This window comes from Silene latifolia, chromosome 9, assembly GCF_048544455.1.
Source record: "Silene latifolia isolate original U9 population chromosome 9, ASM4854445v1, whole genome shotgun sequence".
In the NCBI taxonomy this organism is placed as follows: domain Eukaryota; kingdom Viridiplantae; phylum Streptophyta; class Magnoliopsida; order Caryophyllales; family Caryophyllaceae; genus Silene; species Silene latifolia.
The window spans coordinates 7,672,626-7,816,804 of NC_133534.1; the positions used below are offsets into that span (position 1 = coordinate 7,672,626).

The 144,179-nt window shown below is 38.7% G+C and overlaps 8 protein-coding genes and 1 non-coding gene across 14 annotated transcripts in view; 8 read left to right on the forward strand and 1 right to left on the reverse strand.

Moving 5' to 3' along the window:
- Nucleotides 1-12,912: 12,912 nt before the first annotated feature.
- Nucleotides 12,913-15,568, reverse strand: LOC141600545 (LEAF RUST 10 DISEASE-RESISTANCE LOCUS RECEPTOR-LIKE PROTEIN KINASE-like 1.3). Its single transcript, XM_074420788.1, has 4 exons — nt 14,512-15,568; nt 14,300-14,329; nt 13,947-14,180; nt 12,913-13,778 (listed from the first exon to the last, which is right to left on the reverse strand). Exons 1-4 carry the CDS (start codon nt 15,323-15,325, stop codon nt 12,913-12,915), a joined length of 1,944 nt encoding a protein of 647 aa, XP_074276889.1. The 5' UTR covers nt 15,326-15,568.
- A 3,431-nt stretch (nt 15,569-18,999) lies between these two features.
- On the forward strand, nt 19,000-102,324 carry LOC141598959 (uncharacterized). Of its 5 annotated transcripts, none has more exons than XR_012523685.1 (5): nt 19,000-19,274; nt 19,796-19,858; nt 100,240-100,563; nt 101,467-101,516; nt 101,684-102,324. XR_012523685.1 is itself a non-coding variant. In XM_074418796.1 (5 exons), exons 1-4 carry the CDS (start codon nt 99,494-99,496, stop codon nt 101,701-101,703), a joined length of 447 nt encoding a protein of 148 aa, XP_074274897.1. In that variant the 5' UTR covers nt 99,425-99,493; the 3' UTR covers nt 101,704-101,719; nt 102,017-102,324. The 5 variants fall into 5 exon arrangements, 1 of the variants encoding a protein (XP_074274897.1); XR_012523688.1 differs by lacking the exons at nt 19,000-19,274; nt 19,796-19,858 and adding an exon at nt 99,372-99,649 and having other exon boundaries at nt 101,684-101,808; nt 102,017-102,324; XM_074418796.1 differs by lacking the exons at nt 19,000-19,274; nt 19,796-19,858 and adding an exon at nt 99,425-99,649 and having other exon boundaries at nt 100,240-100,460; nt 101,684-101,719; nt 102,017-102,324.
- LOC141602382 (protein SIEVE ELEMENT OCCLUSION B-like) lies at nt 81,928-84,694 on the forward strand. Of its 2 annotated transcripts, XM_074422678.1 has the most exons (5): nt 81,928-82,038; nt 82,327-82,608; nt 82,896-82,976; nt 83,237-83,710; nt 84,597-84,694. In XM_074422678.1, exons 2-4 carry the CDS (start codon nt 82,426-82,428, stop codon nt 83,693-83,695), a joined length of 723 nt encoding a protein of 240 aa, XP_074278779.1. In that variant the 5' UTR covers nt 81,928-82,038; nt 82,327-82,425; the 3' UTR covers nt 83,696-83,710; nt 84,597-84,694. The 2 variants fall into 2 exon arrangements, with proteins under 2 accessions (XP_074278779.1, XP_074278781.1); XM_074422680.1 differs by having other exon boundaries at nt 81,928-82,608.
- On the forward strand, nt 95,903-98,481 carry LOC141598958 (protein SIEVE ELEMENT OCCLUSION B-like). Its single transcript, XM_074418795.1, has 6 exons — nt 95,903-96,146; nt 96,221-96,316; nt 96,492-96,925; nt 97,013-97,110; nt 97,198-97,286; nt 98,311-98,481. Exons 1-6 carry the CDS (start codon nt 96,000-96,002, stop codon nt 98,350-98,352), a joined length of 906 nt encoding a protein of 301 aa, XP_074274896.1. The 5' UTR covers nt 95,903-95,999; the 3' UTR covers nt 98,353-98,481.
- Nucleotides 102,325-103,642: 1,318 nt separating the features above from the next.
- LOC141602383 (protein SIEVE ELEMENT OCCLUSION B-like) lies at nt 103,643-106,298 on the forward strand. Its single transcript, XM_074422681.1, has 5 exons — nt 103,643-103,867; nt 104,078-104,308; nt 104,487-104,567; nt 104,831-105,309; nt 106,182-106,298. The coding sequence occupies exons 2-5, from the start codon at nt 104,126-104,128 to the stop codon at nt 106,285-106,287; spliced, it is 849 nt and encodes a 282-aa protein (XP_074278782.1). The 5' UTR covers nt 103,643-103,867; nt 104,078-104,125; the 3' UTR covers nt 106,288-106,298.
- A 71-nt stretch (nt 106,299-106,369) lies between these two features.
- Nucleotides 106,370-109,723, forward strand: LOC141602384 (protein SIEVE ELEMENT OCCLUSION B-like). Its single transcript, XM_074422682.1, has 3 exons — nt 106,370-106,476; nt 107,524-107,994; nt 109,108-109,723. Exons 1-3 carry the CDS (start codon nt 106,408-106,410, stop codon nt 109,543-109,545), a joined length of 978 nt encoding a protein of 325 aa, XP_074278783.1. The 5' UTR covers nt 106,370-106,407; the 3' UTR covers nt 109,546-109,723.
- Nucleotides 109,724-112,423: 2,700 nt separating this feature from the next.
- LOC141600546 (protein SIEVE ELEMENT OCCLUSION B-like) lies at nt 112,424-115,579 on the forward strand. Its single transcript, XM_074420789.1, has 7 exons — nt 112,424-112,602; nt 112,677-112,775; nt 112,993-113,426; nt 113,514-113,611; nt 114,015-114,103; nt 114,652-115,134; nt 115,241-115,579. The coding sequence occupies exons 1-7, from the start codon at nt 112,456-112,458 to the stop codon at nt 115,577-115,579; spliced, it is 1,689 nt and encodes a 562-aa protein (XP_074276890.1). The 5' UTR covers nt 112,424-112,455.
- An 11,484-nt stretch (nt 115,580-127,063) lies between these two features.
- Nucleotides 127,064-127,170, forward strand: LOC141603176 (small nucleolar RNA R71). The gene has a single exon (XR_012525070.1). It is a non-coding gene; the product is annotated as a small nucleolar RNA R71 (small nucleolar RNA).
- Nucleotides 127,171-140,387: 13,217 nt separating this feature from the next.
- LOC141602385 (protein SIEVE ELEMENT OCCLUSION B-like) overlaps nt 140,388-144,179 on the forward strand; it is a 5,241-nt gene continuing 1,449 nt past the window's right edge. The window contains exons 1-5 of the mRNA XM_074422683.1: nt 140,388-140,955; nt 141,137-141,217; nt 141,460-141,929; nt 143,054-143,151; nt 143,230-143,348. Of these exons, the coding sequence (XP_074278784.1) occupies nt 140,773-140,955; nt 141,137-141,217; nt 141,460-141,929; nt 143,054-143,151; nt 143,230-143,348 (951 nt within the window). The 5' untranslated portion in view covers nt 140,388-140,772. The remainder of the gene's footprint in view (nt 140,956-141,136; nt 141,218-141,459; nt 141,930-143,053; nt 143,152-143,229; nt 143,349-144,179) is intronic.

Below are 144,179 nucleotides of genomic sequence, written 5' to 3' on the forward strand. Positions count from 1 at the left end.
TTGGATCAGGAGACGGCTCAAGCACGGGTTCTCGGTGGCGTGCCGAGAAGATCAAAGAAGGCAGCGTCCAAGTCGGCGGCGGTATCAATGCCGACTCCCTCCTTGACCCCAGTGGTCCAAGGGACCCATGTGGAGGTCATCGATATCACTGAGGGGTCGGTGACCGTTGCTGAAACCTTTTCTCCGAAGAAGAGAAAAGATCCTCCGTCCGTCAGCCATCGCTGGGGAGAAGATCGACTCAGGCCCTCGAACCAAGAGGGTCCAGGTGTACGGATCTAACTTGTGGTTCAGATTTATTTGGTTCGTTGGACATCCCGGATGACCGGCTTTACGATGTGTCAATGCATGGTGACATGGATGCTTTGTGTAAATTTTTTGTAGATCCTCCTTCGGCAGCCACCGTTCTTACTGAACGGCAACTAGAGAAACAGCCTGAGAAGGTTGTTGAGAAGGCGGGTGACAGAAATGTCGTCGTTGACTCCTCGGCTCAGAAGATTTCTCCCTCCGAGCTTGTGGCGGAGGGTGTGAAATTATATAAGAGGATGGCCAAGTGGACCCAACAAGCCGGCTCCTACATCTTGGAGCAGGAGAAAACCATGGGCCAAGCTGCGCCGCTGATCGCAAAGCTTAAACTCGATCTCTCTGCCGCAAAGGGAGAAGCCGCGAAGGCTAAACAGGATCTCTTTGCTGCCAGCCGGCGTGTGGAGGAGGTTGAGAAGCTGCTAGGGGCCGAGAGGGCCAAGGTGGAGGAAGCTGATGCCGCCACTGCCAGGATAATGGGGGAGCGGGACAAGTACAAGGATGCTTATGACGCCGTGGCTGCCATGGGAGAAAAGTGGAAGGATCTGTTCCACAACCAGGCCGAGGCGCTCAGGGACGCGCAGGCTGCCCTCGATCAAAAGGAGAAGGATATCGAAATGCTTCAAGATGTTCTTCTCCCTAAAATGTGCGCCCAATTCCGGGACCAGGCCGAGGAGGCGGCCAGGGAGGCAATAAGAAGACTCGTCCCCGAGGGCTCTTTCCCGTGGGATAAATTTGAACAGCTTTTGGACGAAATGGCTGATGCTGAGGAGGCAGCGGCTGCAGAGAAGGCAGAGGCAGCGAAGGCGGCTCAGGTAGCTGAGGCCAAGGCGGCCTATGATGCGAAAGTGAAGGAGGGTGAGAGGCTGAAGTTGCTTGAAGATGCTCAGCCTTCCTCAAAGCCGGCCACCGAAGATCTTTGTTCTTACTGCGACGGAGGGCAGCAACAGGCATAGGGAGACGGGCGGTCGTCACCGGACTCACCCGGCGTCTCGGATAGCTTTAGCTGTTCGGGGGCCAATTATTGAGCCTTCTCTCCCTGCCATCCTTTTGGCGCTTCAAATCCCAAGTCTGTACCCTTTTGTTTTTCTGTTTCCTCGCTTTTTGTAAAGCTTTGGTAGGTAGAGTCTAGGCTATCCTTATGGGGACGGCCGTCGTTTGTACTCTCCTTGCAATCATCTTTAATAAAGTTTTATCTTTTTGGTCCTCGGCTTGGCCGGGACTCTGATCACGATCCTTTACTTGTCTTCTTGTGTTATTAATTGAGTGTCTTCGTTTTTACACTCGGCATGACCGAGGCGGTTTGAATGCATGTCTCAACTGTGTCTAATGTCTTTAGCGTTCGTAACTGTATAGGCATATTGACCGCTAGATTGGCGTCTCAATTGCACTGAGTATACGTTTCTTCTTTAGCGTATCGACCGACGTGTTCCCCGTCGCTCTCGGCTTTGGCCGAGGTAATCGGGGTTGCGGTTTCGATAGCGTTCGTAACTGTGTAGGCATATTGACCGCTAGATTGGCGTCTCAATTGCACTGAGTATACGTTTCTTCTAAAATTTGGATGTTTCTTCACTAGATATAAACACGCACCGGGGTGCCGACAATGGTTCTTGACACCTCCGTCGCTTATATAAAGTATTTTCTTAGGTTGTCAGTGTTCCAGTGGCTCATCAAAGGCACACCTCCCATGTCCGTCACCCCGGTATGTACCCGGCCTCATCTCTTCGACCACTTTGTAGGTACCCTCCCAGTTGGCCGTCAGTTTACCATGAATATTTCTTTTGTTGGTGGCAGCCGACTTCCTTAGGACTAGGTCTCCTATTTTTAAGTCCCTTTTGTGGACTCTTCGGTTGTAGGCTCTCTTCATCCGGTTTTGATATACGGCCAAGTTGAGGCGTGCTGTATTTCGGCTTTCTTCGACCAGGTCTAGGGAGGCTCTCAGGCCTTCCTCGTTTTCAACTGGGTTAAAGGTAGCCGTTCTGAATGTTGGGACCGCTGCTTCAACTGGTAGGACTGCTTCGGAACCGTAGACTAGGTGGAAGGGGGTGTACCCCGTGGCTTCTTTCTCCGTGGTTCGAAGGGACCACAGGACGCCGGGTAGTTCATCGGCCCACCTTCCCTTGAGGTCTTCAACTGTCTTCTTCAAGCCGTTGAGGATTGTTTTGTTGGCCGCCTCGCCTTTGCCCGTTGCTCTGTGGGTGGCGGGACGGAAGAGTACGCAAACTTGATGCCGAGCTCTTCTAACCAGTTCATTATCAGGTCGCTCCAGAACTCTCGGCCGTGGTCAAATACCATAACCTGAGGTAGTCCGAAGCGGGTTATAACATTTTCCCAGATTACCTTCCTGACGGCTGCCGTGGTCTTCGCTGGTACTGCTACGGCTTCAACCCATTTAGTGAAGTAATCAACGGCGACGATTAAGAACTTCCTTCCTCCGGAGGCCGTTGGGAACGGTCCTAGCATGTCCATCCCCCACTGTGCGAAGGGAAGGGGACTAAGCACCGGTTGCAGGTCCCTGGAGGGAGCGTGTATCACCGGGGCGTGCATCTGACAGTTCGTGCACTTTTTGGTCTTTGTTCTAGAATCTTGAAGCATGGTGGGCCAGAAGTAGCCAGCTCGGAGAGCTTTGTGGGCTAGTGTTCTTGCCCCCATGTGATGTCCACAGATGCCTTCGTGAATCTCTGTCAGTATCAGTTCTGCGTCGGCTGGACCGACACACTTCAAGAGTGGTCTTATTATTGATCTTCTGTATAGTTCCCCTTCGAACACCAAGTACCTGGCGGCGATCCTTTTTATTTTGGCCGAGGGATTGCGGCCCTCCGGCAATTCACCTGTAAGTTTATATTTCATTATCGGAGTCATCCACGTTGTTTCGGTCTCTATGTTACCCACCATGCCGACGGTCTCAGTGATGCTTTTCGCATTCCTGATATCTACCAGCACGGTTCGGCTGACATTCTTGATGGTTGAGCTGGCCAGTTTGGAGAGAGCGTCGGCTCGGTTGTTCTCTGATCTGGGGACACACTGGATTTGGAAAGATTTTAACTTTTCTATGTCGGCTTTTACCCTCTCTAGGTACCTTACCATTCCGTCGTCCCGAGCCTCAAACTCCCCTCTGATCTGGTTAGTAACCAACAGTGAGTCTGTCTTCAACACAATGTGTTCTGCTCCGGCAGCCCTAGCTAGCTCGACTCCGGTTATCACCGCCTCGTATTCGGATTCGTTGTTCGAGGCCGAGAAGGTGAATTTCAAGGCGTACTCGGTCGTCCCGTTTGGGCTGATGATAAGGATGCGGCTCTGAGCTGTTCGTCGTGGAGGAGCCGTCGGTGTAGACCTCCCATATGCCTGGGTTTGGCTCTTCTTGATACGTGCATTCGGCCAGGAAGTCTGCAAGTGCTTGCCCTTTTATCGAAGGCCTTGGTTTGTACTGGATGCCGAAACCAGAGAGCTCCACTGCCCATTTGATGAGCCTACCGGATTGTTCGAATTTTTCCAAGGATTTTTCCAATGGCTGATCGGTTAGGACCGTCACGGGGTATGCGTCGAAGTAGGGTTTTAACTTCCTTGTGGCAATGACAACGGCGAAGGCAGCTTTTTCAATTAGTGGGTAATTTCTCTCGGCGGGCAACAGTGTGTGGCTGACAAAGTATATTGGTTGTTGCTGTTTGTCTTCTTCCCTGATGATCACGGCGCTAACCGTGGCCGAGGTAACTGCTATGTATAGGTATAGCGTCTCCCCCAGTATCGGCCTGGATAGAGTTGGGAGAGTCTGAAGATGAGCTTTCAGTTGCTTGAAAGCCGTGCTCTGTTCCTCCCCCCAGCTGAAGTCTTTATTTCCTTTCAACACCTTGAAGAATGGGGTGCTCTTGTCGGCTGACCGAGAGATAAAACGGGCGAGAGCCGCCATTCTCCCGGTCAGCATCATAACCTCTTTTCGATTCCTTGGTTCCGGCAGGTCTAGGATGGCTCGGACTTTGTTTGGATTGGCGTCTATGCCTCTGGCACTGACAAGCACACCTAGGAATTTACCTGCCCGGACCCCGAAGTTGCATTTCATTGGGTTGAGCTTCATCTTGTATTTCCTTAGTGAACAAAACGTCTCGTGTAAATCGGCCAGGTGGTCGCTGTCGGACTTGCTTTTTACAATAGCATCATCGACGTATGCCTCAATGTTTCGTCCTTTTTGATTTTGAAACACTTTGTCCACCAGCCTCGTATACGTTGCTCCGGCGTTCTTCAATCCAAACGGCATCATTTTGTACATGTATGTGCCGTTGGCGGTGATAAATGCGCATTTAGGCATGTCTTCCTCGGCCATAAACACTTGGTGATACCCTGAGAAGGCGTCCAGCAGGCTCAGCATGGTGTAGCCCGCCGTGGCGTCGATTAAGCTATCTATCCGAGGCAAGGGATAACAATCTTTGGGGCATGCTTTATTAAGGTTGGTAAAGTCTACACACATTCTCCATGCCCCCGATGATTTCTTCACCATTACAACATTGGCTAACCACTCAGGATAAGTACAAGGCATGATGAAGCCCGCCGCTAGTAATTTATCTACTTCGGCTTTGATGGCCTCGTCCTTCTCGGCCGAGGAGTTCCTCATCTCTGCTTGACTGGGCGAAGCGGTGGAGAGTACGTTCAGCTTGTGAACAATCACCCCCTGACTCACGCCTGACATCTCGGCCGCTGAGTATGCGAAAACGTCTTTATTCTTCCTCAGCAGGTCCAGGAGGTCGGCTCTGAATTTTGGTTCCAGGTTGACACCGACGGTTACGGTGCGGCCCGGATCAATCTCTACCTCCTCGGTCTCTGCTCCTTCGACCATGCCGATGGTCCGGTCGTTTCCGGATCTGGGGGTGTACTGTATCCGGAAGGATTTTAGCTCCGAAGCGACAGCTCTCACCTTTATTAGATACCTTATCGTCTCGTAGTCCCGGGCTTCGCACTCTCCTCGGATCTGGTTGGTCACTAAGAGTGAATCTGTCTTTACCATGATACGCTCTGCCCCGGCGGTTTTAGCTAGCTCAACTCCGGTTATCACCGCCTCGTACTTGGATTCATTGTTTGAGGCCAAGGAGGTAAGCTTCAAGGCGTGCTCACACACGTCTCCGTTTGGGCTGATAATAACGATGTCGGCCTTCGAGCTATTTGTCGTGGAGGAGCCGTTAGCGTAAACCTCCCATAAACCGGGGTCCTCCTCGTTCTTCGAGACGAGTTTATGCGCCTCCCCCCGGTCCGAGACATATATCAATGTCAGGGCCCGGATGGATATCACAGCGTCGATTTCGCTCAGGGTGACCCGACCGATGAGAACGTCGTAGTCAGACGTGCCGTCGATGACTACGAATTCAGACATGACATTCTTGATTGCACTTCCCTCGCCGAACCTTACCGGCAATCTGACTGACCCCATGGGTACCAGGCCGGCCCCAGAAAAGCTGTACAACGGGTTGGTGCGAGGGCTCAAATCTTCAACCCTCAGACCGAGGCTGAGAAAGCACTCTTTGTACATAACGTTCGTGTAGGCGCCTGTGTCAATCAGGCACCTCCTCACCAAGTGGTTGGCTATGTCCAGGCGGACTGTAAGTGGGTCGTTATGAAGAGCGATGACTCCCTCGTAGTCCTTTTGTCCGATGGTCATATCGGGGATGTTGGGAGCGGGGGTGGTTGTGTTAGGCACAAAGTTGATGGCCTGATATGGTTCATTCAGGTGCCGTTTGTGCCCATGAGCGGACCCATCGTTCCCGTCGCCCCTGATGACGACATGGATTACTCCTATCCGTTCAAAGACGGACTTGCTACTTGATCCGCCGACATCTGGTTTTTGGCCCCCGGCAACATATTTGCCGAGGCTCCCCTTCCGGATCAGTTCTTCAATGGCATCCTTCAGGTGTCGGCAATCGTTGGTTAAGTGTCCGGTGTGGCCGTGGTACTCACAGTACTGGCTCGTGTCACCGTCACTCCTCGGCCTGGGAGGTCTTTCCCACTTCTGGCCCTCGTTCTTGCTTAAGGCGAAGACCTCGGCGGCCGATGCGACTAGGGGGGTGTGCTCATCGTACCGTTTTTTGTAGTATGTTCCCGAGCTTCCCCCGGCATCCGCCGAGCTCTGTTTCCTGGCAGGCTTGTCTGACCGTGACTTATTATTTTCACGGCGTCTTTCTTCGGACCGTGGCCCGTGGTTGTCACGGTGTCTTTCATCCGGGTTGTCCTCCCGGCGGCTCTTCTTTTCTGAGTGCTCGGCCTCGCTGGGGCCTACCCAGGTCTTGTGATAGTCTTCTACCTTGATGGCTTGGTCGGCCAGCTTCCTGGCGGCGTCCAAACCCAGGCCTCCGTACTTGATGAGCTCATTTTTTAAATCTCCTTTTGGGAGGCCCTTCATCAGTGCGAAGGCCGCCAGTTCGGGATTGATTTCTCGAATCTGCTGGACCTTTCCGTCGAACCTTTTCACATAACTTCGTAGAGACTCGTCCCCCGCCTGTTTGATAGTTAGGAGGTCCGATGTCTCCACGGCTCTTCTCTTGTTGCAAGAGTACTGGGCTAGAAAGGCGTCCCTTAGGTCGGCGTAACAGTATACCGAGCCGTCGAGGAGCCCCTTGTACCAACTTTGTGCCATCCCATGCAAGGTTGTTGGGAAAACTCGGCACCAGACCTCATCGGGCTGCTCCCATACCGACATGTAAGACTCGAAAGCCTCAGCGTGGTCGGATGGATCACTGTCTCCTTTGTATGAAATAGGTGGCAACTTGAGCTTAGTTGGCACCTGAACTTCTAGGACGTAGGCGTTGAGGGGCTGTCTGACCACGTGTCGAACGATACGTGGCGATCGGCTCCTCGCATTCCTAATCTGGCTCCTCCCCTCGTAGCGGGAGGGACTCCTTCTTCGACTCGGACTTCTTTTCCAACTCTGCTGAGTCGGACTCCTCTGGTTCCTTTCGGGTAAGCCTCGTTCGTGCGGCGGGGACGTTGTCCTCCCACGAGTGCGGGAAGGACTTAGGTCTACCGCGCCCACTTTGGGCTCCCCTGGCGTCCTGACTGGGTCGGCTTCTCCTAGTGCTCCGTTCAAATTTCTCGGAGTCACAATTTCCGCCGCTCTTGTCGGCGTGACAGTGTGAGCGGGCGCATTACTGATTAGGTCCAGGAGCATTTTCAGTTTTGCTACGTCAACCACATGTCCCATGATGATGACCTGGTTGGCTGGCAGCGGCGTGTCGGGTATTATTGGCATCCCGAACTCTGGTTGGGTTACTCCGCTGGCGGAGGGCTGCACGACTCCAGAATTGTTGAAAGTATCATCTTGGTAGAAAGTGGTTTCGTCAGCCACGACTGCGTCTTGTTGTTTCGACATCTTCTTAGCTTTTTGGGTGGGTTTTTGTTGTTTGGGAATGAATGTGACTAGCTTCTAGTGTCTTTTCCCACAGACGGCGCCAATTGTTCCGGGTGTAAATCCAGAGCAAGTATTTGTTACCACCCGTGGCTTGTAGAATAATGTCTTGAGTTGAACCCTTCTTGCTTCTATCTTTCCTCACGGTCTCTCCTGCAACAATGAACGAACTGAGGGCTTGGCTTTGTGCCAAGCGTACTCACTCCGACGCTCAAGTCAGTAAACTTAAAGGATTAAGTTGTGTTACTTGGCTAGATATGTATTGTAGAGAGATAAGGGAGATATTACCAGATGAATAATGTATTTAGGTTATTGTGTGGGATCCTTTCCTCAATGAGGGTTGAGGAGTATTTATAGACTTTCACCTTTTGTCACGTAGTGGCCAAGTGGCTAGCAGGTGGAAAGACCGTTCTACCCTCGGCCGATGGACCTATGACAGGCCGGCCGACGGTCTTGGATATGAGTACGCGGATATGTGTCCCGGCTAGCTGGGTGCCAGGCCGAGACCCAGGTGACAGGCCGATGGATTGCATCGGCTAGGCTGTCTGATATGTTGACATTGCTGTGGATGTCTCTGACCTTGCTCAGTATGTTGACTTGGTCAATGGTGCAGAATATGCCCCATCAGTATAAATAGCAGGCTCTCCATCATTGTAATATAACCCTTGATTCTCTATTCAATACAATTCACTTCTTTCTCTCTCAATCTTTCTCCTTAACGAATCTTCTCTCTTCTTACTCTAATTCATTTGTTCAAACTAAATTCATTAACATGTTCAAGCTCTACAACCAACACAACTTTTAGTATAACAACTTCAGTATCATAATCACTAAATAAGGGGCAGTTTTATTTGATTATTGGAGTTCCATATAAGGAAAATAAACAATCAAAATTGACTTTCATATCGCTCCGTATCGGCAACCATCGTGATTCCCCATTTCTTCGTTTTAGCTCGTCAATGGCCTCCGAGTCTCCGACTAACTGATGTAAGACTAACACTCTCCACTAGTCCACTGCCGTAAATCCAACGCTTTTTCTCAAGGTTTCTTCTCTGTTCTCCTATTTATTCACTTTTGCTCAATTTTCTTCGATTGTTTTGTGCACCAAATTAGGTTTTCTGATTTTAATTATTGTATTTTGATTTCTTATGTGTTTTTAAGCGTTTGCGAATTTTAGCTTGATGCGTTGTTCGGTTCATTATCGACTTCACGGCTATGGTGGTCGTCGGCTCGTCGCCAGTCATTCGCGCCTGACCACGGTTAGCTGGGGTGGGGAAGGGGGTGGTCGGGGCGGGGGTTTGAGTTAGGTTTAATTTTTTTTGTGTGCATGAAATGAGAGGGGTAAAATCGGAAATTTTGTGTTGGATTTAACTAGTGCGAGTAGGAAATAGGGTGTCGAGGAAACTGACGATCCCAATGGGGGCAATGGGCCATGTTGTAGTCTATGTTACTGAGACTTAGGGGACATATTGACATATAACTATATAAGGCTTTCATATCCTTGAGTGCCGTGTTGAATGCAAGAGTTTAAAAGTGAAAAGTCGAACTAACATAGGCTGTAACCGACCAAATTACCGATTTTGTGTTGGTTGGTAAAATTACCGACCAAATGTTAATTACCAACCATTTTCGGTCGTTAACTGATTTTACCGACCGAGCTTATCTACGGTCGGATGTTCCCGGTCGTTAAATGCCCTGTTTCTTGTAGTGAGTGTTTGGTTGTAATTTCCCTCCAAATCTTTCTTATATTGGAAGGATTTTAGTTTGGTTTGGAGGAGGGAATATGGATCCCTTCCTTCCCCTCCCCCTCCATTTCCCTTCTACCCCTTTTTTAATCCAAATAAGGGATTTTGTATCCCTCCCTTCCCTTCCCCTCTCCTCCCCTCCAAACCCCCATCCAAACAAGACCTTAGAGTTTTGAGTCCGGCCGATATCTCAAGCCACCTTAATGAGTTAATGTATACTTGCAAAAATTTAAAAGGCTTAATAATTTCAAATCCTATGTTCCAAGTTAGCAACTGAAGATTTTGGTATTATTGTTGAATTTGCAATAGCCTAATCAATGAGGACTTTCAACATCAATTTCCATACTTTATGTCCCCAATATTATGGAAAAACAGAGTGAAGCATTATAGGCTAAACATGTAAGAAGTAGTTATGACACTCAGGGTGTGTGTGGATAGTAAAAGTGGAGGGAAAGGGAGGGGAAGGGGAGGGGAATTGTGGTGTGGGTCTGAGGATACAAGTTCCATCCAAATCTTGCATATTATGGAGAGATTTTGATTTGTCTTGGAGGAGAGAAAATGGATCCCTCCAAATCTTTCCCGCTCCATTTCCTTCCACCTTTAGTTGCTATCCAAACAAGGGATTTAAATCCCCTACTTTTCCTCCCTTTCTTTTCCCTCCAAATCCCTCAATCCAAACACACCCTCAAGGAATGCTTGGATATTAGAGGTCAACAAGAATGAAGATGGCGGGTCTGGTTCCAAACATCACCTTTTTCTTTTTCTTTTCTTTGCAAAAGATAAGAATAACGATGCTTTAGCAGATCGAGATAAATCGTTTCCAATTTACAACAATCTATTACAGAGTAAATGTTACACGCGAATAATTATACTTAGTATATTTTATGCAACGATTGAAAGGTTTTACACAAGATTAACAATTACAGTGTATATATATTTATATATATTTTCCATAAGCGCGCTCCCATATGTGGGCAGGTTAAGCATCCAGCATGTGAATCAATCTAGGAAGTGGAAGATGGAGCAGCATGACGAGTAAAGGACGGTTCCCAACCTGAATTTTCATCGTAGTTCCAGAGCTTTCGGAAGGACGACGCAACATGGAGTACATTACATCTTTACTCATCTCCAGCCGATGCAATGTCGGAAATGTACGCATCATATCATAGCAACTGTGCTGCATATTAGGCAAATATTGAAGGCGTAGTATCTTACAGTTGACATTCTGGTCAAGCTTTGAAAGATTACCCCCTTTGATGTACAATTTCTTGAGCGACACGGGCTCAGTCTCACTGTCAGGTACATTTTCCGTAGCCTTCTTTTGTCGAGCAATTAGATCTAGAATCTTTTTTGACGTGCTGTCGGAGGCAGCCTCCATCTCAAATTTTGTAAGTTTGGGTGGAAATTTGGAATCCTCCTCAAATTGAACATCTTCATTATTATCATCACCAGAACACGCCCCCACCCATGTTATTTTCAAGTGGGTAAGACTTCGTAACTCACAAAGAGTTTCAAGATCGGATTTTGTAGGAAAATTCAATCGCTTTGTTCGTAATGTTAGTTTCCAAAGATGTTGAAATTGTGATGGGGTAGAAATGAAGGGTTGGTCAGGCGTCTGCTCTTTGGGAAGTACGAATCCCTTAAGCACTCTAAGCTTAATACTGACCACTCGAGTGCATCCGGAAGGTGATCAAGTAGGTAACACTCGGATATGTCAAGATATCCAAGTTCCCACTTAAGCAACTTGTTAAACTGCGGTGGAAGAGATTCTAAGTTGTGGCAACCTTTAAGGTTCAAGACCTTGAGGCTTTCCGCCATGGTAGCTAAAGAAGGCGGCTCTACTAACCCCGATACCCCTTGAAGGCTTAAAAACCTGATCGAAGATATCTTGTTAAAAGCCTTAGCCAGGGCTTCCACATCTTCGACGACAATGTACTTTGTTGGATCATTATTCCAGCTACCCAGTTGAAGCATTCTAACGTAGGAGTCTATTATTTTTGACAACAACGAGTTGAGCCTCTTGGTGGTGAGATTAGAAGCATCCGTGTTTGCGACTATACCATTATCGGTAATCCTAAACTTCTCATCACATATCTCACAATATTTTTGACAATTGGACCAAATTATACTGGGCATGGTGTACTTAACACCTTCCCTTTTACTACTGTTTTTTTTAACACTTCCTACACCCTGTCACTACTCGTTCAATTATTTTCGTTTCCACCAATTTATTTAAGTGTTCTTCGAAATCTAACTTTACTGTTGTTTCTGAATCGACATTTATTTCAGTTATCGAAAACCAACAAAGGCGCAAGTCATTCTCTTTTACTTCCGTCCCCTGTGGGAGTACAGCAAATAGTTCTAACAATACTTTTTGAGTATTGGTTAGACTTGAATATAATTTTTCAAGGTCAATATTGGTATGTTGGACATTATTATCATTAACACTAGTATTGTTATTATTACTGTTGTTGTTGTTGGTTTTGTTGGTAGTATGTGTGGCAGTTGAAGTAGGGAGAGTCTTACTAAAAGTGGATACGAACTTACCAAGCCTGCTGCTTGCGAGATCTCTATAATTGGATGCATTTTGCGAGTCATATTTCGTCAGCTCTTCAAGAGTCGATTCAATTTTCTCTACAACTTTGCGAAAACACTCTTCTGTAGTAAACCCCTCATCTTTGTTTTGCCCCAAGTCCTTGATTAAACCGGTAATGGCAGAATCGACTCTGTTATAAATAGGCGTTTCGGGTGTTTTGTCTTTGGATTTGGCCTCAGCAAGTAGTGATATGAGAGATTTGCCACAACACTGAAGGGTTGAAAATAGATTAAAATTTGACATTGTTATTAGATGAATACACTCTGTTAAGAAATAAGTGTGATTTTTTTGTTAATTCTTATGAAATATGTATGCTTATTATAATAGATTTTATGTTGGAATTCAAACTATATATAGTAGTTTTGGGAATTGGTTGTGAATAATACGACAAAGCATTCAATAAGAAAGCCAAAGTTAGGAATTTTTTTATTCTAAACACAATGCCTAAGATAAGTAAAGAACTAAAATATTATTCCTAACCTTGCTTTTTTTATTTGATGTTCTGTCTTGTAATTCACAATCAATTGTCAGAACTACTATATACGAGTAATTTCTCTTTCAAAGAGGTCTCGTGAGAAACGGTATCTCATTTACTTTTTCTCGGGTCTGCAGCACAACTTTGATCAAGAATCCTTCAAGAAAACGGTATCTCATTTATGCTCAAATCGATACTCGTATATTACATTGTACGATATGGCCGATCTCCGTCGATACACACTTTGACCACCTTGAGTATTAATGTATTAACTCTGCTTATCCTAAAAATTAAGCGGCCTTAACTCTTGGTGTTCTCCGATATGGTAGAGCTACTCACTATATTCATTATCGAAGTCGGCGATGGTCGGCTTAATTGATGATTACTCAACGATTTAACCTCACAAGTCCTCTCATATCGAAGGTGACAACAAGTTTGTGATTTGTACTAAATCTTTCTTTTCCATCTCTTCAATCTGCAATGCTTCGTAATCAAAACTCTGAATCCTCGTCAAAATTTCTAAAACTTCATCCATTGAAGGCCTGAAGTCTTTGTAATGCCGCAGTAATCGGAATGCTAGCTCGGCCCATGAAGTTGTCATTCTCCTGACCTTAAAGTCGGACTCATACCCTAGTTGTGGATCCACCAGATCGGCAAATGCACACTTCTGTATCCTGTTCATTGCGTAATTTGACAGGTTGATCTCGTAGTTGTGCCTGTCCATATCTACTGCACGAAGTGAGGAGATGAGCTCAACTAAAACCACCCCGAAACTGTAGACATCGCTCTTGTCTGTCAGCTGATAGCATTGGTGATACTCGGGATCTAAGTACCCCGGAGTCCCCTGTGGGGCTGTTGAGACATGGGTTACGTCATTTGGGAAGAGTCTAGATAACCCGAAATCAGCCACCTTGACATTAAAGTTTTTGTCTAAGAGGATGTTATTTGTTTTGACATCGCGGTGAATGATATCTGAGGCATGGAGGTATGACAAGGCACTGGCGGTTTCTACAGCAATTTTTAAACGGGTTTCCCACGAGAGTGGGTCGGAGTATTTCTTCTGACCATACAAGTGATCAGCAACTGTTCCATTAGAGACGTACTCGTACACAAGGAGGAGTTCCCGACTGTGGCAAGACGTGCATCCGTAGAGAGATACGAGGTTCTGGTGTCTCAGACAGGTAAGTATCTGAACTTCATTCATGAACTGTTCTACTCTTTTGAAGCTTCTCTCGTACAGACGCTTTACTGCTACTTCTCTTCCATCTTTGAGTTTGCCTATAACAAAACATTGTTTGTTTGAAAATTGGCTCGGAATGAAAAAAACATCGGACAAATTAATTAAGGCCTGCCGTTCTATAGATGCAATTATTTAAAATTTTGAAGCAAATGAGGATTTATTGAGTCGTCTCATGCAATTATTTAGTTACTATATATAGGCCTTACCATAGTAAACGGTTCCAAAGCCGCCACCACCAAGTTCTCTGGTATGATCAAAACTGTTGGTGGCTTCTTCGAGTTCTTTGTAGGAGAACAGTGGGACTCCAAAGTATAGACCGTCCTTTCCCAGGTCTGATTCCAAGCGATCAAGGGACTTATTACGTGCCTTGCCAAATTTCAGGCACCTGCGATACCATATGGCAAGGAGTGCTATAAAGACGAATATACCTCCACCGATCCCTAATGAAGAATCAAACATCATATGTTAGTGAATCTCTGCTAAGACGTCATTACATGGTTTATTATTATGAACAAATGAAATTAATTATTAACAGAAGAGTAACTTTTGTAGTCGTTACCTGATCCGACATATTTCAATGTCTTCTTCCCTGCAAAAAAAACAGAACATTAGAGAGTAATCACAGTAATGTTGCATCAATGGCAGGGTAAAGTGGTTACTTAACAATTACGGAATTTCAAAATGAATTGAAGTTGACTAACAAGAATCATCATCTGAAGCGGCAAATCAACGCATAACTAGGAAAATGATGTTTGGGACAAATCAGTGCACCTGTTTTATGACATATTTGACTTGTATGCGTCCCATCTGAGCAATAGCATACAAATCTCTTTTCATTATCGTCGGATGAGCCGCATACACCTCCCGAATTCTGACACGCAGAGCAGGCATCGAAGTCCACCGTGTATTCCACCTCAAATCCCTTTTTCAACACCCCTGTAAGACTTTCTTTTCCCTTTTTTAGCTCATCCAGCTCTGACTTCAGCACCTGAAAAACCCTCTTTGTCGAACACAACTTACTTATGTTAGCAACATCTTCTGGTTTATCAACGAAATATGCTGTATCCGCTGTACTATTTACTCCGTTACATGTGAGAGACTTCAAACTAGCGCTGTAATTTGCGACAGAACCCCTACAACTTAAGAACAAGCTAATGTTGGCAACGAGTGGACTGAGCTTGAAGGGTTTTAACAAATTGAATACTGTTTCGTTCTTGATTAGTTTTTCACAGGAAATACTATTGTCACGTGAAAACGGGTTTTGAACCAAAGACATAGTATGCAAAGATGTATTTATACTAACAACTCTCGCTCTAAGAGAATCCCCTCCGTTTGTAGTACCCAATTGATGGATAGACGGGCCGGCTGTCGGACCGTTTTCACAGCGGAGGCCGAAATTCTGACGGCCGCAGAATTGGGGCCTGTTACCTCCCCAAAACGGGTACCCAACATTTTTAACACTCCCACAGGAGAATAGAGTATTTGAGCATACTGTATAGTATGCATTATTTGCACTTGACAGACGAATTGTAGTTAATAAGATTAATAAGATAAACAAAGTTATGGTATAAACACGAAGAACCATTTTTTTATGAAATCTGAAGAAAAATCAATCAATTTTATTGTAATATAAACATGGATTTATGTCAATGTCATCAAGGTATGATTTTGAGTGGGTTAAGCGCGCTGTTGAATAAGAACATTTGGTGCTTATAAAAGTAGGAAAGTTTAAAGAATGTTGACTTTTGTATTTTGGTCTGAACTATGAAGTTTGAAAAGTAAATGGAATGCTAGAAGGTTGACTGACTTTTTGCACAGAAATTCTAATTGAAACGGACACTATCCGTCACAAGCTGAAGACGGATAATGTCCCTCTCACAAAATACTAATGGATAATACAAGTGGAGAAAAATAGATATCCCCACTTAATCTCCCACTTGCAGTTTGTAAAAGGATCACTATTCTTCTTCAGCTTGTGACGAATAGTGACCGTCTTCAATGGGACAGACTGATTTTTGCAAGAGTTTTTTGTAGCCATAATTCTTGAGCAACTTGTGAGGTACGGCAAATAGCTACAAAAAGAAAACGTGTTATAATGGTTTTTGATTATGAGGTTGTTAGAAGTTTAGGACCATCACAAGTTCTTGTTTCAAAGGATCACTTATGATCATTTTATAGTTAAATGTAGGGTTTTTTTGTCAAAAACTACCTTATATTTAGGGGTATTTGTAAAAAACCTACCTTATATTTTTTTTTTTAGACTACCTTTGTTTTCTCAATTTTTGGTCAAAAACTACCTACGCTGAAAATATGGCGAGATTTGGTCGATTTAATGACATTAACCTATCTTACATGACTTTGTTAACATCAAACAACAATGATCAACTGCGTCCAAACCACAATTTAACTTCAGATAAGCAAAATTAGTGAATTTTACATTTCAATAATAACTATAAACATCTACTAAAGTTAAGCCTCGGTACTTCATGACTTCTCAAAATCGGCATTAGTAAGATTAAAACATAAAAGAGTCATGTGAGATAAGTTAAAACCGGAAAACAGACCAAATATATCTAGACTCTTAGCATAGGTAGTTGTTAACCAAAAATAAAGAAAACAAAGGTAGTTGAATACAAAAAACATAATATAAGGTAGTATTTTTACAAATACCCCTAAATATAAGGTAGTTTTTAACAAAAAACCCTTAAATGTAATCACAATGATACAGATAATATTACAGTTTATAGTAACTTGCTTTTTAATAGTGGTTACATTTAACAGTAAAACAGATATAAAACGGTTACAATATCCCGTCTTATTGATTTAGACCAAAATTGTCCTTCTGAAGCTAGACTAATTGTAGGACCATGGAAGGTAAAATTAATCACGGCCATATTCGTTTAAGTTTTTATTTAAAATTTTAACCAAGTTTAGTTTATATTGTTATTTGTTCACCTCCGTTGAAATTTCCGCCTCGCTAACTTCGAATTCTGGCTATGGCAATTTAGATAAATCTTCAGCAAAAGATAAATTACGGACTTAAGAAAACAGGTTACAAAAGTTGAAGTAACAATATACTCCGTACAATATTTTGTGAATTTATGTTCAATATAAATGTAATGGAGTGAGAGTATTAAACCGCATTCTCTATTCCAATTAATTTTATAAATTTGACTAAAATATAACTCATATATATTTCACAAATTTATAAACACGATTAAAATGAGGAGAGTATTGAAATAGACTGTAGCATAGAGAGGAAAAGCTTGCCGCAAATATTTAGAGTTGACTTTGTTTCCATAACATTAAAATCTCGTCAATTGAATGGACTTGTCAAATGAAGAAAGTTGTTGGTCGTTTGATCGTTTCTAGTGGTTCAGACTAGAATCTACGTACGGTAAATACAAAAAATTCACTCTGAGATTCACTCCCACTTAGGAAAAATCTTGCACAAGATCCAGGAGTCAACAGTTACAGGTATGTAAATATGAATATATGAGTAATATGACTCTTTGAATAATTCAAAGTGATGCGGAATGTGAATGTCCATATACTTGGTCCTTTAGGTCAACTATACGGAAATGATTTTAAAATTCCAATAAAATATTTAATCGACAAGTTATTACTTCCACGTACACCTGCTAAACGGGTCAATTAAGTCCCTAAGTTATGAATAATTATTAGTGTAGAACCATAAATATTCGGTAAGATCAATTCAGGTTTGGATCAAGTTTGAATCTTTAGTTTTAAACAACACATTTTTTTAGGAAAATAAGGTCAAACAGGCCCTAAGTTATGAAATAAAGAAATGTATCTCGTGATTGTTCGAAAAGTTGATAGAAAATGTAGTTTTTATGCGTGTAAAGGAAGAAACAAGAGCAATTTTAATATGAGTTATTTAATGAGAATACTCTAAACTGTTACTGTGCTTCTCAAAATACTCCAAACTGTATTTTAACTATCATTATACCCAACTATTCCACCTTTAGATTATCATAAATTCTCATTTGTGACGACACATATCCGTCACTCTAGAGTGACGGATACCATTTTACCTCACAAAGTACCCACTTTTTCTCTCTCTGCAACACTATTCATGTGGTCCCTTTTCTCTACTAACCCATTTTGTTACCATTTTAACTCACAAAATATCCGCCACAAACGGTGACCCGTCACAAGGGAGACCAATTGTTAGATTATTCATCTTCTCCATCAAGCCATCATGCTTCTTCCCAAATGCATCCATGACTTTCAGGAACGCCACCCACCCTCCATTTTCTTCCCCTAAGCTACAATTCACCATCAAAATACCACAATTCTTCATCCCCAAATTAAGGTCTTGAAACAATATACCCGGATAAAAGTCGGACTATATTCAATTAGCTCAACAAAAAACTACACAAACTTGAACAAACCAACAAGAAATAAAGTCTTTGCTTCATATAAAAACCCAAAATCTAAAGAAACATCAAAATTAAGGGCTTAGAGTAGTCTCATTATGAGAACATTCATCTGAAAGCATTTGTGTTTCTTTTTAATCAGAGTAGTATTCGCCTAAGAGGATTCATATGGAAGTACAAAACGGTAAATGGCAACCCAGATAAAGGAGTATCAATCTAACAGTCGTACTACATCAATCTAACAATCGTACACAACGGTAAATGGCAACCCAGATAAAAAAAGGTGAACATTAAGGATTTGTAAATACGAATTTATGAAATTTTTTGAGCATGATTGATGTATGGGTGGTCTGTAATTTAGATAGAGCAATGATGATTGCGGTTTTGGTTGTTGTAAAGGAATAAGGATGATGATCTGATGGATAAAGGCTGCAGAAGGTGAGAGTGACTTGCTAAAGAGGTAGTCGGTCAAGTGAGTGTATTATGAGAAAGAGAGGTCAATTGTATGTTTTATTGCGAGTTAAATTGAAGTTTAGAGTATTTTAAGAAGATCATTAATACCTTGGAGTATACTTATTAAATAATCCTTTTAATATTTAACGTGATTTAAACACTGGTCATGATTACCATCACTAGTAGAAAAAACCCCTATTGCGTCGATTGAATTACGTCAGTTCTAAATAACACGACGCAAAAAGTGCTCAGTTTTGGCGGGAATCCATTTTTCGCCTTTTAGTTAAGCTTTTTGCTAAAGAACCGACGCATATACTGTTAATATTTGCGTCGGTTTTGTTCAAAAGTGATGTAGTTATGTTTTCCAACCGATGTATTTGATATTAGATTATTAGGTTTTTGCATCAATTATACTTCAAACCGATGCAAATGATACGGAGTATTTAATTAAAAAAAGGCCATTAAAACACTCATATTACCCTCTTTTGCCTATGACCGTCACTTGTTCTTCCTAAAACCTAATGTTGCTCGATGTCCCACCAACACCAACACCATCACCATCACCATCACTATCACCATGCATACTGCTCCTGTCGCACCAACACCATCACCATCATTGTGCTTACTCAGTTACTCTTTAATGCCGCGAGTCTCAAACTCGCTTCTCTCTATTTTTAACAGGTTCTTCTCTTCTCCATCTCATTTTTTCAATTTATTTGTTGGTTTTGGTTACTGATTTGATTTATTTTACATTAATGTGTTCTTTTGATTTATTAATTGATTGTGATTTTATGAAATAATTGAATTTTGGGGGGAAGGAAAACCCTAACTTTAATGAATTTGGGGGTGTGGATTTGTGGTTAACCTTATGTGTATCACTGGTGAAGAAAACCCAAAATTAGATGAAGAAACAATAGGAATTGATAATCTCCACCGCTTTATCCTACTTCATCTTGGTTCATAGGTACGATTGAAACATAATTATTGTTTTCACTACTCAGACCTTCTAATACTCATTTAGAAAGATTGAAACATAATTATTGTTTTCACTACTTGGGATATAAACTTATGAAAGAAATTGCTTCATTATATTATGTCATATATGTCTAGATTTCATCTATCAAGTGTTTTTTTTTCTATTTGAAGTGAAATGTTGACGAATATATTGGGGTGTTTGAATTTTATATGATGATGATCTGTAGGCTATAGCTGAAATGACAAGGAAAGAGATGAAGAAGCAGGAAGACGTATTAAAGTATTAGCAGGTACTTAGTATTACTACTTATTTGTGTCAAGTATAGGACTTGGTTAGATTTTTGGGTGATAAGAGTCATATATAGAGTGTATATACCAATATGATACTCCGTTGGAATACCTGAAATGGGTTAAATGAATATACCAATAAGCAGTCTTTATGATACTCAGTTTCAAGTAAGATCTTCTAATTTGGGATTAATTGTAATTTCTTGCATTATTTTGTTAACATGATCAGAATTGGGGTTTTGTTTTTTGGTTTGATTGATTCAATCAAGCTATAGATCTGATACGATATTTTTTAGTACTCCCAACTGGCTTCTCATTAAATAGTTATTGCTTAAATTAATATGTTCCTTGGAGTGACATCCTATGATTTATGAGGATAGTTCCAGTATCCTTTTATTTATGTTTGTTTACTTCTTGACAGATAGCTGCATTGAACGATGAGAGTGGGGACTGGCAGGTTTTGATATACTAGCACCGTATCATTCATTTGATTCACAAATTCTCATTGAAGACATGACATATCCGTCACAAGCTTGTGACGGATACCATTTTACCTCACAATGTACCCACTTTTTCTCTCTCTGCAACACTATTCATGTGGTCCCCTTTCTCCACTAACCCATTTTGTTACCATTTTATCTCACAAAATATCCGCCACAAATGGTAACCCGTCACAAGGGAGACCAATTGCATTTGATTACCTTTGATTAAATACCTCTCACAAAGAATAAAGAGTAAACAAATGACCGAGAGTAAGGGAGTACTATTTATTTTATTCTATTTGCTCGTCTCTAATGGCATACTTCTCCATATAGTAGCATAGAAGTAGGTGGACATTCATTTGATAAACGAGTTATCTAATATGTTGATTTCGGGTGATTCGGGTAGAGGAACTTCATTGAATGTCAACAAAGATACTCCTTATTTCTTTGTTTTTGCGTTCGTTTTTGTTGCAAAGCATTGCAACTCGATTATTAGCTTAAGGGTGTTATCGGATCTGTGTTGAAAGAAAGTTTTGCGGACACCGAATCGATCAAGGAAGCTCTTAATGTGCTTTTGATCATCCCGGAAGCTTGTTAAATTTTTAGTGGGTTCGTGGCATCGAGTTTGGATTGATGTATAGTTTTATGTAAGTTTACTAGATGTTTAGAGAATAATTAGTATAGATTAGATTTGTAACTAAGATGTTTGTGGGATTATTTGTACTTTGGATTGTATTTGGAACGTTGTTGGGTTGAATAAGATGTAATGTTGTTTTACATGTAATGTATTAGTGCAATTCATGGACTGTACAACCAGTTGTATATGTTGTACCGTGTAGAATCTGAGCTTTGTGTCAAAGTATCCGAGCTTTATATTAAAGAATATGAGCTTTATTAGAAAGTATTGAGTTCATCCATTTAGACATTAAAAACATGAACTTTAAATTAGCTCAGAAAGAATACACATAAGCTCAGATTCTTATACTTGGTTGTACCATACTTATGGTACAACTGGATGTATAATCCTATTTGTGGTATTAGTGGTTGGTTGGATTTCTTGTTGCAGGTTTTTAAGTTTTAATATTTGGATTGCGAGTTTTATGTGATTTCGGCAACAAATTTTTATATTTAAAAAAAAGCATTAATAAATTGTGTTGGTTCTTGAAAGAGATGATGCAAATGAGAAAAATGAGTTGGCCCTAAAACAAACAGTCCGTTTTTCTTAAGACCATTGCTTATGGTCTGAAATAAGACGGGTAACATGTCATCATTTTACAATAAAATGTTGTTATTTTCTGATAACATGTTACCATTATTGTTCACATCATTTTCAGGGTAAAAAATGGCACCTCTAGTCATAACATTTTGTGAATTAATTGGTTACATCCCTAACCCTTATAAAAGAGAGAACATACCATACTGTAGCGATGAATAGTAGATGAGCAATGTGCGCCGTTGATCTCTCACCCTCAAATCTCACCCTTCCATTCTAACTTAACCTATCCTTCATCACTCTCACTCTTTTCGTCCTTCTTCGACATTCAGTTGCTTCTCTCATGAAAATATTACTCTCTAAATCCTTCCCAAATTCACTTCTTTTAATAAACCTCACAAATCTCACACAAATTGCTTCAAATAATCGGATCCCATCGCAAATTCATCACTTGAACCAACCTAATTCCCAGATCACTTAAATATCACGAATTATTAGGGTTATGGACTATGGTTCACAATTAAATTTGGGATTTCGATTGTTTTGGATTGCTGCTCAGATTATAAGACTTTGTTGCGGATCAATCGGAGTTGCTGGTGTTGTAGGGTTTTGTTGCGGTTGAATCGAAGGTGCTGGAGTTGTAGGGTTTTGTTGCGGTTGAATCGGAGGTCTTTGGAGTTGTAGGGTTTTGTTGCGGATCAATTCTGTTCTTGGTGGCGTCTGTCTTACGTCGAAACTCAAAGGTGTTTCGTGGTTTTGGTTATACTTTGTTTTTCTCCCTTTTTTTGTTTTGATTTGATTTGATTTTACTATTACTATCATTATTGCATTCCTGGGTTTTTGGCTTTGGCTGACCGCCTGCAATAGGTGATGTAATCTCAGTTATTGTCTTCCTTTCATTGCTTTTGTATATGTACATTGTCGTGGTAGTGATTGCAGTGTAATTTAGATCTTAATTTAGACCGTACCAAACAAACATCTCTTAGTATAATTTCAAACTTGTCTTAATGCTCTCAAATTATTAGCCCTTAAAATATATGTATACTAATAAAAAATTCATGAAAGCTTTTAATAAATTGATAATCAGCTTCTATGTTTTTTCTTTGTACCGTATTTTGCTTTGGGAGTCGGTTAATTAGCTAAGATAGACACGTATTTATGTTTTAGTTGGTAGATATGTGCGTTGCAATTCGGGACAAATGTTATGCTAATTTTGGTAGTTCTTTTGATTGGAAAATATTTGAGTTATCCAGAAGCCATCTACTGAGCTCGACCACTTTCATGCTAAACTACCCTGACAAGGCACAAGAATTGCTTATCTGAAGGAAAACAGTCCGTACTTTTGAAGGTACACTGTTTCCAGTGCAATTCTTCATCTGTCAAGATTTAGAAAAGAAATGATTTTGGAAAATATATTTTTTCTTGCCAAATAGTTTTTCATACTTAAAACTTTTATAGTATTTCATCGAAAAGTTGCTTGCCCACCTCGATTTTGCGCATTTTGTTGTGTGGTTCCGCAAGTAAAATTTGCACAATTATTTGTGAATTCTATCTTCGTCTTTACACTATTTGCTTATGTGTATTAGGCTCCATTCGGTTTCTCTTTGTTTGAGGATGATTCTGCTATCTTGATGTGTCTATTGGTGTTACTTGTAGTACTTTCAATCTGTTATGGACAATACCACGACCAGTTTAATGCATATGTTCTAATCTCTTGCTCCTGATTAAGGAGCACTGGCAAATTAGCCGCACCCCATGTGATTCTAATTACCATATTTACATTTAGTGATGAATATGCTCATCAACTACTACTTCATTTAGGTTCACCCTCCTGCAAATCTAGCATCATAATAATTTCACTACTTATGTTGATTTGTACATTTGGTAATTTGTTTACGTGGTCGGAAATCATTTTCTAATTATTTCTTTCTATGCGCTTTGAGTTCTTAGGCTGCTACTACCTGGGATTGGGCTTTTGATCATAGACCAAGGCTCAAGTTAATTTGACCTCCTTTTAAAGGTTATTATCAGTTCCAGCAACGGCTCAGTTGATAATTTGATGATGCTTATTGTGTATTATGATGATTGTGATTGACGTTATCCTTGGATATGTGTAGGGTAGCAGCTTAAGTCTGGTGATTTGCAATCTTCTGATGACGGATAGTTTGAGGTTTTCTTTTTCTTGAATTAAATGGGATTTTGTGTTTAATTAAAGTGGGTCTACTTATTTGTAACTTTTATTGTCAAGTATTCCAGACATAAGAACACCGAACATAATGGTGGCCTACCACAATCCGGAAAAAGCAAAGATGTATGTTTGTATATCTGTATAAGAACACCGAACATAATGCAATGAATGTTTGAATATCTGTATTAGTTTAGCATAACTTGATTATTCTAATTTGCCTATTTCACTTCTTTCTGTTGGTGGTCTTAGGTTACTTGTAGATATTCCTGTGCCATTGGTGAAGTCCTTAGGGCTGGAATTTAGCTGTTGCATTTTTTTAGGATCTGGAATCACTGGGGGTACCGTTCGGTGTCTAGCCGGTGATCAACTGTCGTGATTTTAGTGTTAGTTCACACTGTTAAAAGTTGGTGATGGTGTTGGGTTTAGTCTTTAAGCATGTGCTTTTATTGGTTCTTAATTTGTCAGGCTTATTTAGGGTATTCATATGTTTTAGCTTGCTTATTTAGGGTTTTGATAAAGCATATTTAGGTGTCTTTGGTTTTCGGTTAATCTTACTTGTGGTATCTTCAAGAAGAACATTTACTTGCTTGTGGTACTTACGGTCATTTCTTTGGTTTGTCTAATTTGATCCCTGTGTTCATTTCGCGGGTTTTGACTTTATTTTTAACTTATGTTTACTTAGCTGTGGTATCTTCATAGCACAGTCATAAAGGTTTTTTCTTCTTTTCGTTGATAGTGTTAATTTGTTTACGTATGTTTACTTACTTGTGGTAACTTCAAGCCGAACATTTGCTTGCTTGTAGTTCCCTCATGCTGCTGGTTGATTCTCTTAATTTGCTTATATTTGTTTTTTCTTCTTTTTGTTGATTGTAGTTTTTATCTTAACTCTCCCGGTTTGAATTTAGGGTGTGCTAGGCATTACAGTTTCGGCGCATCTCGAAGGGAGCTGGAGGGGATCGCTGATCTTAGCACCGCTTTGAGGTTGCTGATTGAATCGGCAAAGCCAAACCACAGGTTCTGATTTCTTTGGCCTGATATTAACTGGTTTATTTGGTGGGTGTTGATAGTGTCTGTAATTTTTAAATCCGTCTTACTTCTTTTTGCATGCAGTATCCCGTGTATAAAGCATTCACGGGGTGCGTGGTGTCGTTGTTGAGGGCCCTCCGGGTGAGAATTATGCGGTGTATTCTCACACACTCTGCCTACTCAGTCTTATCTTCGTAATTTCTATACATCATTCTCCCTACTCCCTCTCCTTTCTTCATTTTTTGTTTATTTCACCATCAATTATTTCTTCACCTTTCGTCTTTGAATTATGCCCTGCCGAATTTCAGTCAAATCAGCCACGTCCATTGATTTTGGATTTCCGAAGTATGATTAACCTGGTTTTGTTCAATTTAAAGTTGTTCTATTCAGTTTTAGGATTTTAATTTGAGTGTTACTTGTACTGGATATAGTAGCAGCTGGAGATCTGGTATGGGGACGAGAAATTGCCCTCACTACCGTTTGTTTGTTTTATTTCTGGTATGAGGACGAAAAGTTACCTAGCTGCCGTAGATTTCTGTCTTGTGCAGATGACCTCCTAAAAGATGGCGTTGGGTGTCTCTCTGATTGCATATTTTCCTGTGTCATAGTATTTCCAGAGAGTTACTTACGCTTTGGGCTTGTTTGACGTAGCTTATTCAATTTAATCTAACATAACTCAACAAAGCGTCTACTTTTAGTTGCCTCCTATTTAGGTTCTTTTGCGGCAACACCTCGTTATTGATTTTTCTAGGACAGTAGCAATGTAGCATATAGTGGCAATTGAATATGTCTCAGTTAAAGGATTATTATTATTAATGACAATGAGAGGTTTAAAATCTACATGGGATATGACCTTGATAAATATAAACTTTACTTCATTCGATTTAGTGTTTGCCATCTTATACTTTACACTCTACTGTAAATATGCAAAATTGTAAGATTGAGGAATGACTACTGATGCATAGAAGTAGGCGACAGAGTAAAGGGTTTGGGTGAATGAAATGCATACCTTTCATTAATGACCAGGGAAACAGGTTTTACAAATATTACAAAAAAAAAAAACTAATCTAACACAGTGCAACTAGATGTCCCCATATCAGACATGGCGAATGAGGGGCAACTATGGTTCATTAAGGTGGTTAAGGGTTGTTCTTGGTTGTTTATGATGGCGTACTATGGAGAGTAGTGACGTTTAATGTTCATTGGTGGTTTGTGGGTAGTTACTTTAAGGTGATGTTTGGGGAGTTTATGGTAGGTATATGTTAATTTCCGAAATATCTGGCTGCGGTGGTTTGTTTTTGGAGTGTATTGTGCTTGGGTAACTGAGGATCATAGTGGTTCAGTGGTGGAGAAGGATGCGAGTAACGAATGATAAAATAGTTGCAGCGGTGTTGTGTATGAGAACGGAAGAAGCGTTTTGTAATGTAAAAAGAGTATTACATAGTAGTCTTTTGAGGTATTGTGAACTTGTAATAGGAGTAGGCTGGTGATAAGTCGTCATAGGTTTGGATTGTGGAAAGGAATGCGCCACAAAGGCATGGCTTGACGATGATGCCTATAAAAAGGTTGAGGGAGAAGAGATGAAGTTGTCACATGTAGTTACACCAATGGTTGAATGGCTTTTATAAAAAGGACTGGAGATATGATTCGCTCTTACATTGTTTGAAAGCCGAATTAAACTACATCAGCACTAAGTTTTGATGTGATGTTACTTGATGTGTAAGATATCTTAGTTTGAAATTTGGTACAAGAGCCATCTGCGTGTTAGATACAGTCCAATATGCTATGATGGCTTATGAGAAAGCACTCCTAGCAGAGTAGGTGCTACTTTAATCTTAGGTGATGGGCTTAACTTTAAAGGTCTATTAGGACTGTCCTATATGATAGCGAGCAAAATATTTCTCAAGGAATTGTAGTGAATATTCTGTTTGGACTGCTCTTATAGGTTTGAGCTGGCGAATAGGATAGTCAATCTTATTTTAGCGTAGTAGTTAAATATTCTGTTTTAGTGTCGGTTTAATAATAAACTACTGAATGTTCATTTTGCTCTTTTCAAGGGTCCATATACACCGGTTACCAGTATAAATTGCTCTTTTTAATTTTTCATATCCTAGATTCCCACCGTATCCAAGTTTATGCCTTTATAGGTGTATTAAGTCCGTGCTTTATAATTCAGTCTTTCTGACAAGAATTCAGAAAAATGATCATTTTTTTTTCCCAGTGTGATGGAACTCAAAATGAGGGGTTGCCCATTTCTCTTATGTTCGCTGGACATTTCTCACGATGGAGCTCCAGGTTTTCATCTCCTCTAAAAATGATCATTCAGTCTTTCTGCTTTTGATTCTAAATATATCTTCTGTTATTATTGGGCCATGGCATGCACCAATAATGGCTTAATCTTTTTTTCTAAGTTAGCTCAACCCTCTTTCATTCCCTGCCTTTCGTTCCGCCTCTCATTCCCAATCAACGCGTGTCATTATTGCCTTTCATTCTGCCTCTCTTGTCCTCCTTTCATCCTTTCATTTTTTTCCTTGCTTCTTCTCCTTCTACGCCATTTCTACTTTCTGATTATGTTTCCCCTTTATTGGTGCTTGAATTCCGGGATATTAACACCATCCGTATTATTGTATTCTGTGGTTTTTGAATCACTTTACTTGCTTGTTGCAAAGGCTGGTGCCTTTTTTTGTTGTTGTTGCTGCTCCCTGACCAGCTTTTAATGGTGTCACATGCTACCGAGCCTCACATCGTCTTTATTTACAGATATTTGCTTATTGTTTCGTTCCGGCTGTACTTTATAATGGGTTTTTATGATCTTGTTTTGCGTTTTATATACTGTTGAGTGGTGATTGGGTTGTTGTGATCTTGTTTTGTATCGTAGGATAACAGTTGAGGAGTTAGTAAAAGGAGGGTTTGATTTGATGATCTATAAACTTAGGTTTGTTCTTTTGTTTTATTTATTTATTTATTTATTTTTTAAAATATGGTCTTTTCTTAATTGTTTGAGAATTGGAAATGTAGGTTCTAGACTTCTAGCTATTTCATATAATGTTTTTTAATTTGTTGTTGATTAATTACCTATGTTCTCTATTTTCTTAGTATTTTCCTTTTAATTTGTATGTTGCGGTTTTAGGACTATGGCGTGCTCCGCGACGAGCTAGGCAATACATGGCACCGATGACCTGAGGTTGGTTTTATGCTTTGGACTTTTACAATTGTTTCCTTATTTTAGAAATCATGATTGCGATGTTGATTGGCATGATTCTATAGTTTGATTGAAGTGGATATGTGTTTATTTTTTCTATGAAAGACCAAAACATGCATATAGCCGAGGTTGCCGTTGCTGAGGGGGCCGAGGATATAATTATAAGCTATAGTTACTCAATTTAATTTAGTTCATAATTTAAGTGTGTGAATGTATTGATAAACTCGCTCAAGGTGATCTCAGACTATAAGCTTTGGGATCTCACTGAAGATAAAATGGAAAATGCCATTAACATTGGGCATGTGCTCTCTTTCTCCTTAATCATACCTATGTCACTTATAAAACCAAGCATACTCAGATTAGAACGGCTACGTGCACTTTCAATGGTATCGTGCTTATTGTGCTTTTTAGTCAACAATTACATAGTTTTTGTTCAGTTAATTAATCATTGTAAACCTCGCATAATTGATTCAACAAATATCTGATTTAAATGCTTAAATTACCATTAATTTGGTAGTGTACAATTGGTTTGCAAGAGTTATTTTCGTGAACAACAAGTCTAAAGAAAGTTTGATAAGTAGAGAATATTCCAACCGGAATATGACACCCTTTCCGGCATCTCTACACGATGGGTAGATAATGGCTGATTTCATGACTTGAGTTTTTTTAATAAGCTTTTGGAGAGAAATTAAGCAAACTTCCTTTCCCTATTTATTATGGTGAGCCACATTGGGTCTGCAATGTTGTTTTCTCTCTAAGTTTGTGTTTTCCCGATGACTCAGTTGCTCTATGTTTGAGCCAAATTGGGTCTGCTTGTTGTGCTGCCCTGCTTTCTTGCCTGCAGCTGTTTTTCTTACGGGTTCTGAGAGGTCGAACAACAATTGAGGTAAGCTTTTTTTATGAGGTTGCCTGGGCATAATTATTCAAATATGTCAGTATTTGGTCTTTCCATTAACAGTTCTCTCTCAAGTCTCACTACTATTCAAACTGCAATGTTCAATAGAACTGATAACCAACAATTTGATGTACACTGACAATCTAACGTACACTCACTCCTTTCTTGTTATTATTTTGAGGAGATTACCTTTGGGTCTTATGGCCTGTATAGCATCGGTCCTTTCACCGTAGCTATTTTATTTCAGTTTAATCCCTGACAATTTCAAAATGACATTGTCGCTTGTAACTGCAGGCCTTACTGTGCTGGAGTTGAAGTCAATGTATTTTATCACCTTCTGAATTTGTTGATTTGATGTTGTTGTCGATCACAAATTTTGAGCATCTGATACAAACACATAGCAGGTCAGTTGCCCGGTTCTTGTTTCGGATTTTATTCCTATATGTTATGTTAATTATTGAGCTTTATTGTTGCTTGTGAGTTAGGATGGATTATTGGTTGTTATTTAAAGTAAATAATTTATAGCCATTGGAGCCATTATACTCGATCTTCGACTTGGTCTCTGCATGGGTCCTTTCACCATCGGTATTTTATTTTGGTGTTTTATTTGATTTTCCGCTTAATAATTGTTCTTGATTGATTTTTTAGGTTTTGTTGATTAATTTGATTTTTGCCGTGAATTTCTATTAGTTGATGATTTTTTTTATTTTCTTTTCCACTTTGCATGCGATTTTTGTTTGAAGTGGCTTGGTGATTCTTAATTTCTTATTTCAGTTTTCTTTTCCATATTACATCATTTTTCTTTTCCACTTTGCATGTGATTTTTGTTGGAGGTGCCCTGATTCTTATTTCAGTTATCTTTTCCACTTTGCATGCGTTTTTTTGTTCGAGGTGCCCTGTTGATTATTATTTCAGTGGAAATGGGTTAATATGTAATGTATTTGGGGTGGTGAAAGGTTAGGAATTTGAACTGGATGTCTGGATAACCACTAAAGGAAATAGTATTATTATAAGATGATGACGGGTCTAGGATTGTGTAATGGGGTATCCAAGTATTAGGAAACTGATATCGAGGTTCAGAGTACAGTTCTAAAGCTGTGGCGGTTTATACTTAATTAGTGTTAGATAGTAAAGAGTCTTTGGTTGTCTAATGGTTAGTTTGTTTGATGATACTGAGCTGAAAAATCTCTTAATGTAGGGAATTTCCCACATCAAAGACACTGCTTCCGGATGATGCAAAGTCGATCTCTTCTCCTCTGATCCCAATTTTGGCCAAATAAGTTACTCATTTCAATTCAAGCAAGCTGCCCACAAACTATGTAAGTGAGTTGGACACGGTTTTTCAACTTAAGTTAATTAATTGATGTGAATGGTTTGGATTATTTTATTGGTTTGCAAATTGGTGGGTGGTGGTCTACATAAAAGTTCTTCATGTTATAGCACTCCCATAGGGGTTTATGAATATATGAACAGATCTTTTGTTGTATGTTACTACACAAATAAATCTGCAGATATGAGTCTTTTATATCGAGTATTTTTCCAATATCCTCAGGATAGAAAATCTCATATGAGTGAGATTTTAATTTTGCTCTTGTTTTTGGAGTTTCTCTTTCATGTATATAGCTATTAAAGGTTGGTTGAGTATATCGATTTTGAATTGGTTATAATGAGATTTGTCTTATTATTTGATTGACTCTTGAAGCACTTGTGACTCTTATCGAACTAAGAACGCTTCTATCCATCAATAAAAGATGACCATAGGAGAGCCAAAGACTTGAGGCTTACACGAAGGATTTTAGTTAGAAATTGAGCTGGCTCTGATCATTGCTCTGAATGAGCAGTGTTTTACGTAATTGGTAATTGCGTATTCTCTTATACACATAGATGTCCATTCACCTTTTCACGAAGTTTAAGCTACACAAGAGTCTTAAGAGGAAATAGGTATTTAGTTTTTAGACACATTTTAAGTTGTGATTTGTTTTTCTTGATGTTTTCTATTGGCTCTTTTGATGATGGGCGTGAGTTAATATTTGCTTTTTAATTTTACTCATGTTCGATTTTCAATTTATTGCTGATTATTTTGCTTGATTATGCATTTTGTTGAGTTTGTTTCATCGTTTTATGGTGTTTAATTTCCAGCATATTGAGGTTCCATTGTCTTCTTCAGTTTTGTACTCGTGTGCTTATAGGCTAACGATTGAAACTTTCAAGTTTGGTGTATGTCTAAACTCTAAATTCTTAGCTGTTCAAACTCACCTTTGTACCAGGAAACTAAGGCAATGGCCCAGTGGTCGCTGACAATCACATCGGTTCCGCCAAAGCATAAGGTACTGATTTTGTTGGATAAATTAGGGTTTTGATTCGACCTCTTCATTGTGTTGTTATTTTTTTTTTAGGGGTGCTTTCACAGGGTGTAGGTAGTAGGTACTCTGGTATTCTGCTTGTTGCTTTAACCTGATTATCAATATTGTAATTGTAGGAGTAGGAAGTGCAATCACCATGCCTTAGTTCTCAATTGACGATGCGAAAAGGGTTGGCGAAGGTGCAGCAGAGTTAAGGGTTGGCGAAGGTGCAGCAGAGTTAAGAGTTTCAGCGAGGTGTTTGAAATGCGTAATGTTTACTTTTTTCTTTTTGGTTTGGGACTGATGGTATTATTAATTCTGTGGTCATAAGGTAGCCTTTTTAGTACCCGTATAGTTGTATCTGGCTGTAGCCACGATGACGACGCGAGAAGGACTAATGGTAATAAGAAATTATAGGAACAATATGGGTAGAGGAGATTGAGTTAGGGCGTATAATTATTCATTTGCTCACTTGAATTTGAAAGGTAATAAGAAATTCATTTTTTATGGGTATATTTTGCATCTAAATATTTCAAAAAAACAAAAATATCAAATACTGTAGATAAATAGGGAGAGAAACTTGATTAAGGGATTAAGGTGTACATTATATACCTTCTCATTGTTTGTATATTTTTTTTTATCGATACGTCGACATTTAGGTAACCCATATGTAAATGAGGAGGTTAAAGTTGGAAAGGGTGGAGGAAGTGGTTAGAATAGGGTGAGGATCGAGTTTGTTTCCTCTTTGAACGCAAAATCTAGCTCCTCTCATACGGTCTTAACAGTAATATTCTTGCTATTAACTTTAATCTATTTCTCTAAGGTGAATATCATATTTAGGTAACCCGCATAAAGGCAGTGCCACTGCCATGATGGTGGTGTAGACGGTGTTTCGCACTCGAGGAGGAAGAATATAATAGGGAGAGTTTTGAAAAAGGTGTGACAGGGTTACGAGTTTCCTTTCCGGCGATAGGTGTTGGTGTTGGTGTTGGTTTAGGTGGCTGGTTATTGGAGTTAGGGGCAGGAGATGGGAGAGTCAGCGATGGCCAATGCTGGGGATAGTTATTAATATTTTTTCCTGTTGCAGTTTCAAATTTGTTTCATACTTTGATCTTTGTTCTCCTTGTTTTTTCTTTCATCCCGTCACTTAGACTTATTTGTTCATCTAGAGGCTAGAGTTATGTTTCTATGAATTGGATGCTATTTCCATTTAACATACTCTAATGTAATTTTGCAGGAGGAGAATCGCAAGTCTCACATATGACTTTGGAGGACAGGGATAAGGAAGTTGAATGCTCCGGATATCATTCCTATAATCGAAATAGATATTGTGAGTTTTTTGTTTAATAACTCAACATTTTTTTTATAAATTTAGGATGTCTTCGAATTCTTGCTTGCTTGTGTTTATTTGTTTGCACTTTCCTGCTGATAAATGAGAAAAGACTTTAGAGGCCAGTTTGATAGAGTTTAGGTACTCTGATATTTGGATTTTGCTTTACCCTGAGTATCAATATTTTTGTTGCTAAGGGGGTGGGAAGTGCCATCGCCATGATTTTGGCTTACACTTGTTTGGATATTCTTGTGAGAGAACCTTGTAAATTAAGAGCATTTTATATCAAGTCTTGTTGTCTAACATTAAATGTTGGAAGCTCGATTCCGCTTTCCGGAAGTGCTTGATTTGAGAGATGGAGAGTTCAACACCACGCTTCTTAAAGGTTGATGGTGAGTCGGAGCTTTTATGATCATTAATGGCAATGCCTTGTAAAACATTTCAGCTCCATGTTCATCTCTTAACATCTTCATATTCATAATTTCTTTGTTTTTTTGCCTTTCATTTGATTGGCAGCGGATTTAAAGTCAGAGTAGGTTTGATCATGCATTGTAGGGTAATTAGAGACGGAGATTTAAACCTCCGCTTTATTTGGTGCATTTTAATTTGGGAATAGTGGAGTTATTATTATAGCTTGTCAAATGAAGTATGATCAATATTTGTTAAAGGTGAAGTATATGATCATTATTTGGTGCATTTTCACATGGATGATTGTTTCGAAAAAATTAAGAGAAAAAAGAACCCTAGACTTGTATACCCCACCCATGATTGTCTGATACAAAAAGAGAGGAAATAGAGATCTGAGCTTCGTATACCCTCCCACGATATTCTGTTATTTATGATTTGTTGCAGCTTTCCTCTACCATTTTCACATCCGAGCAATAGTCACGACCATTTTTTTTGGGTCTGTCTTTTCTTTCTTATCCTGTTAATTTGGGTGACTTATTTTTTCGATCAATCGACCGGTCAATAATCACATGCTTTTTAATTTAAAGGTTCAAAGTTTGGTTTCTTTGTACTGTACAAGAAACTTATGTGAAAACAACAGATACATCGATTGTCGATTACATCTCACACAACGATTATGTTGTTGCAGGTGCTAATGATGATGGCTATCTCTTATGTTGGTGATGATGATGATGATGATAGCGATAATGGTAGAAGTTTGTGCGCATTCTACTACATTTGTCTATCAAGTTCAAATTACTTGTGATAGTTTTAGAAATAGCCCTTTTTTTGTGTGAGATAGCCGTTAATATATGTTCTAATAAATACTACGCCGTATGTGATAGGTATATAGCCTTTCTTTTTAATTATTGTGGTTGTTTGTGTGTGTGTGAGACTAAGCATGACGAAGCGTGGCGTATAAACGTCTATCGATCATAGGAATTACTATGCTAATGTCGCACATTAACTAAACGGGAATCCCGTCAATAACATGGCAGCGGTTAATCAAATAGGAAACGTTTCAGGTTAGGTAACCTTGAAACAGTTCTCCAAAAATCTGCAGTAGTGAGAATGACAAACTGATCCAAACAGATCTTAGCAACAGATTAGAAACATATAACTACTCGAAACCCCTACCTTTTGGTGTATAATTATTAAGCTTTTTAGCAAACCTACGTTGTACTAAATGTATATATTCCTAGCTTTGGCAAAGTTGAATGGCACCAAAATCGTTTAATCCTACGTTTATCGTGCCTTTACAATGCTTCTACGTGGTTCCGCCTACGCTATACTAAAACATTGACCTACCCAGGATTATATATAGAGCCGCTCAAGTTCAATCTATGCACCGGTAGAGGCAAACCACGTTAACAAATTAACCTGCAATTCCAAATCTACGGAATGAAATACACCCAAATACCAAGAAAATGCTGTCGAATGTTCGTCAAATTGAAGCTCCGCGCCCGGGAGGGCGCGGCGCAGCGACTAGTTTTCTTAAAAAATGGCAACATTTTATCCGTCTGACAAATAAGACCAAAAGTGTCCGTCTGAAACAAGAATTTGTGTAAAACAGATTATCAATTGCATTAGTTATGATAACAAATGACGCAACAAATAAAGAAAATACATCAGTTCTATAGACATCAGTTCTATAAAGAACTGATGCAAAAAATATAGCAAATACATCAGTTATTATATCAATTGCGTCAGTTTTTAAAACATAACTGACGCAAATGTTGAACTTTTTACATCGGTTTTTAAGACAAAACTGACGCAAATATCAAATACGTCCCCTCGATATACGTCAGTAAAAAACTGACGCACCAATAGGGGTTTTTTCTATTAGTGCATCTCACAACTTTACCAATTAAGCTAATTGACATCTTCAATATAAATGCGAATTGTGAATTTTGTTGATCGCTTGGATGCAATATGAGCTTGAATAATCAATCACATAAGAAGCACTTTTTTTAAAACAGCAATTCAAACATTATTATGGCCCTGTTATTTTGGTCTTAATTTTGCTGAACTAAATTTATAACAAATGAACTAAGCTTGTAAGAGCTGAAATTATAGAAAAATGGGTATAAATTGAATTGAATTTCTCTGAGCTGAACTTATAGAAGCGGAACTAAATTTATAAGAGTTGAACTGAATTTATAGAAGCTGAACTGAATTTATAAGCGTTGAACTAAACTTAAAGGGTGTGACTTTAAGTCAAAAAACAGGACCAATTGTCCTGAATTACACGAATGGAACTTCCCTCGATAATTAAGTAAGAATCATTCCAATTTGCTTGTAGTTGCCAAAAGTAAAAGGTATATGTGTCTTAAGAGAACTTCACACATCCAAGCAAAGTTTTGGTTTCTTTATTCTTAACTTGACTATTAAATTCACGTATCAAGTACCACACACAACAAAACAGAAAAATTCATTTATATATCAAAATCATTTTTTTTATTTTTCATTTCATTATTTAACTATATATATACTCGTAACATTCACCAAACAGAAAACTTCTTTATTAGTCATTTTTCGGATGACCGTACATGTGAGTATTAAGATCACCCTGTCGAGATTTTTCCGAAACTAATGGTTATGTACAATTGTTGCAACAACATAACAATTATGCTGCTTTGGGCATCTTTACTCTTTATTTATGCCTTAAATTTGTAAGCTCTCTCATTCACTGGAATCATGTTATTAAATGAATATATGTAAAAAGTATTTTATTCAAATGTTATGATTTTTACTATTTCAGTAAATGAGAGAGTGACTTTTTATTTTTGTTTATGTGTTGCAATCCGTAATTTAACTGGTGTTTGTTTGGAAATTTCAGTCCTCGAACTTTTGACCTACATTGGTGTATTTCCGGTGTTTCTTTTGATCGTTAGACGAAATAAAGTTACTACGAGTGTTATTTAGGCCACAAAGAGACATGGAAAACATTCGAGAGCATAGTAGACAAAGAGCTCCGATGTACTCGGATGACGATCTTATGCCGCTACTTCAAGAATTGCACATTCCTACTAATGCCTCTGATCTTGGTATCTATCGTATGTTGTCACTTGTTGAGGACTTAATCAACCGTGCCACAAAGACCATAGGCGTACCTACAGTGGTATGTTTGCGTTTCTTTAATAGTTTGCCCACATTTTATAATTTATTTGATACGGGGTGTATGGTCTTCTCAAAAAAAAAAATACCGTATTGAGTTTTCTTTTACTATTTTTAGATAAATATCAAAACATCTTGTATGGTGACGTAAATCAATTCATATTTATGCAAACTTCCTGATACAGGATGCCCTAGTCGAATACGAAATAAGACAAGGTCTAGCAGACGATGCCGGAGGGCAAATAATTGGAAGCGTATCGTGCCAGGTCATTATCCACCCCAATAATTTGCCACGAATTCAACCTTTATAAAAAAAAAAAATTAAGCATTATCACAGTTGTTTATAACACATTCTTAGATTGCCGTATGAGGTACAATGGCCTATACTACTAACTTGTGAAACTCACTAACCAACTACTGAGTATTATTAAATGAGATTGTAACCTTTTACCATTGTTAGACCAATTGTGCATTTTGTAAGCTTTCCCGTTCCAAATTGATGATTGCAGATCACAAGAGAGATTTTGAATGGTAAAGATGCACACACAATCACAATTGGATTGCTCAAGTATTTAAGAAACTTTAGTTGGGAAGAAAAAGCGCTCCTCACATTAACAGCATTTGCTGTCACCTTTGGGGATTTTTGGCTCCTTGTTCGAATTTATGCCAACAATGCTGTCAACGAACCCATGACGGTCGATCAGAGCGAACCGACAACTGTGAACAAAGACGCTTACAAAATTCAAATTGAAGCTAATAATAAATTCATCAAAACCCTGGTTAATACAAACCAATGCCTTATGAAGTTTAAACGTCTACCTAGTAGTTATGCCGAAGAACTGTTCGGGGTAGGAGAAGGACCATATATGCATACATCAGGAAAGTCCGATCGATTTCCCGTATATATCTACTGGATAATGAGAAGTGCAATTGTTGCTGCAACCCAAATCATTATTTTGTCTAGCAGGGGACTTGACCAGTAAGCATATCTAAACCAATTTTGATATTTTTTTGGTCATTCACTCAAATAAAACTCATTTTTGGCTACATCAGGCTTTAGATTCATCGATTAACTAACATATTTTAAATGGACAACAATATGTTATATAGCATAAATATCCACTTATATAGTAACTAGTTTAGATCCCGCCATAGAGTTTTATTTTTATATTACTCTTTAATCATACTAAATTAACACCTCATTAATATTTCATATTTCATGTCATTATATTTTGATACGAAAAAAAGAAAATTGAGTTTTAAGATTATTCAAGAAAATTGAGTAAAATTGAACTGTAAAATAATAGCGGTATCTCATTAATGGTTTATTTTTCTCGTTATTGTATTTTGTTTTAATTAAAAAAAAATTAAAACTGAAAATTAATCCAAGATAAGTAATGTGCTGAAATGTATTTTTTTAAAAGTATTTTTTTTATACTACTAAGCTAATGATTCCAATCTATAAATTCTCTTAATTTTTTTTGTTATGAAAGTAATCAAAACTATAATTTTGTTTATAAATAGTGTGAATAGTATGAGTAAAGTACTCAAGTTATTCTCAAATAATAACATTAATAAAAGATTTAATAGTTTATAGTTTTATAGTTTTTATACTTTTATTAAAAAATTATAGCTTAGTGTTTAGTGAAAATTATATAATTTGATGAAAAGATTAATTTTAATGAAAATGATTATAAAATGAAATACATCATATTTATTAATTGTCTTATTTAATGAATGCAATTAAATTATCAATAGTTTCCTTAATTAAAGAGATGCTTTTTTGGAGGAAACATTTGTGAGTTTAACTATTCATTTAGTAAATAGTTAGGTGCTTGAGTCCCAATTCAATTGATGCGAACAAAGTTCTATCCAGATAGATGTAAGTGTCCCGTAAACTGCCCATCTCAGTCACTTGTTTAGAATAAAAGTTAAAACAAATTATTAATGGATGGATTATAAATCAAAGAGTTAGTTGATGGAATTTCCCTTCGGTTTATGAATTGTTGTCTCTTCTCACTTCTCATTGTAAGTAAAAAGATTTGTAAGTAAAAAGATTGAATGATGTTCAGATATTTGGTAGGGATTCCAGATCCAAAGGAATTTGACAAGCTCAATTTACTCAACCAAGAGCTGATTCTCAACTTATCTGAATTTGAAAGTCGGAGAAGTAAGTAAATGTGTTCATTCATCTAATACCAGCCAGAATTTTAAATACGATTTTAACCGGGTGTTTGAACTTTCCATCAATTTGGTTCCATTCGGATGTTGTCGAAATGATGAAGACAGTTATCAGCCCAAAAAAAGACTTGCATCCATTGTACCATAGTGTGACAAAGAGAAAGGTATGTCCTTGGATTGATTTTGCATAAATGCCGACCACAATTTTTGTTAGAAATTGGATGTATACGAATAGGAATTGACAATAATAAACCCACACTTCTATATTAATGTCAGGGTTATACCGAATTTTTTATTGAGATAAGACAGTGTCCTTTGTTTTCGAGCACAAAGAAACAGATATGTAATTCATAAGTATTTTATGATCTTCTGATCTCACTTCTATTTGAACCTTGTTTCTGAAGAGTTATGACTCTTCGGAAATTCCGTTAAATTTAATCCCATCATAGTCATTCGAAACGAACAACTATATCGTAAATTCGTAAATAGTTATGCAAGCGTATATTCCGTACTTCCTAAACTTACATTATATTATATTGAATTTACCCATCCATGAACCGAACCCGGGTTACGCTAAATAAACCGGTAATTACACTTAAAATCACCAACATTCCTCTCCCATTTAAGCGTAATTCTAGATTTTTATAACCAGCTAACAAACATACCAATTAATGCATAAATGAAAATGTCACGAAGATTAATTGAATTTCCACCTAGTGAAATTACACATTCCAAATATTCAAGTATCAAGGTGTGACTTAGCATTGAAACCTTTCTACCCATTTTGAATACATGATGATAACTCACACATAAACATAAAAAAAAAAAAGATAGTTTTCGGTTTTAATTTTTTTTCTTAAATTAAAATACAAGTATGAGAAATGTAGAACATTAATGAGCTATCTATTAAAAATAAAAATAAAAAATGTACTAAAAAAATGATAACCTATATATATCGTTCAAGAATTGCACGAATCTACATTACTAATTAATTACTAGCAATGAGTTAAGCCCCTTTTCGGATTTTATTTTTCTCTTTTAGAAAAAAAAAAAAAACAAGTTAGCGAAATCGTAATAATTTTTTAATTTTGGTATATGGACTATTTGTTATCCTACGGTATGGTCTGTCAAAGCTCGAAACCTCAATATTTTATGTAATGTGTATGGCAGGATAACCTTGACGTCTTGAAAGGGAAACGTGTGCTCCTACTCATCTCAGGGCTAAACATTACTTCTGAAGATATAACAAATCTTAAGCACATTACCATTGACTCCGAAAGAGATGAAATTGTGTGGATACCCATCTTAAAGCACTCGATCTCAGGGTCAGACGATGTCAAAAATCAACTAGAGACCTTGCAAAATTCGATGCCTTGGTATTCTATTCATCAACCTTCACTAATTGAAGACGGCGCAATAGAGGTCTTTAGAATTAACTGGGGCTTCAAAGATAGGCCTATCCTTGTTTTCTTAAGTCCCAAGGCAAAACGGCTAAACGAAAATGCAATATACATGGTGAGGATTTGGCAAAATCTACCCGTTGATAACCTTACGAGCGAGATGGAGCAACAACTATGGGAGAAGGAAACATGGAACCTCAATTGACAAAATCTACCCGTTGTAACATGTAACATGTAGACAATTGACAAAAATAATATGGGATCCATATTATGTTAAGTGCCGAAATAATTGGGGAGATTAAGCTAGTTAATTGTTTTATTTAGTTGATAAAACATAATGATGAAAAAGCAACCCTAGCCTTGCATACCTATTGTTCCTTGTGAAGAACAAATTTTTCATGCATTGGCTCCCCAATAGGCCTCCTCTTACACGGTTTTGGGGAAGGCAAAATATCATTGTTTTTCCTTATAATTTTACTAAGTAATATACTAAAAGCTAGTGTATTATTTTCTTATTCATTCAACTCATCCAAAAACTCAAGTTCTAGAGAAATAAAATCCTCTCTTTATCTCTCTTCAAAACCGAAACTCATAAGAGTTTTATAAAAGTTTTGGTTCAATTTTCTACTAAGATTAATATTATACTAGTATTGTAATATTAATTAGATTAAGTGAAAGCCTTGGGTATTAAGCTTAGGGAGAGATCTTACTCTTAGATCTTCATTCTTCCATTGGAAAAGCTCAAGAACAAGAGGAGAAAGGTGATCTCTCTTGTGCCCTAATAGCCGAAATCCACTATGTAAGGACACGATTTCTCTTCTCTTTTATTAATGTTTGCATGCATAAAATCCGTTTTAATTTTATGACAAATTAATTAGACATATATGAGTATGTTAAATATGTATATGAATCTACATTTCCTTCAGCCACTTGGCCACTACGTGACAAAAGGTGAAAGCCTATAAATACTCCTCAACCTTCATTGAGGAAAGGATCCACAAATTCAACCTAATAACCACTATTCGTCTGGTAATATCTTCCTTATCTCTCTACAATACGCTTTAGCCAAGTAACAACAACTTACCTCTCTAAGTTTACTGACTTGAGCGTCGGAGTGAGTACGCTCGGCCAAAGCCGAGCCCTCAGTTTGTTCATCGTTTCAGGAGACCGCAAGGAGGATTCAAGCAAGGACATCATTCTACTAGCTAAGAGTGGTAACAAATATCTGCTCTGGAATTACGCCCGGAACAATAACATTAATAAAAGATTTAATAGTTTATATTATTTTTACTTTATTAAAAAATTATAGCTTAGTGTTTAGTGAAAATTAAATAATTTGATAAAAAGATTAATTTTAATCAAAAGAATTATAAAATGAAATACATCATATTTATTAATTGTCTTATTTAATGAATGCAATTAAATTATCAATAGTTTCCTTAATTAAAGAGATGCTTTTTTGGAGGGAAATTTGTGAGTTTACCTATTCATTTGGTAAACAAATAGCTAGGTGCTTGAGTCCCAATTCAATTGATGCGAACAGAGTTCTATCCAGATAGATGTAAGCCATCTCAGTCACTTGTTTAGAATAAAAGTTGAAACAAATTATTAATGGATGGATTATAAATCAAAGAGTTAGTTAATGGAATTTCCCTTCGGTTTATGAATTGTTGTCTCTTCTCACTTCTCATTGTAAGTAAAAAGATTGAATGATGAAAGAGTCATACATTGTGAATTTGTGATATTCAGATATTTGGTAGGGATTCCAGATCCAAAGGAATTTGACAAGCTCAAATCACTCAACAATATAGAGGTAAATAAATAACTGTGATCTTATTAAAACGACACTTTAAGAAGCAGAACAAAATCTTATTAAAACGGCACATATAGATATTTGATAACCCCTTGTTTTATCGTTTGTTTACTTTTGATTAAAATGTCTGTCACAAACAATATAGAGGTAAATAAATAACTGTGATCAAGGGAATATGAAAATTGAGCTATTTCAACCAACATGTGCATTTAATTTTAGTTCATGTTAAACAGATTCGAGATGGAAAGTACATTTTAATGTACGGAGGCAATGACATAGTCTGGATACAAAATTTCATAGGCCAAGCGCATACAATAGCATGTAATCTGCTTGTCCACGTAGAGATGGTTTATGTGGGAAATAGCCACAATAAAGACCATTGTTACAAGGTGCAGGATACGATCAGGACGGAACAATTGAGGCATTGTTTACCTGAATCAAGTAGAGCATATTTTTGGTCACGAATTAATAGCATCATAGAGTCCATAAAGGAACTTGGAAATATCAATGATCCTACTGAGAAACTATTACAAGAGATTCAAAGATTGAAAAGTCATGAAGAATGGGTTTTGCTTGCAAAAGGATCAACAATTATAGGCCAAAGGCCGGGCCAAATTGCAATGACTGCCCTTGAAGAGATAGAGAAATGGAGGACATTGTCCTTAAAATAGTAACTCTACTTTAATTCGGATTAATGCAATAATTTGTTTGGATCGACTTTGTAAAACTGGATTATGTGATTATGTGTTGGTACATTTTAAGTGTAAAACAAAATTTCGCGTAACTTTGTAATATAATTTGTTTCGATCGGCATTTGTCGATTCAATGCTGGAGTTACATGGCAACTAATGTGTGACTGTGTGAGTAATGCTGGAGTTGCACCATCAACATAGGCTAAAACCTTTATTTTTTAAACTTGCACATATAACATCACACCTCTTTTAATTTTTGCCAATCTCGTCAATTGAATGGACTTGTCAAATGAAGAAACTTGTTGGTGGTTTATAGGGGTTCAGATTAGAGTCAATGGTAAATACAATTTTTTTTTGGAAACTAATTGTAATATTTCTTAGGATCTGTTGTTAGTGATTAAAAGTTATAACATTTTTTTTTGGTGCTAAAGAGCGGCAAGGCCGCGGCAAAATTAAATATTAGCTATTACACGGGGAATAGTGATATAGGACCATTTTGCACCCTTTTTCCCTTTATTTTCATGCGTATTCGACTCCATTTGAGGCGGTTTTGCACCCCCTTTCCTCTTGTTTCTTGTCCCGATTCCCTTTACTATGACACTGTGGCCCCCTTGCAGAAATTCAAGCGGGAACGGGTGAAACGAAGCTAGAAAGACGGGAATACTAAGCCACGCATGAAAGATGAAGGAATGATCTTTGAGAAGTAATCTCGGGTAAGGTACGGCCAGAAGCCCGGCCATTACCGGGAGCACGTATATACATGAAAACAAGGAAGAAACAAGGAAGAGCATCCCCGGTAGGTGGTCGGCAATGCTAGCTATTTTGGGAAGACACAATGAGCTAGGAAACAAAGAAAATTGAAGAAACTTACAGGAATCTCCCAGCCGGTCAAATGACCGGCAGCCGGCTAGCCGGCTGGGAGTTCCCCCAAAGGCAAAAGTCAAGATTCAAGGTCAAAGGTGTCCCAGCCGGTCGGGGACCCGAATGGTCGACCGCCGTGCACACCGATGACTTCCAAAACGTGTTCAAACTTCCAGAGATCTCCCAGCCGGCCAAAGCACCGGCGGCCGGTTGACCGGCCGGGAGTGCAATCGCGTGTTTCAAAGCCCATTTCAATTTTCTGTCCTAATCCTTGTGGAACCTATAAATACCCCCTCTTAAACCCTTTTGTACACACAACCCTAGATCCAGAATTTTTACCCTTTCAAGCTTAAAACTTTCTTAATCTCTTTGTTAATCTTTCCTTAATTAGAGAAGTTCTTCAATCAATTAGTGATTGAATTTGGGTTTGTAAGAAGATTGAAGGATTTTCTTCTTTATTATTTCTATCCAAATTCTTCTTTCACTATTTTGTTGGTATTAATTCTCTCCCTATTTTCATTTGTTTATATTTTGTTCTTCTTTTATGTTTGTTTGATTGTTTATGTTAAAATTGTTGTTGTTTGTTGTTTGTTGTTGTTAATTTCATTATTGTTCATCTTTCTATTGTTCATCTTTCCTTTGTTTCTCTTTCCTTTTGTTCATCCTTGGATAGTTGTCCTCAAAGACTTAATCTTTGAGTTGATTTGGTTAAAGATTGTGTCTTTTAGTTTAATCAACCTTGTTATTAGATTAAGTCATCTTTCTTAACAACTATTGTTGGATTGTTGCATGTTTAGTAGTGAATTTCATCTTCCCACCATGTTTGTGACCAAAGTTTCCATCTTTATTGTCTATTTTGCAATTAGGACCATGATTAGTGAGTAGTCTCCCACTAGGGCTCGGTTTGACCCAACATGAGTAATTTCACTAATTGAATTTCATAAAGGCTAATTATTTGGGGAATTTGGTGAGGGTATTTTAGAGGATTGACTTGGTTTATGGGTTGACTTTTGGGTAGTGTTGACTTACGACCCTTGACCACCAACGAGAGTTGGTTAGGTTGTGATTTGGATACCCGAGATTTGACCCTATTGTTGACCTTGGTTGAGACCGAAAGGGAGAACCGGGGTAGGATACCTCTAATCTAGCGTTTGAAATCGACCCTCGAGAGAGGGAGTCGGATGACCCGGGAATTGACGGGGCTTAATGACCTTAGCAAATATTGGACTACCTTGGGAATAATGCATGTTTTTGGGGTAGTCGGGTATTGAGTTAGGGATTCCGACCTTCGAACCCGAGAGGGGGGTTGGTGGGTAGCACTAGTGTCCTATTTCGAACCCGAGAGGGGGGTCTTAGGCGAATTAGAGTCGTCACCTCCTCACCTAACTACCCTTGTGATTAGCCTAGAGATTTGATTGTGTGGAATTACGAATTATTTGGGAAGAACCGAGTCTTAGGCTTTTAAATTATTTGATTTCCATCCTTTCATTCTACCTTACCTTTTTTCCTAATTCTTATTTAGTTTGTTTTACCTTGTTGTTAGTAGTTCTAGTATAACTTTCTCCCGTTATTGTCGACTTAGCTAAACCATAGAGTTAAAACGATTAGTAGTCTTCCTAGCTCCTTGTGGGATCGACCCTTAATAGTGTACAACGATAAAATCGTGCACTTGCGAGGTATAGCTTGATACCATCAAATAGCCACCCCAAAAATGTCTTCTCGAAGGATAGGACGTAACTCATTGAAAGGAACATCTACAACTGTAGAAATGGTACTTGAGTTAATTCCTCGATTGGCTAATAAGTCCGCCGTTCTGTTGGCTTCTCGATACACATGCTCCAATTTCACCACCCAAGTAGTACTTCGATGAAATCTTTGCATCTTCGGACTATGAATTTTAGATTATTGCTCACTAACTGGTCTTCATTAATTAACTTCACACACGGAGAGTTGTCCATGTTGATTAAAAGCTTCGAGATATGCATAGACTTAATTAGCTCTTTTCAACCCAGCAAGTAAAGCAAGTAGTTCGGCCTTCATAGAGGTGCAAATGCCACATGAGAGATAGTAGGCTGATACAAAATTACCCGTCTCGTCACGGAGAAGTCCACCACCTCCAGCGGGGCCTGGATTACCCTTTGAAGCCCCATCCGTATTCAGAAGGATCCATGCATGCGGTGGAGGATTCCAACGTACATAAATTATTTCGACATTTGCGGGTTTAGGCGGAGGAATTAAAATGTCGAAGTTGTCGAGAGCTTTTTTCGTTACTTCAAACTGTTGGTATAAGAACAGATGGAGCTTACTCGGATTTTCATTTTCCCTTCCAACCACAATATTATTACGCCATTTCCGTATCCACCAACATGTTACGACGAAGAAAATAGGCCAATCCGACACGGTTACTTCCACATTATTGCTCGCACTCTCGGTTAACCACTCAATGAAGGGGGTATTGTAGAAAAAATTATTAGAAGGATTAATCCCTAAGAGATACCAAATGTGTCGAGATACGTGACAAGAACGGAGTAAAGGCTCGGTGGTTTCTTCTTCTTCACAGTATTGTAAGTGCTCTTTTGCATTACTCTATTACGAGTATAAATTCATTTTTTACGCAACACTTATTGTATGCTCGTGCAATTTTACACGGATTCGAATTGAGCATGCAATATTATTTACCAATTCAAAAAATACTCAAATTGCATAAATGGTACTGTAGATACATAACACTACATATTTGAGGGTAAGAAAGCACAAAAAATATCCAACAAATAATTATTCGATATTAAATTCACTGAAACTTACACAAAAACGTTATACTCAAATTTTAAGCACCTATATCAAAAATCCATAAAACAAGTCTACTATACACTACAAATAAGAGGTTGTTCAAACTTAATCAGAAGTCTCAAGTTTAAATCTTGGAAAAACAACCGTGTTAAAACTAAAGAACTTTATAGCTCTAGTGATCTTACGTTGTTGCTGCTTGAACATTGTAAGTTATTCTCCTGATGTTGTCAAAAAAAAAAAAAAAAAAAAAAAAAAAAAAATTCCAATTTTGCTTGTAGTTGTCAAAAGTAGAAGGTATAAGTGTGTCCTTAGAGAACGTAACGCATCAAAGGAAAGTATTGATTTATTTATTCTTAACTTGGTTATTAATTAAATGCAAATATGAAGTACCATACACATCAAAACGAGCATCAAATCCCCACAATAATGCCACTTAGTTTATAAGAGGTATTTTATTCAAATGGTACTGCTCTTGATATTCAGACGGAATAAATTACAATAAATTTAGACCACAAACAAACATGGAAAACAGTCGAGAGCAGAGTCGACAAGGAGCTCCGATGTACTCGGACGATGACGTTATGACGCTGCTTCAAGAGTTGCACATCCCTAGTCATTACCCTGATCTTGATATTTATCTTATGTTTTCACTTGTTGACAACTTAATCAACCGTGCCACAAACACCATAGGAGAACCTACAGAGGTATGTTTGCGTACCATTAGTGTTATCAACTTTTTAATACTCAGTTACGTACTCGTATACTAAATGAACTGTTTTATAATTATTTAAATTATTATAGCGCCAACCACTTAAATTGAGTTTGTAAGACGATATTAGTGAACTTCATTTTCAGTGATGTACATATAGTATATTTTGTAATTTGTCACTTCCTTTGGGGACTGCAGTGGCCAAGTGATCATCGCCCCAGCTGGTAGTCGAACCTGAGACCTCTCAACTCCTACATTTCTACAAGTTTTAAGGTTTAACCCGGCTACCACTGGACTAACATCACTTGGTTTAAAAAGTGCCTTTGCAATTGAAAAAGTAGAAACAAGACCAAACACTATAAATTAGGGAGGATTAAAAGTGTTTTTAAAAAGGCAAAAGTTGATAACTGACCCCTAAAAGTAGAAGTAGAAAATTGTGACTTCTACTAATACTTTTCACTCTAGTGGCTAGTGCCTAAAAAGCTCAAAGAAGTAGTCAGGCCAAACATAAATATTTATTAAAAAAACGATTTTACAAAAGCTAGGCCAAACAACCGAAATTTTTCCGAAAGTAACTTATGAATAAATTCATTTTAAAAAGAAAAAGCTATTTTACATAGTCAAGGCCAAACCGGTGTTTGGCCTAATTTTTCAAAGTGTTTTTGGACTTAAAAATACTTTTTGGCCAAACACATCATCAATCAATCAATACTATATATTAAATCCAGAAACCAAGAGACTTCAATGTAATTAAATAAAGTTATACAAATTAATTATACTATATAGTTTTAAATCAATAGCACCGTGTGATGGACCTGATTAAGGGATCTCATTGCAAATATTATATATTTTGGGTTAAAATTAAATTATATAGAAACATGGTAATTTTCCTAAACATTTGTAAGAGACTAAAACATGATCAATTTCCTTAAAATAAAATAATTAATTAAGATGGTCAATTTCCTTAAAATAAAAAAACTAATTAGCATAAACATGCACACTTATGGTATTAATTATTATCATCATAAAATTATATATTAAATTTAAAATCTATGCAATTTCATTAAACTTTATAGTTTATTAAATGTATAGAAATGTTAATTATTTAACATACAAAAATATAATAATTAAGTAGGTTATAAATAATTCAATTTAGATTTCATAATATATAATATTGCATAATTTTTTTGATTTGATTTAATGCATAAAGTGTCCGGCGGGCCTTATTTTATAGCCCGAGCCCGCTAAGCGGGCCGGTTTCCACTGTCCGTACCCGCCCACTTCAAGAGAGCGGGCCGGTCCGCGGGCTTGACTAAAATCAAATAAAGAAATTAGTGTTTCTATTAAAACACGAGTTTGTTATCGCATCATCCCACTTGTTCCGGGTGTAATTCCAGAGCAAGTTTGTTTACCACGCAAGCTTCGTAGAATGATGTCTTTGGTTGAATCCTTCTTTCATTGATGGTTCACCACGGCCTCTCCTGTAACAATGAACGAACTGAGAGCTTGGCTTTGTGTCAAGCGTACTCACTCCGACGCCCAAGTCAGCAAACTCAAATGGATTAAGTTGTATGTCACTTGGCTAAGAATATATTGTAGAGAGAGAAGAGAGATGTTACCAGATGAATAGTGTATTTTAGGTTAAGTTGTGTATCCTTTCCTCAATGAGGGTTGAGGAGTATTTATAGACTTTCACCTTTTGTCACGTAGTGGCCAAGTGGCTAGCAGGTGGAAAGACTGATCTACCCTCGGCCGAGGGAACCATGGCAGGCCGGCGGGCCCTGATGACTCCATGCCGAGGGGTCTTGGATATGAGTACGCGGATATGTGCCCCGGCTGGCTAGTTATCCTAGCCGAGGCACAAGAGACAGCCGATTGTGTCTGCGTCGGTTAGGCTGTCTAAGTCGTTGACTTGCTTGTGGATATCTTTGACCTTGCTCAGTGTGTTGACTCGGTCAGCGGGTGCAGAATATGCCCCATCAATTTGCCCCCAGCGTAGTCTATGCCGTGGTATGGGCTCCGATGTGTGTTGAGCGTATATTCTGCGCAAGACAAAATGTTCTGCCCCGGCATCTTCTACCTCGGCTTGCTTTCGAACAGGCCGTACCATATCCCCCCTCCATATGGATGTGTAATGGACATCAAATGTGGAAGAGAAGATTGTAACACCCCCATACTCCGAGTGCCTTACCAGGACCACTCAGGTATGGAGACATCACCATCTCGGTTGCCCGAGGTATGATAATCAAACAACAGCGATAAAGAAACAACATTTATTATTAATCGTTTAACGAATGAATACAATCCTTGAAACCCAAACTGATAGTACGATACATTATTCCAAATGTCTACTCAAATCGAAACGTAAATAAAACTAAACTACAGCGGAAGACTCTATCGTCATGTCGTGGCCATCCCAGCTATCCCGTATCATCTCTATACCTGCTCAATATCTGCTCACCATCCCCGAATGGATCACCGCAGGTTTTCAAAACAACACCGGGGTCAGTACTAATCACACAATCAAAACAGATGACAACAATAAGACAACAGACAAATTGAGCGCCACACACACAACACATCCATCCAACCGTCTCAATCCGATCGTCCCTTTGGACCGCCCGCCATGGGGACCGCAGCCGTTCCACCTAAGCCCCGCTCATCGTACGAGCGATAACCCTGTCCATTAATGTGCACATCCCCTTTCGTGGCGGGTTCCACTAAGGGCGAAACTAGGGCGTGAGATCACTCCCGCAAGTGACCCCACTCAGCCGAGAACGCATCTCGAGAACCATCAACAACACAACCACAATCACAAGCACAAATACAATCAACAAATCAATTAACTAACTACAGCACATCACCAATATCCCATTATGGGACTAATACTGAGTAGGAAATCCTACCTGGAAAGCACACACGCAGACGGTATCTACAGCTGTCTCAAAACGCCTCTTCTATGAACTCTCCTCCTAACATATACACATGAATACTACTATTCAATCACTTATTCATAAAAACCCCCAATTACTAAATTAGGGTTTCACTAATCTTAACAAAACGTTATAAAAATTATGCTAGAAGCTTACCCTCGACGCAAGGAATCCAACGACACAAACTACGATGCAAACCGACCGTCTGAACTCCGGGAATTGTCAAGAACGCGATTAGGAAGAAGACAAGTTGCTTTCTCTCTTAAACTGATTTTAGGTTTTGTAAAAAGTGATTTAGAACAAAGACGAATTGGTTTAAATACCTTAATCGCGTAATTAACAAAACCCGAGAAAACTCCCCGTAAACCGGGACACTCGATCAGTACCCAAGGTACTCGATCGAGTAATTCTCTACTCGATCGAGTGCCTGACTACTCGATCGAGTACCCATCAGGTCAGAAACTATTTTATTCTGCGACACACCCTTACTCGACAGAGTAAGGGCTACTCGATAGAGTACCCCCAAGACCATAAATACGGAGTATTACAGTCTTCCCTCCTTAAAAGGAACTTCGTCCCCGAAGTTCAAACCACTACCAAACAAAGGTACTCCCATAAGCTTCCCGACTCGAAGGTCAAAATAAACACAACGTAAAACATGCTACCTAACCCAACTTATCCCGACAACATACCGACACAACATATACAAGGGGTGTAAGAACTCTTAAAAACTCTCGCGATCATCTCCTACCCCCCTAAAAGAAACAAGGTTACGTCCCCGTAACCATACATACCGATCAAAAGGAAAGGGTAACGCTCTTTCATGATATCCTCCGCCTCCCATGTAGCTTCCTCGGTCTCATGGTTAAACCAAAGGATCTTAAGCAACACTTTGTCTCACCACTCTGGTCTTTCTAACTTTTCGGTCTAGGATCCGCTTAGGCACCTCAAGGTATGATAAAGACTCATCCAGCTCTAAGCTCTCTGCCTCCAACACATGTGACGGGTCACTCACATACTTCAGCAGCTGCGATACATGAAACACATTATGCACTCTCTCCAAAGCGGCCGGTAAAGCCAAACGATAAGCCACTTCCCCAACTCGCTCTAAGATCTCATAAGGCCCTATAAACTTCTGACTTAGCTTGCCTTTCTTCCCAAATCTCATAACTCTGCGCATAGGAGACACTTTCAGAAGAACCTTGTCCCCAACTTGAAACTCTATGTCCCGACGATGTAGATCCGCATAACTCTTACGTCGATCCCGAGCTGCTCTCATCCGTTCCCGATCATCTTAATCTGTTCCACCATCTCATGTACCATCTCTGGTCCTAAAACCTTTGCCTCAAGACTGTCGTCCCAACAGATTGGACTCCTACATCTCCTCCCATACAAAGCCTCAAACGGTGCCATACCAATACTAGTGTGATAGTTGTTATTGTAAGAGAACTCTATCAAGTCTAACCTCTGCTCCCAGCTACCACCGAAATCCATCACACACGCTCTCAACATATCCTCCAAGGTCTTGATTGTTCTCTCGGTCGCCCATCGTCGCGAGGATGAAATCTTTGTACTCATCTTCAAAGTGTCCCCAACGATTCCCGCAACTCCTTCCAAAACCTTGATATAAACCTCGCATCTCTGTCAGACACTATGTCCTTAGGGACTCCATGTAACTTAAGCACGTTCTTTCGATAGGCCATAGCCAATTGTGCCTTAGTCCATGTATCTTTCATTGGAACAAAGTGAGCCGACTTGGTCAAGCGATCCACTATCACCCAAATCATATTGTTACCTTGTTGACTCCTAGGTAAACCCACAATGAAATCCATGGAAATGGATTCCCACTTCCACTCAGGCACCTCCAAAGACTGAACCTTACCTTGTGGTCTTCTCTGTTCCCCTTTAACTCTCTGGCATGTCAAACAACGGGACACAAACTCAGCTGTCTCTTTCTTCATCCCAGGCCACCAAAACGTTTTCTTCAAATCTTTGTAAAGCTTGTCTCCACCGGGATGAACTGAATATGGTGTGCAATGCGTCTTGTCATGATTGTCTTTTTCAACTCCTCGTCATTAGGAACACACCACCTACCATCAAACCTCAAACTACCATCCGTATGAATGGAAAACCGGGACACCGTCCCTTTCTCTACTCCAGCTCTCCACTCCATTATCTTAGGATCCAAAGCCTGTTTACCTCGAATATCATCATAAAACTCCATGTGTCTTTGTCATATCACCCATAGCCTCTCCTTTCGCAACATATGAATCCCAAAGCTCGCTACCTCATCCCTCAGTCTCATCAAAGATAGAGCTGTACACAAGGAATGTACACTCTTCCTACTCAAGGCATCAGCTACAACGTTGGCCTTTCCTTCATGGTAGATGATATCCATGTCGTAATCACCAATCAACTCCATCCACCTCCTCTGTCTCATGTTCAACTCCTTCTGCGTGAAGATGTACTTGAGACTCTTGTGATCAGAAAATACCTTAAAGATTGCTCCATAAAGGTAATGTCTCCAAATCTTGAGAGCAAACACCACTGCACCCAACTCCAGGTCATGAGTAGGGTAATTCTCCTCGTAAGGCTTCAAGCGCCTAGAAGCATAGGCGATCACTTTACCATTCCGCATCAACACACATCCCAACCCATTCTTCGAGGCATCGCAAAAACCTCGAAATTCTCGCTTCCTTCAGTAATGCTAGGACGGGAGCTGTGGTCAAACGCTCCTTTAATGTTTGGAACGCCTTCTCACAACTCTCATCCCAACGAAACTTGTTCTCTTTCCTCATCAACGCCGTCATCGGTCTAGCTATCTTGGAGAAATCTTTCACGAACCGCTTTGTAGTATCAAACTAAACCCAAGAAACTCCTCACCTCGGCAACATTCTTTGGTGCTTCCCACTTTGTCCTTTGCCTCAATCTTCGCCGGATCCACAGCTACCCCATCTTTAGAGATTACATGCCCCAGAAAAGCAACTTTCTCCAACCAAAACTCACACTTGGACAACTTAGCATACAGCTCATGATCTCTCAACGTCTGCAACACAATCCTCAGATGCTCCTCATGCTCCTCCTTAGTCTTTGAGTAGACTAAGATATCATCGATAAACACCACCACGAACTGGTCCAAGAACTGTCTAAAGATCCTATTCATCAAATCCATAAACACTGCCGGCGCATTGGACAACCCAAACGGCATCACCACATACTCATAATGGCCATACCTCGACGTGAAGGCTGTCTTCGGTATGTCCACATCTCTAATCTTCACCTGATGGTACCCTGACCTCAAATCGATCTTAGAAAAGACCGTTACACCACTCAACTGATCAAACAGGTCATCTATCCTTGGCAAAGGATACTTGTTCTTTATCGTCACACGGTTCAGCTCCCGGTAATCTATGCATAACCTCAAAGTTCCATCCTTCTTCTTCACGAAAAGAACCGGGTGCTCCCAAGGCGATACACTTGGTCTAATGTATCCATTTTCTATCAAATCATCCAACTGCTTCCTAAGCTCCTCCATCTCCTTAGGACCCATACGGTACGGTGCCTTAGAGATTGGCCCCGTCCCTGGCTTCAACTCAACGGTGAAATCTATCTCCCTCTGCGGTGGCAACCCGGAATCTCTCTCGGAAAGACATCCGCATACTCTCCCACCACCTGGTATCTCCTCAATCGCTAGGGCTCTCTATCCGGTCATCTCTCACATGGCACAAAATCAGAGGACACCCCTTCCTCAGATACGACTTCAAAGCGACAGCTGCAATCAACTTAACTTTGGGTTTGACTAGAAACCCACGGTAAGACACACTAACACCCTTAGGACCTCTTAGGGACACTTTCTTTTGATGACAGTCTATCTTAGCTTTATACTTTCCTAACCAATCCATCCCAACTATCATCTCAAAACCATTAAAAGGAAACTCTAGCAAGTCTACAGGGAAATCGACTCGCCCAACTATCAAAGATACATCCCTAAACAACCTCCCACACGTTACGAGACTCACCGAAGGTATGAAAACTTGCTCCCTAATGACTCATATACCCTCAAACCCAATCGCTTTACATGACTCGAAGACACAAACGACCGAGAAGCCCCGAATCAAACAAAACAAACGTAGGAACGCCATTAACAAGAAATGTACCGGTGATAACGTGCTCATCCTCCTCATTTGCTTTCTTGTCCATCATGAACGAGCTTGCCACTTGACTTCGCCCACCTCCCGGACAAGATCTTGGCTGATGCGGTTGGCTTAGCACCGACCCTTGATTGTTGTTGTTGTTCATCGGCGTCTTCGGATAAGAATTACCGCCGTTGCGGTTGCCTCCACTCTGGTAGCTCGACCTCCACGGTTTGGCCATGATCCCGCCGGTCCGTTGCTCGCGAAGCTCTGCGCGCAGTCTCCGGAAAGATCCGGTGCACTTGTGCACTCATGCCTCTTGTGGCCCACGCCACCACACCCAAAGCAAGTCACTCCCGCCTATTGCTCACACTCCCACGACCTCTCCCAAAGGAAGTTCCAACACTAAACCCGGACCCAGAAGAAAATCCCTTAGATTGATTGTGGTTGCCTTTCTTGAAATTAGATTGGCCACCACCCTCGCTCTCAGACTTCCTCTTCTCTCCACCTGACCTCTCCTGAGCCATCTCCACTAGTCTCTCGCCTCTCCCGGCCCTCTCGTACGCTTCCTTCACATCGTAAGGACTCCCACGGGTAACTTATCCATGATTGTCGTGGTTAGCCCTCTCTCAAACCTCAAAGCAAGATTCTCCTCACTCAAACCCATGTCCTCAGCATATCTGGATTTCTCATTGAACTGCGTCGTAGTATTCACCACGGACATCTCACCGTCATCTTAAACTTGTCGAACTCCTCCCTCAACTTACTCCTCACATGCTCTGGCACGAACTCCTTCCTCACCGCCCTACGAAACTCCTCCCAAGGTATAGCAGGTAACCCCTGGTTGGTATATAACTCCTTGGCACTCACTTTCACTGAGTCCCACCACTTGCCAGCGGCCTCCCTCGAGATAAAATGCAGCTTGATCCACTCTCATCTCATCGGACAACGAACTAAATCTAGTATGTTCTCCATCTCCCTCAGCCAACTATCAAGATGGTTAGGCTCCTCAACCCCCTTGTACTCCTTCGGGTTAAACCTCGCGATATAGAGGCCGACTTTAGCATGGTCAACCTCCTTCTCCTTGCTCTTATCCTTGTCTTCATTCACTCTCTTGGGGTCTCCGTAAGAGCGTCTTGGTGTTCCAACATCTTAACGATGTCATCCGTAGTCATAAGCTCAGCTCTCGCGTACAAGGCATTTCTCTTGGGCGGCATCTTGAAGCTATAGAAGAAAGGGATAAACATAAACACGCGTACTAAACCTCAAAACACGAACACGCGTTGCCCAGCACCTACTCGATCGAGTATCCAAACCCACTCGATCGAGTAACGGGCTACTCGATCGAGTGCCACTATGTACTCGATCGAGTACCCAAACTCCAGAACTAAACAGACCTTCTGATCTCTAACCCACTCGATCGAGTATCTAGGCTACTCGATCGAGTGACCCCCTACTCGATCGAGTACCCCTAGTTACTCGATCGAGTGCCCCAAAACTCGATTCTGGACTCAAAATCGCCAAAAACCTACCCGATCGAGTCAGCCTCACTCGATCAAGTACCCCCCAATACGCAAGAGCTACCCGCATGTTATGTCATATACTAACATGCTAACTGTATAAATCACATTATATTCCAACAAATAGGCTACGCATCTATTCTACTAATCAACAAAATCAACTCATCATGCTATTAAAGCCACATTATAAACATCCAACATGTTATCATCTCATTAACATGTTCCACATATCATTTTCTTTCACATGCTCAACCTCCTATTTCAACACCAAACAATCAACACACTTCATCACTTTGTTGCACAAGTTACTAAGCACATACATGACTCAAACACATTTTCCCCACGTGACCGGTTCAAGGTTGTAGGGCGACCCCCGCGACTTTAGGACGTCTCCCAAGTCTTTGCACTAGCTCCTACAACTTTTACCCCGGGTTCATTTTAATTGACTCCCTATGTTCATTAAGTTCATTGGTTACAGGTTTCAGGATCGTCGCTCTGATACCATTTGTAACACCCCCATACTCCGAGTGCCTTACCAGGACCACTCAGGTATGGAGACATCACCATCTCGGTTGCCCGAGGTATGATAATCAAACAACAGCGATAAAGAAACAACATTTATTATTAATCGTTTAACGAATGAATACAATCCTTGAAACCCAAACTGATAGTACGATACATTATTCCAAACTGTCTACTCAAACTGAAACGTAAATAAAACTAAACTACAGCGGAAGACTCTATCGTCATGTCGTGGCCATCCCAGCTATCCCGTATCATCTCTATACCTGCTCAATATCTGCTCACCATCCCCGAATGGATCACCGCAGGTTTTCAAAACAACAGGGGTCGATACTAATCACACAATCAAAACAGATGACAACAATAAGACAAAAGACAATTTGAACCGCCACACACACAACACATCCATCCAACCGTCTCAATCACCGATCGTCCCTTTGGACCACCGCCAGCTGGGGGACGCAGCCGTTCCCACCTAAGCCCCGCTCATCGTACGAGCGATAACCCTGTCCATTAATGTGCACATCCCCTTTCGTGGCGGGTTCCACTAAGGGCGAAACTAGGGCGTGAGATCACTCCCGCAAGTGACCCCACTCAGCCGAGAACGCATCTCGAGAACCATCAACAACACAACCACAATCACAAGCACAAATACAATCAACAAATCAATTAACTAACTACAAAGACATCACCAATATCCCATTATGGGACTAATACCGAGTAGAAATCCTACCCGGAAAGCACACACGCAGACGGTATCTACTGTTGTCTCAAAACGCCTCTTCTATGAACTCTCCTCCTAACATATACACATGAATACTACTATTCAATCACTTATTCATAAAAACCCCCAATTACTAAATTAGGGTTTCACTAATCTTAACAAAACGTTATAAAAATTATGCTAGAAGCTTACCCTCGACGCAAGGAATCCAACGACACAAACTACGATGCAAACCGACCGTCGAACTCCGGAATTGTCAAGAACGCGATTAGGAAGAAGACAAGTTGCTTTCTCTCTTAAAGCGATTTTAGGTTTTGTAAAAAGTGATTTAGAACAAAGACGAATTGGTTTAAATACCTTAATCGCGTAATTAACAAAACCCGAGAAAACTCCCCAGTAAATGGGACACTCGATCGAGTACCCAAGGTACTCGATCGAGTACCCCCCTACTCGATCGAGTGCCCCAGCTACTCGATCGAGTACCCATCAGGTCAGAAACTATTTTATTCTGCGACACACCCTTACTCGACAGAGTAAGGGCTACTCGATAGAGTACCCCCAAGACCATAAATACGGAGTATTACAAAGATGTCGTTGACCGGCGGACCCAAGGTTGAGGGTGCCGGTGTGCTTCGATTGCCCCCGGCCGATGCTGCGGAGCTTGGCTGATCATGTGGCCGGCGGAGAACAGATACCTAGGAACTTGTTGAGGAAGATGAATAGGCAAAGGGATATGAAGGGGCGTGTTGAAGACGCTTGGTCACTGTTTGCATTGATTGACATTTAATTGTTGCGACGATTGGCATTCCGTGGTTGCATGTTTGACACGTGTCTGTTCGCTAATTGGCTGACGTTTCATGGTATGTGCCCTGATTGGTCCTTCTTCATGGGCTTTCTCCTATAAATAGGGCAGTTAGTCCCTGAAATTGGCCACCAATTTCATTTTCTCTAAAATTTTCTTCTTTCTAGCCCTCTTTGACGAAACTTCTCTCTAACCCTCAAATTACTACTCGGCGTAACCCTTTCTCTCAAGGTAAACAATCAAGTTCTCAATCTTTTATTTTGTTAATTAATTGTTGCTACCATGTCTTCTACTGACGTCGGACCTAGTAACCGTGCGCCGGGGGGTTCCCCGTCGCGTCTTGATGAGGAGGAGAGGATCCCTTCTCCCGAAGTTGATCCAAAAGTTTTGGAGGACTGGGAGGATGATGATGATGTTGATGATGACGGTGATGATTTTGGCGATGATGAGGGAAGGCCTCGTTCTGCCGGGGAGAGGCAACCAGTCCTGGACCACGGCGATGCCTGTAAGACTGGCCCTGATCGCGCTTGGACTCATAAGTTCGCCAGTTGCTCTAGTGGTCTCTTTTTTTAAGATCATTTCTTCTTCGGCCCTGAGTATAGGATTGTCATTCCCCGAGAGGGTCAGGTCGTCTGTTGCCCTCCTCCGGGTTGTATCGGTGTGTACATGAGACACCTGGAGTATGGGCTCCGGTTTCCTCTCAATGTATATGTTGCTTCTATTATTCAAGCAATGAACGTCGCTGCGGCACAGCTGCATCCGTTGGCCGTTAGGACGATCATTGGTTTTGTTTGGCTGTGCCTTTTTAAAGGGGAGATCCCAACGGTGAACCTCTTCCGCCGGCTCCATTTCCTTCGGAAGAATATTCAAGGCGGCAGGGGGTGGTATAGCATACAGACCGAGCCAGGCTATCTCACCGTCCCTAAGCTTACCTCCTGCAAGGACTCGAAAGAGCGGTGGGTGTACGTCGAGGTTCCGGAGGATTTCCCACTGCCTAGGTCCTTTCAGCACCGCGTCAATCTGCGGTGTGAGAACAGGGGGGAGCGTGAGAAGTGTATCCCCCGGAACAAAAATAAGATGGACGCCGCAAGGGTCCATCTCAGCGAGGATGAGAAGCGGGCAATGAGGCTTTTTGAGGTTGAGAATGATGGGACGCCGAAGGTTTGGTTGCCCCCAACGCAGATTATTCTGATGGACGAGCCGCTTTGCCACGCCGGCCTCATACCGGCCATGGCGCAGGGTGAGTGGGGTCGGTGTGAGGCCCTTCTTTGCCTTAATGTTTTTGTTTTTGAATCTTGACTTATTCCATTCATCTAACTCTTTCTTCGTTCCTTTTACTGACCGTTTCGGCCCAGATCTGTCTGAGGAGCTCCTTGATAAGATGGGACTTGATAAGGATGGGAACGTCGTTGAGAAGAATCCGAAGGCCGATACGCATGATCGCCGACCGTCGCCCACTGACCTAATGGATCAGCAGCTAAAGGGCTTGGATGCGACGGCGGCCCAGGCGAAGGTGGCTGATGCCATGCCGCGCCGACTGCGAAAAACGAAGCCTTTAGCGGTGACGGAGTCAACCTCAGTTCCGCCTCCGACTCCCACAGTCCAGAAGGAGAAGGTGGTGATCATTGACATTACCAATGGGGAGGACTCCGATGCAGCGGGATCTCCTCTTGCCCGTAAGAGAAAAGAGCCTACCCCTGCCGCTGACACTTCTGCTGCCACCGCTTCTGCTGCCGAGGCCGTCCAGGAAGAGGGTCATCCGACCAAGAAGGCCAAGCCCTCTGGTACAGATCTAACCTGTGGTTCAGATTTAGCCGGTTCATTAGGCGTCCCTGATGACAGGCTCTCTGACATGTCTGTGTATGTTGACACAGATGCTTTGATTGGATTTTTTGCAGATCCACCGTTGACAGCCGCCGTTCTCACTGAGCGGCAATTGGAGAAGCAGCCTGAGAAGGCGGGTGATAGAAATGTCTCCGTTGACTCCTTACTCAAGAAGGTTCCCCCCGCCGAGCTTGTGGCAGAGGGTACGAGAATATACAAGAGGCTGGGGAAGTGGGCTCAACTAGCCGGTTCCCACATTATGGAGCAGGAAAAGGCCATGGCCCAAGTTAGGCCACTGATCGAACGGCTTAAGCTCGATCTTTCTGCTGCAATGGGGGAAGCCGGGAAGGCTAAGCTTGATCTCCTTGCTGCACGACAGCGTGTGGAAGAAGCTGAGAAGCTGCTGTTGGCCGAGAGGGCCAAAGTTGAGGCTGCTGATGCCACCGCCGCCAAGTTGCTGGAGGAGCGGGACAGGTTCAAGGGCGGTTACGACGTCGTTGTTGCCAAGAGGGAAGAATGGAAGCAAATGTATTTGGCTCAGACGGAGGCGCACAGGGGCACAAGGGCTATCCTTACCCAAAGGGAGAAAGATATTGAGATGCTTCAAACCAAGATTCTCCCAAACATGTGCGCCCAATACCGGGACCTGGCCGAGGAAGCCGCCAGGGAAGTGATTGGGGAGCTCTATCCGGATAGCTCCTTTCCATGGCCAAAATTCGACGAGCTGCTTGATGACAAGCTCGAGGCTAAGGAGAATGCTGTGGCGGAGAAGGCCGCTGAGGAGGTGAGGGCGAAGAAGGAGGAAGAGGAGGCCGCGGCAAAGGCGGCCCTTGCTGAGCTTTCGAAGGCGGCCAGGGAGGAAGCTGAGAGAATGAGGGTGGCTGAGGCTGCTGAGACTGAGGCAGCCAGCACAGCTTCTGGGTCGCCTGCGAAAGATGACGTTGCTGATGTTGTTGATGGCGGGCAGCGACAGGCATAGGGAGACGGGCGGTCGTTACCAGATTCACCCGGCATCTCGGATAGCTTCAGCTACTCGGGGGCCAATTATTAAGCCTCTTCTCCCTGCCATTTTTTTGGCGCTTCAAATCTCAAGTCTGTAGCCCTTTTGTTTTCCTTTTCCTTGTTTTTGTAAAACTTTGGTAGGTAGAGTTTTGGCTTATCCTTATGGGGACGGCCGTCGTCTTGTATTCTTCCTTGTAATTTATTTTAATGAAACTTGTTCATTGGCCCCCGGCCTGGCCGGGGTTTTGATCATAATCCTTCGCCTGTCTTGTCTTCTTACGTTATTAATTGAGCGCTTTTTCGTTTTTACCTTCGGCTTTTGCCGAGGCGGTTTGAATGCGTATCTCAACTGGGTTAACGTTTTTGAAGTTCGGTCTTAATTTGCCGAGGGCAAGTCGCGTTTTACTCATCTTCTCCCGGTCTTAATTTGCCGAGGGCGACGGAGTATATGGTTTAACTGCCGTTGAACATATGTTAGCATACTGGCTCGTTCCCCCGTCACTCCCGGTAATGGCCAGGGTGATCGAGATTTTGGCTCTGTTTGCTGTGTACATATGTTAGCATGTCGGCTCGTTCCCTCATCACTCCCGGAAATGGCGAGGGTGATCGAGGTTTTGGCCCTTTCTGCTGCTTGGGGTGGCTGCTGTGGCGTCTGCCTTGGTGTGACTACGGAGGGGATAAACTCTTTGATGGAAAACTTGGATGATTCTTCATTAGACGTGAACATGCATTGGGGTGCCAACAATTGTTTTGGACACCTCCGCCGCTATACAAAGTATTTCCTGAGGTTGTCAGTGTTCCAATGGCTCATCAAAGGCACACCCTCCATATCCGTCAGCCGGTATGTACCCGGTCTCATTTCTTCAACCACTTTGTAGGGACCCTCCCAGTTGGCCGTCAGCTTTCCATGAATGTTTCCTTTGTTTGTGGCGGCTGACTTCCTTAGGACTAGATCCCCTACTTTTAAGTCCCTTTTGTGGACTCTCCGGTTGTAGGCTCTTCTCATTCGGTTCTGGTATACTGCCAGGTTGAGGCGTGCTGCATCTCGGCTTTCTTCGACCAGGTCTAGGGAGGTTCTTAGGCCTTCCTCATTTTCAACCGGGTTAAAGGTGGCCGCTCTGAATGTCGGCATCGTTGCTTCAATGGGTAGGACTGCTTCGGACCCGTAGACTAAGTGGAACGGACTGTGCCCCGTTGCTTCTTTCTCCGTGGTCCGAAGGGACCACAGGACACAGGGTAGTTCATCGGCCCATCTTCCCTTTAGGTCTTCGACTGTCTTCTTCAAACCGTTGAGGATTGTTTTGTTGGCTGCCTCTGCCTGTCCGTTGCTTTGTGGGTGGCAGACGGAGGAGTATGCAAATTTGATACCAAGCTCTTCCAACCAGTTCATTATTGTGTCACTCCAAAACTCTCGGCCGTGGTCAAATACCATGACTTGGGGTAACCCAAAACGAGTTATGACATTTTCCCAGATTACCTTTCTTACGGCCGCCGTGGTCTTGGCAGGTACCGCTACAGCTTCAATCCATTTGGTGAAGTAGTCAACGGCGACAATCAAGTACTTTCTTCCTCCGGATGCCGTTGGAAATGGCCCTAGTAGATCCATCCCCCACTGTGCAAAAGGAAGGGGACTGAGTACCGGCTGCAGGTCTCGCGAAGGTGCATGTATCACCGGGGCATGCATTTGACAGTTGTTGCACTTTTTGGTTTTGGAATACTTTGTCCACCAGCCTTGTGTAAGTTGCGCCGACGTTCTTCAAACCGAACGGCATCATTTTATACATGTATGTGCCGCAACCGGTGATGAAAGCGCACTTAGGCATGTCTTCCTCGGCCATGAATACCTGATGATATCCCGAGAAGGCGTCCAGTAGGCTCAGCATAGTGTAGCCTGCCGTGGCGTCGATTAAACTATCTATTCGAGACAAAGGATAGCAATCTTTGGGGCACGCTTTATTAAGGTTGGTGAAATCTACACACATCCTCCACGCCCCTGATGACTTCTTCACCATTACAACATTCGCTAACCACTCAGGATAAGTGCAAGGCACGATAAAGCCCGCCGCTAGTAATTTATCTACCTCGGCTTTGATGGCCTCATCCTTCTCGGCCGAGAAGTTCCTCATCTTCTGTTTGACAGGGCGAGCGGTGGAGAGCACGTTCAGCTTGTGAATAATCACCTCCTGGCTCACGCCTAGCATCTCGGCTGCTGAGTAAGCGAAGACATCCTCGTTTTTCCTCAGCAGGTCAAGGAGAGCGGTTCTGAATTTTGGCTCCAGGTTGACACCGACAGTTACGGTGCGTCCTGGGTCAATTTCCACTTCCTCGGTCTCGGCTCCCTCCACCATGTTGACGTTGTTGGCGTTCATCGGGTCCCCCCCTGCCGTAAGGATGGGCTCTTCCCCCTCTCAGACTTCTTCGCCACTTTGAGGGATTGCATGTTGCACCCTCTGGCAGATATCTGAACGTTGACCACTTCGTCCTTTTCGTCCTTTGAGACGAGCTTTTGTACTTCCCCCCGGTCCGAGACATACATTAGTGTCAGGGCCCGGATGGACATTACAGCATTGGCCTCACTCAAGGTGATTCGGCCGATGAGAACGTTGTAGGCGGACGAACCATCAATGACCACGAACTCGGACAAGACGTTCTTGGCTGCATCAGCTTGGCCAAACATCACTGGCAGTCTGATAGACCCCAGGGGGACCAAGCATGCCCCGGAGAAGCTGTACAGTGGGTTGGTGCAGGGGCTAAGGTCCTCAACTTTCAGGCCGAGCCCCAGAAAGCACTCCCTGAACATAATGTTCGTGTAGGCGCCTGTGTCAATCAAGCACCTCTTGACCAGGTGGTTGGCTATGTCCAGGTGGACTACGAGTGGGTCGCTGTGCGGGGCGATGACACCCTCGTAGTCCTTCTTTCCAATAGTTATGTCGGGGATGCTGGAAGCGGAGGTCGCTGTTTTGGGCACAAAGTTGATGGCCTGGTATGGTTCGTTCAGGTGCTGCTCGTGTCCATGAGTGGACCCATCGCTCTTGTTGCCCCCGTCGACAACATGGATTACTCCTATCCGTTCAAAGACAGATTTCTTATTCGAGCCGCCGGAATCAGTCTCTGGGCTTTTGGCGACATATTTGCCGAGGCTCCCCTTCCGGATCAGTTCTTCAATGGCATTCTTCAGATGTCGGCAGTCGTCAGTAAGGTGACCGGTGTGGCCGTGGTACTCACAGTACTGGCTCGTGTCACCGTCACTCCTCGGCCTGGGGGACTTTTCCCACTTCTGGCCCTCGTCCTTGCTCAGGGAGAAGACCTCGGCAGCAGATACGACTAGGGGGGTGTGGTCTTTGTACTTCTTTTGGTAGTACAGACCCGAACTCCCCCCGGCGCCTGCCGAATCCTGATTCCTGGCGGATCTGTCTGACCGTGACCTACTATTGTCACGGCGCCCTTCATCCGGGTTGTCCTCCCGGTGGCTCTTCCTTTCTGAGTGTCCGGCCTCGCTGGGGCCATCCCAGGTCTTGTGATAGTCTTCGACCTTTATGGCCTGATCGGCCATCTTCCTGGCGGAGCCTAGGTTTAGGCCGCCGCACTTGATGAGCTCATTTTTTAAGTCTCCTCTCGGGAGGCCTTTCATCGAAGGCGAAGGCGACCGGTTCATTTGTTCACTCACGAATCTGCTGAACCTTGGCGTCGAACCTCTTCACATAACTTCGGAGAGACTCGCCTCCCTCCTGCCTGATAGTCAAGAGGTCCGATGTCTCGACGGCCCTCCTCATATTGCAAGAATATTGGGCTAAAAATATGTCCCTTAGGTCGGCGTAACAGTATACCGACCCATCGGGCAGCCCCTTGTACCAACTCTGTGCCATCCCATGCAGCGTCGTTGGGAAGACTCGGCACCAAACCTCGTCGGGTTGCTCCCATACCGACATGTGAGACTCGAAAGCCTCGGCGTGGTCGGTTGGGTCGCCCTCTCCTTTGTATGCTATGGGTGGCAACTTCAGCTTAGTCGGCACCGGGGTTTCTAGGACGTAAGCGCTGAGGGGCTGTCTGACCACGTGTCGAACGACACGCGGCGATCGGCTCCTCGCATTCCTAGTTCGGCTCCTCTCCCCGTGGCGGGAAGGGCTTCTCCTCCGACTCTGGTGAGTCGGGCTTCTTCTCCGACTCTGGTGAGTCGGGCTTCTTCTCCGACTCTGGTGAGTCGGGCTTCTTTCACTCCTCTGGGGCGTGCCTCGTCGGTGCTGTGGCGACGCCGTCCTCCCGCGAGTGCGAGAAGGACTCAGGTCTACCACTAACACTCTGGGCTCCCCCGGCGTCTTGACAGGGCCAGCTTCTTCCAGTGCTCCGTTCAAGTCTCTTGGAGTCACATTGTGGGCCCTGGTCTCCTTGACGAGTTCCGCCGCTCTTGTCGGTGTGACAGTGTGAGCCGGCGTACTACTTATTAGGTCCAGGAGTTGCTTCAGTTTTGCTGCATCAACCACACGTCCCATGATGGTGACCTGGTCGGCGGGCAGCGGCGTATCTGGTATTATTGGCATCCCGAACTCCGGTTGAATTACCCGGCTGGTGGAGGGCTGCACAACTCCAGAATTGTGGACGGTATCCTCGTGGTAGAATTCGGTTTCGTCAGCCACGAATACCTCTTGTTCTTTTGACATCCTCTTAGCTTTTTGGGTGGGTTTTGTTTTGGTTTGGGAATGAATGTGACTAGCTTCTAGTATCTTTCCCCACAGACGGCGCCAATTGTTCCGGGTGTAATTCCAGAGCAAGTTTGTTTACCACGCAAGCTTCATAGAATGATGTCTTTGGTTGAATCCTTCTTTCCTTGATGGTTCACCACGGCCTCTCTTGTAACAATGAACGAACTGAGGGTTTGGCTTTGTGCCAAGCGTACTCACTCCGACGCCCAAGTCAGCAAACTCAAATGGATTAAGTTGTATGTCACTTGGCTAAGAATATATTGTAGAGAGAGAAGAGAGATGTTACCAGATGAATAGTGTATTTTAGGTTAAGTTGTGTATCCTTTCCTCAATGAGGGTTGAGGAGTATTTATAGACTTTCACCTTTTGTCATGTAGTGGCCAAGTGGCTAGCAGGTGGAAAGACTGATCTACCCTCGGCCGAGGGAACCATGGCAGGCCGGCGGGCCCTGATGACTCCATGCCGAGGGGTCTTGGATATGAGTACGTGGATATATGCCCCGGCTGGCTAGTTATCCTAGCCGAGGCACAAGAGACAGGCCGACAGGCTGCGTCGGTTAGGCTGTCTAAGTCGTTGACTTGCTTGTGGATATCCTTGACCTTGCTCAGTGTGTTGACTCGGTCAGCGGGTGCAGAATATGCCCCATCACCACTAAAATTTAACAATTGTCTTTAAAAACTTACCCTTAATAAAGTATATTAATCTTCAAAAGATAAGTGTACTAGATTTCGAAAAAAAAGACAAGTTTGGCAATGTTCTCCTATAAACATCAAAATTTCATTTTTGCCTTTGGTCGTTGTGCGGCATTGATGGCGGTTACATACACTTTTTTATAAATACTTGAAAGGTACTATCTTTATACGACAATCCCGTTAGCATGTCCATCTCAGTGAATCTTTATACGACATGTGTAAATCCGACAATCTCCCAGTTATACGTAAGACATGATATTCATTTGCGCAACCTAATTAGTTTAGAGTGTACAAATTATAAATAAAATGAGGAGAGAACGGCGGAGGATTGAGTGTATGAGAACTTTTATGGGGTTACTTTTAATAGCGGGCCTAACGGGCCATCCATGGGCAATTTTGTTTAGTCCAAGCCCGTCCATTTATTCTAGCGGACCTAATTTTCTTGTCCGTTACCCGTTTAATTTTTGTTTTTTCTTGTCCAAGCCCGCTATATTAGCGGGCCGAACGGGCTGGCCCACACTTGATCAGCTCTAATATAAATATATAATCCTCTCAAAATTGCATACCTAAGTAATAAAAGTAATTTCGTCAGTAAAGAAAATAATTGTAGTAACATTGCATATAGTTATATGATAGTAATCACTCATTTGAATAGTAAAAGTAACAATACTATCAGCGAGATTAGTGAAAGTGGTAGAAACAACAACGGTAGTAGTAAAATAATCAATATTAATGCGGTAATAGTGAAAGTAACAATAATTCCGACGGGAGTAGTGAAATTATCAATATTAATGCGGCAGTAGTGACAGTAACACTAGTTAAGGCGGGAGTAGTGAAATAACAATGATTACGGGCAAGTAGTGAAATGTTATTACTATTGTTTCATTAATAAGAGTAAAATATTAATAGCGGGAGTACTGAAATTGTTTCAAAATTTATTTCATCGTAATTTTAAGATATGCCATAGAAAAATATATTAATGATAAATTTATAGGTTATGCAACTTTTAAGTAATTTTATTTAATGAAACCAAAAAGTTAATAGTAAGTAGAGGTAGCCCGGGCAAAGTCGGGCACCAATACTAGTATATCTAAAAGTTAATTATAAATTCTTAAAAGCTCAAATTTCTTTTTTTTGCCCATAGAAATAGAAGTATCAATTAGACATGAAAAACGGAAACTCATTTTTATCAACGTAGGCCAAACATGCTCTCTAAGTTGGAAAAAAGCTTTAAAATATTTTTTCTATCATCTTAATTTGGGTACACTAACAACCTTACAAAGTTATTACGCTAAATTCATTAGTTATAGTAGCAATTAATGATAATGATATTTCTTGAGGTTGCCACGGGGAATAAAATTATAATTTTTTCCTAACTTTTTAACTATATTATATAGGTGTAATAATTCTTTTGATAAGGCTTTTTTTTAGTAAAAGATGATATAGATCATTGATGAGTAAAACTACTTACTAATCTTCCGTCATTACTCTTTCTCGTCCGAACTATGTATTAGTAATTACTACTCCCTCATATTCACTAAGTTCTTTCACATTTGTTTTTGGGTAAAACTTAGTGGTAGAGTGATATATGTGGATGTAAATGAAAGTAAGAGAAAAAACGTGGGGTCATAAGTTATTATAACCACAAATAATACAGTTCATAGACTATACATTTGAGGTAGTACACTAGTACCTCTTATTGTTTATTTTCTGAGTTTTATTTTAAGGTTTCTGAGTTCTGCTTTAGTATAAAGTTTTTGAGCACATTTAGTAAAGCATTACACTAAAAAAATATAATATTGTTCAAAAACTATATTTATAAATGGTAATATGCTCAGACAAAATGTGTATATGCTCAAAAACTACAAGATTTGAGGTACTACCTCAGATGCGTAATCCTTTTTCTCCAAATAATAGACAAATAAGAAAAGTGGAATATTTTTGTGAATATGTCGTTTTAGGAAATGTTGAAAATCTTAAAGAATAGGAGGGAGTAATTATTAATAGGGTTATGATAAATACGACCCAATGAGTTGTATTTAAGAAACTAAAAAGGAAATAAACACTTAATATATGCATTAATTGCATTGATTTATGTGTAATTTATTCTCTAATTTCTAAATTAATACCAAATTTGGAAGGGTATTAAATACTTAAATACAACCCATTGGGTTGTACCCCCTCTATTTTTCTATATATAACTTTCTCACATTTCGAGATACACACTTCTCTCTTCAGTATCTCTTAAATTATATGCTTAAATATAGTGATATGTATATTCATATGAAAGAGTTTTTCATAAAGAATTTAATGGTATAATTTTTATAATTTTTTACCAAATATATTTTTGTAAATATTAAAGTTAAAGGCTCGCCTCGAAAAAGCAAAACGTCATATATTAAAAAATGGAGGGAGTATATAACATTTTCCTTATTAATAAACCCACAAATTACTAATTTGATATATTGAGGGGCCCGCATATTAGCAGTAATTTGTCATTGAGTTAAAGGTTTATCACTCTCGCGAATTATTGGTCTTCCCTATTCATTTTCAACTAATTATCATTTATTAATTTTGTTTTATTAAAAGATATCGTACACATAGTATTTGAGAGTTTTAGAGTGTTACGTGTAACCACGTAATAAAAGTTGAGCATTTTAATTATATTTATTTATATTTATGATTGTTTAAGTTTTAACCTCGTAAGTGGACGTATCGTTGTACTAGTAAGGGTCGAACAGAAGGAGCAAATGAGACTACTAATCGTTATGTTCAATGGTTTAGCCAAGTCTAATAAAAACAAGTTTGGATATTATCTAACAACTAGACTAAAGAACAAGAAGTAAGTAGACTAAGTAAATACTAAAACTAAGAAACAAGAAATCAAATACGGTCTTAACAATTGATGACAGGCCTAGGGTGTGGTTAAGTCATTAACAATTCATAAGTAACACATTGATTCCGTAAATTTATCATCCAGGGACAGCTAGGTCAGAGAAAACGCCTCTAATTCGCTTTAATAACTTCCTCCCAGACTCGTATTAAGACACTAGGATTCCCGACTCACCTCCCTCCCGGGTTCGTGACTCGGACCTCTCCTAAGAAAGGTTCTAGGACCTAAAAACAAGCGCCATTCCCAAGATCCCCGACCCAAGGCTAGGAGGCACTAAGTACACGATAAATTCCAGGGGTTTTCTAACCCTTTTCCCAAAGGTGAAAGTCAACCTGGTTACCCAAAGGCACCCTCCCATGGTTCTCCCTTTCGGGTTCAACCTCGATTGGCAAAGAATGTAAAAGGGTAGTCAACTAGGCACCTAACCAATTCCCATTGGTGGACAAGGGTACCAAACCAACCAAATTCCCAAACTACAACATTAACAAGACAATTCCTCTGATAAACCTCACTAATTTCCCTTTGGCGACAAATTTAGATGGAATCAAGCATGTTAATTACTTATGTTGTACCTAACCACACCCTAACAAGGAGACTACTCACTAATCATAATTGTTGTGGCAAGATAATTAATAAAGGAGTGAAGTGAACCGCCCCTTAGGGATGAAATCTATCCCGGCCATTACGGCCTTGTCCGTCCCGGTGGGATGGGTTTAGGGACGGACTCCAGCACTTACCTCTTGTTTCTCTTCTTCCATACCGGTCATTGTCCCTTAAGGATCATGGCCATAGGGACGATTCTACTTGCTTCATAGCTTCTCTTTAAGGAAGGGCCAATGAGTCTTGAGAGCTCATCTAAAGGGTCTTCAAGTGAGCCAAGGCTGCTCCTAAGCTAGGATTTCGCACCCAAGTCCTTGCTCCATCCAATTGGCTCCAAAATGAGCAAATTCCGTCTCATTTTGCCTTGTTTCACTTACAAAGCATTATCTAAAACCAAATGAACTAAAGGGAAACAATCTGTACCAAAAATCGCTCTAAAGAGCGGAAATGACATGTGATAAGGCATTAAATAAGCGGTAAAATGAGACAAAATAATCACTTATCAATTATTATTTAAAGGTTGAATTATAATTCCATGGTATGTTGTCAAGAATTGAATAATCAATAAAAATCAATAAAAATTAGTGGATTCTAAATATATGATGTGGAGTAAATTTAACTAGTTTAGATCCCGCGTAATGAATGCGCGGTATTTATAGAATTTTTTAAATTTTGTATTACTTAATTAGGTTAGACCCTGTGTATTAAATGCACGGCTTATAAAGTTTTTTATTCATACTAAATTAGATATATAATAGAGGTTGATACTTTTTTTGTCCCACAAAGTTAATGATTCCAATTTATAATTTTTCTCCTTTTTTTGTCTCGAAAGTAATTAAAACGGTTTATAATTTTGTTATATATATATATATATATATATATATAGTATAAGTCAAGTCATTCTCAAATTATAGAATTTTTTTATTAAAATATTTTAATTAAAAGATTAGAGTTTAGAATTTAGTCTAAAAAATATAATTTGATGAAATATTTATTTTAATGAAAAGATAATAAGTTAAAGAAATAAACTTTTATAATTATTAGTTACCTTATTTAGTTAATGTATACATAATTGTTATCAAGTGCCTTATTTAGAAAGATACCTTTTAGAGGGAAAATTTGTGAGGATACCTATTCATTTAGTAAATAGGGGATGTTTTTGCTATGTGACGTGGAATTAAATTTAATGCTTTTACTAACCATCTTGATTTTTCTTTTAGTACTATTTTTAGAAAAATATCAAAACATCTTGTTTTGGTGAAGTAAACCAACTCATATTTATGCAAATTTCCTATACAGGATGCCTTATTGGAGGACGAAATAAGAAAAATTGTGGAAGACTGTGCTTATGGAAAAATAATTGGAACCATATCATGCCAGGTCGATCATTATCAACCAATAATTTGTCATAAATTCAACCTTTATAAAAAAAATTAATCATTAACACAGTTGTTTTGAAAAAAGTGAGAGTTACGAATTGATGATTGCAGGTGACAAGAGAGATATTGAATGGTAACGATGCGCACTCAATCACAATTGGGATACTCAAGTATTTAAGAAAAACCTACAGTTGGGGGAAAAAAGTGATGCTCACATTATTAGCATTTGCTATCACCTTTGGAGATTTTTGGCTCCTTGTCCGGAATTATGCCAACAATGCTGTTAACGAACCCATGACAGCCGATCAAAGGGAACAGACATCTGCAAACAAAGACGCTTACAAAAATCAAATTAAAGCTAATAATGATTTCATCAAAAGCCTGCTTAATACAAACCAGTGCCTTTCCAATATTATTGATCTACCTCTTAGTTATGCCCAAGAAATTTTCGGGGTCGGAGAAATACCATATAAGCAGCCATCGGGACTGTTTGGTCGATTTTCCGTATTTGGGTACTGGATAATGAGATGTACAATTGTTGCTGCAACTCAGATCATTATTTTGTCTAATAAGGGACTTGACCAGTAAGCTTATTTAAAATTTTATTCTTTTTTTAGATATTGAATGATAAACGAGTGATCATATGTTGTGATGTTTAGATATTTGGTAGGTATATCAAACCCAAAGGAATTTGACAAGCTCAAATCACTCAACGAAGAGCTGATGCTCAAATTAAATGATTTTAACGAGCGAAAATGTAAGTAATTAAATGAGTTATTCCTTTAACTAATCCTAGAAATTTAAATAAGATTTTAACGAAGTGTTTGAATTAATTCAGCGAAGTGGCAGAGTCTTCCACTACGTCTTTGGCAGCATTCGGATATTGTTGAAATGATGAAGAGTATTATCAACCCAGAAAAAGACTTGCATTCATTGTACCATGGTGTGACCAAGAGAAAGGTATGTACTAACTACTGAGATTGATTTGGGGAGTGGGTACACAAGTGCAAGATCATATACTCGTGTCAAAACTGTCAAAGTTATCTTACCCCATTGATTTTATATAAATGCCGACTAGAATTTTTAGTCCGTAATTAGGCTCGGTATCTTGTTATACGTAATGTGTATGGTGTCAAAGTTATTTTACCCCAGTCACTATCCTTCAGCTTTGAGCCACCGCTTTATTTTATTCGCTAGATTCCCTCATGTTTTATTTTATTAGCTAGATTTACCTCCTATAGTCCTCTATTTTTCCTGAAGTCACTAGCCTTGAGCTTTGAACCACTGTTTTATTTTATAAGCTAGATTCCCCCTTGTAGTCCTTTTTTTTTTTTTTTTTTTTTTTTTTTCTGCAGTCACTAGCCTTCAGCTTTGAGCCGCTGTTTTATTTTATTAGCTAGATTCCCCTTCTGTAATCCTTTGTTTTTTCTGCAGTCACTAGCCTTCAGTTTTGAGCCACTGTTTTATTTTATTAGCTAGATTCCCCTCCTGTAATCCTTTGTTTTTTCTGCAGTCACTAGCCTTCAGCTTTGAGCCACTACTTTATTTTTTTCGCTAGATTCCCTCATGTTTTATTTTATTAGCTAGATTCACCTCCTGCAGTCCTTTGTTTTTTTCATACAGTCACTAGCCTTTAGCTTTGAGCCAATGTTTTATTTTATTAGCTAGATTCCCCTCATCTAGTCCTTTGTTTTTTCTGCAGTTACTAGCTTTTAGCTTTGAGCCACTGTTTTATTTTATAAGCTAGATTCCCCTCCTGCAGTCCTTTGTTTTTTCTGTAGTCATTACCCTTCAGCTCCGAGCCACTGTTTTATTTTATTAGCTAGATTCCCCTCATGCAATCCTTTGTTTTTTCTGCAGTCATTAGCCTTCGTTGCATAGAGTTATTAGCGAGATTCCCCTCCTGAAGGCCTTTGTTTTTTCTGCAGACACTAGTCTTCAGCTTTGCAGCAGTATGGTTATTAGTTAGATTCCCCTCCCGCAGTCCATTGTTTTTTCTGCAGTCACCAGCCTTCAGCTTTGCAGTAGTAGAGTCAGCTAGAGCCACAGCTAATTCCTTACGGGACCATTGCATGCCTCTTGCACACCTACACCCATTGCATGCCCCTACTCAGTCGTGCCCAATGCATGTTATTCACTACAACAATCACTTCTCCCATTTTCGACTATAAATACCCACACAAACCAGTCATTTGAACACACAACAAAAATCAGTTCTCTTCTTCCTCTTCTACTGTTCTCAAATTAAAATGTTTCAACAAATTATTTTTGTCTCCTAGTTTCTACACTAAAAAAGATTCAACCTTGTTGTTAATGTTTCCTTGTTTCTACAAAAAAAAGTTCACCCGGGTTGTTAGTGTTTCCTGAGTCTGAAGTCTTTACAACGTTTCTGGCCATTCTCATCTGTACTCTTACCTACACGAAGTTTGTAGCGACTGTGTAATCCTCGGGGTCGAATGCTATTGAATCCATGTGTAGTAAGTGGGGCAGAATCGACTTTAAGACAGTGACCTCAAGTCACCACAACTTTCGTTCCAGATAAGATCATTTCCCTATTTACTGTTTTACTACTAATCGCCTAACATATGGCAGGACAAGCTCAACGTCTTGAATGGGAAACATGTGCTCCTACTCATCTCGGGACTAAACATTGCTTTTGAAGATATAATAAATATTATGCATGTTACCATGGACTCTGGAAAACATGCAATTGTGTGGATACCAATCTTAAAGCGCTCGTTATCAGTGTCAAACGACGTTGAAAATCAGCTACAGAATTTGCGAAATTTAATGCCTTGGTACTCTATCCATCAACCCTCACTAATCACAGATTCTGCAATCGAGAACATCATAATTGAATGGGAGTTTGAAGATAAGCCTATCCTTGTTTTTTTAAGTCCCAAAGCAAAAGAGCTCAACAAAAATGCAATATACATGGTGAGAATTTGGCAAAATCTTTATGTTGATAACCTTACAAGAGAGATGGAACTACTAATATGGAAGAAGGAAACATGGAACCTCAATCTTCTTGTAAATAATATTGATCAAATTATTCAAGAATGGGTAAGTTCCACTTAACTCAGCGTAGTGATTAGAACTAAATAATATGATGTTTACCGGTTTAATGAGGTATTTCTTTTATTACGGGATTTAATACTTGTCTATGACACTTTAAAAAGAAATAAAATCTTATTAAACCACTATAAATAGAAATTCAATATGAAAATTGAGCTATTTTAACCAACTTGTGCATTTAATTTTATCTCATTTTAAACAGATTCGAAAAGAAAGATACATTTTAATGTATGGAAGCAATGACATAGACTGGATACGAAATTTTATAAGTCAGGCACATTCAGTAGCAAGTAATATGTTTCTCCATATAGAGATGGTTTATATGGGAAATAGCCACAACGCAGACCATGGTTACAAGGTGCAAGATGCGATCATTTCCGAAAAACTAAGCCATTGTTTACCTGAATCAAGTCGAGCATATTTCTGGACACGAATTGATAGCATGATAGAATCCAAAGAGAAACTCGGGAAAATGAGTGATCCTAGTGATAAAATTTCACAAGAGATTCAAATATTTAAAGCACGTGAAGAATGGGTTTTGCTTGCAAAAGGGTCAACCATCATAGGCCATGTGTCAGGCCGCAATGCCTTAACTGCCCTTCTATCAGGTCACATTGCCTTGACTGCCCTTGAAGAAGTACAAAAAATAAGAACAATGTTGTTCAAATAAGGACAATGTTGTTCAAACGATGAGATTGTATAAAATTAATTGTAAAACAAAGTTTCACAAAACTTTATATTATTAAAACATGAGAGTCATGTAAATACTATATTATTATATATAATTTGTTCTACATAAAGAAATTCCTCATTTCGTTTCATTTTTCATATAAAATTACACGAAATTTACATAATATCATAATGATTGTGACAAATTTTATACTTTTTCTTATGTCATGAATACAAAATCGAATTATAAGAACCCGAATGATTATAAGAAAAGGGAACTAATTATTTATTAGTCAAATTGGGTGATCGATAACAGACAATTAATGATTTTTATCCCAATTGTCATCAAAGATTTAGTCTCTTTCTCAACATTATCACTCGAAGGCTCAAAATCCTCATCAACTTCAACAATGGCATTCCCCTCCATACTTAACAATAAAGAGAAAGTAGGCCTTCTACTTTCACGATTCAACCAATCAAAGAAGTTATATGTTTCCTCATCCAATTTAGAAGATAAATCACCATCGTCAAAGGAGTCAAACAAAGATCTAATTTGATTATTATGTCCTTTTTAATTGTAAGACGCAATTCTTCCTCACTAAAACCATGATCATCTAGTGAGTTAAGAAATTGCAAAAGTCTAGCAATATAAGCCCAAAATTCTTCATTTTCATATTGAGTAAAACCAAGATAGAACAACATTTTGAAAAGACAATAAAAAAGTGTAGTCTAACAAATCTAAAACTAAACTAATATCAATCTGTTGTTCCCCGGCCCCAATCAAACAAATATCTCAACTAATGTGGTAGGGTAGTTGATAAGTAGAATTTTAGTCGCGTTTTACCCTTCATTTATACCTTACCCCGACTCGATTTTGCGTGCTTAATTGCTCAAATGGTGATACACACCGAAATATAAGTGAGGGGTAGTCTAGTAATTTTGCCTTTTATTTCTTATTCCCCAAGGCACTAGCCTATATAAGGAAGACTAGTGGTACTGAAATTCCTAGTGAATGAATTTATGAACAAAATGTGAGAATCCTCATCCATTTAGAACCTAGGTGGAATTTTCCATTACAGTTCTACTCTTGTAGCCTATCGAATTTATATTTGAACAGCTGCATTTCTATCCTTTTTACTTTCCGTCTCAATTTAGATCGTATTAATTGGTATCAGAGCCAACTTTCCTCTCGACCTGTGCCAAATTCCAAAAAAAAAAAAAAAAAAACGATACTCATCCTTCTACATTACATTGATTGCTCCAAAAATGAAGAGAACTGAATACTTGTGCCGTAATATACGACACGGTGACCCTATTGAAGAGCAGATGGAAGAAGCAAAAAAGGGTGGTATCATCAAGTCATATACACTCACCACCCTAAGTGCAATGAACGCAAGAAGGAATGCCGATGTATGCTTGTGGTGTGACGAAATGTGGTCCGCCGATCATATACATAGCTGTTTGTGTGTTCCTGATCACAATTGTATGTTTACTTGTGGCATCGATTTCGAGGTTTTTGCTTTTGTTAAAGTTGCAAAAGAAGGCTTGAAGCATGTGGTAGTGAATTATTCTCAAGGTGAGGCACTGGTTCATTGTGCAGAGAAGGTGTTCGAGGAAATGTGTGATACAGACCTGGGTATTTCGTCAAAAGAAGCGATAATATCTAGTGCACCCCAGATGTTCGACGAATTGTCTCAACCAGTTTTAAGCACAAATCCAGGGCAGATAATTGAAGAGAGCCAAGATAACAATGCTCCCATATCTAATTCTAACAACAATTATGAAATACAGGCTAATGATGAGTGTACTCATGGACATGGGAATGAAGAAACACAAATTGATGGAATTCAGCATTCCGTGGACAAAGTATACGAATTTAGGGGTGAATTTGACAACAATTTTGTCAAGGATGGATGAACGCAACATGCTCGATGAATTGCCACTTCCAACTTTTGTCCAAGAAATGGCCGAGGCTACCAAAATTGTTGAAATTGACACCGTTCAGGATGATTATGAGCCTGCATTCGCTGTCCAGGGAGTCCAACATGATCATTTCACTCAGAAGCAGCAACTGTTTGCAAAATTGGGTACATTAGCGGGCTCACACTTTCGGGATTTAGTCATCATCTGCGCAAATGGAATTCGTTTCTCCAGAATTCTACATTCGCTTATTAATGGTTGCCAACATTCAAAGAAAATTTCTCACGAAGTCGACAAACACTATGATGGGAAAATGAACTCTGAATATCATTGTTGTTTTGATGCGAGTATGGTGTCTTCTATTGTGTCAGATGCAATTCCACATATTGGATTAATTAACAATGTTGTGCTGCCTCTGTTATGGAGCGATTCAGACTGGTTTATGGGCTCAAGCTTATCGGTTGTTTTAGGTGTGAATGTTTGCAAATCAAAGGTATTTGAGTTAAGATATGATTGCAGGTCATTTTTGAATATTAAGGAAGTACACAATTTGGAAAAATTAAACGATGAGATAAGTCCTGATGTATGGATAGTCACCACAGCTCCTAATGCTCATAAAGTTAAAATGATGACAAGCCTCTTTAATTTCATAGCCATAGATGCTGATAATGTGGCGCTTACTTGCTCCCAAATTGCTTGGTCACATTATATATCAGGATGTACTTGGTTTTACGCTCATTCTTATACAGATGCATTCCTGGAGAAAGGTCACTACAAATTCTTCGATCCAGGTATTGGAGTGGAGGTCTCTTATAACACCACCCTTGAGGACAAGGGTGATTTTAGGGGTGAGGAAGATAAGGTGTATTCTCTGGAAGCGTTTGATCCTGGTGGGGAATGTCTCGGAATAATATGTGAAGGTTTGAATTATGTCTTTACTAGTAACCTTAATCGTCTTTCTTCTAAGTGTGATGAGGGAATAGAGGCTCAGTTCAAGATCTTTGATCCGGGTCTGATGCTTGCCAATGTTACGACTTCAAAGCCGATAGATGTAAGTAATGATTATGTGCCCTTGTCATGTGATCATGCTTGCATTGGCAGTGATAACAAACTGAGTTTTCAAATGAAGAATTATGACCTCAAGGGTATGAAGATGACAAAAATCACAAGGCTTGGCCAATCTTATTTAGCTATATGGTGGAAAATGTCTAATTTGATATGTATCATCCTCAGGACTATGACGTGTTGCTCTCTGACGTGTTGCTCTCTGTGTTTTGACCCGGGTGGATTGCAGAACAAATTTTGTGTTGTTAGCTTATATGGCTTATTGAGAGTTGCTATTTGTATGGAATCTACTTGTGTTTGGATTTTCGACCCGGGCAAAAATGGCAATCTGTCAGTATCAACTAGTATTATGAGCGCATTATACTTGGTGTATGTAGTTGGTACAACCACTGATGGGGTGATATATCGTATGTTCTTCTCTCGCCATGAAAATGATCCTTTTCAAAGTGTTGTTGCAGGCTACATGCGTAGGCAGTACAGGGTACATCAGGGCTTTGCTACTGTTAAGTTGGAGAAAATGTCCAAGTCTCTCCCAAATCACCTCATAGTTGGACATGTGAAACAACTCTCTGCCTTAGGATACTGCATAATAAGCGCTTACAGCCATTCTCCTATGGATTACAGTCATTTGTTGTTGGGTTACGACATTAAAAATCAGACTGCCATTATTTTGGTGTTTGACCCTGGTGGTTTAAAAGGTTGGCTAAAGATGATAGTACAGCCTCAAGCATATCTATGTGGTGTTAAGCAATCAAAGGCCGAGCGATATGAGAACCACTGGATTTTTGTCTTTGATCCAGGAGGGTACTTCATAATACAAGACATTAATGCTCCTTCAAGTATCGTTTGTCCTAGATCCTTGAGGTCAAGGATCGTTTCAAGAGGCGGGTATTGATACACACCGAAATATAAGTGAGGGGTAGTCTAGTAATTTTGCCTTTTATTTCTTATTCCCCAAGGCACTAGCCTATATAAGGAAGACTAGTGGTAATGAAATTCCTTATGAATGAATTTATGAACAAAATGTGAGAATCCTCATCCATTTAGAACCTAGGTGGAATTTTCCATTACAGTTCTACTCTTGTTGCCTATCGAATTTATATTTGAACAGCTGCATTTCTATCCTTTTTACTTTCCGTCTCAATTTAGATCGTATCAAATGGCTCATTTAGTTACTAGTTTATAATAAGTAGTCGTCTAAGCTAGAAGTAATAATTAGTTGGATTTTTATTTAATATAGTATTACTATCATCTTATTATAATAAACTTGTAGGCAGAGAGGAATAATGAGACAGAGAACGGTTGTCGAGACCCATGAGAAGCACGAGCCGCAAAAGCCATAACATCGGGTGTGTTTTCAATTTTATTAGACGATAAATTCCTAACCCCTTCATCTTGTAAAAGTCTGTTGTAAATAATGTCTAAAGAGGGAAGATGAGTAATACCGATAATTTGAGACCGTGTATTTGCAAAACGATTATCCAGACCCATTAGAAAATCACGGGCCCGCGTGTAACACCCCACGGTAATTGAAGAGGTCCAGTTATAGGCTTAAATGACTATTGCTTAAAGGGATTGGAAGTACTACTCATATCAACAAAGTGCACTTTCTTTTATGGTCATCCATATGAAAGAACTCCAAAGTTAAGCGTGCTTGGCTGGGAGTAGTCTTAGGATGGGTGACCTCCTGGGAAGGTTCCCGGGATGCGTATGAGTGAGGAAAAAATGCGCTATAAAGGACCCGTGTTGATCTGTGGGCCATGTACACAGCCTGGTGAGCTATCATAAGTAACCGCTCCCGACCCGGTTTGGGCCAATCACACGTACAGGGATTGCACGAGCACTTTTGAAGCGGGTCCAGAACTACAAGGGCGTCCCAAATAGCAGTCAGTCGGCCGTAGTAGTCCACCAGAGATTCCGTGGCACCTTGACGGCAGGCATGAAGATCTGTTTGAAGCTGATAGATGCGAGCCTCGTTAGCCTGACAAAATCGATTCTTCAAATCAAGCCAAATTTGTTTGGCCTCTGCTCGAAGAGTAATCTGTTTTTGCAATGAAGGAGCAATTGTATCGAAGATCCACATGGTAACTAGGCATTCGTGGCCTGCCATGTCTCGAAATTTGCAGAGGTAGTAGATGGTTGTGAGATAGTGCCATCTACATACCCGATTTTGTCCTTAGCGAGAAGAGCAAGGAGAAACGAGCACGACCATTCATCGTAATTTGTGCCATCAAAAACAATCGGGGTGATAATTTGCCCCGTATGTTCAACATTAACAAGACTGTAAGACGGAGTTGTGGTAGGATTAATTACCAACCCATAATCAGAATTAGTCACAGAGGCGTAGCTACCTAGTAGCATGGGGTAGCAGCCGCTACCCCAAATCCCGAAAATTTGATTAAGAAGATGAATTTTTGCTACTCCATGTATCGCTGATATGTGTCAAAGGATAAATAAATAAATAATACGTTTCTAAGGTAGCATCAGAATGTACATGGTCTAGTGGTAAAGTACAAGTACATCTCTCAGGAGAGTCGGGTTCGACTCCTACACTAAGCAATTTTTTTCATATATCTCCTAATATCCTATTCTCTAATTCTGAACTCCATTTCCCTCGAAAGCTCATTTGGGGTTATTTATATTTTTTTGGTATAATCTTTATATTGTAATATTATTATTTCAAATTATATTTTATTTAGACATTAATATAAGTATGTTATAATATAATAATTTTTAATATTTTAATATTTTATTTGTTTTTCAAAAATATTTATATTTAGTTAGATTTAAAAGGTGAGAAAGTGAAAATATATAATGACAAAACGAGCTCGATTCGGGTTCGAGCCGAGCTCGAGCTTTTTCCGAGCCGAGTTCGAGCTTCAATTTTTAGGCTCGGATCGGCGAGCTTCAAGCCCAGCCCGAGCTTGAGCCAAAAAAATGCTTAATGAAAGGTCTTAACTACCTAGGATTTGAGGCACCGTCATTCCCGTCAACAACCACGTCAATTATCCCGAAAACATTTTTTTCGTATTTACAAATTGAAAGTGTAGTTCTTATTGACAAAAAAAAAAACAAATTGTTTATAAAAAAAATTCTATGTTGTTATTGTGCTCACAACTTCACGCTACTTTCGCTACCCCAAATTTTTAATCCTGGCTCCGCCCCTGATTAGTCATGGTGTTTTTTTTTTTCGAAGAGACAGAGATAAAGATGGAGGCGATGTATAAGAATTAGAAACGTAGAATCATACGAACAATAGGAAAGAATAATTGTATTCACGATTACTTGGTCCATTTACACTTAATCTATTGCTATTTATACATATTAACAAGTAAGCTATTTACGGTAACAAATAAATGGATAGCGAAAGAGGGGAAGAAGATTAATCTGTTGCCTTGATTCGTGGGATTGGAGCAACGGTCTGCTGATCTTGCTTATCTTGTGCAACGGCTCTTTGAGTCGATAATAGAACTATACAGCCCTAGTGATTTTACTGAGCTCGAATCGGGAGAAAACCAGAGGTATACACCAAAAACAAAAAAGGCTTGTGATTTGTGAAGTGAGATGATGGCTTGGATGGAATATTTTTTTTTTTTTTGGTGTTGACCAGGAGTATCCCCTAGTCCCCTACCGACAACTGGGGCAATCTCCTTCGGGATACTGAAAGCAATTTAATGGGTTGACCCCTCCAAGTTTGACTTTTTCATTCGCAAGAGTTAGGAATCGAACCCATAACCACTTATTTAAGAGATTAGAGCCCTTACCAGTCATACCCGCCAACTCTAATATGGATTGGATGCAATATGATGAGCGTGAATCACACAAGAAGCAGTTTACTCGAATTGAACTTCATTCCCTCGATAATAAGTTCATCTGTTAGAGAGGTTTTGCTCCAAAATTGAGTAAGAATCAATTCCAATTTTGCTTGTAGTTGTCAAAAGTAGAAGGTATAAGTGTCCTTAGAGAGCTAAACGCATCAAAGCAAAGTTTTGATTTCTTTATTCTTAACTTGATTGTTAAATGCAAATGGTATTTACAATTCCCGCAATAAAAACAGAAAAGTTCCTTGTTAATTTATTAATCCTCTTTGGATGATCGTACCGGTGAGTATTAAGACTACCATTTCGAAAATTTTCCGTGGTTATGTACAATTCCCGCGATAAAAATAAAGCCACTTGGGTTATGAGAAGTATTTTATGCAAATGGTATGATTACCGTCAATAAATAGTGTAATTGAGTTTGTAAGACGATATTAGTGAATTTCATTTTCAGTTTGTAAGACGATATTAGTGAATTTCATAAATGAACTATTTTATAATTATTTAAATTATTATAGCGCCAATCACTTAAATTGAGTTTGTAAGACGATATTAGTGAATTTCATTTTCAGTGATGTACATATAATATATTTTGTAATTTGCCCATAACTTACTTGTTGGACCTAAAATGATGTACTTGTAAGTTAAAACAAGTTGAAAAGCTAGAATTGAGGCCTATATCTCAATAAACACACAAGATCCATATCCACCGGTTTCGTGAACTAAAATACACAAAAATGTAATCGCTCAAATTACAACATAAGAGATGAAAAACCGGGAAAGTGATGATTGACCCCCATAACTTTGTGCAATCGTGAAATTAACCCCCATAACTTTCACTTAGAGTAATTTGCCCCCATAACTTACATAATAAGTGACTTTAAGTCAAAAAACATGACCAAATGTCCTGAATTACACGAATGGAACTTCCCTCGATAACTAAGTAAGAATCATTCCAATTTGCTTGTAGTTGACAAAAAGTAGATGGTATATGTGTCTTAAGAGAACTTAACACATCCAAGCAAAGTTTTGGTTTCTTTATTCTTAACTTGACTATTAAATTCACGTATCAAGTACCACACACAACAAAACAGCTAGAAAAGCTCATTTATATATCAAATCATTTTTTTTATCTTTCATTTCATTATTTAACTATATATATAATCGTAACATTCACCAAACAGAAAACTTCTTTATTAGTCATTTTTCGGATGATCGTACATGTGAGTATTAAGATCACCCTGTCGAGATTTTTCCGAAACTAATGGTTATGTACAATTGTTGCAACAACATAACAATAATGCTGCTTTGGCCATCTTTACTCTTTATTTATGCTTTAAATTTGTACGCTCTCTCATTTACTGGAATCATATTATTAAATGAATATATGTAAAAAGTATTTTATTCAAATGTTATGATTTTTACTATTTCAGTAAATGAGAGTGACTTTTTATTTTTGTTTATATATGTTGCAATCCGTAATTTAACTGGTGTTTGTTTCGAAATTTCAGTCCTCGAACTTTTGACCTACATTGGTGTATTTCTGGTGTTGCTCTTGATCGTTAGACGAAATAAAATTACTACGAGTATTATTTAGGCCACAAAGAGACATGGAAAACATTCGAGAGTATAGTAGACAAAGAGCTCCGATGTACTCGGATGACGACCTTATGCCGCTACTTCAAGAATTGCACATTCCTACTAATAACTCTGTCTTGTATATAGCTCGTCTGTGGTCAATTGTTGAGAAGTTAATCAACCGTGCCACAGACACCATAGACGAAGGTACAAAGGTAAGTTTCCTTTAATTGTTTGCCCACATTTTATATCGTCTTTCCTAATTGGTCACTTGTTAAGAAATTAATCAACCGTGCCACAGAGACCATAGGAGTACCTACAGTGGTATGTTTGCGTTTCTTTAATAGTTTGCCCACATTTTATAATTTATTTGATACGGGGTGTATGGTCTTCTCAAAAAAAAAAACCGTATTGAGTTTTCTTTTACTATTTTTAGATAAATATCAAAACATCTTGTATGGTGACGTAAATCAATTCATATTTATGCAAATTCCTGATACAGGATGCCCTAGTCGAAGACGAATTAAGACAAGGTCTAGAAGACGATGCTGGAGGGCAAATAATTGGAAGCGTATCGTGCCAGGTCATTATCCACCCCAATAATTTGCCACGAATTCAACCTTTATAAAAAAAAAATTAAGCATTAACACAGTTGTTTATAACACATTCTTAAATTGACGTATGAGGTACAATGGCCTATACTAACTTGTGAAACTCACTAACCAACTACTGAGTATTATTAAATGAGATCGTAAGCTTTTACCATTGTACGTTGGAAAATGGTCTTAAAATAGACCAATTGTGCATTTTGTAAGCTTTCCCGTTCCAAATTGATGATTGCAGATCACAAGAGAGATTTTGAATGGTAAAGATGCACACACAATCACAATTGCGGTGCTCAAGTATTTAAGAAACTTTTGTTGGGAAGATAAAGCGATTCTCACATTAACAGCATTTGCTCTGACCTTTACGGAGTTTTGGCTCCTTGTTCGAATTTTTGCCAACAATGCTGTCAACGAACCCATGACGGTCGATCAGAGCGAACCGACAACTGTGAACAAAGACGCTTACAAAATTCAAATTGAAGCTAATAATAAATTCATCAAAACCCTGGTTAATACAAACCAATGCCTTATGAAGATTAAATATCGATATTCTAGTTATGCCGAAGAAGTGTTCGGGGTAGGAGAAGGACCATATATGCATACATCAGGAAAGTCCGATCGATTTCCCGTATATGTCTACTGGATAATGAGATGTGCAATTGTCGCTGCAACCCAAATCATTATTTATTTTGTCTAGCAGGGGACTTGACCAGTAAGCATATCTAAACCAATTTTGATATTTTTTTGGTCATTCACTCAAATAAAACTCATTTTTGGCTACGTCAGGCTTTAGATTCATCGATTAACTAACATATTTTAAATGGACAACAATATGTTAGATAGCATAAATATCCACTTATATAGTAACTAGTTTAGATCCCGCCATAGAGTTTTATTTTTATATTACTCTTTAATCATGCTAAATTAACACCTCATTAATATTTCATATTTCATGTCATTATATTTTGATACGAAAAAAAGAAAATTGAGTTTTAAAATTATTCAAGAAAATTGAGTAAAATTGAACTGTAAAATAATAGCGGTATCTCATTAATGGTTTATTTTTCTCGTTATTGTATTTTATTTTAATTAAAAAAAATTAAAACTGAAAATTAATCCAAGAGAATTAAGTAATGTGCTGAAATGTATTTTTTTTAAAGTATTTTTTTTATACTACTAAGCTAATGATTCCAATTTATAAATTTCTCTTAATTTTTTTTTGTTATGAAAGTAATCAAAACGATAATTTTGTTTATAAATAGTGTGAATAGTATGAGTCAAGTCATTCTCAAATAATAACATTAATAAAAGATTTAATAGTTTATAGTTTTATATTATTTATACTTTATTAAAAAATTATAGCTTAGTGTTTATTCAATTGATGCGAACAACATTCTATCCAGATAGATGTAAGTGTCCCGTAAACTGCCCATCTCAGTCAGTTGTTTAGAATAAAAGTTAAAACAAATTATTAATGGATGAATTATAAATCAAAGAGTTAGTTAATGGAATTTCCCTTCGGTTTATGAATTGTTGTCCCTTCGGTAAAAAGATTGAATGATGAAAGAGTCAATACATTGTGAATTTGTGATGTTCAGATATTTGGTAGGGATTCCAGATCCAAAGGAATTTGACAAGCTCAATTTACTCAACCAAGAGCTGATTCTCAAATTATCTGATTTTAAAAGTCGAGAAGGTAAGTAAATGTGTTCATTCCTCTAATATCGACCAGAATTCTAAATAAGATTTTAACCGAGTGTTTGAACCAATGCAGACAAGTGGTTTAACATTCCACTACTTTGGAGCCATTTGGATGTTGTCGAAATGATGAAGACATTTATCAAACCAAAAAAAGACGTGCATCCATTGTACCATGGCCTGACCAAGAGAAAGGTATGTCCTTGGATTGATTTTACATAAATGCCGACCACAATTTTTGTTAGAAATTGGATGTATACGAATAGGAATTGACAATAAACCCACATCGAATCAAATTATGCTTTTCTAATAGAAAAATTTGACCCTATATTAGTGTCAAACTGTCAGGGTTATACCGAATTTCTTATTGAGATAAGACGGTGTTCTCTGTTTTCGGGCACAAAGAAACAGATATGTAATTTATAAGTATTTTATGATCTTCTGATCTCACTTCTATTTGAACCTTGTTTCTAAAGAGTTATGACTCTTCGGAAACTCCGTTAAATTTAATCCCATCATAGTCATTCGAAACGAACAACTATATCGTAAATTCGTAAATAGTTATGCAAGCGTACACTCCGTACTTCCTAAACTTACATTATATTATATTGAATTTACCCAGCCATGAACCGAACCCGGGTTACGCTAAATGAACCGGTTATTACACTTAAAATCACCAACATTCCTCTCCCATTTAAGCGTAATTTTAGAATATGCCCCATCACCAATTAATGCATAAATGAAAATGTCACGAAGATTAATTGAATTTCCACCTAGTGAAATTACACATTCTAAATAGTAAATTACAAATAACCACCTTGTATTGACGTATTTTTACAAATAACCACCCTGTATTTTTGTTTTTACAAATAACCCCCAGACTTTTACATATACTCCCCAATCACCACCGTATATTTGAAACAATACTCGTTTTTCATATTTTCCGACTCATTAATGAAAAATTTACACAAAATACCCATAATACCCCCACTTACTTACATTTACTAACTTTCCCCATACATAATAACATACTCCAATCACCTCTTCCCCAATTCCCCCAAATCACTTTATACTTTCAAACCCTAAATCCAAATCAATTGATCCAATTCAATTGACCAATTACCCCAAATCAAATTTATTCATTCTCGTACGAAAAGGATGAGAAGTTTAATTCTATGATCATTTTCCTACATTTGAATGGTCTAATGGTCTCCATGTCCCCAACGGCCAACCCAACCAATCAATCAAAAACCATTTGCTACAGAATCATTTCTACCTCAAACCAGTCACTCAATCATCTAATAAAACCAATGAAAATTACACAATCAGCATAAAATTGCTTATTCGATGTACTGCGAAAAAAATTGGCACTTTATTCACTGTTGTATTTAGGGTTTGAAAGTATAAAGTGATTTGGGGAATTGGGGAAAAGGTGATTGGATATGGAGTATGTTTAGGTTTGGGTAAAGTTAGTGAATGTAAGTAGGTGAGGGTAATATGGGTATTTTGCGTAAATTTTTCATTAATGAGTCGGAAAATATGAAAAACTGAGTATCGTTTCAAATATATGGTGGTGATTGGGGAGTATACGGCAAAGTGTGGGGGTTATTTGTAAAAATAGAAATATGTGGTGGTTATTTGTAAAAATACTTAAATACATGGTGGTTATTTGTAATTTATCCTTCTAAATATTCAAGTATCAAGGTGTGACTTAGCATTGAAACCTTTCTACCCATTTTGAATACATGATGATAACTCACACATAAAAAAAAAAAAAAAAAAAGAGAGTTTTCGATTTTAAATTTTTTTCTTAAATTAAAATACAAGTATGAGAAATGTAGAACATTAATGAGCTATCTATTAAAAATAAAAATAAAAAATGTACTAAAAAAATGATAACCTATATATATCGTTCAAGAATTGCACGAATCTACATTACTAATTAATTACTAGCAATGAGTTAAGCCCCTTTTGGGATTTTATTTTTCTCTTTTAGAAAAAAAAAACCAAGTTAGCGAAATCGTAATAATTTTTTTAATTTTGATATAGACTATTTGTTATCTTACGGTATGGTCGGTCAAAGCTCGAAACCTCAATATTTTATGTAATGTGTATGGCAGGATAACCTCGACGTCTTGAATGGGAAACGTGTGCTCATACTCATCTCAGAGCTAAATATTACTTCAGAAGATATAACAAATCTTAAGCACATTACCATTGACTCCGAAAGAGATGAAATTGTGTGGATACCCATCTTAAAGCACTCGATCTCAGGGTCAGACGATGTCAAAAATCAACTAGAGACCTTGCAAAATTCGATGCCTTGGTACTCTATTCATCAACCTTCACTAATTGATGACGGCGCAATAGAGGCCTTTAGAATTGACTGGGGCTTCAAAGATAGGCCTATCCTTGTTTTCTTAAGTCCCAAGGCAGATCGGCTAAACGAAAATGCAATATACATGGTGAGGATTTGGCAAAATCTAGCTGTTGATAACCTTACGAGGGAGATGGAGCAACAACTATGGGAGAAGGAAACATGGAACCTCAAACTTCTTATAAATGATATTGATCCAATCTTTCAAGAATGGGTAAGTTAGACTTATTCCTTATTACGTTCATACATATTTTTCCTGTCTTAGTTATTTGTTTACTTTTTGATTAAAATACCCATCACATAGAATATAAAAAGGTAAGCCGATTATTAGGATGAAAAGATATAAAAATTGAGCTATTTCAACCGACTTGTTCAGTTAATTTTAGCTCATGTCAACAGATTCGAGATGAAAGATACATTTTAATGTATGGAGGTGCTGACATAGACGGGATACGAAATTTCATAAGGCAAGCACATTCGGTAGCATGTAATTTGCTTGTCGATATAGAGATGGTTTATGTGGGAAATAGCCACAACAAAAACCACGGTAGCAACGTGCAAGATGTGATCATGAATGAACAACTAAGCCATTGTTTACCTGAATCAAGGAGAGCATATTTTTGGTCACGAATTAATAGCATGATAGAATCCAAAAAGAAAGTCGGTAAAATTGATGATCCTATTGGTAAGCTATTACAGGAGATTATAAGATTTAACATCCATGGAGAATGGGCTTTGCTTGCAAAAGGATCAACAATTATAGGCCAAGGGCCGGTCCGAATCGCCATGACTACCCTTGAAGAGATAGAGAGATGGAGGACATGGTTTTTAAAACCGTAAATCTACTTTGAATTAATACAATAATTTGTTTGGATCGACTTTGTAAAATTGGATCATGTGATTATGAGATTGTACAAATTAAGTGTAAAACAAAATTTCACATAACCTTGTAATTAAAACATGTGAATCAAAACAATGTTGTTTGGTTAATACGAGAAATATAAATTCACTTGAAATAGAAAATCATGGGAAATAAACTCTCACATCTAATTCATGGGAATTTCTAAAAGTTATGTCAGAGTCTACGGATTATTATTCTGCCCTTCAGACCTCCCTTGTCTTTAATCCGGTCTTGACCGGTAATGGATTTGACCCAATTTCATTCAAGGATTCGACTTTGGACTTCAAGTAGTCGAAGACATCAACTTTGAAGACCTTTTTTATCGGCTCTGATGATGAAGGAGGGTCTGTGAGCGATAAACAAGATGATAAATGTCCAAAGATCCGATCACAGAGGACGAAAAAGCCAAACTTCGAAAACCACGGAGAAGATTGCTAATTATCAAGATGTTAGAATATAAAAGCCAAACTACGAAAAAGCCAAACTCCAATATTAAGTACATGGTACAAAGTGACCTACATTTTGACAAAAACCAAATACAATTAGTCTACCCAATTTTTTTAAACAGTTAGTCTTGCTGAAGATGGGTCGGAGCAAGTGACGGATAATGCCACTCACAAAACGAATAGGGGGGACAAGGTGGGGGCACCCCCATGTGCTTCCCTCTTTCCTCTATATGAGTCATTTGTGAGGGAAAATGGTATCCGTCACTCCAAAGTGACGGATACGTGCCGTCACAAATGAGATTTTGAAAAAAAAAAAAAAAAGACTCGAACAAGCATAATGGTTTCCGCCTCTTCCTCAAACCTGCACCAAGAAAACGTAATCCAGTTTGAGGAGCAAATTGAAGCCAACCAAGATGCTACACCACTCAACAGTCAACACAATTAGAACTTCCACCTTCGTCAATGGAGAACATAGCAGAGCACACGCAGGTTCTCATGATCCCCCCTTAACGCAGATTCATAATATCGACTTGGGATGGGATGGGCGCACCCTTTATGGATGAGGTTATGGTTAGGGAATCTCCGATGAATTTGACATTCGAGCAAGTCAAGGACAATCAAGCGAATCTTTGACTCGTGATGTCGATTCCATGCATGGAATGTTTGTTAACGAGGTTTTATTCCTTGTAAGCCGAGCTTGTATTTCTAAGTTATTTTCGTTACCTCATCATATGATAGACCGTATACCTTAATTTGTCACCTAACTCACCTCATATTACGTGTAAGGTGTGGACTGTGGGAATATAAAAGGCTCCGCTAGTAGAGCAAAATTAGCGTCATTAAAAGAAGTTATTCGAACCTTTAAACCTTTTGTCCGTCCTTGCTCTAGTCGAGACACATGGGAGGAGATCACGCTTTAAAAAGTTTAAAAAAATAGTCGGATATGATGGTCATGCCCGAGTTGATGCAATTGGCTTTAGGCCCTGTCCTTCGCTATTTGGAAATGCATTATATTGGTTAATAGAAGTTAGTTAGTTATAGTTAAAAGTTTGTTACTAACTAACTAGAGTTACTGATTAACTAACTCATAAGGTTAGTTAGAAGAAGGAAAAGGTTGTTATAAATATCAAACAACCTGGTTCATTGCAATACATAATTCTGTATCAAATTCATTATCAATATACGATTCATCATAATTCTCTCAATATTATTACAACAAACTTTCTATTACATATTCTATATTTCTCTAGTTCACTCTAATCTTCATCTCCTATTCATCTTCTTCATCTATTCTTCAATATCTTCATGGAATTCTTAGTTTCTACATGGTATCAGTAGTTCAGTAGTATCTTTTCTGGGTTATTTTCTCTCGGTTTCTTGTTCAAATCACATCAGGAACTCGAGGTATATCAAATCGCTTCCGCACATTCTTTCTGTTCAATCTTTGATTCATTGTTTTTTCTTGGGTTATAATCAATATGCCTGAGGTTGATTCTGTTGATACTTCATCAAATTTCGATTACTATGACGATCCCCTATATTTGTCAACTTCTGATCAGACCAATGCAGTTCTTACTTCTTTTCTTTTTGATGGTCATGACTTTGTTGGTTGGAAGAGGGAGGTTCTTATGGCCTTGACTGCCAAAAATAAAGATGGTTTCGTTGATGGCACTTGTATCCTCCCCCCTCCATCTGATAAAAGACACAAACAATGGAAACGCTGTGATTTCATGGTTATGCGGTGGGTGTCTAATTCATTGGATAAAAGTTTGAGGGAAAATTTTAAGTATGTAACCTCCTCCAAACAGTTTTGGAGTGAGTTGCTTGAACGTTTTGGTGTCTCTAATGCATTGGAAGTCTATCAACTGACAAAAGATTTGGAGGCCATAGTTCAGGACAACTTATCTTTGGTTGAATATTATAGCAAAATGAAGAACATGTGGGAAACCCTTGATTCTCTTGATTCACTGCCTGTTTGTTCTTGTGGAAAGATTCAGTTATGTTCTTGTGATCTGTTAAAAAAGATGATAGAGAGGGAAAATAATGCGAAGGTGATCCACTTTCTCATGAACTTGAATAGTAGCTATGATGGAATTAGGACACAGATCTTGTCTCTTGAGCCTCTTCCCTCTATCAATAAGGTGTTAGCATTGTTACAAAAGATAGAGAGGCAGAAACAAATAACTGATGTTGTCTCATCTCTCACTGAAGTTAATGCATATGCTAGCTTCAGGTCTTCTGATTCCAAGAAACCTGGTTTTTCTGGTGCACCTAATGCTGAGTCTACTGTTGTCAAACACTGTGACAACTGTAACAGAGATGGTCAAACCAGGGCCACTTGTTTTGGACTAAACAAGTGTCCCCATTGTGGAAAGAAGGGGCATAACCCAGCCAATTGCTTTGTGATAAGGGGTTTTCCTGGTGATAGAAATAAGGGCAAGGAGAAGATTCAGCAGTCTGCCACTGGTTTTACTAAGAAGGGAGCTCATTCAGCTGATGTGTTACAAGAATCTCCTTTGGATAGTCCTTGTTTGGATGTTAATGGGACTGCTGGCTGCAATATGGTCAACAATGATCCTGAATCTACAGTTACTCTTAATTCTGAAGTGCTTAGTGGACTAATCACATCTGTTGTTGATCAAGTTCTGAAAAGAATTTCAGATCAACAACCTACTTTGTCAGCTGCAAACTTTGCAGGTATGTCTGCTGATGTTTCCTATGCTTATACTGCTAATACATCTCCATATATGCTTGACTGGCTTATTGGTACGGGTGCATCTGACCATATGACTTATGATTCTTCACTTTTAACCGATGTTCGTGTTTTTAAAAATCCCATTAGAGTTGGTTTGCCTGATGGGACTATTAAATTTGTTCATCAAATGGGAACAGTTCTTCTAACTGACAAGATTATCTTATCTAATGTGTTTTTAATTCTAGATTTTAGGCAAAACTTATTGTCTGTAAGTAAGCTACTTGATTGTCATAAGTTGTCTGTTGGTTTTACCTCACATGGCTGTTTGTTTCAGGACCTTTCAAATAAGCTTGTTGTGGCTAGGGGAAGGAGAGTTGGTGATTTGTATAGATTTCACAGGCAACATGTTAAATTTTGTTCTATCTCTTTAGTCAATCAGATCAGACAACTAGTGATGAATAAGTTTCAGGCATTGAAAAGTACTAGTTCTAATTTTGACTCATCTGTTTCAGCTGCTAATAACAAATCTGTAATTTTGTTTCATGAGAGACTTGGTCATATGTCAATCAGTAAACTGAAGTTTGTATCTCGTTTTTCTCATGAGATTAATAATGATAAGTTTCACTGTAAATCGTGTATTCTTGCCAAGCATCATCGACTGCCTTTTCATGCTAGTTCAAATAGAGCATCTTCTTGTTTTATTTTGTTGCATATGGATGTTTGGGGTCCATATAAGATCCCTTCAATGACTGGTGCCAAGTATTTCTTGACTATTTTGGATGATTTTTCAAGGAATACTTGGACAATCCTTTTTCAATCAAAAGATCAGGTTGTTCATTTGATCAAAAATTTCTTCTCTTATGTTCATACACATTTTGGTGCAAATATAAAGACCATTAGATCTGACAATGGGACTGAATTTCTTCAAGAGGTTTGTGGTTCTTTCTTTAAGGATAGGGGAATAGTTCATCAGGCCAGTGTAGTTGGGACCCCTCAACAGAATGGTAGGGTAGAACACAAGCATAGACACTTATTGGAGACAGCTAGAGCATTAAAACTTCATGCTAATCTCCCTATTAAATTTTAGGGTGACTGTCTATTGACTGCTACTCATTTAATTAATCTCATGCCTACTCCTGTAATTGATAACAAGACCCCATATGAGTTACTTTTTGGTTCTGTTCCTCCATATGATGCATTAAGAACATTTGGATATTTATGTTATGCAACAATGCCTCCTACTTACAGTGACAAATTTGGAAGTAAGGCAAGGGAATGTGTTTTTATTGGTTATCCTCACAATCAAAAGGGGTATAAGTTGTATGATATAAAATTACATAAGGTTTTTGTTAGTAGAGATGTAGTATTTAAGGAACAGATCTTTCCATTCCATCAAGACAAGCCACATGAAGATTTGCACATTACAACCAACAATCTGGTGAATCCTGCAACCTCTACAGTAATTATGCCTGTTCAGGGTCAACCTGCACATTCTGCTGATAGTAATACACCATCTGCTTCTGTTGAGGAGCCTATTTTACCAACTGAGAGTGCTGTTCCTGATACAAGTACCAGTAATCCCATCTCTGATGGTGTTCCTGTCAGAAGATCTACTAGGGCTAAGCAACTGAGCACTTGGTTACAAGGGTATCAATGTAAGATACCAGGTCAGAAGTCTAATGCTAGTCTGGTTCAGGCTTCTGTATTTCAAGCTGAAGTACTTCAGAAAATAGAAGATCATTCTTCAGATTATATTGCTTCTTTGTTCAATGTCTTTCAAGAACCAGAACCTTACTCTTAAAAGCAAGCACAACAAGATCAGAGATGGGTAGATGCAATGCAAAAAGAGGTCAAAGCTTTAGAGGAGAATCAGACTTGGGATGTGGTGCCATTGCCTGAAGGACACAAAGCTATTGGGTCCAAATGGGTATACAAAATAAAGTATAAACCAGATGGCTCAGTGGAGAGGTTCAAAGCAAGGCTAGTGGCTAAAGGCTTCAATCAGGTTAAGGACAAAGACTACAAGCACACGTTTTCTCCTGTAGCTAAATTCACCACAGTGAGAACTTTGTTAGCACTTGCAGCAGCTAAAGAGTGGCCATTGTTTCAGTTAGACATCAACAATGCCTTCCTGCATGGTTTTCTGGACGAAGAGGTTTATATGAAGCCCCCAGATGGTTATGACTTAGGTAAAGGCATGGTTTGTAAACTGAAGAGATCCTTGTATGGCTTGAAACAAGCATCAAGACAATGGAACAAAGAGTTGACAAGGTTTCTCCAAGGAATGGGTTATGAGCAATCCAGGAATGACTATTCCTTATTTACTAAGAGAGATGCCAAAGATAGCTCCTTTACTGCTATATTGGTGTATGTAGATGATGTTTTGTTAACTGGGACATCACATACTGAGATTGACAAGGTTAAACGTGCCCTTCATACAGCTTATTCCATAAAAGATTTGGGTGAGATGAGGTATTTCCTAGGTCTGGAGATATCTAGAAATGAGAGTGGTTTAATGATAAATCAACGAAAGTACATCATGGACATCCTACAAGATCTTCAAATGGAAAATTGCATTCCTGCAAAATTTCCAATGCAGCAAGGTTTAAAGCTTTCCATTGACCAGGGAGAGTTATTGGAGAATCCTGAGCAATACAGGAGGTTAATTGGTAGACTTCTTTATCTTAATATGTCAAGACGTGACATATCTTATAGCATTCAGCACCTTAGCCAATTTGTGAGCTAGCCAAGACTGCCCCACATGCAGGCTGCTTTGCACGTTGTCAAGTACTTAAGAGGGACCATAAATACTGGTTTATTCTATGCTGCACACCCTCAGTATCAGATCACTGCATACAGTGATGCTGATTGGGGGCAGTGTGCCTTCTCCTGCAGATCCTTGAGTGGTTACTGCATTTTGGTGGGCAAATCATTGGTTTCATGGAAAACTAAAAAACAGGCTACTGTGAGCAAGAGTTCAGCAGAGTCTGAATATCGAAGTCTATCTTATACAGCCTCTGAGTTAGTTTGGCTATATGCTTTGTTGCAAGATTTAGGAGTTGCAGTGCCTCAACCTATCAATTTGTACTGTGACAATAAAGCTGCTTTGCACATTTCTGAGAACCCTGTCTTCCACGAGAGGACGAAGCATCTTAGCATTGACTGCCACTTCGTCAGGGACAAACAAGATCAAGGATTTCTCATTACAAAGCATGTCAGGACTGGGATGCAACTAGCTGACATTATGACTAAACCTTTAGGCGCTGCACAGCATATGTTCCTATCTTCTAAGCTTGGATTGTTGTTCCACACAAGTCCCCCTTAAGGAGGGGATATTGGTTAATAGAAGTTAGTTAGTTATAGTTAAAAGTTTGTTACTAACTAACTAGAGTTACTGATTAACTAACTCCTAAGGTTAGTTAGAAGAAGGAAAAGGTTGTTATAAATATGAAACAACCTGGTTCATTGCAATACATAATTCTGTATCAAATTCATTATCAATATACGATTCATCATAATTCTCTCAATATTATTACAACAAACTTTTTATTACATATTCTATATTTCTCTAGTTCACTCTAATCTTCATCTCCTATTCATCTTCTTCATCTATTCTTCAATATCTTCATGGAATTCTTAGTTTCTACACATTATCTTTGACAAAAGAGATTAATTAGACGTCTCATATCATTGTAGATCACTTTACGGCCTTATTGTCGCCTTAATATATCTTAATATTATAGAACCTTTCATCAAAACATAAAAATATTAATAAATAACTAAACTTATTAAAGCACCATTTTACAAAAGACGTGTCATTATTCATTTTTCATAAAAGAAATTTCGAACTTTTGAAAAAAAAAGTGCATTATATGAAGAATGATTAGAGTCATCTAGCTATTTGAAAAAAAAGGCCCATTTAGATACATCGAAAACCACATTTATACTCCCTCCTATTCTCCATAACCTTCCCTTTTTCTTTCTTCATATATTCACAATACCTTCCATATTTCCTTATTTAGTAAAGTTTTATACTTATTTTAATCACCTTAATCCACAACAATACCTCATCTCATCCCACAACAATACTTATTTTAATCAACTTACCCCACAATACTTATTTTAATCACCTCACCCACAATAATACCCAACAATACCTTCCCTCTCTCCAATTACCTAACCTCACTACAATATTTTAGCTTATTTTAATCCATCTCCTTAATTCTAGTGCCCCATAAATAAGGAGGTTTATCTAGAATAGGAGGGAATATATATTAATTTTCACGAATAAAATATGCAAAACCGACCCTGTTAATATTATTTCCTGGCATCGTGCCTGATCACATAAATATCTGAACTTACCCGATCAAATAAATTCAATACTTCCTCTACTTAAATCCGAATGCTCTGATCATCACATAATTTTGTGAGGGAGATCTTAGAAAAATGGAATAATTAAATTTTCTTTAGTCATGTGAAATATGCACCTTTTCTTTATCTTTTGGGAATGTTTCTCCTGTGAGATACAGTGGCGTAGGCGCGTAGCCACAAACGTTTTAAGTGTGGGATCAATTTTAATGTAATTGGTATTCGTTTTTTTATTACAGGATCGTAAAAACATAAAATTTTCAATTCAGACAAATTTTATCATATAAAAACGTCAGTAGTCGGAAAGCTGTATAGTTGCCAAAAGTAGAAGGTATAACTTAATAAGTGTTCCTATCTAGAGAAGGTAACGCATCAAAGCAAAGTTTTTATTTCTTTATTCTTCCCTTAACTCTTGATTATGAAGCATTCAAGTACCACATACACATCAAAATAAAAATTTTCGTGTTGTATTTATAGTACTGGTTCTTAACTTTAGACGGACTTAAATTACGAAGCATGGAAAACACCCAAGAGAAGAGCGGACAAGACGAAGCTCCGATATTGCACAAGCCTGATACTGACTATTATGATCTCAGGTTAATGCTCCCACTTGTCGAGAACTATATCGACCGTGCCACGGGGACCATTGAAGGACGTTCAAAGGTATGTTTAATTTGTTTCCACATATTTACAATCTTCCGCCCATTTTTATTGTCTTACTTTTTTCCGTGGTATAGGATACCTTATTCAAGGCCGGTGAGGAAATACGTGCCCTTCTGGATTTCAAAGACGACGATAATGTACAAGACATAATTGGAAGCCTATCCTCCCAGGTCAATATCAATCCATAATTTAACATTAATTGATTATCGTTGTACAATGCACAACTTATCTTATTACAAGATATCAATTGTAAGTTTTGTAAATTATTTTTCAAAATTTGCATTTTCCGAACATTTTCTTTAAAACTTGTGAAAAACCACCAGAGTTAAGAATTAACGATTGCAGATCACAAGCGAGATTTTGAATGGCAACGATGCACACAATATCACAGTGTCAGTGTTGGATATTTTAACAAACATCTGTTGGGGAGACAAAGTGATGCTCACATTAACAGCATTTGCTCTGACCTTTGGAGAATTGTGGCTCCGTGTTAGGATTTACGCTGACAATGTAGTTAACGAACCCACGACAGTCGATCAGAGGGAATTACCGACATCTGCAAACAAAACAGCTTACAAAAATCAGATTGAAAACAATAATGAATTCATCAAAAGATTGGTTAATCCATATAAATACCTTCTCAAAATTGGAGAATTATCTTTCAAATTTCATCGTATCCACCCTTTTGATCCACTTCCGACGCATGTCTACTGGATAATCAGATGTTCAATTGTTGCTGCAACCCAGATCATTATTTTGTCTAGCAGGGGACTCGATCAGTAAGCCTCTTTAAAATTTACTCGTAATAATTATTGCCATATACTTACAAAACAGAACTCAATTTTCAATTTTGCGATGTTTTTCAGAGATTTGGTAGGGATTCGAGAGCCAATAGAATTTGAGAAGCTCAAATCATTCAACGAATACCTGAAGCTTATACAATCTGAATCAGAAAACGGCCCAAGTAAGTGAATGTGTTTGTTATTCTAAATCCAAAATGTTAAATAATACAGTACAATTGTAAATCTTACGAGTGTTTGAACCACTGCAGAAGCCCAAAAAACTATTATCGGATTCATGAGACTTATCGTCACAGATAAAGACGTACCTCCATTGTTTCATGGTCTAACCAAAAGAAGGGTACGTGCTTTAATTACAACGTTGCTGGTAAAGAAAGCTATTTCTCGTAAATGCTAAGGATTACTTAATTTCGACTTTGAGCATAAAGAGCGCTCTTGTTAATTTTAATCAACCAAATGTCGCTTGATTAAACGAGATGGAATGTCAGGATCAAGCCTTATAAATTTCACTAAAACTTGGGAGAGACGGTCTCTCGTTAAGTTATTGAGAGACCAATCTTTCGTACCCTTTTGTTTGTATTTCGTACCCTTTTTATTGTTGATCGTGACATAGTACTTTCGTACCTATTTACATAATAAATGTACCCATTTTATCATTAATCATGATTTGTACCTATTTTATTACGTTTAGTACCATTTTTTCTTAAAATTGTACAATGGTCTCTCAATAAAGCTTAATAAGAGACCGTCTCTCAGAAGACCTACTCTATAAATTTAATCAACCAAAGGTCGCTTAATGTTAATTAATCGAAGGTCGCTTGATTAAAAAAAAGAGATATTCTCTCGTGTACCCCTGAACTTTTTTCGTTTTCTATGGTGTACCCCTCATTTTTCGCAAAAAAACTTTGACCGACAATAATTCTCTATTACGAGTTTAGAAAACGGTAATTTTTTTTTTCCAAACCAATTATCTCGTCAAGACCTTCAATTTGAGAAAAAAAAATTCACCGCTTTTTGAACTCTTAGCCGGTAGTTATGGTTGGTCAAACATTTTTTAACGATTAAACTTTGACCGACCATAATTCCCGACTACGAGTTGAGACGTTGGTGAATTTTTTTTCAAACGGAAGACCTCTTAAAGACGGTCAATTTGGAAAAAAAAAGTTCATCGTATTCTGAACTTGTAGCCAAGAGTTATTGACAGCCAGTTTTTTTGCATGAAAAGAGGGGTATATCATAGAAAATGAAAAAGTTGAGGAGTACACGAGAGAATATCCCTTAAAAAAATTAGGTTGGCAAAATCGCAATATTTTCAAATTTCACAACTCGAAATCTCAATGTAATGTGTGCAATGTGTCTGGCAGGATCACCTTAACGTCTTGAGGGGAATCATGCGTTGCTACTAATATCAGGGATCGACATTGCTATTGAAGATATAATGATTCTTACACAAGTTCTTCATTATATCACCGTTAACTCTAGAACAGTTGAAATTGTGTGGATACCCGTCATAAACCGCTTGACTTCAGAGTTCAGAGTCAGATCCCATCAATAATCAGCTAGAGTCATTGCAAAATTCGATGCCATGGTATTCTGTCCATCAACCTTTACTAATTAAGGATGATGCAATTGAGCTCTTCAAAACTGAATGGGACTTCAAAGGTAAGCCAATCCTTGTTATCTTAAGTCCCACTGCGGAAGTGCTCAACAAAAATGCAATCCACATGATTAAAATTTGGCCAAATCTTCCCGTTGATCACCTTACAAGCGAGATGGAGCGACAATTATGGGAGACATAGGGAATTTACATATATGAAAACATATAAGTAAATATTTATTCAATTGGTCGGTACTTTATGAGGTAAAATGGTACCCGTCTCTTGTTTGTGACGGATAGCGTCCGTCACAAACAAGAATTTGTGATATTTATTAGCAAAGAAAAGAAACCCACACATAAAAAGGGAAGAAGCACACAATGGATGGAACAGACATTGAACATAACAAAAGTGAAGAGAGTGATTCGCTCGTATAAGAAATTTATACTGGTATTTGAGGAGCGTTTTTGGTTAAGGGAATTAGTTGGGATTTAGCATAATGTTCCATGATTTGAGCATGTAACAGTAATTTTGGAAAGAATCGTGTCATGATTTTATTCTGTTTCATTTCGAACATGGAATATTCTATATTCTATTCCAATTCCATATGCCATATTCGGTTTTCTTTTTCCAATTAGTTAATTGACTTTTTTTTTCAATAGTCTAACTACTCTAATATCATGACACGTCATATCGAGAGAGAAAATTGAGATGCCATGTCAGCTAATTGGCAGCTGTATTAGAGAAATATGATATGATGATATATGATGATACATCAGTTATGTTTTCCAACCGATGTATTTGATATTAGGTTTTTGCATCAATCAATTATACTTCAAACCGATGCAAATGATACGGAGTATTTAATTAAAAAAAAGGCCATTAAAACACTCATATTACCCTCTTTTGCCTATGACCGTCACTTGTTCTTCCTAAAACCTAATGTTGCTCGATGTCCCACCAACCCCATCACCATCCCTATCACTATCACTATCACTATCACCATGCCTACTGCTCCTGTCGCACCAACACCATCACCATCATTGTGCTTACTCAGTTACTCTTTAATGCCGCGAGTCTCAAACTCGCTTCTCTCTATTTTCAACAGGTTCTTCTCTTCTCCATCTCATTTTTTCAATTTATTTGTTGGTTTTGGTTACTGATTTGATTTATTTTACATTAATGTGATCTTTTGATTTATTAATTGATTGTGATTTGATGATATAATTGAATTTTGGGGGAAGGAAAACCCTAACTTTAATGAATTTGGGGGTGTGGATTTGATGAAATAATTGAATTTCGGGTGATAAGAGTCATATACAGAGTGTATATACCAATATGATACTCCGTTGGAATACCTGTAATAATGGGTTAAATGAATATACCAATAAGCAGTCTTTTTTTAACGAGTTTCGTGATAACATCATAAGGATTACATCTTTCATAAAACCCATCCTTGAATAAAATTCAGTGTCTTGATTTTCGTTTTACTTAAAAACACGTTTTTGAGGGTCGTATTGGTACGATTGAATTGTTTAAGTCATAAAACTGCAAGAAATGTGTTGTTCTATGCCTAGACAACTGTCTATCTCTATACAAGTACAATCCTCGCATACAAGATATTAATTTTTAAAGATCATTTTAAAATTTGTTTGCTTTAACTTTGAACTCATTTAAGCTAATGCCCATATGGTGTAGGAATCATCTCTTCACTTTGGCCGTACACTTGTCCTTGAAACTTCCTCGGAGGATGCCAGTTCTGACGAGAGGAACGAGCTTAAGTTTTGGAAACTCTATCACGGCTTCTCCCTAATTCTACTCCGTCACTACCATACGACTGCCTCCCTACTCCAACCAACTCCCTTCCTCACGTCTTCGTCACCACTACACGACTGCACAAAGAAGTCAAGAACAATATGGTAAAGCTATTAAACCAACAGATCTACTTCATTCGCAATTGGTTCGATTGGTGCAAAAAGGAAAGTGGCGATGACGATAAAGATGGCCGCATTTCAGTTTCAAGTAAGATCTTCTATATTGGGATTAATTGTAATTTCTTGCATTATTTTGTTAACATGATCAGAATTGGGGTTTTGTTTTTTGTTTTTTGTTTTGATTGATTCAATCAAGCTATAGATCTGATACGATATTTTTTTGTCCTCGGATGTAATGGTGTCATTTTTATCCAGAATGCTTGGATTTTGTTTCTAGGTAAATGGTATAAGTGTATATCAGTCCTCGCCGCACTCCACCATAAGAAGGAACGCATATAGCAGTTCAACTTCAATTCTGTCTTCCTTTCCTCACTTTATTTTTTACATAACTGAAGATGAATTGTTTGATTTTAGCTACTTAAATCATTTTATTAATTCGAGATCATGTTAGATGAGTTGCTTCAGGTCGTCGAATGGACTTATTGATGTTGTTTGATGTTAAATAGAACAGAATTGCTATTGTTCTTTATGTGTTACCCTAAATTGATTAGATTTAATAAATTGGATAACTGTAATTGGGGTTTATTGATTTTGGGTAATACTTGTTGTGAACTGATATTGTGTTATATGGATTAACTCTTAATTTATTCCTTTCATCTGACTAGTAGCAGTAGCAGGCAGCAGTACATGAAAGCATTTATTCGGCAAAGAGTGGCACTCTGTTCTCTGCAACTTAGTTTATCTTAACTTCTTTTTAACTGAATTTCCTGAACAAGTTGCAAGTTTGATACGTTTGTTGTATGGTGTGTATGATTTCTGTAGGCAATTGTATATCTACCACCGTCCCAGGGCCTGACTTGTATATTATATCTCACATTTTGCCCTTAATTGTGCTGGTGGGTTCTTTTATGAGTGTGCAGAAATGCAGGATTTAGAGATTTTTTTTTTGTCACTTGTATTCTAGTTACTGACTTATGTTTCATTGTTTTAGGGACTACAAGCCTCTCAGTCAGTCAGTCAGCTATAGATGCAGCATGTCAGGTAATAATAGACTATTATCATTTAACATTGATATATTTTTAGTACTCCCAACTGGCTTCTCATTAAATAGTTATTGCTTAAATTAATGTGTTCCTTGGAGTGACATCCTATGATTTATGAGGATAGTTCCAGTATCCTTTTATTTATGTTTGTTTACTTCTTGACAGATAGCTGCATTGAACGATGAGAGTGGGGACTGGCAGGTTTTGATATACTAGCACCGTATCATTCATTTGATTACCTTTGATTAAATACCTCTCACAAAGAATAAAGAGTAAACAAATGACCGAGAGTAAGGGAGTACTATTTATTTTATTCTATTTGCTCGTCTCTAATGGCATACTTCTCCATATAGTAGCATAGAAGTAGGTGGACATTCATTTGATAAACGAGTTATCTAATATGCTGTTGATTCTGGGTGATTCTGGGTAGAGGAACTTCATTGAATGTCAACGGCATACTCCTTATCTCTTTGTTTTTGCGTTCGCTTTTTGTTGCAGCATTGCAACTCTGATTATTAGCTTAAGGGTGTTATCAGATCTGTGTTGAAAGAAAGTTTTGCGGACACCGAATCTGACTGAAGGAAGCTCTTAACTGTGCTTTTGATCATCCCAGAAGCTTGTTAAATTTTTAGTGGGTTCGTGGCATCGAGTTTGGATTGATGTATAGTTTTATGTAAGTTTACTAGATGTTTAGAGAATAATTAGTATAGATTAGATTTGTAACTAAGATGTTTGTGGGATTATTTGTACTTTGGATTGTATTTGGAACGTTGTTGGGTTGAATAAGATGTAATGTTGTTTTACATGTAATGTATTAGTGGTTGGCTGGATTTCTTGTTGCAGGTTTTTAAGTTTTAATATTTTGATTTCGAGTTTTATGTGATTTCGGCAGCAAAAAAAGCATTAATAAATTGTGTTGGTTCTTGAAAGAGATGATGCAAATGAGAAAAATGAGTTGGCCCTAAAACAAACAGTCCGTTTTTCTTAAGACCATTGCTTTTGGTCTGAAGTAAGACGGGTAACATGTCATCATTTTACAATAAAATGTTGTTATTTTCTGATAACATGTTATCATTATTGTTCATATCATTTTCAGGGTAAAAAATGACACCTCTAGTCATAACATTTTGTAAATTAATTGGTTACATTTTCTTAAAAAATGGCGACATTTTATCCGTCTGACAAATAAGACCAAAAGTGTCCGTCTGAAACAAGAATTTGTGTAAAACAAAATATCAATTGCATTAGTTATGATAACAAATGACGCAACAAATAAAGAAAATACATCAGTTCTATAAAGAACTGATTCAAAAAATAAAGCAAATACATCAGTTATTATATCAATTGCGTCAGTTTTTAAAACATAACTGACGCAAATGTTGAACTTTTTACGTCGGTTTTTAAGACAAAACTGACGCAAATGTTGAACTTTTTGCGTCGGTTCCACAACTGACGCATATCAAATACGTCCCCTCGATATACCTCGGTAAAAAACCGACACACCAATAGGGGTTTTTTCTATTAGTGCATCTCACAACTTTACCAATTAAGCTAATTGACATCTTCAATATAAATGCGAATTGTGAATTTTGTTGATCGCTTGGATGCAATATGAGCTTGAATAATCAATCACACAAGAAGCACTTTTTTTAAAACAGCAATTCAAACATTATTATGGCCCTGTTATTTTGGTCTTAATTTTGCTGAACTAAATTTATAACAAATGAACTAAGCTTGTAAGAGCTGAAATTATAGAAAAATGGGTATAAATTGAATTGAATTTCTCTGAGCTGAACTTATAGGAGCGGAACTAAATTTATAAGAGTTGAACTGAATTTATAGAAGCTGAACTGAACTTATAAGCGTTGAACTAAACTTAAAGGGTGTGACTTTAAGTCAAAAAACAGACCAATTGTCCTGAATTACACGAATGGAACTTCCCTCGATAATTAAGTAAGAATCATTCCAATTTGCTTGTAGTTGCCAAAAGTAAAAGGTATATGTGTCTTAAGAGAACTTAACACATCCAAGCAAAGTTTTGATTTCTTTATTCTTAACTTGACTATTAAATTCACGTATCAAGTACCACACACAACAAAACAGAAAAGCTCATTTATATATCAAATCATTTTTTTTATCTTTCATTTCATTATTTAACTATATATATACTCGTAACATTCACCAAACAGAAAACTTCTTTATTAGTCATTTTTCGGATTATCGTACATGTGAGTATTAAGATCACCCTGTCGAGATTTTTCTGAAACTAATGGTTATGTACAATTGTTTCAACACCATAACAATAATGCTACTTTGGGCATCTTTACTCTTTATTTATGCCTTAAATTTGTAAGCTCTCTCATTCACTGGAATCATATTATTAAATGAATATATGTCAAAAGTATTTTATTCAAATGTTATGAGTTTTACTATTTCAGTAAATGAGAGAGCGAATTTTTATTTTTGTTTATATATGTTATACTCCGTATTTTAGCTTGTGTTTGTTTGGAAATTTCAGTCCTCGAACTTTTGACCTACATCGGTGTATTTCTGGTGCAGCTCTTGATCTTTGGACGCGATAAATTACGACAAATTTAGGGCACAAACATGGAAAACATTGGAGAGCACAGTAGACAAGGTGCTCCGATGTACTCGGATGACGATCTTATGCCGCTACTTCAAGAATTGCACAACCCTACTAAGAACTTTGATAGTTTAAGGTTATATAAGTTGTCACTTGTTGAGAAATTAATCAACCGTGCCACAGAGACCATAGGAGTACCTACAGTGGTATGTTTGCGTTTCTTTAATAGTTTGCCCACATTTTATAATTTATTTGATACGGGGTGTATGGTCTTCTCAAAAAAAAAACCGTATTGAGTTTTCTTTTACTATTTTTAGATAAATATCAAAACATCTTGTATGGTGACGTAAATCAATTCATATTTATGCAAACTTCCTGATACAGGATGCCCTAGTCGAAGACGAAATAAGACAAGGTCTAGAAGACGATGCCGAACGGCAAATAATTGGAAGCGTATCGTGCCAGGTCATTATCCACCAATAATTTGTCACGAATTCAACCTTTATAAAAATAAAATAAAATTAAGCATTAACACAGTTGTTTATAACACATTCTTAAATTGACGTATGAGGTACAATGGCCTATACTAACTTGTGAAACTCACTAACCAACTACTGAGTATTATTAAATGAGATCGTAAGCTTTTACCATTGTACATTGGAAAATGGTCTTAAAATAGACCAATTGTGCATTTTGTAAGCTTTCCCGTTCCAAATTGATGATTGCAGATCACAAGAGAGATTTTGAATGGTAAAGATGCACACACAATCACAATTGCGGTGCTCAAGTATTTAAGAGACTGTGGTTGGGAATATAAAGCGATGCTCACATTAACAGCATTTGCTCTGACCTTTACGGAGTTTTGGCTCCTTGTTCGAATTTTTGCCAACAATGCTGTCAACGAACCCATGACGGTCGATCAGAGCGAACCGACAACTGTGAACAAAGACGCTTACAAAATTCAAATTGAAGCTAATAATAAATTCATCAAAACCCTGGTTAATACAAACCACTGCCTTATAAGGATTAAATGTCTGAACTATCTATATCCTAGTTATGCCAAAGAACTGTTCGGGGTAGGAGAAGGACCATATATGCATACATCAGGAAAGTCGGGTCGATTATCTGTATATGTGTACTGGATAATGAGATGTGCAATTGTTGCTGCAACCCAAATCATTATTTTGTCTAGCAGGGGACTTGACCAGTAAGCATATCTAAACCAATTTTGATATTTTTTTGGTCATTCACTCAAATAAAACTCATTTTTGGCTACGTCAGGCTTTAGATTCATCCATTAATTAACATATTTTAAATGAACAATATGTTAGATATAGTAACTAGTTTAGATCCCGCGATAGAGTTTTATTTTTATATTACTCTTTAATCATGTTAAATTAACACCTCATTAATTTTTCATATTTCATGTCATTATATTTTGATAGGAAAAAAAGAAAATTGAGTTTTAAAATTATTCAAGAAAATTGAGCTGTAAAATAATAGCGGTATCTCATTAATGGTTTATTTTTCTTGTTATTGTATTTTGTTTCAATTAAAAAAAATTAAAACTGAAAATTAATCCAAGAGAATTAAGTAATATAATGTGCTAAAATATATTTTTTAAAAAGTATTTTTTTTATACTACTAAGCTAATGATTCCAATCTATAAATTCTCTTAATTTTTTTTGTTATGAAAGTCATCAAAACGATAATTTTGTTTATAAATAGTGTGAATAGTATGAGTCAAGTTATTCTCAAATAATAACATTAATAAAAGAATTAATAGTTTATAGTTTTATATTATTTATACTTTATTAAAAAATTATAGCTTAGTGTTTATTCAATTGATGCGAACAAAGTTCTATCCAGATAGATGTAAGTGTCCCGTAAACTGCCCATCTCAGTCACTTGTTTAGAATAAAAGTTAAAAGAAATTATTAATGGATGGATTATAAATCAAAGAGTTAGTTAATGGAATTTCCCTTCGGTTTATGAATTGTTGTCTCTTCTCACTTCTCATTGTAAGTAAAAAGATTGAATGATGAAAGAGTCAATACATTGTGAATTTGTGATGTTTAGATATTTGGTGGGGATTCCAGATCCAAAGGAATTTGACAAGCTCAATTCACTCAACCAAGAGCTGATTCTCAAATTTTCTGAATTTGATAGTCGGAGAGGTAAGTAAATGTGTTCATTCATCTAATATCGACCAGAATTCTAAATAAGATTTTAACCGAGTGTTTGAACCGATGCAGAGAAGTGGTTGAACTTTCGACGACTTACGACCCATTCGGATGTTGTCGAAATGATGGAGACATTTATCAACCCAAAAAAAGACTTGCATCCATTGTACCATGGCCTGACCAAGAGAAAGGTATGTCCTTGGATTGATTTTACATAAATGCCGACCACAATTTTTGTTAGAAATTGGATGTATACGAATAGGAATTGACAATAATAAACCCACATCGAATCAAATTATGCTTTTCTAATAGACAAAATTTGAGCCTATATTAGTGTCAGACTGTCAGGGTTATACCGAATTTCTTATTGAGATAAGACGGTGTTCTCTTTTTTCGGGCACAAAGAAAAAGATATGTAATTTATAAGTATTTTATGATCTTCTGATCTCACTTCTATTTGAACCTTGTTTCTAAAGAGTTATGACTCTTCGGAAACTCCGTTAAATTTAATCCCATCATAGTCATTCGAAACGAACAACTATATCGTAAATTCGTAAATAGTTATGCAAGCGTATACTCCGTACTTCCTAAACTTACATTATATTATATTGAATTTACCCATCCATGAACCGAACCCGGGTTACGCTAAATGAACCGGTAATTACACTTAAAATCACCAACATTCCTCTCCCATTTAAGCGTAATTCTAGATTTTTATAACCAGCTAACAAACATACCAATTAATGCATAAATGAAAATGTCACGAAGATTAATTGAATTTCCACCTAGTGAAATTACACATTCCAAATATTCAAGTATCAAGGTGTGACTTAGCATTGAAACCTTTCTACCCATTTTGAATACATGATGATAACTCACACATAAAAAAAAAAAAAAAAAAGATAGTTTTCGGTTTTAAATTTTTTTCTTAAATTAAAATACAAGTATGAGAAATGTAGAACATTAATGAGCTATCTATTAAAAATAAAAATAAAAAATGTACTAAAAAAATGATAACCTATATATATCGTTCAAGAATTGCACGAATCTACATTGCTAATTAATTACTAGCAATGAGTTAAGCCCCTTTTGGGATTTTATTTTTCTCTTTTAGAAAAAAAAAACAAGTTAGCGAAATCGTAATAATTTTTTAATTTTGGTATATCGACTATTTGTTATCCTACGGTATGGTCTGTCAAAGCTCGAAACCTCAATATTTTATGTAATGTGTATGGCAGGATAACCTCGACGTCTTGAAAGGGAAACGTGTGCTCCTACTCATCTCAGGGCTAAACATTACTTCTGAAGATATAACAAATCTTAAGCATATTACCATTGACTCTGAAAGAGATGTAATTGTGTGGATACCCATCTTAAAGCACTCGATCTCAGGGTCAGACGACGTCAAAAATCAACTAGAGACCTTGCAAAATTCGATGCCTTGGTATTCTATTCATCAACCTTCACTAATTGAAGACGGCGCAATAGAGGCCTTTAGAATGGAATGGGGCTTCAAAGATAGGCCTATCCTTGTTTTCTTAAGTCCCAAGGCAAAAGAGCTCAACGAAAATGCAATATACATGGTGAGGATTTGGCAAAATCTACCCGTTGATAACCTTACGAGGGAGATGGAGGAACAACTATGGGAGAAGGAAACATGGAACCTCAGACTCCTTATAAATGATATTGATCCAATCTTTCAAGAATGGGTAAGTTAGACTTATTCCTTATTACCTTCATAAATGTTGTGCGGAAGCGTGAATATCCCGTGTTGGGCCTCTGCTGCATCTGTGTCCATTGACCATAATAGTACGATATTGTCCGCTCTGGGCCAAGCCCTCACGGATTTACTCTTGGGCTCCTTCCCAAAAGGCCTCGTACTATTATATTTTCTGGACACTTATAAAGATGATCTTCCATCTTTATTCTACCGATGTGGGACAAGGGTTTGCACCCTAACAATCCTCCCCTCAAACCAAGGACCATCATCTTGACTCGGATCTTGACCTCCATGGAGGACTCCCACACTTTACAGCTCCAACTTCTAGACACTCGCATCTCCAAGTCTTGATAACCTCCTCTTAAACGACACACCATGTGTCGCATAGGGCTTGTGCTACACTTGCGTACCAAACTCCTCTGCATCCAATATACCCTGGACTGGGTCCGAATCCACCGCCTCAGCACGTCACACCGGACCGCCTTTTTGGACTTACCATGGAACGCTTTTGTTACCTCCATTAAGCCTCAGCCCACCTCGTCGGGTTGCTGACGATCTTCTTGGACGGCCCTGTCTCAACGCCGTGAGACCATGTCGCATCTCGCGAACATATTAGCTCTCCCTCGAGCTATAGGAGTTCCACGCCTTATAGTGTACGTCCACCTTCAAGTCTTGGCCTGATGAATCTCTGTGTCTAACCCAAGTCAAACCTTGGGCTCTGATACCACTTGTTGTGCGGAAGCGTGAATATCCCGTGTTGGGCCTCTGCTGCATCTGTGTCCATTGACCATAATAGTACGATATTGTCCGCTCTGGGCCAAGCCCTCACGGATTTACTCTTGGGCTCCTTCCCAAAAGGCCTCGTACTATTATATTTTCTGGACACTTATAAAGATGATCTTCCATCTTTATTCTACCGATGTGGGACAAGGGTTTGCACCCTAACAATAAATATCTTTTCCGTGTTAGTTATTTGTTTACTTTTGATTAAAATACCCCTCACATAGAATATAAAAAGGTAAACTGATTATTAGGACGAAAAGATATAAAAATTAAGCTATTTCAACCGACGTGTTCAGTTCATTTTAGCTCATGTCAACAGATTCGAGATGAAAGATACATTTTAATGTATGGAGGTGCTGACATAGACTGGATACGAAATTTCATAAGGCAAGCACATTCGGTAGCATGTAATCTGCTTGTCCATATAGAGATGGTTTATGTGGGAAATAGCCACAATAAAGACCGTGGTTGCAAGGTGGAGGATGTGATCATGACGGAAAAATTGAGCCATTGTTTACCTGAATCAAGTAGAGCATATTTTTGGTCACGAATTAATAGCATGATAGAATCCAAAGAGAAACTTGGAAAAATGAATGATTCTAGTGATAAACTATTACAAGAGATTTTAAAATTTAACAGCCATGAAGAATGGGCTTTGCTTGCAAAAGGACCAACTATCATAGGCCATGGGCCGGGCCGAATCGCAATGACTGCCCTTGAAGAGATAGAGAAATGGAGGACTGTGTCTTTAAAATAGTCAGTCTAATTTATTTTGGATTAATACAATAATTTGTTTGGATTGACTGTGTAAAAATGGATTATATGTGATTATGTGTTGTACAAATTAAGTGTAAAATAAAATTTCGCATAACTTTAATTTGTAGAATAATTTGTTTGAATAGACCCAGCATTTGTCGATTCAATGCCGGAGTTAAATGGCTTCATTTTTTAAATTGCACATACAACATTTTGCCATGAATTTTTGCCATGAATTTTGTCAATTGAATGAACTTGTCAAATGAAGAAACTTGCTGTTGGTCGTTTCAAGTGGTTCAGACTAGAATCAATGGTAAATACCAAAAATTTCACTGTAGGATCACATATTCACTCTCTATTAGGGAAAATCTTGCACAAGATGGACATGTGTTGTACAATTATCTACCACTATACTCTATTTGTTCGGACGTGTTCAGTTAATTTTAGCTCATGTCAACAGATTCAAGATAAAAGATACATTTTAATGTATGGAGGTGATGACATAGACTGGATACGAAATTTCATAAGGCAAGCACATTCGGTAGCATGTAATCTGCTTGTCGATATAGAGATGGTATATGTGGGAAATAGCCACAACAAAAACCATGGTAGCAACGTGCAAGATGTGATCATGACTGAACAACTAAGCCATTGTTTACCTGAATCAAGTAGAGCATATTTTTGGTCACGAATTAATAGCATGATAGAATCCAAAAAGAAAGTCGGTAAAATTGATGATCCTATTGGTAAGCTATTACAGGAGATTATAAGATTTAACATCCATGGAGAATGGGCTTTGCTTGCAAAAGGATCAACAATTATAGGCCAAGGGCCGGTCCGAATCGCCATGACTGCCCTTGAAGAGATAGAGAAATGGAGGACATGGTTTTTAAAAGCGTAAATCTTACTTTGAATTAATACAATAATTTGTTTGGATGGACTTTGTAAAATTGGATCATGTGATTATGAGATTGTACAAATTAAGTGTAAAACAAAATTTCACATAACCTTGTAATTAAAACATGTGAATCAAAACAATGTTGTTTGGTTAATACGAGAAATATAAATTCACTTGAAATAGAAAATCATGGGAAATAAACTCTCACATCTAATTCAAGAAATTTTCTAAAAGTTATGGATTATTATCTGCCCTTCAGACCTCCCTTGTCTTTAATCCGGTCTTGACCGGTAATGGATTTGACCCAATTTCATTCAAGGATTCGACTTTGGACTTCAAGTAGTCGAAGACATCAACTTTGAAGACCTTTTTATCGGCTCTGATGATGGAGGAGGGTCTGTGAGCGATAAACAAGATGATAAATGTCCAAAGATCCAATCACAGAGGACTAAAAAGCCAAACTTCGAAAACCATGGAGAAGATTGCTAATTATCAAGATGTTAGAATATAAAAGCCAAACTTTAAGTAATTTTGGGCAAAAAAGTAATAATATTAAGTACATGGTGTAAGGTGTAGACTGTGGAATATAAAAGGCTCCGCTAGTAGAGCAAAATTAGCGGCATTAAAAGAAGTTATTCGAACCTTTAAACCTATTGTCCTTGCTCTAGTCGAGACACATGGGAGGAGATCACGCTTTAAAAAGTTCAAAAAAATAGTCGGATATGATGGTCATGCCCGAGTTGATGCAATTGGCTTTAGGCCCTGTCCTTCGCTATTTGGAAATGCATTATCTTTGACAAAAGAGATTAATTAGACGTCTCATATCATTGTAGATCACTTTACGGCCTTATTGTCGCCTTAATATATCTTAATATTATAGAACCTTTCATCAAAACATAAAAATATTAATAAATAAATAAATAAACTTATTAAAGCACCATTTTACAAAAGACGTGTCATTATTCATTTTTCATAAAAGAAATTTCGAACTTTTGAAAAAAAAAAAAGTGCATTATATGAAGAATGATTAGAGTCATCTAGCTATTTGAAAAAAAAGGCCCATTTAGATACATTGAAAACCACATTTATTCTCCCTCCTATAGTCCTATTCTCCATAACCTTCCCTCTTTCTTTCTTGATCTATTCACAATACCTTCCATATTTCCTTATTTAGTAAAGTTTTATACTTATTTTAATCACCTTAACCCACAACAATACCTCATCTCATCCCACAACAATACTTATTTTAATAAACTTACCCCACAATACTTATTTTAATCACCTCACCCACAATAATACCCAACAATATCTTCCCTCTCTCCAATTACCTAACCTCACTGCAATACTTTACCTTATTTTAATACATCTCCTTAATTCTAGTGCCCCATAAATAAGAAGGTTTATCTAGAATAGGAGGGAATATATCTTAATTTTCACGAATAAAATATGCAAAACCGACCCTGTTAATATTATTTCATCTAAACTTACCCGATCAAATAAATTCAATACTTCCTCTACTTAAATCTGAATGCTCTGATCATCACATAATTTTGTGAGGGAGATCTTAGAAAAATGGAATAATTAAATTTTCTTTAGTCATGTGAAATATGCACCTTTTCTTTATCTTTTGGGAATGTTTCTCCTGTGAGATACAGTGGCGTAGGCGCGTAGCCACAAACGTTTTAAGTGTGGGATCAATTTTAATGTAATTGGTATTCGTTTTTTTATTACAGGATCGTAAAAACATAAAATTTTCAATCCAGACAAATTTTATCGATATAAAAACGTCAGTAGTCGGAAAGCTGTATAGTTGCCAAAAGTAGAAGGTATAACTTAATAAGTGTTCCTATCTAGAGAAGGTAGCGCATCAAAGCAAAGTTTTTATTTCTTTATTCTTCCCTTAACTCTTGATTAAGAAGTATTGAAGTACCACATACACACATCAAAATGAAATTTTTCTTGTTGTATTTATAGTACTGGTTCTTAACTTTAGACGGACTTAAATTACGAAACATGGAAAACACCCAAGAGAACAGCGGACAAGACGAAGCTCCGATATTGCACAAGCCTGATACTGACTATTATGATCTCAGGTTTATGCTCCCACTTGTCGAGAACTATATCGACCGTGCCACGGGGACCATTGAAGGACGTTCAAAGGTATGTTTAATTTGTTTGCACATATTTACAATCTTCCGCCCATTTTTATTGTCATACTTTTTTCCGTGGTATAGGATACCTTATTCAAGTCCGGTGAGGAAATACGTGCCCTTCTGGATTTCAAAGACGACGATACTAATGTACAAGACATAATTGGAAGCCTATCCTCCCAGGTCAATATCAATCCATAATTTAACATTAATTGATTATCGCGGTCAATGATCGCAATTTTCAAATAATATTATTGATTATCGTTGTACAATGCACAACTGATCTTACAAGATATCAATTGTAAGTTTTGTAATAAATTATTTTTCAAAATTTGCATTTTCCGAACATTTTCTTTAAAACTTGTGAAAAACGACCAGAGTTAAGAATTAACGATTGCAGATCACAAGCGAGATTTTGAATGGGAACGATGCACACAATATCACAGTGACGGTGTTGGATATTTTAACAAACTTCGGTTGGGGAGACAAAGTGGTGCTCACATTAACAGCATTTGCTCTGACCTTTGGCGAACTGTGGCTCCGTGTTAGGATTTACGCTGACAATGTAGTTAACGAACCCACGACAGGCGATCAGAGGGAATTACTGATATCTGCGAACAAAACAGCTTACAAAAATCAGATTGAAACCAATAATGAATTCATCAAAAGATTGGTTAATCCATATAAATACCTTCTCAAAATTGGAGAATTATCTTTTAAATTTCATCGTATCCACCCTTTTGATCCACTCCCGACGCATGTCTACTGGATAATCAGATGTTCAATTGTTGCTGCAACCCAGATCATTATTTTGTCTAGCAGGGGACTCGATCAGTAAGCCTCTTTAAAATTTACTCGTAATAATTTTTGCCATATACTTACAAAACAGAACTCAGTTTTCAATTTTGCAATGTTTTTCAGAGATTTGGTAGGGATTCGAGAGCCAATAGAATTTGACAAGCTCAAATCATTCAACGAATACCTGAAGCTTATACAATCTGAATCAGAAAACGGCCTAAGTAAGTGAATGTGTTTGTTATTCTAAATCCAAAATGTTAAATACTCCCTCCAATTCTATGTATTATTCCCCTTGTTTGTAGACATGGGAATTAAGGAGAAGAATAAAATAAGAGTAAAAAGTTGGGTGGGGTTTGGTAGTAGGAGAGAGGGATGAATAATTATGAGTTAAATAAGAAATGGTGAGGCCAAAACATTAAGGAAAGTAATAAAATATGAGTAAAAGAGTTGAGTGGGGTTTGGTGATAGGAGAGAGAAATGAATAAAATAAGAGTAAAAGTTTCCAAAATAAGAAAGGGGAAGAAAACCTGAATAATCCGTTTTAGAAAATAGGGAAGAATATATAGAATAGGAGGGAGTAATACAGTACAATTGTAAATCTTACGAGTGTTTGAACCACTGCAGAAGCGCAAAAAACTATTATCGGATTCATGAGACTTATCGTCACAGATAAAGACGTACCTCCATTGTTTCATGGTTCAACCAAAAGAAGGGTACGTGCGTTAATTACAACGTTGCTGGTAAAGAAACCTATTTCTCGTAAATTCTAAGGAGTACTTAATTTCGACTTTGAGTATAAAGAGCGCTCTTGTTAATTTTAATCAACCAAAGGTCGCTTGATTAAAAAAATTAGGGATATTCTACATGGTACCCCTCAATTTTTCGACTTTCTACATGGTACCCCTACGCTTTTTAAAACATACATGGTACCCCTAATTATTATCATTATAACTAAGTGTACCCCTAAGCTTTATTTTCAATCAGTTAATGACTTGGACGCGTAACCAAGCTTGTCATTTATTATCTCATGACATACGGACTCTATTAGGCTCAATATCATCTCGATCCTAATATTTATTGATATATATGGGCTAAAAAATTTTTGACGGAAAATTTATTGATTCCTTGCCAAATTATCACGTCCAAAGATGGATCACCTTAACGTCTTGAAATTTATCGCAATATTTTCAAATTTACCATAATAATACTCTCGGTCATTCACAACTCGAAATCTAAATGTAATGTGCAATGTGTCTGGCAGGATCACCTTAACGTCTTGAGGGGAAATCATGTGTTGCTACTAATATCAGGGATCGACATTGCTATTGAAGATATAATGTTTCTTACACAAGTTCTTTATTATATCACCATTAACTCTAGAACAGTTGAAATTGTGTGGATACCCGTCATAAATCGCTTGACTTCAGAGTCAAGCCCCATCAATAATCAGCTAGAGTCATTGCAAAAGTCGATGCCATGGTATTCTGTCCATCAACCTTCATTGATCAAGGATGATGCAATTGAGCTCTTCAAAACTGAATGGGACTTCAAAGGTAAGCCAATCCTTGTTGTCTTAAGTCCCACTGCGGAAGTGCTCAACAAAAATGCAATCCACATGATTAAAATTTGGCCAAATCTTCCCGTTGATCACCTTACAAGCGAGATGGAGCGACAATTATGGGAGAATGAAACATGGAACCTCAAGTTTCTCGTAAATGATATTGATCCAATCATTCATGAATGGGTAAGTTCTATTTATTCTGCTCTATTAGCCTTCATACATGAAGTTGAGGCTCAACTATTATATTTATATCCTATACGTGTGTATTTAATTTGCTCATGTCAAACAGATTCAAGATGAAAGGTACATTTTAATGTTTGGAGGTAATGACGACATAGACTGGATACGAAATTTCATAAGACAGGCACATTCAGTTGCAAGTAATCTACATGTCCATATAGAGACGATTTATATAGGAAAGAGCCGCCTCAATGAAGACCAAGAACGCAGGGTGCACGAGTTGATAACAAGGGAGCAATTGAGCCATTGTTTATTATCTGTATTGGTAGCTGATGGTTATCAAATTATACCTCGCAAGTGCACGATTTTATCGTTGTACACTATTAAGGGTCGATCCCACAAGGAGTTGAGAAGATTACTAATTGTTCTAATCCTATCGTTTAGCTAAGTCAACAATAAGGGATGAAGGTTATACTAAAACTACCAACAACAAGGTAAAACCACTAAATAAAAACAAACTAAGAGAAAGAGCAAGATAAAATAAATAGATGGAAATCAAATAATTTAAAAGCCTAAGGCTCGGTTCTCCCCAAACAATTCGTAATTCCATGCAATCGAATCTCTAGGCTAATCACAAGGGTAGTTAGGTGAGGAGGTGACGACTCTAATTCGCCTAAGACCCCCCTCTCGGGTTCGAAATAGGACACTAGTGCTACCCACCAACCCCCCTCTCGGGTTCGAAGGTCGGAATCCCTAACTCAATACCGACTACCCCAAAAACATGCATTATTCCCAAGGTAGTCCAATATTTGCTAAGGTCATTAAGCCCCGTCAATTCCCGGGTCATCCCACTCCCTCTCTCGAGGGTCGATTTCAAACGCTAGTTTAGAGGTGTCCTACCCCGGTTCTCCCTTTCGGTCTCAACCGAGGTCAACAATAGGGTCAAGTCTCGGGTATCCAAATCACAACCTAACCAACTCTCGTTGGTGGTCAAGGGTCGTAAGTCAACACTACCCAAAAGTCAACCCATAAACCAAGTCAATCCTCTAAACTACCCTCACCAATTTCCCCAAATAATTAGCCTTTATGAAATTCAATTAGTGAAATTACTCATGTTGGGTCAAACCGAGCCTTAGTGGAAGACTACTCACTAATCATGGCTCTAATTGCAAAATAAACAACAAAGATGGAAACTTTGGTCACAAACATGGTGAGAAGATGAAATTTACTACTAAACATGCAACAAACTAACAATGGGTGGAAGGAAAGATGATTTAATCTAATAAAGAGAGAGATTTAAACCTAAAGACACAATCTTTAATCAAATCAACTCAAAGATTAAGTCTTTGAGGACAACTACCCAAGGATGAACAAAAGAAAGAGGAACAAAGGAAAGATGAACGATGATAAGAGAAGCAATGGTGAAATTAACAACAACAAACAATCAACAACAACAACTTAAACATAAACAATCAAACAAACAAACATAAAAGATGAACCAAAATGTAAACAAATGAAAAGGGAGAGAAATAATACCAACAAAATAGTGAAAGAGGAATTTGGATAGAAATAATAAAGAAGGAAATCCTTCAATCTTCTTACAAACCCAAATTCAATCACTAATTGATTGAAGAAATTCTCTAATTAAAGAAAGATTAACAAGAGATTAAGAAAGTTTAAAGCTTGAAAGGGTAAATTTCTGGATCTAGGGTTGTGTGTACAAAAGGGTTTAAGAGGGGGTATATATAGGTTATACAAGGATTAGGACTGAAATGGGAAATGGGCTTTGAAACACGCGATTGCACTCCCGGCCGGTCAACCGGCCGCCGGTCATTTGACCGGCTGGGAGATCCCTGGAAGTTTTGAACACTTTTCGAAGTCATCAGGTGTGCACGGCCGGTCGACCGGCCGCCGGTCCCTGACCGGCTGGGACATCTTGACTTTGAAGCTTGACTTTTGCCTTTGGAGGGACTCCCGGTAAGCTAGCGGCCGCCACGATCATTTGACCATTTGGGAAGTTCTGTAACTTCCTTAATTCTTGACTCATTGTTCTCCCGGTGGCTGGCGTTCTCGGGCCACCGGCTGGGAATTCCCTTTGGTTGATTTTTGCCTTGGATTGTATACATTTGCGTTCCCGGTAGAGGCTGACCGCCTGAAGCCTCTGGTGGGAATACTCCTCAGCTTCATTTTCTCCTTCTTCCATGCTTAGTTGATTGGGCTCTTCTTCTAGCTTCAATTCCTCCATTCTCGCCTCAATTTCTGCAAGGGAGGTACAATATCATAGGCATGGGGATTGGGACATGAATTTCAGGCAAGAACATATAAAACCGACTCAAATGAAGTCGGAAAGCATGGAAATAGAAGGGAAAAATGGTGTAAAAGGGTCCTATATCAAACCTCCCCACACTTGAACCTTACTCGTCCCCGAGTAAGTCCTCAACCAATGTACAAAGCACTACTAAGATAGATATGGAGAGTGGGTGCACAATATAAGCACCACTCAACTAAGCTACTAACTAAGCCGATCGAGTATTAGCGCACTCAACGCCCCTTCAACTCACAATTTGACACCCATGAGGGGAGAGTGCCCTATTGCAAGGCAAGTTGGGTCTTGCTACAAAACTTTTGACACATTCATCATGAAAGCACATAATCAACGAATAGAATGCATCTAACAAAAATGATCCACTTTCCTCATCTAAGTGGTCGGATTTTTTTTTTTTTCAAATAACAAAACATGGTCTCGGTCGGGAGTACCGTCTCAGGAGTGCCAAATGAGGTGCCAACCCCCTAAATGTGACAAAAGCAACCCTTGTGTGACCAATGCTCAAGAACCCAATTCAGGAGCGGGGAAAGGGAAGAAGGGGCAAGTCCGCCGAGAATTACAAAACCGACACAAGATTCAACCAAAGGACCCATGACTAAGGGGACCAAGGCAACGACATCCTCACGGTTTTCACTCGTCACTCATTGAAAGAACAAGGTGATTTTTGTGACAAAAAGTAACCAAAATCACTCAACTAACTCGACTAGCGAAAACGTGCCCGCAATCTAATGTGTAAGACCGTCCTATGTCCAATGAAATGCAAACAATGATAAAAATGCATACAATATGAAGCAAAGGGTTACAACGGGGCTAAGGAGAAGGTCAAAACGGGATTGGTGCAAGCACCGTTTGGATATGTGGAGCTCAAATCAAGAAACGTCGACACATCACTTCCCATCTCTTATTGCAACACATGAGACACGTCTATGCCCTAACATAGCAATGATGACCAAAACTATGCAAAAATTGCATAAACCCAACTCAAGTAGGAAAAATTTGATAAAACTCCTTTTATTTCAACAAATGGTAACGTCTACACCGTAACAACGACTCGGTTTCCCTAGTCATGCAAAAAATGTGCAAACCCGACTCATTTTTGGAAAAACATCAATTTGCCCCTTTTTATTTAGCAACAGCTTTTTCTACCCCCTTAAATGATGAGTAGGGGTGTTGCTTGCCTTTTTCTTTTCTTGACAATAAACAAATATATATACAACACAAGTAACTCATTTTTTTGGGTTTTTCATGACTTTTTCACTTTTCTATTTTGTTTTTTTTTTCATTTTTTTTTTTTTTTTTTTTTTTTTTTTTCAAAACCTCTTATTTATATACAACACCAAATGTAGACAAAAACTTTCGACCCAATGGACATGTACTTCGTCCATCATCAAATTCCGACTCCACCACCTAGACACTTCTACAAATCATGACCCATTCTTGATTAAGGAGGGGTGTTTTTGGGATGTAGCTCTTTTAGTGGGTATGCCAAATGGAATAGGCTAAGGCTCAGAGGGGTGAATCAAAAAGGAAATCAATGCAAGGGACGAAACTAAGCTAATTTGGCTTTTGTGGGGTTCATAAAACTGATTTTTGCTTCAAATCATATGCACAAAAACGTAATGCAATTTCATGGTCTAAGGACGATGCGACACACTTATGCGTAATGATGTGACACGCCTCGCGAGGAGACCTACTCTCAAACCTAGATGAGGGCGGGGTATGAATGTACCCGCCCTTGGAGGCTCTACCCCTTACTTTTGAGTAGTTTAGGTCGAGCCAAAGGCCTAGTCTACGGCCCAAGGCGTCACAAGATCGGTCTAGACTCTTTGGTCAAGCTCCCCCTTCCTCGGCTAACTAAGAGGCCACGGGTGCGAGTCACGAGGAGGGGGAAGGCACAATTGAGCACATAAGTTCATCATGGGGGTACTTGGTTCCCTTCCCTTGACCATGTTCTTCCTTAAAAATTTATTTACAAACTCAATGCAAAAGAAAGAAATGCAACAAGTATTTACATGTGAGCAAAATGCATGCGGAAATTTAAACAAACATGAAATGAAACATGCAACAAATTGGCTAAACCTAGCAGCAAAACAACACCAAAATTCCAAACGGTCTCCCAAGGAGACACCCAAGGCAACAAAAATCCCATCCTCCTCCATATTATACAACAATATAAAAAGAGAAAGAACGGAAGAAAAAAAAAGGAAAGAGATAAGAACGTCTATACCGAGCGGTCTTCTAGTCTCCTTTTTGCCTTGGATAGTCAATGTACCTTGCCACTTTGTTAGCCGAACACATGTATATACAATGCAAAATTTTTGGATTTTTTGAATTTTTTCAATTTTTAGTCATTTTCTTTAATTTATAAACATTTACAATTATAAACAAATATACACGAGTGGATATTTCCCTCCCCACACTTGAGATGTACATTGTCCTCAATGGACAAAAGCATAGGGAGTGAATAAGAAAAATAAAGGAACATATTTTTTGATTTTTGATTTTTCAAAGGGAAAATAACATATTTTTGTGATTTTTGTTTTTGAAAAATTAAAAAGACATATTTTTGGTTTTTTTTTTATGAAAACTCCCTCCCCACACTTATTTATTTACATTACTTCCAAATGGAAATAAATGTGTGGAGGGAGTACAAATTAAAAGACATATTTTTGTTTTTTTTTAGGCCCTCCCCACACTTATTTATAGACATGGGAGGGCATATTAGTGAAATAAAATTACATGTTTATGGTTTTTTTTTGGTCATTTTTCAATTTTTAGTTGTTTTTTTTTTATGAAAATGCAATGCATGCTCTATTCTATATGCTAAATTGAAATAACAATGCAAATTACGCTAAGTGAATGCAATTATTAAATGTGACAATATATTACAAAATTGAAATCTAATGCAATCCTAGATGATGCAACTAAATGAATTATTAACTAAATGCATGCGAAAAATTTAAATATGGATGAGAAATTTGGATAAAAGGGAGAAGGATCATACTTGTCATTTTGGATTGATTGGGAGGATAAAAGAACTCATCAACTCGGGGACTAACACCCCATATCATCATCATCATCTTCATCATCTTCATTACCATCACCATCACCATCAATTGCCCCGAACTCGGAGCCACGAATGAAATCGTCAGTATTCAAGTGGGCATCCGAGCTAAAATCCCCCATGGCTTGGCTCACACCAACAAACATCTCCGGGTGCCCTCCGGCACCACTAGACCCACCCTCTTGGAAGATCGAAGGGGTACCCCCGAACCACCTCGCATCATGACCCTCCCCTTGGGAGGTAGGCGGGGTGGGAAAAACCGGAGCACTAAAATAATCGGGCCGCAAGTTAATGTCTCCGTATTTGAAGGTCCCGTCTTCCGGATGTCCGCCATCCGGGAATAAATAGTAGGAGGGGTGAAGGCCGGAGGGATGCTTGTAATGGTTCCTCATACAATCGTCATAGACCGGAAATTGACCAAGAGAGGTGTCATAGTAAATCCGGTCAAGTCTTTGTTGAAGGCCAAGCCGCTCGTTTGCGGCGTTTGTCATATTAATTTTCATCTCCGCCATGAAGGAGACGAGGTCGGCATGGAGAGGAGGCGATTGTTGTTGGTGTTGAGAGGAGGACCCCTCTCCTTGTTGCAAGGGGCCGGGAACAAAAGGAGAAACCGGTGTGGCATACCGCAAGGTAGACCTTGCGGGGATGATGGGTCGGCCACGAGCATACCGAAGGTTAGGGTTAATTTGTTGGGGGACGGAGGGATCTTGGAGATCTTCAATCTCAAGCAAATAGTACTCTTGGTTAGGCACCACTTTCATTTTATCGGGGTTGGGAAGAGGGATAGAATTCCGATCAACGCCATCAACCCGAATTTGCCAATAGTCTAGGCCATCATTCGGGTTGGTCTTCAACCAACCGAGGTTGTGGTGGATGTAATTTTTGAACAACATTGAATCACCGATCATAGAACGCAACCCACCCAAATCGACCCTCCTATTGAGCCTCTTCATTAAGTGGGTGATGAGTCCACCCACGACAATGGCCGTATTAGAGGCCGGAGAATTGCTAAGCCGCTGTAAAGTAAGGGCCAAATGGTGGGCAATGTCGATTTTGAAAGTGGTTGGGTTGGAGCGAAGGTAAGAGCCGAGAATTTCCAATTCCTCCGTTCTAAAATTATGATTTTCCTCTCGGCCAAAGATGGTCCAACCCATGTACCTATGCCAAACCCGGATAGCCGCATTGTGGACTGTGTTGGCGGCTCTCTTGACCCCCTTAATGTCATCTAAACCCGTAATAGCCTTCCATAAGGCCCCATGGTCAAATGTCTCGGGTGCCTTGTGAGGAGGGCTAGAGTCAAGCCCAAAATGGGATGCAAAGTTCGAAAGGGTCAAGGAGTAGTCCTTGTTCATCAATCTAAAGTGCAAAAAGGCTACCTTTTGGGTTTGGCAGTGTTTGTCAAGACGGAGTGAGCTCAAAAACTCCCAAGTAAGACGAACATAGGTTCGTTCATGAATGCCATACATCATTCTCATGCCCACCCCATCAAATAAATCAAGAGTTACTTGATCTAACCCTAGTTCCCTCATAGATTGACGATCAATGAATCGGGTAGGGACAATAGGGCGCCTTTTAAACAAGACAAACTTACCTTTCATCGTGATTGAGGTGAATTGGATGTCCGGGAAGTCGGTGTCGGAACTCATATCGGTCGCCGCCGCCGCTACCGCCTCCGCCTGTTGAAGGGCCAAGTCTCCTCTCCTCACTCTCTTTTTTGGGGCCATTATTGTGATTTTGATGGTGGTTAAAGGTTGGGAAGGAGGTTGGGAGGTTGTTGGTGGTGGAAGTGGTGGTGGGAGGTGGCGGTAAAGGTTGCAGGTGGTGGTGGGAGGGGTTGTTGGAGGGGATGAGGGAGGTGGAGTTAGGGTTAGAGTGAGAGAGAGGGGAAGAAAGGTGTCGAATGAAATAAGCAATTTGGGCGTTTTTGGTGATTAAACACGATCAGAGGGCTCCGAGCCGGTCAGGAGACCGGCCGCCGGTCACCCGGCTGGGAGTTCATGCAATTTTCGAAATTCAATTAAAATGATCAGAGAACTCCCAGCCGGTCAGGAGACCGGCCGCCGGTCACCCGGCTGGGAGAACACCCAATTCCTATTTTCTCTATACGTGCATTCCCAGTAGGTGGACATTTCGGCCTCTGCCATTTAGTGGGACTTCCTTCTTCAGAAAACTTGGTGAAAATTCCTCATAAGCGCATCCCCAGCCGGTGGACCGGCTGCCGGCCGACCGGCTGGGACTTCTCTTCTTTGTTTTTCACCAAAATTCACACAAACATACAGGAACTTCCCAGCCGGTCAGGGGACCGGCCGCCGGTCACCCGGCTGGGAGTTCTTCTCATCACGATATCTTCAATAAACCCCTTTCTCCAATTCCCATCATTTATTGGCCTCGTTTTCCGCGTTTTCAACTTTCAAACCCGACTCGGGACGTCGGATAAAGGCCAATAAATGGTCATACACTTGTTCATCAAACAAAAATCCCCAAGTCTTCAATACTCATGGCCGACAACAATCAAATTGACAAGTAGAATCCATCCAAAATTCCTCGAATTCTTCCTAAATGCATGATATATACAAAGATGCATGGGTTGCCTCCCATGAAGCGCCCTTGTTTATTGTCGTAGGCTCGACGGAGTTATGAATAACAATCAAAAATTCGGAATAAAAGTGGCAATTGAGCTCACATTCTTGATAATAGGGGTCCCGGCAATGTAGTGCTTTAGCCGTTGTCCATTTACCTTGAATGTTTGCTCACCATCGGAAACTTCAACCGACCCACATGGAAAAGCTCGGACCACGGTGAAAGGCCCCGACCACTTTGACTTCAATTTTCCCGAAAAGAGCTTGAACCTTGAATTAAAGAGGAGAACCAAGTCCCCCTCCTTGAATTCCCTCCTTATAATAGCTTTGTCATGGAACCGCTTGGTCTTTTCCTTGTACAACCTAGAGCTTTCATAAGCCTCTAGTCGGAATTCTTCAAGCTCATTGAGGTCAAGTAGCCGCTTCTCCCCGGCGCTCTTTAGGTCAAAGTTTAGTAGACGGATGGCCCAATGTGCCTTATGCTCTAACTCAACCGGTAAATGACAAGGCTTACCGTACACCAACCGGAACGGTGAAGTTCCTATTGGTGTTTTAAAGGCGGTGCGGTAAACCCACAAAGCATCGTTGAGCTTGGTAGACCAATCTTTCCTTGACCGGTTCACGGTCTTTTCGAGGATCATCTTGATTTCACGGTTAGAAATTTCGGCTTGGCCGTTGGCTTGCGGGTGATAGGCAAGGCTCCGCCTATGTTGCACCCCGTGCCTCTTGAGTAAAGCATCAAGAGTCCTCTCCCGGAAATGGGTTCCACGGTCACTTATCACAATTCGTGGGACTCCAAACCGGGGGAAAATGATTGTCTCCATGAGCTTGGTCACGGATTTTGCGTCACAAGTCTTTGTTGGAATTGCTTCAACCCATTTACTCACGTAGTCCACCGCAACAAGAATATACTCATTCCCATTTGATGAGGGAAAAGGGCCTTGGTAGTCAATGCCCCATACATCGAATAGCTCCACCTCAAGTATGTAGTTCATTGGCATTTCATGCCTCTTTGAGATGTTACCACTTCTTTGACACTTGTCACACTTCTTGACATAGGTGGCCACATCGTGAAATAGGGAAGGCCAAAAGAATCCACATTGGAGCACCCTCGCGGCGGTTTTTCGTGAACTACCATGCCCTCCACTTGGCATGTCATGGCAATGAGAGATTATGGGTTGGACTTCTTCATTGGGGATGCATCTTCTAATTATCCCGTCGGCACAAGCTTTGTAGAGACACGGTTCTTCCCAAAAATATTGCTTAAGGTCATGGAAGAATTTCTTTCTCTTATGGGAATCATAACCGTGTGGGATGACCCCGGATACCAAATAATTTGCATAGTCCGCGTACCACGGGGTATCCATCAAAGCTAGTGCGAATAGTTGATCATCCGGTAATGTGTCATCAATTGGCAATCCATCCTTATCCTTGACATGGAGTAGCCGAGAAAGATGATCGGCTACCACATTTTCTACACCTTTCTTGTCTCGAATTTCGATATCGAACTCTTGCAACAATAGTATCCACCGAATCAAGCGGGGCTTTGACTCCTTCTTGATTAGCAAGTGTCTCAACGCCGTATGATCGGTGTGCACAATTACCTTAGAGCCCACCAAATAAGAACGAAACTTGTTCATGGCATAAATGACCGCCAAAAGCTCCTTTTCGGTGGTAGTGTAATGAGATTGAGCTTCATCCAAAGTCTTGCTTGCATAATAAATGGCATGGAGTTTACCATTCTTCTTTTGCCCTAGCACCGCTCCCACCGCCACATCACTAGCATCGCACATCAACTCGAAAGGTTCTCCCCAAGTGGGAGGTTGCATGATTGGAGCGGTGATGAGAGCTTCCTTCAACTCCACTTGAGGAGGCGTGGATCTCTCCTCTTTCTTATCATCTCTTCTCAAACTCTCAAATTCTTTTTCCGGGTCTTCTTCAATTGTTGCTTCCATAACTAAAGCATACTCCCGGTGCTCCTTGCAATCTTTTACCTTGCCCTCAAGGAACCCTTGCAAACTCTTGTCTTCATCAAATTTCTTCATATCAACCCACTCTTCTACCACATCAATCATATAACAAGACTTTTCTTCCGAAGGCTCTTTCATAGCCTTGTTCAAGGAGAATTCAACCTTTTCTTCACCCACTTGCAAAGAAAGCTTCCCATTCTTCACATCAATCATGGCACCCCCCGTAGCAAGGCAAGGGCGCCCCAATATGATGGGAATATTTGAGTCTTCCGGGATGTCCATTACATAGAAATCACATGGAAATGCAAGTTTCCCCACCTTGAGCGGGACATCCTCCACAAGACCAATAGGGTACCTTACCGACCTATCCGCAAGTTGGAGAGAAACCCTTGTTGGTGAAAGCTCATAACCCTTCAACTTCTTGAAAATTTTTAGGGGCATAAGACTAATGCTTGCCCCCAAATCACACAAAGCTCTCTCAATGTGCACGGTCCCAATCTTACAAGGTATGGAAAAACTCCCCGGGTCTTCAAGCTTTTGAGGAGCTTCATTCATGAGAATTGCACTACACTCTTTGGATAAGCTCACCGTAGTTGTTGGGCTCAAAGAGTTTTTGTTTGAAATAAGCTCCTTCAAGAACTTGCCATAGCTTGGAATCTCCTTCACGGCATCAATGAAAGGCATGGTAATGTTGATACCCTTCATCATGTCCATGAACTTCCCATACTTTTGTTCAAGTTTGGCTCTTGCCAACCTTTGTGGAAAGGGGACCGGTGGTACATAAGTTCTTACCACTTGTTGTTGAGGCTCTTCAACCACCCTTGTTGGTTCATCAATCACTTTTGGAGTTTCCACAACAATTTCCACAAGCTCATCTTTTCCCTCCTTTTCTTCAATTACCTTAGGAGGTTCAACCACCATTTGAGGTTCAATGACATTGCCCGGTCTACTACTCTTCCTTTTCTTGACAAATTCCCGGTCTTCCAAATCTCTACCACTCCTCAAGTGAATAGCATTCATGGTTTTCGGATTTTCCTCGGTTTTACCCGGGAATTTACCTTGGGAGGCTTGTAGTTGGCTCATTTGGGTAGCCAATTGGGAGATTTGGTTGTCCGTCATCCGTTGAGAAGCTTGCATTTGGGTCCTTAGTTGGTTGATGGATGAGGTTGTCTCGTCATGTTTTTGAGTGGAATGGTTGATGAATTGTGTTTGAGTATTGACAAGTTGGTTTTGGGAAGTCATCAATTGTTCCATCATGAGTTCCAAACTTGACTTTGGTTGGGCGGTTTGTTGGAAAGGTTGGGTGGTTTGTTGGAAAGGTTGGGTGGTTTGTTGGAAAGGTTGGGTGGTTGGTGGGTTAAGTGATTGAAATTGTTGTTGTCTTGGTTGGAAGGTTCTTCCTTGGAAACCCGGTGGACCTTGATTGAATGTCGTGTTTTGTTTTTGAGTTTGGAAGTTTGGTTGTTGTGACTTTTGTTGGAAGGTTGGGTTTTGGACATTTTGAGAGTTATAAGAGAAGTTTGGGTGGGCTCTCAATCCGGGGTGATATTGGTTGTTGTTAAACGCTTGCTTGGCCGTACTAGACTCCCATATCCCGTTCGCTTGCTCCATACCACTTCCATCTCCAACCACCAAAGGACACTCATTGGGTGGATGTCCTTGGTCTCCACAAAGCTCACAACTATAAACTTGGTTCCTCATAGAAGAATTGCTAGATGTTTTGCTTGAGCTCATCAAGGCAACTTGTTGCTTAAGCTCTTCTATCATCTCTTTCACTTCCACATTGTTGGCCGATTCGACCGTTGACTTCCCTTTCCTCTTGTGCCTATCATTGTTCCAATGAAAGGTACGAGAAGCCATTTCTTCAATAAGCTCTTTCGCCGTCTTGTGGTCTATCTTATCCAAAGCCCCCTTCCCCGAGCCGGAATCAAGGTTCATCTTCATATCATTGTTTAACCCTTCATAGAAATTGTTGATGAGCTCATCATCCCCAATACCGTGGTGAGGACATAGCCTTTGGAGGCCCTTGTACCTCTCCCATGCTTCATAAAGGGTCTCATCTTCTTGTTGGGTGAACCCTTGGAGCTCACTCTTGATTCTTGCGGTTCGTTGGGGTGGGAAATACTTGTTGAGAAAAGCCTTAGAGACATCGTCCCAAGTCCGAAGAGAGTCGGGTTCACAACTTTTAAGCCACTCCTTGGCACTTCCCCTCAAAGAGTAAGGGAAAAGCCTAAGGCGTACGGCATCCTCCGTCACTCCATTGGCCTTGAACATGTCACAACTATCCAAGAACTCGTTTAGATGCTCGTTGGGGTTTTCGGTGGCTCCCCCTCCGAATTGATTGCCTTGGACTAGTTGTAGCAAGGTGGCTTTCACATCAAAATTGTTAGCTTGAATAGGTGGCTTCACAATACTCGGATTCACCACCTTTTTCGGAGCCAAGTTATCTCTCATGGGAACCGCGGCCATTGTTACTTCCGTTTCCGGTGTTGCAAAAGGATTTTCGAAAGTTTCAAAGACCCGTGGTTCTCCTTGAAGGTTCTCAATTACTGGATTTTCTTGAGGAATCGGTGTTTCTATAAGCCCTCTTCTACGAAGTGAATTTAGTCTTCTCGCGGTTGCTTCGATCTCGTGGTCAATAGGACGAATTGGATGACCTCTCCGAGTTCTCCTTCTCATGCAAAAAGTCCTACACACTCAAGAGAGGGATTAGTAACAAAAGACTTAGTCTAAACAAGAATGAAAACAATTAATATCTAGCCGAACTCCCCGGCAACGGCGCCAAAAACTTGATGGTTATCAAATTATACCTCGCAAGTGCACGATTTTATCGTTGTACACTATTAAGGGTCGATCCCACAAGGAGTTGAGAAGATTACTAATTGTTCTAATCCTATCGTTTAGCTAAGTCAACAATAAGGGATGAAGGTTATACTAAAACTACCAACAACAAGGTAAAACCACTAAATAAAAACAAACTAAGAGAAAGAGCAAGATAAAATAAATAGATGGAAATCAAATAATTTAAAAGCCTAAGGCTCGGTTCTCCCCAAACAATTCGTAATTCCATGCAATCGAATCTCTAGGCTAATCACAAGGGTAGTTAGGTGAGGAGGTGACGACTCTAATTCGCCTAAGACCCCCCTCTCGGGTTCGAAATAGGACACTAGTGCTACCCACCAACCCCCCTCTCGGGTTCGAAGGTCGGAATCCCTAACTCAATACCGACTACCCCAAAAACATGCATTATTCCCAAGGTAGTCCAATATTTGCTAAGGTCATTAAGCCCCGTCAATTCCCGGGTCATCCCACTCCCTCTCTCGAGGGTCGATTTCAAACGCTAGTTTAGAGGTGTCCTACCCCGGTTCTCCCTTTCGGTCTCAACCGAGGTCAACAATAGGGTCAAGTCTCGGGTATCCAAATCACAACCTAACCAACTCTCGTTGGTGGTCAAGGGTCGTAAGTCAACACTACCCAAAAGTCAACCCATAAACCAAGTCAATCCTCTAAACTACCCTCACCAATTTCCCCAAATAATTAGCCTTTATGAAATTCAATTAGTGAAATTACTCATGTTGGGTCAAACCGAGCCTTAGTGGAAGACTACTCACTAATCATGGCTCTAATTGCAAAATAAACAACAAAGATGGAAACTTTGGTCACAAACATGGTGAGAAGATGAAATTTACTACTAAACATGCAACAAACTAACAATGGGTGGAAGGAAAGATGATTTAATCTAATAAAGAGAGAGATTTAAACCTAAAGACACAATCTTTAATCAAATCAACTCAAAGATTAAGTCTTTGAGGACAACTACCCAAGGATGAACAAAAGAAAGAGGAACAAAGGAAAGATGAACGATGATAAGAGAAGCAATGGTGAAATTAACAACAACAAACAATCAACAACAACAACTTAAACATAAACAATCAAACAAACAAACATAAAAGATGAACCAAAATGTAAACAAATGAAAAGGGAGAGAAATAATACCAACAAAATAGTGAAAGAGGAATTTGGATAGAAATAATAAAGAAGGAAATCCTTCAATCTTCTTACAAACCCAAATTCAATCACTAATTGATTGAAGAAATTCTCTAATTAAAGAAAGATTAACAAGAGATTAAGAAAGTTTAAAGCTTGAAAGGGTAAATTTCTGGATCTAGGGTTGTGTGTACAAAAGGGTTTAAGAGGGGGTATATATAGGTTATACAAGGATTAGGACTGAAATGGGAAATGGGCTTTGAAACACGCGATTGCACTCCCGGCCGGTCAACCGGCCGGTCGGTCATTGACCGGGTGGGAGATCCCCTGGAAGTTTTGAACACTTTTCGAAGTCATCAGTGTGCACGTCGGTCGGCCGCCGCCGGTCCCCTGACCATTTGGGACATCTTGACTTTGAAGCTTGACTTTGCCTTTGGAGGGACTCCCGCCCGGCTAGCCGGCCGGATCATTTGACCTATTTGGGAAGTTCTCAGAACTTCCTTAATTCTTCACTCATTGTTCTCCCGGCTGGCCATTCTTTGACCACCATTTGGGAATTCCTTTGGTTGATTTTTGCCTTGGATTGTATACATTTGCGTTCCCAGTAGGTGTGACCATTCGCCGGCCTACCTACATTTGGGAATACTCCTCAGCTTCATTTTCTCCTTCTTCCATGCTTAGTTGATTGGGCTCTTCTTCTAGCTTCAATTCCTCCATTCTCGCCTCAATTCCTGCAAGGGAGGTACAATATCATAGGCATGGGGATTGGGACATGAATTTCAGGCAAGAACATATAAAACCGACTCAAATGAAGTCGGAAAGCATGGAAATAGAAGGGAAAAATGGTGTAAAAGGGTCCTATATCAGTAGCATATTTTTGGTCACGAATTGATAGCATAATAGAATCCAAAGAGAAGCTCGGAAAAATGAATGACCCGAGTGACAAACTATTACATGAGATTTTAAAATTTAAAAGCCATGATGAAGATTGGTCTTTGCTTGCAAAAGGATCAACAATATTAGTCCATGGTCCCGGTCGAATTGCCTTGACTGCCCTTGAAGAGAAAGAGAAATAGAAGACCGTGTTATTACAATCATAAGTCTACTTTGGATCGATGGGAAATGCATTGAATGTAAATTAAAATTGATTTTAAATAAGACCGATTGTGTTATTTGGTAAATAAAAAAAAATATATAATATGTACAAAAGCCAAAGGCCTAAAGAATTGCAAATAAAAAACTTGTGCATTTATGACCATTGAGCCTAATAGAGTCCTTATATCATGGGATAATAAATGACAAGCTTGGTTACACGTCCAAATCATCATTAACGCCTAAAACTGAGTTTAATTGATGGAAAATAAAGATTAGGGGTACATTTAGTGATAATGACAACAATTAGGGTACCATATATGTTTTAAAAAGTGTAGAGGTATCATGTAGAAAGTCGAAAGATTGATGGGTACCATGTAGAATATCCCTTAATTAATTTACATGTTTATTATCCACCTCTATTTTAATCAGGTGTGAGAGTTGTTTTAAGTTAAGACGGTCTTAAATAAATATCGGTGAATATTAAATAGGAATTGAGTGTTTTTGGCTTATAACTTTAAAAGTGTTTTTGGACTTAAAAACACTTTTTGGCCAAACACGTCATTATTTAAAAGCTAAACAAAAAATTTCAAAAGACAAAAAAACCATCTTTTTGTCCATAAAAACAGAAGTAGCAATTTGATGCTTTTGATTTTGAAAAACACTTTTAAAAAATTAAGCTTAAAAAACAAAAATTCATTTTTAACAAATTAGGTCAAATATGCTCTGAGTATGTACTTGCCCAAAATAGAAGGTAGATGTCCCTAGTGAGCTTTTATTTATTCCTTTCTTAACATTTATTAATGAGTTCATCAAAGCAACGTTTGATTTGTTTATTCCTTTCTTAACTTGTAAAACAAAAATATCAAGTACGAGTACGACACACAATCAAAAGGAGCCTCGCACCACTATAAAACATATAAAATCATTTTTTTTATCGTTCATGTATATAGGTATTCAACCATTAACATTATATTCAAAGAACGTAAATTCTCCTTAACTTAATTAATAGGATCGTTGAGATAACATTTAGTTTCCGATTGTTGACGTACTTTATTTTAACTATGGTGGTACATTATATAATGCCGTCCCAATTTAAAACCAAGGGCATGGAGAAAACGCGAGATCAAAGTGGACTAGAAGATCCGTACTCGGATTCTTACCTTTTGCCGATAATTAAAGAGTTGCATCAACCTGGTTTCATAAACACTGGTATCGGCTCTTTGTTGACACTTGTTAAGGACTTTATCGAACGTGCCACAGGGACCATTGGAGAACCTTCAAAGGTATGTTTGTAACATGCTCATAATAGTAGCCGGTCCGATCAGTTATTTACTTATTTTATTTTTTTGATATTTTATTATCGTATGTCCACTTGTTATTTATTAACAAACGCCACAAATAACGTTAAAAAAGTAAAAAATAAATAAACGACCCGATACAAAGGGATCGGAGTAATATTTTTGGTGGAACGGGGATTCATACCAATGGGTTGAGATTGATTAATAACCAAGTATGTTATTACTATATGGTACGTATTGCTTGTTTGGCACAATCTATGAGGTTAAATGAAATCGATTATCTTCAAAACGTAATTTAGAAGATTCAAAAACGTAATTTAGAAGATTTAAAGACCCTCTTGTAAAGATTGGGTGGAAGCGAAACAAATTAACTTTAGAGATCTTTGTTTGAATAAAGAAAGACCAATGAAAAAGATGATATTTATACACAAAGGATGAGGTTTCGGTATAGGGGTCAACGGGTGTTAATGAGACGAGACAGCTTGCGGTCTACTTGAAATTGTCTCGGTCAAAGCTCGGCTCGAGAGCTTAACGAGTCAAGTCGAGCAAAGGCTGGCTCGACTCGAAAAGCTCGCGAGCGGCTCGAACTTGTGTGATTACATAAGATGTTGCTCATATTTTATAAAAACATTTTATCATGATTATATTTTTGTATCACACATATCAAATGTCTCGCTGATTTGTCAAATATTTTACATATAACCTTCGAGCCTTGTTATTAAAAATATCGAAAGAAAAAAACTAAAAAAATAAACAGTTTTATATATAGGCTCGATTTGAGCTCGAGCTCGCGTTAAAACTCGAAAGCTTTATAACGAATGAACACATTTTTTTCAAGCTCAGTTACGCTTGAGCTCGAGTTTTGGTTCTTTAGCACAAGTTGAGCAAGGCCAAGCTCGGACTCGGCTCATTTCGTTAACACCCTTAGTTCGGTAGCAGCACATTTATTTTTAAATGATTCATTTTATCTAGCATGGCGTACTCTTGTAATTCAAGATTTTATTCATTTATATATTTTTCTTACTCCTAATTTCCAATCCCCTTATTCCTAGTTTACTTTTTTTTTTTTTGAAGGATATTCCTAGTTTACTTCTTTCACTTTTATTTAATTGTTCTCCATTTAATCAAGTATTCAAGTTGATATAATATATTTTTATTCTTAATTCATTTCTTTTTCCATTATCAAGATGATTCTTTATCTATTTTAAACTTTTAAGGTGAAAATTGATAAAAAAAAATTTGTTAGATGAATCTCATATGTTAGTTACACCCTTACGTACACTTGATTGTCACATTAATTATTCGCACAAAATATTTGGTTCGATATAGTAAGCTCTTAAGACGTGAGCAATAATCAACCATATACCATAGTCATTGATGGGGCATATTCTGCACCCGCTGACCGAGTCAACACACTGAGCAAGGTCAAAGATATCCACAGCAAGTCAACGACTTAGACAGCCTAACCGACGCAGCCTGTCGGCCTGTCTCTTGTGCCTCGGCTTGGACAACTAGCCGGCCGGGGCACATATCCGCGAACTCATATCCAAGACCCCTCGGCGGCGAGTCAACATGGCCCGACGGCCTGCCATGGGTCCCTCGGTCGAGGGTAGATCAGTCTTTCCACCTGCTAGCCACTTGGCCACTTGGCCACTACGAGACAAAAGGTGAAAGTCTATAAATACTCCTCAACCCTCATTGAGGAGAGGATCCACAATTTAACCTAAGAATCACTATTTATCTGGTAATATCTTCCTTATCTCTCTACAATATATATTTCGCCAAGTAACAACTTATCTCTCTAAGTTTACTGACTTGAGCGTCGGAGTGAGTTCGCTCGGTACAAAGCCGAGCCCTCAGTTTGTTCATTGTTTCAGGAGACCGCAAGGAGGATTCAATCAAAGACGTCATTCTAAAAGCACGGGTGGTAACAAATAACTGCTCTGGAATTACACCCGGAACAATTGGCGCCGTCTGTGGGGAAAGATACTAGAAGCTAGTCGCATTCTTTCCCAAACAAAAACAAAACCCACCCAAAAAGCTAAGAAGATGTCGAAACAACAAGAGGTATTCGTGACTGACGAAACCGAATTCTGCCAAGATGATACCGTCCACAATTCTGGAGTTGCGCAGCCTTCCACCGGCCGGGTAATTCAACCGGGGTACGGGATGCCAATAACACCAGATACGTCGCTGCCCGCCGACCAGGTCACCATCATGGGGCATGTGGTCGATGCAGCAAAACTGAAGCTACTCCTGGACCTAATTGGTAGTACGCCGGCTCACACTGTCACACCGACAAAAGCGGCGGAACCCGTCCAGGAGACCAGGGCCCAGAATGTGACTCCGAGAAACTTGAACGGAGCACTGGAGGAAGCTGACCCTGTCAAGACGCCGGAGGAGCCCAGAGTGCTAGTGGTAGACCTAAGTCCTTCCCGCACCTGCGGAAGGACAGCGTCGCCGCAGCACCGACGAGGCCTGCCTCAGAGGAGTGAAAGAAGCCCGACTCGTCAGAGTCGGAGAAGAAGCCCGACTCACCAGAGTCGGAGGAGAAGCCCTTCCCGCTGCGAGGGGAGGAGCCGGAATAGGAATGCGAGGAGCCGATCGCCGCGTGTTGTTCGACACGTGGTCAGACAGCCCCTCAGTGTCTACGTCCTTGAAACCACCGTGCCAACCAAGCTAAAGTTGCCGGCGCTCACATACAAAGGGGATAGCGACCCCACCGACCATGTCGAGGCTTTTGAGTCGTACATGTCGGTGTGGGAACAACCCGATGAAGTCTGGTGCCGAGTCTTCCCAACGACCTTGTATGGGATGGCTCAAAGTTGGTACAAAGGGCTGCCCGACGGCTTGGTGTACTGTTACGCCGACCTAAGGGACGCCTTCTTGGCCTAGTACTCTTGCAATAAGAGGAGGGCCGTGGAGACATCGGATCTCCTGACTATCAGACAGGAGGGGGGCGAGTCTCTACGAAGATATGTGAAGAGGTTCGATGCCAAGGTTCAGCAGATTCGAGAGCTGAATCCCGAGCTGGCGGCCTTCGCGCTGATGAAAGGCCTCCCAAAGGGAGACTTAAAAAACGAGCTCATCAAGTACGGAGGCCTGGGCTTAGACGCCGCTAGGAAGATGGCCGACCAAGCCATCAAGGTAGAGGACTATCACAAGACATGGGTAGGCCACAGCGAGGCTGGGCACTCAGAGAAGAAGAGCCACCGGGATGACAACCCGGATGAAGGACGCCGTGACAATAACAGGTCACGGCCCGACAGATCCGCCAGGAAGCAGAACTCGGCGGGCGCCGGGGAAGGTTCGGTACCGTACTACAAAAAGCGGTACAATGATCACACTCCCCTGGTCGTATCTGCCTGATAACACCTTAATTTACGTATTTTATCCAACATTTTGTTTCTTGTTCTTTCAAATTAATAACTCGTGTTAGCTTTATCGACCAATTTTAGTCTTATTTAACACTTTAGTCGATTAGTCTTAAATAATGTTATTTAATATTAGTTGTTAGGATTTTGGTACGGTTTCTATCCTTTTGTTATGTAGGTACCGAGTCGAGTGAAAACGAGTGCAATAAGACGGGACAATACGGAGTCTAGCGGATGAAATGGGAAGAATTATAGAAAGAAAAGCCCAATTGACCATTGACTTCACCAAATTACAAAACCTCCTGCTACTTTCGTTGCCATCCGGCCCATCCCCATTCATTTACATTGCCATCATCATTCATGTACATCATCAACCATACATCCACCATTGACTCGAAGCCGATCCCAAGACCGGCTGTATTCAAGCTCCAATTGATAAGAATGAAGAAGGGAAGAGGAGAAGTCGGGTCAATGCTAACTCACTCAGCTTCAGGACGGACCTATCTGAGTTGAGCATAAGGTCGTCCGGTGTAACAAGATCAGCCCTGGTGTAAGTCTACTTTATCCGGTGTAACTCTACTTGTGCCGTGCCATTCATATGCAAGAAGCGAAGACAAAGTTCCTTGGGTCCACAACTTAGACTTACACGTGAATTTGGCTGAACAAGAGCCTTGTTTTTGCATTTTTTATTGTTTTTCTTTATTTTGTCTTATATTAGATATTTCATAATTTGGGTCTAAATTACGAGAATACCCTTACTTACTCTACTCATATAAGAATTGTAAATCCCAAATGAAAGGGGGAGCCTTCATTTTTTGGTCGGGAGGCAGAGAAACAAAGAGCCCCCATTATTTTCAGATTTAGTTTTAGGGTTTTAGTCTTATTTCTCTCCAAAAATACTCTCTTAAATTAGTATAGGAATAGATTAATTAGTGCCAAGATTTGATCTTTTGGGTTTTGTAAGAGTAATTCTACCTCATTTATGCACTTTCCTTTCCATTGTTGGTATAAATTTCTTCCCTCTTTCATTATTTGTTCTTGTTTTATCATTTATTGATTTCATAGATTTAATGTTTAATTTAATTAAAGTTTTAATCTTTACTCTCTTGTTATGTTTAGTGTTATTGTTATTTGTTTAATTTGGTCTAGTTTAGTTTAGTTTACTAAAGTTTTAGTCTTTATTGCTCTTACCATGTTTAGTGTTAATTTATTTATGTTTAGTCATTAGATTTGTTAAAGTTTCAATCTTTATCACTTTACTTTGTTTAATATCATGTTTAAAGTAATTATAAATATGTCTTGTTTTTGTTTAAGTATGTTTAGTGAGTAGTATTTTCACTAGGGTTTGATTAATCCCTAACATGCCAAGTTTACATAATTAAATCCCATTTTGATTAGTTGTTGGGTAATCAGTTTGGGTTAATTAAAGGATTTGACTTGTAATGTTTTATTTGGGATTGTTGTTGACTTTTGACCCTTGACCGTCAACGGGAGTTGGCTAGGTTGGGGGTCGGCTCACCTCACTTAAACTAGTTGCCAACTCGAGTTGAACCCGGGAGGGAGAACTTGAGGAGGGTGCCTTTAATTTTCGGTTTGAAATCGACCCTTGGGAGAGGGAGTGGGATGACCGGGAATCTATCGTAGTCTTAATGACCTTGACCAATATTTGAGTTGGGGAAATCGAGTCATGAGCCCGGGAGGGAGTTGAGTCGATACTACTAGTGTCCTATTATGAGCCCGGGAGGGAGTTAATAGGCGAATTAGAGGCGTTTTCCCCTTGACTATTACCCTAACGATTAATTAACGGGATTTATGATGGTAGATGAGCATGTTAGTGGATAAATCGGACCCTAGCCTTTCCTCTATTGTTTAAGACCATTATTCTTTTACTTGTTTACTTAGTTTATTAGTTTTAGTTAATTTAGCTTAATTATTTAGCTTAAATTCAATCATATTTCTTGATTCGCGTAGCTAACTTGTAATTTAAGACCAAACTAGTACTCGACCTTGATCTCCTTGTGGTTCGACCTCGACTACCCTACTACATTAGTTGAGTTATTTGTTTGATTTGGGGAGTGCGACAAACTCGCTATCAAAATGGCGCCGTTGCCGGGGAGATCAACGGATTGATATTAGTTTAGTTTTTGATTTGTTAGACTACGTTTTTTGTTGTTATTTTTGAAAATGTTGTTCTATCTTGGTTTTCCTCAATATGAAAATGAAGAGTTTTGGGCTTATATTGATAGACTTGTGCAATTTCTTGACTCACTAGATGATCATGATTTTAGTGAGGAAGAATTGCGTCTTACAATTGAAAAAGGCATAAATTGTCCTGTTAGATCTTTGTTTGATTCATTGTGTGATGGTGATTTGTCTTCTAAGTCGGATGAGGAAGCCTATAATCTTTTTGATTGGTTGAACCGTGAAAGCCGAAAGCCTAATTTTTCTTTGTTGAGTATTGAGGAGAATACTATTGTGGATGTTGGTAAGAGTGTTGAGGATGTTGGTGAGGAGTTTGTGGGTGTTAGTGAGGGTGTTGTGGAGATAGAGGAATGTGAGGATATCTTAAAGGAGAGGTTTGAGATTGAGGTGGAGAAGCAGGAAGACGTATTAAAGTATTAGCAGGTACTTAGTATTACTACTTATTTGTGTCAAGTATAGGACTTGGTTAGATTTTTGGGTGATAAGAGTCATATATAGAGTGTATATACCAATATGATACTCCGTTGGAATACCTGAAATGGGTTAAATGAATATACCAATAAGCAGTCTTTATGATACTCAGTTTCAAGTAAGATCTTCTAATTTGGGATTAATTGTAATTTCTTGCATTATTTTGTTAACATGATCAGAATTGGGGTTTTGTTTTTTGGTTTGATTGATTCAATCAAGCTATAGATCTGATACGATATTTTTTAGTACTCCCAACTGGCTTCTCATTAAATAGTTATTGCTTAAATTAATATGTTCCTTGGAGTGACATCCTATGATTTATGAGGATAGTTCCAGTATCCTTTTATTTATGTTTGTTTACTTCTTGACGGATAATTTGCATTGAACGATGAGAGTGGGGAGTGGCAGGTTTTGATATACTAGCACCGTATCATTCATTTGATTCACAAATTCTCATTGAAGACATGACATATCCGTCACAAGCTTGTGACGGATACCATTTTACCTCACAATGTACCCACTTTTTCTCTCTCTGCAACACTATTCATGTGGTCCCCTTTCTCCACTAACCCATTTTGTTACCATTTTATCTCACAAAATATCCGCCACAAATGGTAACCCGTCACAAGGGAGACCAATTGCATTTGATTACCTTTGATTAAATACCTCTCACAAAGAATAAAGAGTAAACAAATGACCGAGAGTAAGGGAGTACTATTTATTTTATTCTATTTGCTCGTCTCTAATGGCATACTTCTCCATATAGTAGCATAGAAGTAGGTGGACATTCATTTGATAAACGAGTTATCTAATATCTTGCCGTTGATTAAGGTGATTAGGTAGAGGAACTTCATTGAATGTCAACAAAGATACTCCTTATTTCTTTGTTTTTGCGTTCGTTTTTTGTTGCAAAGATTGCAACTCGATTATTAGCTTAAGGGTGTTATCGGATCCGTGTTGAAAGAAAGTTTTGCGGACACCGAATCGGATCAAGGAAGCTCTTAATCGTGCTTTTGATCATCCCAGAAGCTTGTTAAATTTTTAGTGGGTTCGTGGCATCGAGTTTGGATTGATGTATAGTTTTATGTAAGTTTACTAGATGTTTAGAGAATAATTAGTATAGATTAGATTTGTAACTAAGATGTTTGTGGGATTATTTGTACTTTGGATTGTATTTGGAACGTTGTTGGGTTGAATAAGATGTAATGTTGTTTTACATGTAATGTATTAGTGCAATTCATGGATTTGACAACCAACAGATTGTATATGTTTGTACCGTGTAGAATCTGAGCTTTGTGTCAAAGTATCCGAGCTTTATATTAAAGAATATGAGCTTTATTAGAAAGTATTGAGTTCATCCATTTAGACATTAAAAACATGAACTTTAAATTAGCTCAGAAAGAATACACATAAGCTCAGATTCTTATACTTGGTTGTACCATGCTTATGGTACAACTGGATGTATAATCCTATTTGTGGTATTAGTGGTTGGTTGGATTTCTTGTTGCAGGTTTTTAAGTTTTAATATTTGGATTGCGAGTTTTATGTGATTTCGGCAACAAATTTTTATATTTAAAAAAAAGCATTAATAAATTGTGTTGGTTCTTGAAAGAGATGATGCAAATGAGAAAAATGAGTTGGCCCTAAAACAAACAGTCCGTTTTTCTTAAGACCATTGCTTATGGTCTGAAATAAGACGGGTAACATGTCATCATTTTACAATAAAATGTTGTTATTTTCTGATAACATGTTACCATTATTGTTCACATCATTTTCAGGGTAAAAAATGGCACCTCTAGTCATAACATTTTGTGAATTAATTGGTTACATTTTCTTAAAAAATGGCAACATTTTATCCGTCTGACAAATAAGACCAAAAGTGTCCGTCTGAAACAAGAATTTGTGTAAAACAGATTATCAATTGCATTAGTTATGATAACAAATGACGCAACAAATAAAGAAAATACATCAGTTCTATAAACATCAGTTCTATAAAGAACTGATGCAAAAAATATAGCAAATACATCAGTTATTATATCAATTGCGTCAGTTTTTAAAACATAACTGACGCAAATGTTGAACTTTTTACATCGGTTTTTAAAACAAAACTGACGCAAATATCAAATACGTCCCCTCGATATACGTCGGTAAAAAACTGACGCACCAATAGGGGTTTTTTCTATTAGTGCATCTCACAACTTTACCAATTAAGCTAATTGACATCTTCAATATAAATGCGAATTGTGAATTTTGTTGATCGCTTGGATGCAATATGAGCTTGAATAATCAATCACATAAGAAGCACTTTTTTTAAAACAGCAATTCAAACATTATTATGGCCCTGTTATTTTGGTCTTAATTTTGCTGAACTAAATTTATAACAAATGAACTAAGCTTGTAAGAGCTGAAATTATAGAAAAATGGGTATAAATTGAATTGAATTTCTCTGAGCTGAACTTATAGAAGCGGAACTAAATTTATAAGAGTTGAATCAATTTATGTGTTCGAATCAATTTATAAGCGTTGAACTAAACTTAAAGGGTGTGACTTTAAGTCAAAAAACAGGACCAATTGTCCTGAATTACACGAATGGAACTTCCCTCGATAATTAAGTAAGAATCATTCCAATTTGCTTGTAGTTGCCAAAAGTAAAAGGTATATGTGTCTTAAGAGAACTTCACACATCCAAGCAAAGTTTTGGTTTCTTTATTCTTAACTTGACTATTAAATTCACGTATCAAGTACCACACACAACAAAACAGAAAAATTCATTTATATATCAAAATCATTTTTTTTATCTTTCATTTCATTATTTAACTATATATATACTTGTAACATTCACCAAACAGAAAACTTCTTTATTAGTCATTTTTCGGATGACCGTACATGTGAGTATTAAGATCACCCTGTCGAGATTTTTCCGAAACTAATGGTTATGTACAATTGTTGCAACAACATAACAATTATGCTGCTTTGGGCATCTTTACTCTTTATTTATGCCTTAAATTTGTAAGCTCTCTCATTCACTGGAATCATGTTATTAAATGAATATATGTAAAAAGTATTTTATTCAAATGTTATGATTTTTACTATTTCAGTAAATGAGAGAGTGACTTTTTATTTTTGTTTATGTGTTGCAATCCGTAATTTAACTGGTGTTTGTTTGGAAATTTCAGTCCTCGAACTTTTGACCTACATTGGTGTATTTCCGGTGTTTCTCTTGATCGTTAGACGAAATAAAGTTACTACGAGTGTTATTTAGGCCACAAAGAGACATGGAAAACATTCGAGAGCATAGTAGACAAAGAGCTCCGATGTACTCGGATGACGATCTTATGCCGCTACTTCAAGAATTGCACATTCCTACTAATGCCTCTGATCTTGGTATCTATCGTATGTTGTCACTTGTTGAGGACTTAATCAACCGTGCCACAAAGACCATAGGCGTACCTACAGTGGTATGTTTGCGTTTCTTTAATAGTTTGCCCACATTTTATAATTTATTTGATACGGGGTGTATGGTCTTCTCAAAAAAAAAAATACCGTATTGAGTTTTCTTTTACTATTTTTAGATAAATATCAAAACATCTTGTATGGTGACGTAAATCAATTCATATTTATGCAAACTTCCTGATACAGGATGCCCTAGTCGAATACGAAATAAGACAAGGTCTAGCAGACGATGCCGGAGGGCAAATAATTGGAAGCGTATCGTGCCAGGTCATTATCCACCCCAATAATTTGCCACGAATTCAACCTTTATAAAAAAAAAAATTAAGCATTATCACAGTTGTTTATAACACATTCTTAGATTGCCGTATGAGGTACAATGGCCTATACTACTAACTTGTGAAACTCACTAACCAACTACTGAGTATTATTAAATGAGATTGTAACCTTTTACCATTGTTAGACCAATTGTGCATTTTGTAAGCTTTCCCGTTCCAAATTGATGATTGCAGATCACAAGAGAGATTTTGAATGGTAAAGATGCACACACAATCACAATTGGATTGCTCAAGTATTTAAGAAACTTTAGTTGGGAAGAAAAAGCGCTCCTCACATTAACAGCATTTGCTGTCACCTTTGGGGATTTTTGGCTCATTGTTCGAATTTATGCCAACAATGCTGTCAACGAACCCATGACGGTCGATCAGAGCGAACCGACAACTGTGAACAAAGACGCTTACAAAATTCAAATTGAAGCTAATAATAAATTCATCAAAACCCTGGTTAATACAAACCAATGCCTTATGAAGTTTAAACGTCTACCTAGTAGTTATGCCGAAGAACTGTTCGGGGTAGGAGAAGGACCATATATGCATACATCAGGAAAGTCCGATCGATTTCCCGTATATATCTACTGGATAATGAGAAGTGCAATTGTTACTGCAACCCAAATCATTATTTTGTCTAGCAGGGGACTTGACCAGTAAGCATATCTAAACCAATTTTGATATTTTTTTGGTCATTCACTCAAATAAAACTCATTTTTGGCTACATCAGGCTTTAGATTCATCGATTAACTAACATATTTTAAATGGACAACAATATGTTATATAGCATAAATATCCACTTATATAGTAACTAGTTTAGATCCCGCCATAGAGTTTTATTTTTATATTACTCTTTAATCATACTAAATTAACACCTCATTAATATTTCATATTTCATGTCATTATATTTTGATACGAAAAAAAGAAAATTGAGTTTTAAGATTATTCAAGAAAATTGAGTAAAATTGAATCGTAAAATAATAGCGGTATCTCATTAATGGTTTATTTTTCTCGTTATTGTATTTTGTTTTAATTAAAAAAAAATTAAAACTGAAAATTAATCCAAGATAAGTAATGTGCTGAAATGTATTTTTTTAAAAGTATTTTTTTTTATACTACTAAGCTAATGATTCCAATCTATAAATTCTCTTAATTTTTTTTGTTATGAAAGTAATCAAAACTATAATTTTGTTTATAAATAGTGTGAATAGTATGAGTAAAGTACTCAAGTTATTCTCAAATAATAACATTAATAAAAGATTTAATAGTTTATAGTCTTATAGTTTTTATACTTTTATTAAAAAATTATAGCTTAGTGTTTAGTGAAAATTATATAATTTGATGAAAAGATTAATTTTAATGAAAATGATTATAAAATGAAATACATCATATTTATTAATTGTCTTATTTAATGAATGCAATTAAATTATCAATAGTTTCCTTAATTAAAGAGATGCTTTTTTGGAGGAAACATTTGTGAGTTTAACTATTCATTTAGTAAATAGTTAGGTGCTTGAGTCCCAATTCAATTGATGCGAACAAAGTTCTATCCAGATAGATGTAAGTGTCCCGTAAACTGCCCATCTCAGTCACTTGTTTAGAATAAAAGTTAAAACAAATTATTAATGGATGGATTATAAATCAAAGAGTTAGTTGATGGAATTTCCCTTCGGTTTATGAATTGTTGTCTCTTCTCACTTCTCATTGTAAGTAAAAAGATTTGTAAGTAAAAAGATTGAATGATGAAAGAGTCAATACATTGTGAATTTGTGATGTTCAGATATTTGGTAGGGATTCCAGATCCAAAGGAATTTGACAAGCTCAATTTACTCAACCAAGAGCTGATTCTCAAATTATCTGAATTTGAAAGTCGGAGAAGTAAGTAAATGTGTTCATTCATCTAATACCAGCCAAAATTCTAAATAAGATTTTAACCCGGTGTTTGAACTGATGCAGAGAAGTGGTATAACATTCCACGACTTTGGATCCATTGGGATGTTGTCGAAATGATGAAGACATTCATCAACCCAAAAAAAGACTTGCATCCATTGTACCATGGCCTGACCAAGAGAAAGGTATGTCCTTGGATTGATTTTACATAAATGCCGACCACAATTTTTGTTAGAAATTGGATGTATACGAATAGGAATTGACAATAATAAACCCACACTTCTATATTAATGTCAGGGTTATACTGAATTTTTTATTGAGATAAGACAGTGTCCTTTGTTTTCGAGCACAAAGAAACAGATAAGTAATTCATAAGTATTTTATGATCTTCTGATCTCACTTCTATTTGAACCTTGTTTCTGAAGAGTTATGACTCTTCGGAAATTCCGTTAAATTTAATCCCATCATAGTCATTCGAAACGAACAACTATATCGTAAATTCGTAAATAGTTATGCAAGCGTACACTCCGTACTTCCTAAACTTACATTATATTATATTGAATTTACCCATCCATGAACCGGACCCGGGTTACGCTAAATGAACCGGTAATTACACTTAAAATCACCAACATTCCTCTCCCATTTAAGCGTAATTCTAGATTTTTATAACCAGCTAACAAACATACCAATTAATGCATAAATGAAAATGTCACGAAGATTAATTGAATTTCCACCTAGTGAAATTACACATTTCAAATATTCGAGTATCAAGGTGTGACTTAGCATTGAAACCTTTCTACCCATTTTGAATACATGATGATAACTCACACATAAAAAAAAAAAAAAGATAGTTTTCGGTTTTAATTTTTTTTCTTAAATTAAAATACAAGTATGAGAAATGTAGAACATTAATGAGCTATCTATTAAAAATAAAAATAAAAAATGTACTAAAAAAATGATAACCTATAGTCCTATATATATCGTTCAAGAATTGCACGAATCTACATTACTAATTA

Bases quoted from the DNA above. Each gene is read 5' to 3' on its own strand.
- LOC141600545 (XM_074420788.1), bottom strand. From the start codon at position 15,325: ATGGTTCTTCGTGTTTATACCATAACTTTGTTTATCTTATTAATCTTA. The intron at 14,330-14,511 runs GTGCACTGATTT...TTTTTTTTGCAG, and splicing joins TCAAATATGTCATAAAACAG to GGAAGAAGACATTGAAATAT. The intron at 14,181-14,299 runs GTAACGACTACA...ATTCTTCATTAG, and splicing joins ATTGAAATATGTCGGATCAG to GGATCGGTGGAGGTATATTC.
- LOC141602382 (XM_074422680.1), top strand. From the start codon at position 82,426: ATGGAAAACATTCGAGAGTATAGTAGACAAAGAGCTCCGATGTACTCG. The intron at 82,609-82,895 runs GTAAGTTTCCTT...TTCCTGATACAG, and splicing joins CCATAGACGAAGGTACAAAG to GATGCCCTAGTCGAAGACGA. The intron at 82,977-83,236 runs GTCATTATCCAC...TGATGATTGCAG, and splicing joins TTGGAAGCGTATCGTGCCAG to ATCACAAGAGAGATTTTGAA.
- LOC141598958 (XM_074418795.1), top strand. From the start codon at position 96,000: ATGGAAAACACCCAAGAGAAGAGCGGACAAGACGAAGCTCCGATATTG. The intron at 96,317-96,491 runs GTCAATATCAAT...TAACGATTGCAG, and splicing joins TTGGAAGCCTATCCTCCCAG to ATCACAAGCGAGATTTTGAA. The intron at 96,926-97,012 runs GTAAGCCTCTTT...GATGTTTTTCAG, and splicing joins TCTAGCAGGGGACTCGATCA to AGATTTGGTAGGGATTCGAG.
- LOC141598959 (XM_074418796.1), top strand. From the start codon at position 99,494: ATGTCCCACCAACCCCATCACCATCCCTATCACTATCACTATCACTAT. The intron at 99,650-100,239 runs GTTCTTCTCTTC...CATATGGTGTAG, and splicing joins CTTCTCTCTATTTTCAACAG to GAATCATCTCTTCACTTTGG. The intron at 101,517-101,683 runs GTAATAATAGAC...ACTTCTTGACAG, and splicing joins CTATAGATGCAGCATGTCAG to ATAGCTGCATTGAACGATGA.
- LOC141602383 (XM_074422681.1), top strand. From the start codon at position 104,126: ATGGAAAACATTGGAGAGCACAGTAGACAAGGTGCTCCGATGTACTCG. The intron at 104,309-104,486 runs GTATGTTTGCGT...TTCCTGATACAG, and splicing joins CCATAGGAGTACCTACAGTG to GATGCCCTAGTCGAAGACGA. The intron at 104,568-104,830 runs GTCATTATCCAC...TGATGATTGCAG, and splicing joins TTGGAAGCGTATCGTGCCAG to ATCACAAGAGAGATTTTGAA.
- LOC141602384 (XM_074422682.1), top strand. From the start codon at position 106,408: ATGATGGAGACATTTATCAACCCAAAAAAAGACTTGCATCCATTGTAC. The intron at 106,477-107,523 runs GTATGTCCTTGG...TGTGTATGGCAG, and splicing joins ATGGCCTGACCAAGAGAAAG to GATAACCTCGACGTCTTGAA. The intron at 107,995-109,107 runs GTAAGTTAGACT...TCATGTCAACAG, and splicing joins ATCCAATCTTTCAAGAATGG to ATTCGAGATGAAAGATACAT.
- LOC141600546 (XM_074420789.1), top strand. From the start codon at position 112,456: ATGGAAAACACCCAAGAGAACAGCGGACAAGACGAAGCTCCGATATTG. The intron at 113,427-113,513 runs GTAAGCCTCTTT...AATGTTTTTCAG, and splicing joins TCTAGCAGGGGACTCGATCA to AGATTTGGTAGGGATTCGAG. The intron at 113,612-114,014 runs GTAAGTGAATGT...GAACCACTGCAG, and splicing joins TGAATCAGAAAACGGCCTAA to AAGCGCAAAAAACTATTATC.